Here is a 125692-nt window from a genome sequence, read left to right as displayed (position 1 = left end):
TACGCCCTTCTCAGAACCCAATCCATGGGCTCATCAAGGGCATAAAAGAAAAGGTCCTTGAGGGGCTCCTCGTTAAGACCCAGTCCCTCTGCAGCACTAAGGAATTTGACCGCGAACTTCCTTAGATCAGTCCCCTGCTGGCGGAGCGCAAACAATGCTTGAACGCGAAGAATGCGTTCATAATGTTGGCATGAGTCCGGGGGAACAAGTGGATGCTGGAACTTCCTCTGCTGAATCTTTGACATGGTCGGATCGTTCTGTCACGGTGAAACTTAAGAAAACGAGGGAAAAAACTCAAGTGCAAAGGAAGTTTATAAACAAACACCCACGAGGGGGAAAAACACAACAAAATACAAAACAACAACTTGGAAACAAACATACCAGAAGGGTCAAGGGAAAACAAGAGACGTGTACAAGACAACGATCCGACACAGACTGCAAACACAAAGGAACTTATAAAAGGGACAAATCAGGCAGGTAATAAGGAACAACAGGTGGGGCAAATGAAACCAATAATGAGATAACAAGGAGGGTGGGGTCAAACAGTGACAGGAACACAAACACCACATGTGCGACACAAGACAGGACAGGCATGTGACAACCACAACATTTGGGAATGAACCCTGCATCAGCATCTTTCACCACTACACTCCCAAAAAGGTGATTCAGAGGTTGTTTGGATGACGGATGGTATTAGGTAGAAGAAAAAACTTCTTTTGGATCTATCGATAAAAATGTTCTGAACTGCCCGGTTCTTGGCAACAACAAAAAAATCTTTAATATAATATGAAGCAAGTGTTTATTTTCCTTTGGCAAGTTTTCATAAAATAATAAATATAATGGTATTTTTTTGCTTTCCAGTGCCAAATGATTCCTTTCAGTCTTTTGTGAGATTGTCTTTTTTTTAAACAATTCATGACATATTCAGTTTATGCTTACTAAATGAATAATAGTAAATAACTTAAACATATAACGTACATGGACTGAAATCCACAAAACCATAATTAATGGGGTGGAAAAAGACACACAGTGGTGCCTTACTGTAGCAATTATAATGTAAACAAAATAATTATTATGGCGACAGATAAGGTGTTGACACTGAGACCTGTCATTCTCTGGAAGTGGGCTTCAGTGCATGCTGGGTGAATAATCAACCACTCATTAGTAGAGCTGTCTATGTGCTTGCCTGAAGGACCCAAAAAGACTCTTTGAGATGGTACTGTATTTTTCAGCACATTTCTCTGGATGTGCAGTCTTGTGTATAAATGAATTTTGATCAAATTTGCTGTGGAGATTTAAACCTAATCCGCATATGATGCTCTTTGTTGCATTAGCAATAGTCCACAGGGGATATTTTGAGCTTTGGTAATATGAACGTTTTGAAGCTTTGAAGAAAAATGTCCCCGCAAAAATTCCTCTCAGGATCAAAACATTAACAACTATTTAATTACATTAAATTGAGGATATCTGACAAGTGTAAAGCACACAGTGGGAAGCTCTCTCTTAATCTGCATTTTGTTGTTTTGTGCACACAGGCACGCACGCACGCACACACACACACACACACACACACACACACACACACACACACACACACACACACACACACACACACACACACATAATACTGAACAGAATTACTTATAAATTATTATTTTTCTCACTTGGAATTCAATACTGTACATAACTTGAAATGATCTTATCCATCCATTTTCAAAACTAATGTAAAATCTCTCTCCAAGAGAAAAACGCCTGACAACATGCTGTTACATAAAAAAGATAATTTATTTTCATATTACTGCATATCAATGAGGTTTGCATCAATCCATGCTATAGATGCTCTCAAAGCTTTAGTTATTATGCTGACATTGATGAGATATGTAAAGTGTCATGTACATTACAGTTGAGAGGCTGCAGAGCAAACCACAGTCTGTGATAATAGTCTGAGTTCTGATTCTCTCACAAGGCATTGATGTTTTATTAACATATTCACTTGAGGAAAAGTCAGTTGAAACCAGTTCACACATAATATGACTGAAATGCACCAATATAAGTAAAGTAGAAAGTTTTTTTTTCTTTTGCCCTTTGTATTTAGGACAGAGCTGTCGAACGTGAGCGGAAGCTTGCTGGGAAGTGATAAGCATGTTGTCAAACAGGTTTTTTTTGGCTTTTGTCTGTGAATGCAACATGCCATTTGAATGCCACAAATGGTTGTGATTTTTTTACCCATAACATTACTGTACACATGTGTATGTTTGACATTGGTGGAATTCAATTCATACTAGCATGAATGCATTGAATCATGTTAAATATATGATTATCACGTTGTAGTAGACTTTTTTTTACTGTGCATGAATTTACAACTTATTCTATTCCTCTAATATGATGTGTTTTAAAGTTGAATGGGATATTAAGCACAAAAAAGTGTGCAAATAGATTAGATTGTGAAAAAATGTGGGCGTTACACACTAGAATGGATCCAGACCGAATGTGAGTTTGATAAAGGAATTGCAATCTTGCTTCTAGTTAAAGGGATAGTTCACTCAAAAAATCCTCTCCCTCATGTTACAGTCATGTATGATTTTCTTTCTTCTGTGGAACATAAGAAAAGATATTTTGAGATTTTTTTTGTCCATACAATGGAAGTCACTTGTGACCAAAACTGTTTGGTATCCAACATTCTTCAAAATATCTTATTTTGTTTTCAGCAGAAGAAAGTAAATCCTACAGGTTTGGAACAACACAAGGGACTGTAAATGATGACAGAATTTTCATTTTTGAGTACATTATTCATTAACCTGTGCAAACGTAAGTGTCATCAACAGAAAAGGAAAGGAAAGATATTTTGATTAAATATTACAAACAAACAACTTATTTTGCAACAATAAAATGCTCTGATGAATTATTTACCATAAATAAACTGACACAATTATGATTTTGTTGACTTTCACTACATGTTACTAGTCAAAATCCTTCATTCATAACACTTCCATTCCCAGAACACACCTGAGCTCCAAACCAAACCCAAACAAAGGCGTTCAATTCTAGAAATCTAAATCAAAACAACAGCGAGAGTGTTTATAAGAACAGGCTTTGCAGGAAGGAAGGAAATCGATCGTAGAAATCAATGCTGGACTCCCTCTAATTGTATAGTTATCTGTCACTGAACACGGCTCGCTCTCCGCCAGAGTCTCATCCAGTGTGCTAGCTGTCCAGTAGCTCCACAGCTTCTGTATTGTTGCACCGCTGAGCCAAGGTTAAAGCGGTACATCCTTTTGAGTCCTTTATACCCCGCTGTGCATTATTCATCAGCAGGGCTTTGATGATGGGGATGTTGCTGAGCTGGACGGATAAATGCAATGGAGTTGACTGGCTGTTATTCTGTGCGTTCACATTGGCTTGATGGGATATCAGCTGCAGCACACTAGGGAAGCAGCCACTATTACAGGCTAAGTGGAGGGGCGTCCAGCCGTTATCCTCGGCCAGGTTAGGGTCAGCACCTGCTGTCAGCAGCACCGTCACCACCCCCTCCTGTCCATGATGGCAGGCAAGGTGCAGAGGCGTCCAGCCGTCTTTCCCTTGGACGTTGACTAAGCCATGGTGCTCTTCCAACACAAGGATAGTCTCCGGATGGCCTTTCAAGGCTGCCAGGTGCATGGCTGTCCAATTTTGATAGGTTCTGATGTTGGGGTCAAGTCCGTTACTCAATAGGAGTCTGCAGATACCCGTGTGACCCTTCAGAGCGGCAAAATGAAGGGGACTGTAGCTTTGCTTATCGACTGTTTTCAGATCAGCCCCACTATTAACCAGCAAACGGGCCACCCTGAAGTGCCCCTCATCTGCCGCTAAGTGTAGGGAACTGGACTGAAGGTTATCCTGTTTGTTGACATCAGCTCCCTTTTTGAGCAAGAGCTTGACGATCTCTAAATGGCCGTAAATGCAAGCCACGTGAAGCGGCGTACGGCCAGTCTGGTGCTCCTGCTCATCCACGGCATCCAGACGCGGGAACAAGATTCTCACAATGTTCTCATGGCCGTTCTGAGCAGCCAGATGCAGAGGCGTCCAGCCGTCCTTCTCCTTGGCGTCGGCTCTCGCCTTATTTTCCAACAAAATGCGAGCGGCTCTGTCATCGCCAGTCTGTACGGCAAAATGCAGGGCAGTCCACTGGTCGCCATCGCTGAGGTTGACGTCAGCGCCGCGCTCTGTCAGCAAGCTGTAGATGTCATAAAACTTGTGGAGAACTGCAACAATGAGTGGGGTGTAGCCTTTTACACTCTGGCAGTTCACAGAGGCTCCTAGATCCAGGACCATCCGCACGCTTTCTTTGTCCCCGCTTGCAACGGCGTGATGAAGGAGAGTGTTGTTGTCTTGGAAGAGCGTCGATACATGCTCTTTTCGCAGAACATTCTTAAAGCTCTCAAAGTCTTTTCTTATTAGCAGAGAGTGAATGCTAGAATCATCTGTAATGAATAGGAACAAAACGGGATGGTGGACAGTTTTATATACAGTAAAGGCCAGTTCACATCAAGGACGATAACTATAAAGATAACGATAAAGATATAATTCTAAAAATCGTTCTCCATATTAAAGAATAACAGAGTTCACACCACAACTATAACGATAATGATATGAGGAACGATATCGTTGGGATCACTTTCAGAACGATTTTTTTCCAGCTGTCAAACGATAAAACACTGACAGCCAATCAGAATCCATTCTAGCAGGTCATCCATTTTCGCTACTTTGAAACCGCAGCGCGGGCGCGCGCGTGCTTAGAATAAAAAGACCGTTTTCGGTCGTTGGTGTGGATGCATATATAGTTATCTTTATCGTTATCTTTATAGTTATCGTGCTTGGTGTGAACGGGCCTTAAGAGTGCGTTTGTACAGTTTGTACAGAAAGTAAAAAAATACATTGATTGTGAGAACAGAATACTTGCCTGAAGCGTCAGCTGTTTTCTTTGGCTAATGGAGAGAAAGCAAAATTAAATTCATGTCACATCTATTGTGTGACTAGCAAATATATAGTTGTTGTCATGGATTTAAAAAAAATGTGTGTTTGTGTGCAGTTTTTGTTGTGTTGATCGATATGGCAGTAAGTACGTTTACATGCGCAGTTATAATTGAACTACAGTGCTTTCTTTTGCGTACTTGAGCTATAGTCTTTGGGCCAGATTTACTAACTGCTTGCTTAAGCACAAACCCTCTTTTGGCGTTAAAAACTACTGTCAGGATTTCCTAAAGTCACGCAGTGAAATTTTAGCACTAAAAAGGCGTGGACAGTTATTTTTGCAGCTGACATTATTGCATATGCATTTGTAATTTCCCTTTCAGATGCAAAATTTATGGGAAGAGAGTAAATGAATCATGCAAGGTGATTTACTAAGATTTGCGCTAGTCAATGTACTGGTATTTGCACCATTATTTACCGCCCCAAAAAAACATGTCTTAAACCAGACGCTAAGTTGCGCTGCTCTTGGTAGATTGCATTGGTCATTATTGAATGTTCCTTAATGTTGCATAAATGTTCTTTAATTTGCACGTCGTCAGTAGATCATGCACAGAACTTTCCACTCCCATCGGCACTTTTTTGGAATTGTGTTCTCACACTAATTTGTTCTGTTTAGTAAATCTGGCCCATAATCTCTAAAAAGCTGAAATTAATGAAAATATACACAACACTAAGGCACACTGACGTACGATTAACGTGTATAAATGCTGGATAAAGCCTAGCTGTTATCGCATTATCTAGGTCTGTTAACTGATGTTTGTTATCAGAGAATGCAGGTCGCCGATCTTTATGTATAATACGCGTTGTGCATCATTACTGATGTTTGGAGCAAGCATACAACACTGACGCCAATTGTAGTTCGATTAACATGTATAAATGCTGAACGAAGCCAGGCTGCAGTCACATTAGGTCTAGGTCTGTTTGTCCAAGTGTTAGTCCAATTTCAGTCGGACTAATGTGGACAAATTATTGCTTTAGTTTGAAAAAATTGTCAGTTTGGTGTAAAAAGTTTTGCACATGAATATTTTGCACTGTTTACTATTACTCATGCTAACACCTCATGTGTTGATGGTGTAGTGTGGTCTAAACATGCACTGGAGGAGTCACTTACGTTCAATACCTGTTCAGGCAGACGCTTTCTTATCTCACCCCCTGAAACCGTCTCTGGTATTTTCAAGACTTCACTGAGGACTTCAGTTACCCGAACGATCTCTGCAGAAAAATGAAGATGATGCAGCTGAATGTCACTTTGGGAAACATTTTTGCTCTTGCCTTTTTTAGGGCTTTTCACACAAGAGTGATCATTTGGGATTTTTTATTTTTTTTGCAAATGGCCAGCCAATGATTGACAGCCTTTTAGCAACTCTTATGGAGCATCTAAATTGGCAGTGTAAAATGCACTTTTAGTTATCTGATGTAGAAGATGAATCATATTTAGCTCATTATACAATACAACAATGCAACAAAATTAGCAGAAGCTTATTAAACTAATGCTTGAACACAAACATTGAATAATAAAATTCATAAGCATTATCACTAATTTAATTAGACCTTTTTTACTGAAGGTGACCTGATGAAGATACAATCGCAGAGGAACAGGGAGGTTGATAAGAGGTGCAACAATGTTGGTTAATTGGTCATTGTTATTTCAGAAGGAATAAGACCAGAGAGACAACCGAGCAAACTTCTACTGAGGCTTCAGGAATGCATTTTGTCTGTTTGTAATCGAGCACTATTCCTCATTAAACAGAAGCAAGAAAAAAAAGGAGGTTTGTTACCACAGAAAGCAGGTCGCCGGCTGCAGTGTTGGTCCCAGCATTGCTGCATGACACCGATCATGTCCTCGCACTCCGGGGGCTTGACTTCAGGGATCTTCTCTACACCAGGCCTTTTGCCAGATGACACTTTGATTAATATTTCTGTCATAGTCAGACCTGTGGCAAGAAAAATAGAACAAATTGCTTGGAGTGTTATATTAACTCCAAATAATGAGTTTAACAATACAAACACAGATTGTGCTTCAAGCACTCTCATAACAAACAGAGTGTAAAAGGCATATGCTATGAATTCAGTACAAAAGTGGCCTGAAACTAATTTTGGTCCCACTTTATATTAAGTGGCGTTAAGTACTATGTACTTACATCAAAAAATAAGTACAATGTATGTAAATTAATGTAAATTATTAATTTCAATGTAAGTACATAGTAGTTAAAGCCACTTAATATAAGTGGGACCCTAATTTTAACTAAAAGTGGCAAAATTAGGAACAGTATTTACCTTGATACGCGCGCTGTTGAGTGAGAATTTCCCACATAATAATAGAAATGCTGTGAGAATGGTTAGATGATTATTTCATGGCATATCATAACTCATTGTCAAATTCATGCACATACCGTAATGTTCTTTAAGTTATGAATTCTCACCTGTACACGTCATACTTGGTTCCAGGAGGTTCAGGATTCTGGGTAAAAGTCTCTGGAGGCACATAGTTTATGTTCCCTCGAGCTGTCAGGTGTTCAATAAAGTCAGTCTTACTAGAGAACTCCTCCCATTTAATGAGGCCAAAATCTGAAATCTTTAAAGAGAAAATATATCCTAAAAACTGCAACAACACTATGAGGTTGTATTTAACGTAACATATTGCATATATGTAGAAAGTAACATTAACCAAGAATAATAAAAGCTCTAACTAAAGTTATTATATATACAACCTTATTTTAAAGAGTTAGCAAAACCACTAGCTCTCTCTATTGTAGAGTCTATTTTTTACCAGAAATTACTTCAGATACATTTTAAAACATGACATAGCATCTGACTCACCTTTACGTGAAGATGATCATCAAGAAGAATGTTAGCTGGTTTCAAGTTTAAATGAAGGATGGGCGGTTTCATGCTGTGCAGAAAATTCATGCCCATCGTCATCTCATGGATCATTTGGAATTTCTTGGGCCACATTAAGAAATGACTGCTGAGAAGGTTATCCAAGGATCCCTTTCTCATATATTCCATCACTAAAGCAGGCGGATCTTTGCTTATTCCATAAATGGAGATTAAATAATTGAACTTCATTCTTCCAATCTTGGACATCTCTATCATGTTCCTATTGGGTCATAAAATGTAAAATAATTGATAATAAAATAATATATAAAGTATATGCAAATATTTTATATGAAGAGCAGACAATAAAAATAATAATACAAATATAATGAGAACTACAAAAATACATACAATAGCATACAGTTTAATGTATATTTATATTTAAATTTACTGTAGTTAGCTTTCAAGAAAACTGTCAGTTTATAATACTTTGTCATTATGGTAACTGCCAACTACTTACAAATAACAGTATATCTTTTTCTACTCTGACGTGTAATTGTACCTGTAATCATCATTGGTTGTAGTCTTTAGGGCACACGTTTCCCGCCAGACTTTCAGCTTCACCTTATAGACTCGACCAAACTTGCGCTCAACCACTTTCTCCCAGTCATTTTCAAAGTCGTCTTTCTTAAAATGGGTAAATCTCTCCAGGCAGCCATCTCGGAAAGAATCCTTTACGCTGGAATTCTCTGCTGTCATTTTGTTTTCCAGGCTCAGGAAATGAAGACTCTGTCCTTCAACATTTCTTCTTGGCACACAGAAACCAGGTCAAGGAAATGCATATTAAACAAAAAGGACTGCTGGTTTTGGTGGGAGGAGTCAGAGCACTGATTTTTAGAATAGAAATGCAACAAAACCAGTTTTGAATGAGTTACACAGGTGAGGTTGAGAGATTTATGCGGGACACCTGATAACTGGATATACCAGCTTCATGTTTTTACAGCAGGGATTGCCTCATGTGTTTGTGGTTTGTTGTTAGGGAAGACGCTGCATTTTATTTAATAATTTAGTGACATGTCCAAAGATATTTGATGCAAAATATATAATTGAAGGGTTTTATGATTAATTATCTTACAGCTCAACACACACTTAAACACACAATTTAGTGCAAAAAAATGCATGTCACATTTTCAATATAATAATGTTCTCTGGAAGTTTTCCCACTGTTCATTAATGTCTCAAGCACTGCCTCTTGAATTTCTTGGCACGTTAGCAAAAACCTGTGAAGTGAATGTTATTCTAAGTCAAAGTGTGATGCAAATGAACCTTTAATGGCAGGTTTTCAAAAATAAAGCAATGATATTAATAACAGTAATTAAAATCAAGCGGTAAGCGGCACTTTTGAACCGAGGGGATGATGCCATGCCTCTTCAGCGTTCTTGTTAGGGCTGAAACGATTAGTCGACATTGTCGACAAATATCTTTGTTGTCGAGTAGTCGTTTGATCCCACGTGACCTAATGTAAGGGCCTGCAATATCGCGATTTGACCGCTACGGCGCTGTAGCGCTAGAGTGTAATGCAGCCGTTACAAATGCTATTGCGGTAGAAGAAAACACAGCGCGAATTATGACGGAGTGCAAACGAATCTGAACTAGCTAGGTGTGTGAAAGTTACACAAAACTTCAAACCAAGAATACTGTTGTGTGCAATACATGCAAGGCGTAACTTGCTTTTCACGGGAGCACAACATGCATGTTAAAGCACTTAAAGAGGAAAAACCCGGCACGAGACGAGCCGGTGAGAGGTGAATGTTCTCCAGCTGGAGCTAACGTAAATAACTAGCAGTAAATCTCTTTTTAGAGAATGCAATACTACTAATAATAGCAATAATATTAACAATAATAATATAATTACAGTAATGTGATGATTATTTTTTATAGAATAAAGCTTAATCGAGCTTAGGAGTCAGGGCTGTTTTTATTTTAACTATTAGTTATTACAGTCTTATCACTTGCCTGTATTTTGTTCCATATTCATGAAGACTTACAAAAAGAGATGTTATGAAGAATATCGTGTCAGTTATTTTTTTATACTGTAAATTAAAAGGTGAATGAGAATGTCTCTGTCAGCTCAGCTGTCTTTTTTTTTTTAAATTGTGTTCTTATAATAATTGTTTGCAGTTTAAGTTTGTCTGTAATGCAGCTGATCATTTTTTTTGTTTATTTTTTTCTATTGAAAGAGAACCGAATATTTAACCAATGCTTTTTGCATTTGTGTGTGATTTGAGTTGGACAGAAATCTGAAAACTTAAAAAGAATGACCTGTTTAGTTGCTCAAAGTTCATTAAAACAACCATTTCAAAAGCTGAAGTGATTTTCTTTTTTTATATTATAGATAGAATATGTATAACTCAGTGTTTTAACTAATTGAAAAGGCTGAATAATCGTTCCAAACCTACTGATTAGTCGGCGAAATAATCGACGATTAGTCGATTAATCGTTCTAATAATCGTTAGATTAATCGATTATCAAAATAATCGTTTGTTGCAGCCCTAGTTCTTGTAAGGCTTCGAAGGAGAGACTTGGCATGCAGCCGCTGCGATTCAGGCTTTGTCCTCCACTCGAAGAGACACTTCATCCTTTAAAAGGTGCACAAAGCCAGCCACCATTTCAACATGAATACAGAATCTGTTGATTTTCTTCTTGGGTATATATTGATGCAAGGACCAGATTCACAGTCAAGACATGCCATAATGTTCTACTTTGAAATAATGCTATGAAGTTGTCTGTAATTTTCAGTGTACAGTGCGCAAAGCAATTGAAGCTGTTATAAATTACCTTTTACCACTACAGGTAATGCAATCAATAAGCTTATTACCTCAATTATTGAGGGAGTAATTACGCATTAAACAACCACAAGTGTTTCTAATGGCCTAGTTCTTCACTTTCAAAGATTTAATACTGAAGCTTGTTTCTTTCCAGTTCTGTGACATATTCGCTTCGTTTCCTGTCGGGCCCATTTTGTTTGTACTTTCAATTACAAGAAGCTATTATGTTTTTTATTAAGTGATCTTCAAAGACAGTAAATCTGATTCGCCCCTAGGTTGTCCCAGCCTGACGGTGGGATTTACATAGAGATGCATCTCAAAGGCAATGTCTGCTTGTAACTACTTAATTGCTTCTTTTTTCATCCAACGGCGATTACTTGTGACGAAAACACATGGAGTGAAATCTAATAAGCAGCTGAACAACATATCTAACTTTTGTGAGCGCTGGGGTAGTGATACATAACGAGAAGCATTCATGTATATCTTTGACATCAGCACATCCTGCATTAAAGAATGGTAAATGTCAAAAGTAAGAAAAAGAAAGTAGACAGTGGTAGGATGAACAACCCAACCGAGGGTTAGAGGGACAACTCACCCTCATGTCAATCAGAACCTTTCTTCTGCAGAACACACACGCACATAAAAAAAAAAATATATATATATATATATTTTGTTTTTATTCATACAATGAAAGTCAATGGGTCCAGTCCTGTGTAGGACTTGACAGATGTTTATATACATTCTTCAAAATATATTTTGTGTTAAGATGCGGTCAAATTTCAAAGGTCCATTGTCTACTGTCAATAGTGTAGCGATGTATGAGGCACAGCTCACACTGAAGTCTATTTCAAACCAATCAACATTCTGTTGGACAATCTGCGTGAGCAACTGGAACCTTTGTGTGAGGAAAACTTTTGCCCTCAAATGAAATTGCCATTCACATGGATTTCAACTGAAATTACTGGATTTCGTCTGAGAAAATTTGCAGAACAAAGATAAATGTGACTGCACTTTTAAGGTTCTGAAACGACATGAAGTTATGTGAATTATCCCTTTAAATAGCTGTGACAAAAGTATTCACACTGAAATGGTTAATTGGCTTGTATTTTTAACATCTCTATTGTAATACTCAAAGCTTGACACTATGATGCAGAATAAATGAATATTCAGAAGAACTTTGGGTTACTTTTAACAATGTTAAAAGTTTCATTAGTTTCCCAGTCCAACAACTAAACATAATGATGAGCAATTCAAAAACTGTCAAATAATGATTGAGTGCTCGATGCAGATTTTAGTCCGGTTGGCTGGCTTGCAGTGAGCTCTGTTCTGTTAGCATTCACAAAGGCCCCTGGACCAGCAGTAGGCAGACCTTTGCAAACAACGTCTGTTCCCAATCCAGACAAGCAAGAGAGCCAAACACACCAGCAAACAGCCGGCCACTGAGCTGATAATCACCACCATGGCTTCAGTGTCATCTGTACGGCATTAACAAACCAAATCAGACTGACAGTTCGGCTGAAATATCTTCCCATTAGTTTGTTTTATTACTCCACCAGAACAACTTGGTAACACAGTACGTTACCTGCTGTTTCAGAGGCTGATGAATTGTCTGCTCCTTTCAAAACAGGGCCGAAAGAAATGCGGTTTCCTGCGCTGCTGAAGACGGCCCTCGATTCCTCTCCGAGACGTGCATTTCGACGCTGCACACACTGCTGAGATGTGAAATGGATAACCAATAATGTCATCATCCTGAAAACAAGCCATTATACAACGCAGAAATAAATTCCCTGAACTTCTGCATACTTTAAACTTGTTTACAGACTCGGCGAGTTATTCTGTTAGCCTGTTACGAACTGTCGACCACTTCACTTTCTGTCTTGCAGTGACAGAGTAACAAGCTGCAGAAGATCATTTATTTAGAAACTGCAGATGCTGTCATCAAAAGAGGGAGAGTAATGAAAAGTAGAACATTTTTCAGGAGAAATATTGAGACCTCTTCAACAGTGATAAATGATCCCCAAGTTTTCATCTGTGAGGCCGGGGTTGAGACTCACCCTCTCGCACTCAGAATGGTTCTTCAAGCACACACTCAGGTCACAGTGCAGGTAAGCGGTGGAGTAATTGATCATCTGGAAAAGACTGATGGTGAAGCTAGCGCTCTTTGACAGGACGCTAGGAAGCAGTCTAATGCCATGGGGCTCTATAGGCAGCCTGAGGGAGAACAAATCAAAGAGACGCATTAGCTCTGATGCCACGCACATTGCTAAAATAATGAACTTGACGAGTGATGCAAACAGAAGTGAAAGCATGACAATGTATGTAGATTACATACATGCTGTATGTAGATTTTTGATAGTTCTATGTTCTGATATTCGTCTTTTTGATGTCATTGTGAACGATTTCATTCATGCATTCATAAACATAAAAAAAAAAAAAAAGAGAGCTCAAAATCAAAATGTCATAACTGGATCTTGCAGTGAAATTACAGGCTTCTCTCTGGTGATGTATGCCGGACTTCTCCAATAATATGATCCTCATAAACCATGCCCCTTCCTGTTAATCGACTGAAAGCTCGCATTTAGATCTGCCTCCATCCGGATCCGATCAACACCCGATGTACAGAATCAAGTTCCCGCCCCCCGCCGGATAAAAATAAACTTCATGCGTAATTGGAAAAAATAAGTTATGTGAACACATTTATTATTTACTTAATTATTTTAAGGTGACGGGTTTCCTCACTTTTTTAAAGCAACAACATGGAACTTTTCCTCAGCGGTCGCCCTACAGGTTGGAAGCGGAATTGTCCATTACCGCTGTCGTAAAATGATTTACGGTTACTGTATATGAAGCATGTAGGCTTTTTTTCATATGGGCAATGATAATATTATTAATCTTCCTCCTTTTATAATTTATACATATTTAGTAGACTAAACATTTTAACTCAAACATTTGCGATTTGCATGTCGATTACAATGCTCAAATCTGAACGAGAATAATAGCGATAGCATCCTAACCATCTAAAACTAACGCATGTTAGTGTTTACTAGCTACCAGATTGATAATTCGCTCATCTACTAGCTGATTCATGAAGATAAATAAATGGAGGACCAGATAGTTTCCGTAACGTAGCCAGGCAGACAACAGATTAGAAAAACTAAAGATAGTATGCAAGCAATTTACAGTTACTTACTAGTTCAACAGCATGACGGCCAAGTCAGCATCGGTCTGGTAACTCTCATCATCCATAAGCTAACGCCAGCGAGCAAACGCTCGACCAATATTGATCCTCGTCCTGCCTTTCAGTTTATCACTCTCCCTTTTCCTCTTCCGACTCTACTCCGACAAAACCTTGGACTTCTTACGTTTCGCTGCTGCTTCAGCCATGACGAAAACAGACGCACGAAAACAAACGCGCTGGTTGGCCACATTTGAGGAAGTGTTGGGCGAAGTGACGTATGCCGTAAAGCAGTCGAATTTTGTAGTTCTTTTTGAGCGCTGGTTACTACCCGCACCGCGAAGTTACATAGTGCCAGTAAAAGCGATACAGACCCCGTCAGGCTCTGGCAGACGTCTCATTCAACCTATTGTAAGTCGATGTACTATCACAAGGGTCTTGGAAATATATTATGAAGGTTGAAAAGTTCCATGTTGTTGCTTTAATTTAAGTCAAATGATCACTTTTTACAGTGTGCCTGTGTCAGTGTCTAAGATTCTTGCACTAAGCCTCGCTGTACTGTACATGTCAGTGAGAAAACACTACTTGTACTTATGTACCATACACAGCATATAGTGCAGAGGTATGCAAAATGGGAAGCACTGGCTTCCTCCCTCTGAACCTTTATCAGCTGTTGTTGATGTTCCCCAGAGCAATTTACAAAAATGAGTGGTTTATACACTTTTGTTATGTTTTATATACTTTATGTGCTGTACTTTATTTCCTTATCCATTTTATTTGAGGAAATCCTACCTCGCATGTCTACCTGATTGAGAGACAATTTTTCTAAACAAAAGCACATTACTGTACTTCCAAAATATAGAATTCTGAAAGAATTTACCTCATAGATTATGTTGTTTTGATACACGACTCTACTGAAAGTACACACTGTGCTGTCTCTGGATATTAGTGGCAGTGTGCTATTGGCAACAGAGCCGAGACACTCACAGAAAGTGAATACTTCACACACCAGTAGGAAAACAGACATCAGCAGTTCACTGTATTGCTCTAACCACACAACTTTCAGCTCGATATAAGTACATGCTTCGCCCAGGATATTTATAGCTTTCCCAAGTTAAACAGTTTGAGGGAATGTTTCTTAGCCAATCGTTATAATGCTGTTCCCCTGTGATAAGGTGACCAGTTAAAACGTAGCCGAGTCTATAAACAGGAACTAATGCTGATGTATTAAACCTTCACGTAAAAACGAGGGAGACGGGATCCGTATAATCCAGCCATGCTCGGACCAAGTAGCTGATTTGGTACCATAATGTGAAATGTGGCCTGGTTCAAGGACACCATGTGATTTGAGCTAATCTAAAATAACCTGAGAGGTGCACATTACCTGGAAAAAATGCAGCAGGTGGTGTTAAATTCATCTAGTCTGCCAGTAGGCGAGAGGCAGCAGGATTTTATCTCTAGGTTGACCTGGCTGTTATTAGTTTTGAGGCTGATGACGACACGCAGGTTTCCCAGGGCAGGGATGAGATCTCCGGGCATGATATCTCTCTCCAAGTTCAGACTCATCTCTGCTGTGTAGTTGCCAGTGCCGCAGATATCATCAGAGATTTGCGCCTGACTGTAAGAAGACAATCAGATGGTCAAAATCCAATTGAGTGCAGTGAAAATTAATCATGTTGACTTCAGTTTATCACCATGCTGGCATCTCTAGATTGCATCTGTACTTGTGGAGCTAAAGTTTATTCTGTATCATTCCATCCACAACAACAGCAGCCATACTTCTTTGGAAAATTAAAACTAAATAAATAAAACAACTAATGTAATTTTCTAAACAAACAAACAAAAGTAGTTCACCAGATAATACTGATGCAAGTGGGACACTAAAATGTGACATGATTTTTTCATTGTCTCATTCATCCCATTAAACAAAATAGTCCAATTAATCAGATTTTTATTTTGTTTTTAATTTAATTAAATCAATCAATCAATCAATCAATCAATTAACCAAACAACCAACCAACCTACATACCTATCTATCTGCTTATTGATCTAGCACATTACAAATGCTAATAAAATTGTTTCTGTTCCATATTAAAAGTGATTGAAGAGTCATTACCCACTGAGAGAATCGGATGATATAACCGTCCTCTTCCTGTTTATTACAGGTAGGTCTGACACAAACTCAGCAGATCTCCCCGAGTCACTTTCAGCAAATGGAGTGGTGGCATGTGAAATATCTTCACTCCCTCCCCTGGAGGATAATGAACCATTGGGGAGCAATTGTTTCTCTGTACTTGAGAAACTCAAATCCGTGTGGAGAAGAGGAGAGAACTTTTCCCCAGTAACAGCAGACAACGCAGTCCGCCCAATGTGTTTTTGAACATCATCTGTTGCGCCTAAACTGGACATTTCATCAGATGGAAAGTTCGATTGTGTCGTTTGTGAATGCTGATTTACTGTTGAGGAAAAATCGGTCTGGTCCTCAGTTAAAGTCAAATGCTCTTTATGCAACACATTCTGCATTTGAAAAGGAAACAAAGGAAAAGTTGTTCCATTGGATGATTCAAGGAGTGATGTGTTCAGGGCCCCTTCTGGGCGTGCAGCAGCTGTTGTGTGCCAGCTGATGCCAGAAATTTGGCTGGATGTCATGTTCTGAGGATGCTCCTTAACATCTGATAAATTTACAAACATGTGATGTGATAAAAGTGAATTTTTGTGGTTGTCTTGTCCACTTTTATGCGCTATTGCTGGCCCAATAGACACTGAAGGTGAAGCAGAGAGGGTCAAATGTTGTTTAAACTCTGTAATCAAGTGAACACTGGGGGGAACAGATGTGTGAATTGGGTGTAAAACAATCTTGTGCGGAATTGGCGTCAACAAGGTTTGATTCATGCTTTCAACTGAACGACTGTTCTGATTATGGGGTTTCAGAGTTGTTGTTTTAACCATGTCATCTCTCTTTTTTAAGTATGAATCAGTCTGAAGTACAGATTGTGTTTGTGGTGTTTCTGTGAGAAATATCTCTCCAGGGTGGGCTTCAATATGCTGCTGGACTGATGGGATACTGCTAACTGTGTAGCTGCCGAAAAACAGCATCACAGTCCCTCTTGGGTTTTTAAGATCTTGTTGTTTGTCGTCTAACGGCAAAGCAATCTTTCCAGTTGTCAACGAGTGATTTAAAAATGCGTCCTTGCTGTTACTTTTCTTAGAGATGGACAAAAGTTTTAAGAGAACTTTGGCATCTGTTGTCACATTATTTTGTGACTTACCAAAAGGTGTTGGTAACAGAAAGGACTTATTTTGTGAAACTGCACGAGCGAGTTGAGAGATGTTGGCAAAAGACACCCGTGGCTTTAAAAGCATAGTTGTCGTAATGAAGGTCTTTGTTGTGGATATGTCGCTGTTAGAAAGTGGGACCCTAAAATGTGACATCTTTTTGTTGATTGTGGTTGCATTTACTATTTCGTGTCCTGTGTCCAATGTACTTGAGGTCATGTTTAGCCTCTCGGATATGATGAATGGGACTTTTTGTGACCCACCGTTCTGTTGGTTTTGGTTAGTAGATTCGAATTTAGAGAAGTTTTCCATATTTGTAAATTTCTTCACAGTTGCAGATGTCAGTGAAGGTGGAATCGATTCATGAACTTGAACTGATACAAAAGGCTTTAATCTCTCTGTGGGGAAAATATTTAGAGGCTGATGATCGTTCACTTTGAAGACATGAAACACATTCTTAAGCTTTGTCAAAGGTGGAAGAGGCACTGCAGTAGATAATTCTTCAAACTGATTGAGGGGTTTTGAAGTGTCTTCTTGAGTTGAAATGGTTCGGAGAGCGGCAAGTGAACTTTGAGTCTGTTTCATGAACATTCGCTTATTTGCTATAGTTGCTTCCTCAGCGTTGGCAAATGAGGCAGTACTAAAGGATATCAATTCACTCAGATGAACTGGAAAATGATCCATTCTGTTACGTTTCTCTGTCACAGAAATATTAGATGTTCTGGCTTCTTTGGAACAAAGATCTGACGTTTTGAGTAGAGAAGAGTTTTGAGCGACCAAAGAAAGGTCACTTTTATTCAGGCGATGAACGAAACTGTTTGGTGAGGTTTGGAACGTTGGTTTAATTTGACGCTCTTTACTTGATTTGGTGTAAACAATTGATTTGCTTTCTAGTCCATCCCTCGCTGAGACAATTCTATGCACGGAGTCAGATATCAACCGCGACGCCACAAATTGTTTTGTCATGTGCATTTCGCCAGCAGCTGTTTCCATGTTTGAAAAATAATTCAGCGTGGTTGCGTCTGGAAGCTTTGTAGGGGTCAGCTTTGAAGCAGAGAATAAAAAGATTGAGTCTGGGTGCTTTAGTGACACCCCGAAGGGTTTTGGTCCATTGGTGCTGGGATTTTTGCTGCTTTCTATCATTTTATTAACTATTACTTGGCTGGTTGATTTCACTTGTAATGGAGTATCAAGGATCACTGAACTTGGTGAAAGCTGATTCTTCTGCTCTTTTGGCTCAAGCTCAGATCCATTTTTTGGATTTTGACCAAGCTCAGTGGTTAAAAGCCCTAAACCCTGCAAAACTGTAAAATGCATAATGGTCGAATGATTCTTATTTAAAGAAGCCTTTTCAGAACGATTCAGAGGCTTATCAGCTCTAAACGACTCCAGAGTCCAATTTTCATTCTTGTTTTCGCCCTGTCTTTCCACACTCTCGTTTGACTCCCCAAGGTTATCAATTACTGCTGGATCAGAGGCTGATACCATGGGAATGTCATTTGCGGGCGAAGGAGTAATAGACTCCAAGACTCTTTGATTCTTGCTTTCCAGTGAAGCGTGAAAAAAAGCTGAGATCTTTTCCATGCCTCTGGACAGAAGAGCAGCAGGCATCATGGTGTCATTCATCACTGACTCAAATTCAGCCTCAGCTGAGGGATGAAGCCTTCCCTCATCATTGGAGATCAATGAGAGGTCTCCTTTGGACTGAAACGGCTTCACAGCAGTGCCATCCTTACCCGTGGAATGTGAACCTGTACCATAGGCTAAGACAAAGCTTGGCCCATTTGAGGTAATTGCATCTTTATCAGTGGTTGTGGTTGCATTTACTGCACTTGAGTGCTGCCTCTCATGTGGTGTATGGAACAAATCTGTCCCTGGATAACTGATTACAGGCACAGTCAGGTGAGCAGGGCTTTCGGTGGAAAATTTTCCACTGTTGTCACTGGAGCTGTTTTGCTCTTCCGATGGCATAGTTATTATGAAGGTTGTGCTCTCGGTTTGCAGGGACTGAAAGCCCTGCTGGTCCTCCTCCTTAGCACTCACTGAAAAGTAGCAGAGTTGCAATTTTGCTTGTGAGATGGCTCATAAAATACACATAAATACCTATAGTATAAACAATTCAAGAGGCATTAAAATTTTACGAACGAATAAAATTATTGCATGCATAAGGATTGTTCCGTAACAGTACAAACGAGTGAGTTGCAGCATTTGCCGTATCTAATGAATAATTCAGTGTTATTTAATAGACAGAAGTGTGTTAAATGTTTTGGGAAATTAAGTGGTCTCTGAATAGTTGCAACCGCTGGACAGGAAAACGTAGAAGCACAGAACTGAATACATAAGAACAGGTCCATAACACTGTATTGAATTTAAACATTTACTTTGAATCTAATCAATAGTGCTCTTATATCGCAATTAAATATATTAGAGAAAATGTTTAATATTTTTTGATACCTAATTGGTGGGTATAATGGGTAAGCATCAAAATTATAATTATATATTTTTAATTATATAAAAATATCAACAACTATATATACAATTATAAATGACAAAATGTATCATTATTTTAAAAATAATTTTATGAATACAATTTATATATATTATTATTATTAAAAAATATATATAAAGATGAGTTAATTTAACAGTTTGTAAACTATAACTATAATATCTTTAATAAATCATGTCTCTAACTTGACATTTACTGTGCTGATCACAGCAGTTATTGAAGACAAACTTAGTGTACATACCTGTGAGTCCAAAAATGAAAAATATGTAACCAATCCCCATGCTTAATCTTCTCTCTTGGTTTCTTTTAAGCTACACATACATAACATTATAATGAAACTACATTGAGATGCACAACACAGGATACTGTCCCAACAGAGCTCACACCACACTCTCTGAAGGAGCCTAATGTGAGCTTTACCTTCCTCTCTTGTTATTTATAAGTAGATTAGATTACTGACACGTGAACAAAAGCAAGCTGAGAAAATGAAACGGATTTCTGCGTCAGTAGAATCCCTCATCATCCTCATCGTGTTTGACTGTGTATAATTTTTCATGCGTGTTGGCTTGCGTAAGCTGCTATGATAAGCTAGTATCCGAGTCATCCATCATCAAACAGATTCAGATAAGCCTTAAATAAAGTGTAGAGCTGTGGTTCCCAAACTTTTTTCCAGGAGACATATGAGAGATTTCTGTCCCTCCACTGACAGTACAAGCAACTACAACTTTGACTCTTCAAAAAGTTCATAAAGAGATCGTTAAACTAATCCATATGAATTGAGTTGTTTAATCCAAATTTTCTGAAGAGATACGGTAGCTTTAAATGATGAACAGATTGAATTTAGGAAACTTTTAAGAAAACCAAAAGGAAGGGGTTTCATTTCATATCAGATTTGGTAATATAGGCACCAAACAGAATTTCCATAAACAAAGCTGTTTCAGCCAATGGAATGGGGTCCCAAGGACACAATTTTAAGGCCTTCAAAAATAAAACTGGGAACTGGTAAAATACTATTGAAATTACTATTATTAAAATACTAAAAATTATACTATTATCTAAAAAATCATTAGTGATAGGCAAAACATTTTTTTGTTTGAAGTCAATTGTCATCAACGTTGGCTTCTTTTGTGTTACATCCAGTAAATGATGACAGTATTTAATTTTTTTGGTGAACTACCCCTTTAATTTAATATAGTTAGTTTAACACAAGTTTAAAAAAAAAAAAAAACTGTGAAAAAATAGCTTACAGCACATTTAAGGATAGTGGTGCACCATCTGAAATATGCTCTGGGACAAACCTTAAGTGTTGAGGTTCCATTTTGCAGTCTGTTAGTCAAATCCTGTCCCGAACCCTGGATTACACTGTCAGACTCATTTCTGCTAAACCTATTTGAATTGTAACAATTTGACTTTTTCTCATTACATCATCAAATGCTTTCTAAAGCTATCAAGTCTGCAAAGATGAGCAGGCATTAACCATAATAATCTTCAAATGCAGTTGTATTAATCTTTTTATTCAACACATGAAAGCTAGCATTAATCCATTTATCAACAAACAGGGAACAAAATGCAATCAAGGCAACACACTTCCCAAGTGAGTCATTTGGGATGAAAGGATACTGAAACGTTTCAAATATCGTCCCGGGGCAACATGTTCTCTACAACAGCAGATAACAGAATCACATGTCAATGTGAATTCTCTCTAATTAAAATGAACACAGGAAACAGCTGTATAATCAAGATAGGCCTTAAGGCATGACAGTAATTTGTGGCCTCACTTAAGATGAGCATCTTAAGCTGTGAACCAAAGGACAGCATTCATCTGTATGTGTGTGTGCGTTTGCATGCGTGTCCTGAGTTATGGGGTCAATTATTGAGGAACCGAATGTGGGTAGTGGCTCACGTGATCAATCTCGCACAGGAATGAAGGATTTCTAAACCATGAAGCTCCCTGAGTTTCTCCATGTGCCTGAAAAAAAAAAATCAAAACAGAGATTTATCAAACCAACAGAATTAGTTTTTTTTCTTTCTCATTTTGACCACACAATGTATTCTGAACAACCAAATATAAAAGCAGAGCTAAGAATATGAAATGCAAAAAAGTATGAAAACGTCAGCCAGTTTGCTCTGCATATAAAGTAGATTCATCGGTTATGTTTAATATTTTTGGCAGTGTCTGTACCCTCCACTGTTTTCTGTCTAGAATGTCTTTTTTAGGCTGCACTCTCATCTCAAAGGTTTGAAATCTCACTGTAAAGACTCTGAGAAGTTGAAAGCTCATCAAAGTTGAATGCCATAAGAGTCTGACTCCTCTTTGAAGGACTGTACTTGTTAGATGCTGATTGGGAGAATAAGAAGCCTCAAAAACACTTAACCAACAGAGCTTCTTTTCTCAGGTCTGAGCTCATGAACCCTTCATAAATTAAAGATGAAGGGAAAAAACTTGATAGTTCTTTAGGTCAATAAAAGTATAAAGGTGCAATCGGTACATATTTAAAAGAAACTCCCTCTCACATCTGTAAAAGTGCTTGTTAACAGTAGTAAAATGAGACTAGAATATAAACAAATGTCAAATGCAACAAACAAACATGTTTATATCTGAATCACATCAATTAGAATGCCTTTCTTATGCCCTTAAACTGTAGATCTGACATTTTTAATTCATTATTCATTCAGAAAGTTCATCATCTTGTTGAGGTTAATTATTTAGAGGCATTATCTTTTCACCTTGATGTTTTCCAGAGTATCACTGCTGTATAAGAACATCAGCATGAATGTTAATCAATATAATGCAGCTGACTGCAAAAGGCAAGTCAGACTTAATTATACCTGGGCTCTATTTTGCACAGCTTCCCAAGGGTGATGGCTGCGTTCTGCCGAACGGCTGCTCTTTTGGCATCTCCAGCGGTGTGGCGTAGCAGCAACGGCACGCAGTCTGTGCCCAGGAGGCCACTCGCAGCTCCATCCACTTCTAAGCAATGCCCCATACACAAAGCTGCGTTCCCCACCACCAACTCGTCAATGCCACCCAGGAGTTTTCTCAAAGTGTGCAGCCCTGAATGAATAAATGTGTGTAGCACACAAAGTCACCGTAAGGCCATAGAGCTTAAGACATCTTATTGAATCCAATCCTCTGCCTCCCTGGCCCTCAGAACTCACGTTTGTCAAGCTTAACCAGCTCCTCACAAGCGTGTGGGATTGAGGCAGTACAGACTGTCAGGGCTTTAATGGAGTATCTGGAGCTCATCTCTCCTCCAACCTGACCGGACAGACACGCAAGAAAGTTTCAGTTAAATCTCTATAATTGCCAACGCAAATGTAAAAAACAAAAAAAACAATACAGCTGGTCACCAGAATACAAAAATGTGTAACGGAGGCAGCCCACAAAGTTAAACTCTTTAACCCTGTAAAGCCCACTATATAAAAAAATATATTGAAATAAATAATCAATATTAAAATATGAATTGCATTTAGGTTTCTGTCTTTGTGTTATGCACTTTGAAACTTTTATATTGATCTAATCTTATTAAAAACAATTTCAATGTGAGCAAAACCAGATAGACAGAACGACAGACAGACAGATAGAACGAACTAACGACAGAACGACAGACAGACAAAGAGAACGAACTAACGACAGAACGACAGACAGACAAACAGAACGAACTAACGACAGAACGACAGACAGACAGACAGACAGAACGACAGACAGACAGACAGAACGAACGACAGAACGGCAGACAGACAGACAGACCGAACGAACGAACGACAGAACGGCAGACAGATAAACAGAGCGAACGACAGACAGAACAACAGACAGACAGACAGAACGAACGACAGAACAACAGACAGACAGACAGAACGAACGACAGAACGGCAGACAGACAGACCGAACGAACGACAGAACGGCAGACAGACAGACCGAACGAACGACAGAACGACAGACAGACAAACAGAACGAACGACAGAACGACAGACAGACAGACAGACAGACAGACAGAACGACAGACAGAATGACAGACAGAACGACAGACAGACAGACAGAACGAACGACAGAATGGCAGACAGATAGACAGCGAACGACAGACAGAACGAACGACAGAATGGCAGACAGATAGACAGAGCAAACGACAGACAGAACAACAGACAGACAGAGCGAACGACAGTCAGAACAACAGACAGACAGACAGACAGAACGACAGACAGACAGAACGAACGACAGAATGACAGACAGAACGACAGACAGACAGACAGACAGACAGAACGAACGACAGAATGACAGACAGACAGAGCGAACGACATAACGACAGACAGACAGACAGACAGAACGACAGACAGACAGACAGAGCGAATGACAGAACGACAGACAGACAGACAGAACGACAGACAGACAGACAGACAGACAGACAGAACGAACGACAGACAGACAGAGCGAACGACAGACAGAACGACAGACAGAACGACAGACAGACCGAACGAACGACAGAATGACAGACAGATAGACAGAGCGAACGACAGAACGACAGACAGAGCGAAGGAACGACAGAACGGCAGACAGATAGACAGAGCGAACGACAGACAGAACGACAGACAGAGCAAACAACAGACAGAACGAACGACAGAATGACAGACAGAACGACAGACAGACAGACAGAACGAACGACAGAATGACAGACAGAGCGAACGAACGACAGACAGAACGACAGACAGACAGACAGAATGTACGACAGAACGGCAGACAGACAGACAGAGCGAACGACAGAACGACAGACAGAACGAACGACAGAACGGCAGACAGACAGACAGAAACGAACGACAGACAGACAGACAGAACTAACGACAGACAGACAGAATGAATGACAGACAGAACGAACGACAGAACGACAGACAGAACGAACGACAGACAGACAGAACGAACGACAGAACAACAGACAGAACGACAGACAGACAGACAGATAGATAGAGTGACAGACAGACAGACAGACAGACAGACAGACAGACAGACAGACAGAAAGATAGATAGATAGATAGATAGATATAATGACAGACAGATAGATGGAACAACAGACAGACAGACAAACAGACAGATCCGATGCCAATAAAAGATGAACCAGGCTAGAAAGAAAGAAAGAAAGAAAGAAAGAAAGAAAGAAAGAAAGAAAGAAAGAAAGAAAGAAAGAAAGAAAGAAAGAAAGAAAGAAAGAAAGAAATGTATGAAACAGTACATATGGTTTTAAAGGGTAAACGAATTATTTAAATTCAATTTGGGTAATTTTGGAAATTTGGCTTTTGGGCTGATTTAAGTCAGTAATTATTTATAATCCACTGGTCCTATGCTGGGCTGAGAAGGTCTTTTCGGTAGTGATTTACACACATTGGCAATTTAATGCAAGGGGCCTAATCTCTACCATATCCAATATATTATATCCAATTTCATTTGACTTTATTTCCTTACAGACTCTATTTCAACAACTAAAACCTGATATAGGCTCCACCTTCAGAATCTTCAGCAACTTCTTCACTATTCCATTCCGCACAACTTCCTGAGTGGCATCAGGAGACATCGGGAGGAGAACGCTCAGCAAACCTGCAGCTCTCTGAAGCCGAAGACAAAACAATATGTTTAATACCAGAACTCCCATCATTAGGACAAATAAGACATTTCAACAGGATAAGGCTGTACTCCGATGTATTTCAAGGCTTGTCAAAAATGCGGCTTGTCAAAAATGCAGTTCAAGCTGTATCACAGCAGTAAAACTCAGTCAAACCCATAATAAACCCTTTCACCTTAACTGTACTCAGAGAAACAGCCTGACTGGAGAGATATGAAGCGCTAAGGCAGCAAAACCCAAGCAAACAACCTGGAACCTGATTTACATAGTCAGAGAAAATAGTCCCCAATAGGGCCTGGGGCAGCTACAGTAATCACTATGTAAATGCTTCCGTGAATGCAAAATCCTTCTCTTGGGGATGTTAGCCATCTAAGGACATCCATATATTTAAACTTCCATTTTTGATCTTGTATAACCCATTTATGTAAATGTTTTGTAGAGATCCTCTAGAGATGCGAATGCGCAGGGTTCCACAACATCCCACATCCTGCAGGATGAACATTTTAATAATTAATGAGCAAAAATCTACAGTTCAAACGTTCTGGCTGCTCCCATCATCAGGGGGTGGGTTGAAGCTCGCTTTGGCCTTGGTAAAACGAATTCAACTCACTGTGATGACGCCTCCAGAGGAATCGCTCAGCAGGTCCAAGCACCTGCTGCTGGCCCGAACAGCGTGCTCCTGTGTGTTGAAAGAGAGCCAAAAAGTATTCTCTCCAATTTTCCTTTGCTGTTTCAGACATGATTGCAACATATGGAGAGAAAAGGCACTAGAAGAACATTCTGCCTAGCCAAGGCCCTTTTGCTACAAAAGTGCTTGATGTGTTGGATGAGGGCTGGCCAAAAGCCCAGAATTTTAAACTTCTGCTTTACCTGGGCAACTTGAGAGGGATTTGAGGCTAAGTTGATCATCAAACCCAGTAGGGGATAGAGGACACTTCTACATTCACAGGCGACGCACCGCTCCTGCAACCAAAAGAGAGCTTTATCTTGACAGTGCCGGAAATTAAATTCATGTCCTTTTCTCAGTTTTAGCGTCTGTGGGAAATGGCGGTTTCACAGCTCATGTAGCAAGATAGCAAAAGGAGCTTAAAAACAAACCTTTGAATCAAAATTCCCAGTGCAAGACGTCATACATAATTCAGCAATGTTCAAGGACAGAGTATTTGGGAGCTTGGTTGTGATGTAAAGGGTTATCATCTCCAAGATTACCATTGCGTGAAGAGAGCATCTCCAAAAATGTTCACGTCCTGCCAGATTTTTATTTATGACATCATCCAGAGCCATGCTCCCGATCACAGAAATCACAGAAGCCAGGATCTTGTCGTCAGCTGTCATGATATTTGACTACATGGGAAAAACAGTATTAGCCACATTTTGGACTATTTTTATTACGAGCGCTAACATTTTTTTTTTTTGGAAAGATTAACACTAACATTACTTTTATTCAGGAAGGATCAACAATGACAGTAAATAAATGTTTCTTGGTGAAATCAGCATATTAAAATTAAGAAAGAAGAAAGTTTGGTAACATTTTAGTTTAGGGCCCCATTCTCACTACTGACTAGTTGCTTATTAGCATGCATATTACTGAATATTGGCTGTTTATTAGTACTTATAAAGCACATATTAATGCCTTATTCTGCATGACCATATTCTACATCCCTTAATCCTTCCCAATACCTAAACTTAACAACTACCTTAATTATTTATAAGCAGTAATTAGGAGTTTATTGATGCAAAAGTCATAGTTTGTAGTTAGTTAATAGTGAGAATTGGACCCTAAACTAAAGTGTGATAAACTAAACAGGATAAGCATTATAAAGTACCTTTATGATAAGACACAAGAAACAGCTCTCATCATACTAGTATTCATATGATGAGTACTAATACTAATCTTATCAGTAATTGGATGTCTACATGGACTGTAATCTATGTTGCATGTAGCATATTTGCATGCTGCAGTATGGTAAAATAATATCTTTGTACGTAAGACGGAAGACATCTCAATGCTAAGATGCATAAAGGATCTTTGACCAATAAAAAAAAGGTTTATTTAGTAATTATGTGACTGTATGTTATAACAAGTCCTACAAGGTATATAGTCATATGTCTTCTAGTTGTAAAGCCAGCGATTTACAATCCAGTGCCAAAATGTCTGATAAATCAGACAATAAAGCATTAGAATATGATATTATGATTTAGAGTATTATAATTATTAAGAAGATGATTATAAATGATGCTTCATAATCACCAGCAGATGTTCAAGAGGAAGGGCAAAAGCTGCTGTGAAGATCTCCCTTGACCTAATCTTAAATCTGAAAAAGAGAAACAGCAAAAACAGCAACAAAAAAGTATTAAATAAAGAAATTAGCTACTTAACAAGAATAAAGCTTAACTGACTAAAATCCTCAGATAACCCTCTTGTTGTAATGCGCAAAGAGCTGTGGGGGCAAAAGATAAAAATGCGTTATAATGTGGTGGGCACTGATCCAAGCAGATCTATGGCTGCAAATCTCACGTTGGTGACGTCCCACGCACAACACGAGACAAGACCAATATGGCTAACCATCCTTATCTAGAAACAAGAGAGCGGCTTGAATTCACTGAACACTTTTCATTGACTATCTATCAAACCATTCTCATTTCCTATTGTGCATGAAGTGGCTGCTTAATTCCATCTCCTGGTCACCGGGAGCACCTTTCTCTATCTGAGAGCGGTGAATGGCTAGAAACGTCACTCTCTCACAGAGATAAATGGAGGGATTTGTGAATGTGATGGATTGTTTTGTTTTAAATGTGTTCACTTTGCGTTCTCAAGGGACCTGGGCTGCTGAGCTGAATGAATTTGAATGTGTCTCGATTTAATATGTGCAAGCGACTATGATGTATGGGAATCTGCTAGACTCTCAGGTGGGTCATGCCCAAGATTTTGTAAAAAGAGTCAGTTTCGCGGTTTCTCTCACAGGCATTCATATAGTAAGGGTGACTAAATTGATTGTGCATACTTATTTTCTGCTGCCAAGTTCTCCAGAACTGTCAGCGCCGACGCGGAGCTCGTATCACGGCAAACACAGCTCATCAGGTTCTCAGCCGTTCTACAGGAGACAGATCGCATTCGTTACGGGCTCATTAAGAGGACTTTAATAAAACATGCTAAATCAGTAGGAGGCATTCTGCATGCTAGCTAATGAGATGAATCACAGATAGCGTAGCAACACCACACTTAAATCAATCTCCTGCTCTGGTTTGTAGAAAAAACAGAAGGTTGGGATGAAATTGACATCAAAGTCAGTAAAAGCAATACATTTATTTATTTTAAACATATAATATGCAATTTTTGATATAATGAATGAATTATGCTGTTTAAATATTCAATTAAGTGACAAACAATTATTATTCTAACAGAACATAAGAGGAAAAAAACATTACCTTTAAGAGATCAAAAATGTATCAGTATAAACATGGTGTCTTTAAACTAGCACCTAAATGCTCAGTAATTAATGATATGTGATTTATTACTTATTAATCATGTTCTCCGAGAATGTATTTTTATCTTTACCCCTGATCCAAAGCCATTACAGTATTTCTTAGCAGAAATTTACCAATAGCAGAAATAGCAGAAAACCATTTTGTATCACAAAATTAGTCCTGTCTAAATGGCTCATTTGACCTCGTATGTGTTATGTTGTAAGTAATTAATTCATGGCACATCATTATGTAGACTGCAATGCAATGCATTCAATATGACACCAAAAATACTGTACGTACTGGCATAAATTAAGGTTGTTGATGAGCACGTCCCTTCCGTGCTGAGTTTGTGAGTACAAGCTGAGCAATTCCAGGCTTTCCCTCTGTATTTCACATTCCGGTGATGCCAACATCTGGACCATGTGTTGTCTAGTAACGGGACACTCCATTAACAGCAGTTGGTTCTGCTCTGGAAGGAGCACAATTATGGAGAGGGTTTAATAAAGAAAAATGCAAATTTAAATGACCAGTTAATGAGATTACCACTGAAGGGCACAAAGTACTTACTAAAGAGACTTTTAATGCGGGAGGCAATAACAATTTCACTGCTAGCAGGCAAGAACAGGATAAATTGATATTGACTTGAATTCAGACATTTCACAAATCCTCATTACTTTAAAAGTAGGAGGGAAGCAGAACCAGACCATGTGGTGTCGATACATTTTACATTTTCCAGAGAGAGACCGTTTAAAAGGATAAAAAAGGAATGTGCAAATGGGTTTGCTATTTTTCCCTCAGCAATAGCACCTTTCATTTTCAAGGCTTATCTTACCGTTTCCACTGCAAACTGTCCTCCATAGTTTGACTACAGACTTGCATAGATCCACTGCATATGGATCTTTTGAATTCTGTGAGAGGCAGCTAAAAACAGAAAGGGAAAAACTGTAATACAGTAGGGCAATTCCACGCAAAACTGTCACATCCATAACGCCAACACAATGCCATGGTATTTAGTTGGCGTTATGGATGTGACAGTTTTGCGCGGAATTGCCCAGCAAACACACTTCAGTCACGCACTGCAGACCAAATGGAGTTAAAGGGATAGTTCACTCAACAAAAAAAAAGCATCCTTTTTGAATGGATGTCCTGTTTCATTGTAAATGCATGGAAAAGAACGACACGCAAAAATTGTGTTCCATGGAAGTAGTAGTCATACAAAGTGTCGTTATTGTTAACTAAAAATAAAACTGAATTGAATCATTGGAGGTTAGCAGCAAAGATATTGGTCAATAAAGTGACATTAAATACATAAAATATATTTGTATTATTCAACATTTTTAATTATTGCATGTTTGTGTAATATTCTGAGTTGACATTTCACTGTTTTTATTCATTTTTAGGAATACTGAATCTGTTTTTGTGCAAGTGAAATAAGTAAATGCATGCTCACATTTAGTCTAGAACTAAAATTACTATCATGTTCAGACAGCACAAAACACCTCTGCACTTACTCCTGATTCCCCTCAACATGGGGACTGAGAGGTGTCAGTCAATAAATGGGAAAACAAAGTAACTAACAAAGAAAATCTAACTCGGATACTTTACTCGTTACTTAATTATGTAACTCACATTACTTGTAATGCGTTACACCCAACACTGGGAACGACATGAGACTGATGAAATAAATGGCATAATCTTTTTTTTTTTTGGCTTAACTATCCCTTTAAACAAACATGTTTTATAGATTAGAGACCACACGTGTGCAAACTGTATGAAGCTAACACAGCGAATCTCCCAAAACAAACCAATCAATCATTGTCAAACATGGATAAACCCTTTCAATTTCATTCTGGTGTGGAAAGTTAAATTCCAACACAAGACATGATCACACAGCAGAACCAGATTACACATTTGTTGTTTAAATGTATTCAAATTAGTCAATTAATTTGAATAGCATATTTGGTTGGTGCAAGACAACCGATAAGGGGAGAGAAAGCTGCTTGATAAATCATATGGTGATTATGCATGCACACTTTATAATACTACAGTAAGTACTATGCACAAAGCCTAAAATTTGTAGAGAGTTTTACACAGCCATTTTCAAATGTTAAAAGTACATTCTGACCACAAACTGTCAGGTTAGCTTCTTTAGCAACCTTACCTTCTTACAATGTTGTTGCCATTAATGATACTGAAGCCATTGTTTAGTCTGAATAATGTCTGCCCAGTACCTGTGAGGGACACCAGATAAGGTCAGTGTTAGTAGGTGTGTAGTGAGAGCCATATATCAACACTAAACCACAGTAGCCAGCCCCAGACACACAATATGCTCCGTTCAAGGGCAAAAGAACACACAAGGAGAATAAACAAAAGCTCATCAAGAATAAGAGAGCGCTGCCTTATCTACACAGAAGCACTGTTCATTCTGAGGAAATACTAGAAATTAGTTCACAAAGAGCCTTTCAGGTATCTCGCCTGAACAAAACATTGGCACAAAACTTTCAAACTTGGAGAACTTTCAAGATTATGCTTCACATTGCGCAGGCCCATATTTTACCCTAGCGGAATACTTCTGACACTTTAAATAGTGTATTTCTGTTGGAAAGGACTGCAGTGTGTAAAGTAGGAAGTTCAATTGAAAGTTTGATTTAGCTTGTAGTTTTTTTAATGTTACCTTGATAAGGTAACTTAATATGAAGTATATAACCCAAACATGCATGCAGTCCTGAAAAAAATATTATATATAGTCATGGTTTCCACAAAAAATGTAGCAGCACAACTCTTTTGAATATTGATAAATAAAATTTTTTATCTTGAGCACCGAATCAGCATATTAGAATGATTTCTGAAGGATCATGTGACACTGAAGACTGGAGTTATGATGCTGAAAATTCAGCTTTGCCATCACAGGAGGAATAAAATATATTTTAAAATACGTTCAAATAGAAAACAGTTATTTTAAATTGAAATAACATTTCACAAACTGCACTTTTACTGAATTTTTGATGGAATAAATGTGACTCTTGTGAGCACAAGAGACTTCTTTCAAATTTTTTTTTTTTTACATTTAAAAACATCTGCTGTTTGTATTGTTTTTGTAAAGAAATTGAGTTTCAACTGTAACTTAAATATAATTGAAAAATACTCACTTCAATATTCTCTTCTTTTGTGAGGTGTGACAAGTAGCCCTTATATATAGTATATTTTGTCACAATCTAAATATATGATCTGTGCAGTGATATTTTGACACAAGATCGCAACCGAACAGACAAAAACTGACAGGTAATTCACGCGTTCACTAACAAAGTCTAAAAAGGCTTGCGCGTGTGCTTATGATAGGACTGTGTCTGTCCTCTGTGGCTGATCATGAGGATTAGTTTCCTCATCATGAACTGCAAATGAACCACAGAGCAGAATCAATGAGCCCTCCGCACAAAATTCCTCACTACTCTCCTCTCCGTATCGATCCCGAGCGCAAGAAATATCACCCTGGTTGCTGGAACAACACTGGGTAAACCGAAGGCATATTTCAGGCAAATCTGAGGTTCAACAATGCCGTAAAAATGTGCTCGTCCTACCAAAAAAACTGCTGGAGTTATGTGATAATTAATGAAATAAACAAGAAACAACAGCAGCATCTAATAAAAAAGGACTCTGAATTAATCATGTGAACTTACAGTCTTTAATAGCCTGTGAGAGCAGCTCCAATCCACCACAGTAGTAAAGATTGATCTCATTGGGTCTATCGAGCTTCTTCAGCAGCTCTGATACTGCCGTGGCCTGTCTCGTTCCCGCTTGTAGCTCTTCCCAAGCTGCCTTTTCCTGGAGAGCCACCTTCTCTTCCAAATCTACTTGTCTCAGATAAGCTATTGCAATGTAATGTATTGTGACTGCTCCATGAACATATATCTTTTTTTGCAAATTCATGTGGAAATACTCTATTAAAATGCATAGAACGGAAATCCATAATGCCATTACTCCTCTGGAAAAGTTCAAAATGAATGTAAATGAGCAAACTAATGTTCTAAAAACTGCTGGTGTAAGCATGTGACGCTTTCTACAAGAAAATGTAGAGAGAGACTTGTGTAAAAACTACAGATGAACGCAGTTTATTCTGATACAACTGAGAGATACTTGACAGAAACTACATATTCAGGCAGATGCTAAAAGCTAATAACAACACTAGTCCTACTTCTGCTGCTAAAGAATGGATCTAAAGTCTAAAATATTTACTTTGCCTTGCCTTGCCTCAGATCTTCACAGCATTTTTAAATCATACCTTTGACCATGGTCTCCCGCTGTAGCTCTATCTCCAAAATCTTTCGATAGCAAATCCTGGACTGAAAGTGAAGCAATTAAAAAAAAAAAAAAAAGCATGATAAAAGGACAGGTGTCAAATAAGGTAAGAAATATAAGTGTAATCAAGCTTTAGGCTTGAAAGGACAGGACTTCTATTGAACGATACATACCTGTGGGAAATCCTTGAGTGCTAGGTGAGATTTTCCCATGTGTATATATGCTTTAATACACTTCTTATTGCACTGTGAATGAAAGTTTTAATTTTTAATTAGCCACTTCAAAACAACAGAAGATGCATTGAAGTAATAAACTAGAGTCAGTAATGTGACATTTCTGTCCTAGACTATTATTTTATCAAAAAAATAATTAAATACAAATTTAGAGGTGAAAACACTGTTCTATAATGAACATGTTTTTCATTTCTTATAATTAAAACTCATTTTGATATCTTTTAGGAGGCATTAAAAATCATCCTCTTCAAAGTATTGAAATATGTGAAAGAAAACTTTAAGTAGCTTAATCTTTTATTAATCTTTTATTTTTATGTATTTTAAATGCTTTTTAAAAATGCTCTCAAATCGATTAATTGCGATTAATCACATCTAACATAAACATAAATGTATAAAGTGTATATATATGTGTGTGTATATATATATATTTATATATATATTTATAAACTGTTGTTTAATTAATTGATTAAACATCGCAATTAATCGATTAATCGCAATTAATTGATTTGACAGCACTACTTTTTAATAATTATATGATAAAGATGTGTGCACACACTTTAGAATAAGAATATATAGACATAGCTAGTTCTTACTAAACTTTCTAAAAGTTTTCCAAAAGCAAAGACTATTCGGCACAGCGCAGAAGGAACTTCAACCCAATTTTCCAGTGCTGAGCAACTATCCAGTTCAATAGAAACCGCTCTATGTAGCCTGCTGTTCTCACCAGACAAGGTAGAATGAAAAACTCTCCGCTTCGGCTGACACTGAAAAATGAGGGGTCATTTCTCTGACCTCTTTCCTACTGATTTACTCACCCTCAGAGCCCACTCACAGTCACTTATGGCCTCCTTATATCTCTTCAGCTTAATAAAGGCCTACATGATACATGAATGTGAGACAATAAAATCACAAGAGGAGAAGTCTCACGGGAATATCAGTTATGATACGGCTCATCTGATTATTGTAGAAGAACTTGTTCTGAAATGTAGAAGTACCTGAGCTCTGTTTGTATAGAGAGCCTGCATGTCACGCAGCTGCTCCAAGCCTTCGGTATAAAACTTGACAGCCGTTTCGTAGTCACCTTGAGTGAAAGCCTCATTACCCTGCTCCCTTAACGCTGCGGGTCAAATGAGGACATAGGAAATCAAGACGTTGCAAACTAACAGTGCAAAACTGCCCAAAAACTGGCCATTTCACTCTCAGGCTTCAGTATACACACCGTTGGCTTTTTCCTCTTTCATCTTTCTTCTGTGATGTCTCTCTTCGGCATCTTTCTCTAATGTCCTCAAGAAATTCTCTGACGAATCGAAGGGTACAACAAACCGTTGCAAAATTTATAATAAAAACACAAGATGTGAAGATGAAGGTAGCAAGTCTGTATTGATTTATGAATCATTTACAAGACTTCAGGGGCAGACATTCAAGTTTTATACCTGAAACCAAATTATTCAACAGAGACAGAGAAGTCTTGTCAACTGCCGAACACAGAACATATAAGAGACTCAAATACACAAACCTACCTGGTTTTTGAGTTGATCCATTCTGGATGTTCTGAAACGAAGGGGAAACACAGTGTAGAAAATACATGTTTTTTTTTTAAATATTAGGTATGAATACAAACTATGAAATAATTAAATTATTAATGATAATCTTAGAGTCTGTAACATGTATTAAAAATGCAATAAAGGGTGTTTTATTCACAGTGTTATATTGTATTACATGTTTAATGAAGATACTGTACCAGGGACACATTTTCAGATGAGGGATGTTTGTTAATAACCGTCTTATTGATTGTGGTTTTACATTGTTCCACCTGCTCCAAAGATGAGATGAATTGATCTGCTTTCGCAAGTGCTTTCTCTTGACACGACACATCGTTGGAATTTAACTCTTTTACTAACTCATCTGCAATAAGATATCAACAAACTTCAATAAAAAAGAGAGAAAGAGATTTAAGAAAGAGTCCCGTCCCGTCAAACTGACTTAACGTGACGTTGTATAATTAATATACATTCCGTTATAACGCAAGAGTCGCGTGAAGATGGGTTGTAAACAAAAAGCACTTACCTATCTGGTCAACATTCCTCAAAAAGCGTTCGATATCGTCGTTATCTTGCAAAGTCATGCTTCAAAACGAGTTCACAAAACAAAAGGAATTTAGTGAAGAGAAGTGAGGCAGTTTTGTTTACGGAAGTGTATCCGTAAGCATAGCAACAATAGCCATGTGCAAATGAATAGTTTGCTCCTGCTGGTAGATACTTATAACTACATTACGCGGTCAAAATATCTGTGACGATCTTATATCAATTTAAACTTTTTTTTTTGTTAAAACGAATGTTTAGTAACGTGAAAACACCACCCTTTCCCCAGTACAATGACAACCACACACTCATTCTATCAGAAAACATAAATTTAATGTTGAAATATTGATAGCCAAACGTTACATAAAGCTCTACTTTATGTTTTAGGGTTTATGGCAGATGAAGGTGCTCCACGTATTCATGAATATAAGCAACGACTGAGATGTAATTAAAAAAAGGCACACTTACACAGATAAAAAAGTTTTATTGTGCTTTCTTTTTCTAGTTGTTACTTTAAAACATAGGCTACTTTATTGATCCCTAGAGGGACATTCAGTCACAAAATAGCTCTGTATTAAATGTAGATTTAGAAAAACGCCACTATAAATAAATGTAATGCAATCAAACAAGACAAAACATGAGTACAATGACATAAATGCATATAAGTATTTGGTAAACAAGATTGTGAAGCTGCATTCTGAGACATCCAAGAAGTGCTAACGGGCTGTCTTGTACTTTTTATAGAAAACAGAACAAGACAGAAATGGTTTATTTGTTGCAGCTTTAAACTTTCATCATTGCAATTCTGCCCTGAGCATTTTGCAAAGTTAAATCTATTTTAAACTCAAAGCTTAGGCCATTATTTTGCTATATGCTGCATATGCTTGTCTTTCATTTTATTTTAGTCATAAATAATCTAATAATGGTCTCATCTGGTGGTTCATGACCCTAAAATTGTTTGCAGGTCTGTTTTGATACGGTCACAGACAGTGTGTATGGATTCCCAGAGTTATTAAAGTCATAAATGTAGACTTGTATTTTCATCTTTAAAAAAATGTAAAGGTACATTTATAATACTATTATCTTGGCATTAAAAAAAAAAAATGTTGCTGCGAGGTTGTATTTTAAAATTATATTACACCGGCTGATAGTGTTACTTAAATTTGACATATTTTGTCTTTTCTGACTGCCATAATTAATACCTATCTATATACATTTTATTTTTTAGATAGGCGTGGAAACACCATCATGGTTGTTTTCTTCTGCTATTGGAACAAATTTATCATAATTATAGATATACTATAAATATAAAGATATATTTAATATTTTATTTATTTGAGCAAATTCACTTTAAATTATTATTTCCTGTATTTTTCCTGTTTATTTTTTGTGAATTTATATAAATTATATTGTAGATTTCTATATTATTTCTGAATTTCTTCATAAAAATTTCATGATGATATTCTCATTCAAATATCCCTCTCCCAATTTTTAACAAATTGCATCCTGGTTATCATCAAAGTTTGTGTGTCCAATCAAACTGTATGTTATTTTGGTGCAAATTTGCATAATTTGGCAGAAGCTAGTCAGATTAGGTAGATGCCAACAATGTCAAATTGTGTAACATTGTCAAGTTGTTGGACCTATGCAATTTATGGTAATGTTAACATTAATATTTCAATTTGATTTTCAGATTTTTTTTTAAGTTAAGGTATGTTTTTCAGTCACAGCTATAGCTGTGTTGGGTCACCATTAGATGGTCCTAAAGCAAAACAAGGTGCTCGAACTCCGAGGGCTGTTACTGTACTGTTGCGATAAGGCCGTGAGATGTCCTGCAGTATATAACATGCCTTTGAAAGCTGGATTTATCACTGTCAGAAAGACAGTGCTGTTCAAAGTTAAAATGTCAGTTCATGTGGGAGCGGCATCTTGGCTGTCTGGGCCGTCGCTGACTGACGGGTCGGTGTTGATGTGGTTGATCTCCAGGCTCTTAGGAGACTCTTTCAGGAGACTCTCGACCTGGCGGAACACTGAAGCCTCTCTGTATTTGTGCAAATGCCCCAAAACCTCCTGCCCAGAAAACAGCACACATTTAAGGTCAGTCCTATCCTACGGCATCTGCTACATCCCAGTGAATTACTTGGCAACAGCTACTGAGAACGTATGGGCCGAATATGGCAAAAAAAACTTACATCCTCTGTGAAAATCCCAGGACTTGGCTTCTGCACTCTTTCCAGCAGAAGACCATCGAGAGCTGCATCTAACGCCAAATCTTTCGTCCTCTCGTCGTCTGGACTATCAGTTTGTCCCAGTGTGGCATGGAACAGCTCACTTAGGCCCACCTGTAAAACCTGGAAATGGGAACAGGACGTGAGGTCATTAGCACATTCATTCTTGTCTTGTTCAAGCTGTGCTGTTGTGGGGCGATTGTATATGGCACCTTGAAAAAGGCCCTTTGGAAGGCAGGATCAGAGTCTGTTCTCATCTGACTGGTGGAAATGTGTGCAGCACAGTGCATGAGCAGCAGAGAAAAGCCACCCACTGACTGCAACCTCTGACAGCGAACAAACAGAGTCCTCTCTTCCTCCTGAAGACATAGGGAGTGCTAAGTGCACAGGGGTTTGTATGACAGAGCTCTAAGTGTGCTTAACATGAATAAATTATAGCTCACTCGGTGACTGACAAATAAGGCAATTTAACCTTACTGCAACCAAACTAGCTGTGAAACCAATTATATCTCAGGGAAAGTGGTGCTAATTATCACTTCTCAAAGTGTGGTATATTATTAATAACTTTCCATACGTTCTATTTTTCGCTGGTTCAATATGTACATGCATCATTTTAGAAATACCTGATAATAGAAAGAGTTGCGGAAAGCATTGTTATTGTAGTTGTTGAAAGGAAGACTAGACGCCAGTTGAAGTGTTACTGCTGGTATCTAGAATGAAGAAATCAAAGCTGTGAACAAACTATTTCTTTAGGCTATTTGCATGAAACCACTGCACAATCGTTTAAAAGTTTGACAAAAGTGACAGTAAAGGCATTTATACTGTTACAAAAGTTTCAAATAAATGCTGTTCTTTTAAACTTCCTATTAATCAAATAATTCTGAAAAAAATGTATCACTGTTTCCACAAAAATATTAAGCAGCACAACAATTTTCAGCATTGATAATAATAAGGATTGTTTCTTGAGCAGCAATTCAGCATTTTCGTATTTCTGAAGGATCATGTGACTGAAGACTGAGTAATGATGTTGAAAATTCAGCTTTGCCATCACATTTTTAAATATATTCAAATAGAAAATTTGATTTGTAATAATAGCACACAATATTACTGTTTTTATTTATTTATGCCTAAGTGGGCATACTAGACTTCATTCAAAACATAAAAAACCTCTCATTTACATTAATATTATCTTATAAAATTTAGATTATCGCTATAGAAAAATAAATTCGTAAAATGTCATAACTATAACCATGTGGTGACTCAAATGTTTTTTTGTTTTTTTACTGGTTCAGTTAAATCAGAGGTTCTCAACTCAAGTCCTCGGGACCCGCTGCTCTGCACATTTTGTATGTCTCCCTTATTTAACACACCTGAACCAGATCATCAGCTCGTCAGGAGAGACTCCATGAACTGAACTGAGTGTGTCAGATAAGAGAGAAATACAAAATGTGCAGAGCAACGGGTCCCGAGGACTGGAGTTGAGAACCACTGAGTTAAATGATCTACCTGAACAAATCAAAGATAAGCTGTATGTGCAACCCAACAACGTTAAAATACCTACTGTTTTTGTCATGTCAAAAAAATTTAAGTAAGTAAAGTTTTGTTAGTTACTCTATGAGAATCACACATACTGTAAAAGCAAGTGAGAGAAAGACAGACAGATCCAGACCATTTTATATAATTGAAGGTGCTGGAGGAGAAACTGTCCATGCTGGTAGAGCAGAAGCTCTCGTGGGTTGAGTGTTTCAGAGCTCACTAGAATCAGCTCTCCTTCGCACTCCCACTGTGCATCCATGAAATCCATGAACGACCAGCCTGCACCTGAATGCATGTTCCAACACACACCATTTAAAGGGTTAGTTCACCCAAAAATGAAAATTATGTCATTAATGACTCACCCTCATGTCGTTCCAAGCCCGTAAGACCTCCGTTCATCTTCGGAACACAGTTTAAGATATTTTAGATTTAGTCCGAGAGCTTTCTGTTCCTCCATTGAAAGTCAATGGACGGCATACTGTTCACGTGCAGAAAGGCAATACAGACATCATCAAAGTAGTCCATGTGACATCAGTGGCTCAATCTTAAGTTTATCAAGCGACGAGAATACTTTTTGTGCGCAAAAAGTAAACAAAAATAACGACTTTATTCCACTATTCATTTCCTTCTCTCTGGGCCTCAAGTGAGTTCACGTAGTGTTTTTGCGCAGCGCGTCTGTGTTGTACGTCACACGCATCACACATGACCAGCGTCGGCCAATAGTGAGCCTACGTGTGACGTACAACACAGACGCGCTACGCAAAAACACTACGTGAACTCACTCGAGGCCCAGAGAGAAGGAAATGAATAGTGGAATAAAGTCGTTATTTTTGTTTACTTTTTGCGCACAAAAAGTATTCCCGTCGCTTGATAAACTTAAGATTGAGCCACTGATGTCACATGGACTACTTTGATGATGTCTGTATTGCCTTTCTGGACATGGACAGTATGCCGTCCATTGACTTTCAATGGAGGAACAGAAAGCTCTCGGACTAAATCTAAAATATCTTAAACTGTGTTCCGAAGATGAACGGAGGTCTTACGGGCTTGGAACGACATGAGGGTGAGTCATTAATGACATAATTTTCATTTTTGGGTGAACTAACCCTTTAATGTGTCACACGTTGATCATTCTGCATCTTTGCAAACTTTTAACACAAAATAAAGTTGTTAATTAATTACATTCTCACATCCCTTTAACCTTTAAGAAGATGCTAAAATAAAGCTCAAGTTATATTTCGACTGACATGTTGACGGTTCTCATGGCTTTAAGTCATCTGTTGCTACACTAATGACTTTGCAGTTGTGATGAGTTCAGATTGCACGTTTCAGTGGTGATAATTAGAGCCTGACCCGAGGGCTGGATCTTCAGCAGGCCTCTATCTCTGGCACTATCCCTGAGCTGCTGCTCCACTTCCTTCATCAGCTGGAAGAGAGGAGATAGCGCTACTAGTCTGGACCACTCTTCCCCTGCAACACCGTAAAACAAATACAGAACAGGAAAATAATTACTTTTTGTTTCCCAGGTCACTTTAATACTCTGGATATGACTTGACTCTTACTTTCAGTGTAAGTTTAGGAATTTTTTTGGCCATTTTATTGACTGCAGCCAAAAATGTAAAGGTGCGATCACATTAGAGAATTTTGTGGCAAAATTTAGTTGTCTATTGTCAATAGTGTAGCGGATATACGAGCCAGCTTTCTGTTGGATAGCATGGCAAATCCATGTGACTTACTTGAACTAGTTTGAAATCTACATGGGGAAATCTTTCGCCCTCATACAAAATTGATCGCACCTCACTGCTGGCAAAATAGACTTTCAATAAAACTTGGCTGTCTGTGCAATAGAAAGGCGAAATTTAATTTATTTTACATGAAATCAAGCGTAGCGTCAGTTCTGGCAGGTCACGTTAGTCAAACTCGCATCAGCTGACTCTCAGCTGATCCACGTCTAACTGATGATACGACGCCTATCACTGTATACATATATAAGCTCGTCAGTATTATCAACAGCTATCGTGTTTCTCAGGAGTAAATTCCCTCTTTTTTTGTGTTGCCTGCCTTAGCAAACACGCTAATAGCCTCAATAACTACTTGGGTCATGTGCAATGTAGCAAATCATGTTTTTGCTTCACTGTTCTCCTCTTGTTAAAACTTGGATTCAAGGTCAAGGAAACTTTTCTTAAACAAAAACTGCAAGTTTCACCCAAAGTGCTCCAGTAAAACGCTCTGACCTGCTAGCTTTGGGATACTGATGTTTGCGGACAGACCAGGTTCCTGGAGAGATTGGACATCTGAATAAAACAAGAGAGAACATCATGTCGCGATCTGAAATGAGGATTCCGGTAACATCTCTAACTTAAGACAACCTCACCCTGGCTGCGGTTTAGATGTGTTTTTTCCTGGCTTTTCTGAGTGTAAGATGGGTTTGACAGAGAAAGAGAGGGCACCGTGGCATTCTGTTCACTCGCAGACGGAGTCTTCATTTGATCTTTAAGGGATTGAGTCGAGACACCTGGCGTAGCCGGAGACACAAACACAGCGGTGAAATTCTACAGTAGTGACAACCAGAATCTTACTGTTTATTCTGTGTATTCAAATATACCTTTCATAACAGACACAGATTCGGTCCATGCTCTGGAAGCGCTTTCCCGGCCAAACGTCCGTTTCCCTTTTGAGATAGGTTTCACAACTGAGACAAAAACATGATTAACGTTTCTATAATAAGGCATAAATGAGGATATTGTACCAGAGCTCTGTTGTGGCTGTGTGCTGGTAGACTGGCCAAGTGCTTTGCTTTCCTCCAACAGCTGAATAAGTCGTTCAAGCCGAGGAAGGATTTTCTGCTGAGTCATGGCTATTACTTTCAGAGGGTTCCTGACACCCTTGGGCTTCAGCACACCAAAATCTTTAAACCAGAATGTGCCAGACACCAAAGACTGGAGGAAGAGAATCAATTTAGTATACTGTCAAGGGAAAATATGGAATTAAGTCTCTCAAAGCATTGTCGCTGTTTGGATTTAAATAGGCCAATGCTTAAATGAGCAAACAAGTCTATGATTGGATCATTATTGCAGTGATTATTATGTTTCTAGGATGTTGTATGTTTGGCAACAGTTCTTCTAACCCTAATTGATGGAGTTTGTTGCTTTTCATTTCTTAAACAACCATGTAGGAAGACACAATGACAATGTCAAGATTAATCAGGCTCAAATTGTGAACGAATGGTTGACAGGAAGCAGGAATAATCATTTTCACACATGAATCGGTACCTCTGAGTTCATTGAAACAAATTCAAAAATTCATTGAAAGTCTTTGGGATGTGCTGGAGTGGACTTTACAGAGTGCTGGACTCTTGCATTGTCAGTACAAGACCTTGAACAAAAATGGATGCAACTCTTGATGGAAATAACATTACAAAATTTATTTCTATCAAGAGGTGCATCCATTTTTGGTCAATATCTTTCTTTCTTCCAAACCATTCTTTCACAATTTGAGCCAGATGAATATTTACATTGTCATCCTGGAATATGGCCATGATGTCTCTTCCTATATGGTGGTTTAAGAAATGAAAAGCAACACACTCAGTTAATTAGGGTTAGGACTGCTGCCAAACATATACATGCTAGAAACATAATAATCACTGCAATAATGATCCAATCATAGACTCTTGCCTATTTAAATCCAAACAGCAACTTTCTTTTGGGCCGGGGCAGTGTATATACAAACAGCTCTAAGGATAAACCAAGGACATCGCTACACAATTATCGGTCAGTGCCACGAGCATGCATTGCACATCTAGCCTCCGGCACATGTTACCTGCGCGGTGTCAGCACGCAGCTGGCAGACCAGACGAGCACTGTGGAGAGACGAAAGCACAGCGTCCAGCTCTGCTTGTCTCTGCATTAATTGCTCCCACAGTTCCTGCTCCCTCAGTTTCTCACCCTGTGATAATCACAAGGCATCGTGTTATATATCCTAGAGCAGACTCCATTAAACTGGAAAATGGACAGTGCAAAACCAGAGTATTGGCAATCACACCAATAGTCACACAAAGGATGTTAAGCTTCCAATGTATTGATCTGCTCATTCAACTGTTTAACAACGTAGTAATGAGCTCAGCAGATTTGAATGTTTCTGTTTGAGGGTGAGAGTTTCAATGTGAAAACAAGCTGACCAGATGCTGCGTTTCCTGTACTGATAGCTGACCCTGATCCGTCCGCAATCTCTCCATGGACACACTCGCATGGTTCAGCACAGCTTTAAGCTCGGTGTGCCAGTAACACTGCTGCTCCCACTCCTCCTCGTCTCCTTTAAGGAAGAGTTCACACAGAGATGAATCCTTTTATGAAACAAAGCTGCTTTATGAAATAAAATTGAGGGCAATATGGTTCTCCAAAAAATTACAGTGACATCTAGCCAACAAAAAGGCAATTTGTAACTTTTTAACATTTTTGCAAACTGGTGGCTTTTTTTATTCTTCTGAAGTCATATGATGGCTTTATGTGAGGAACATTCTAAAAGTTATACTCATTGTTAATTTTCTCTTCCAGTGAGTCATTCACTCGAGAACCGCTGCGAACAGATCACTGAATCAGTGGGTTGAAATCAAAAACCGAATAAGTGAAGGAATCATTATTTTGAACTGATCCTTGTTCAATATTGGGACTGAACAATTTTTTTACAACTGATGAACAAATTAGATTGATTTGCTCAAAAATCAGAGTTCGACTCACTGGTTCAATGATTTGATTCTTGAGTTAACTGCTTACTGGAGGGGAAGATTATCAGTGAATAATTACCTAAATCTGGGTCTGTTCCTCAAACAAATATACTTTATTGTATGACTTCAGAGGACTTGGAATATAGTGCACAGGGAGTTTAGACAACTTTTACATATATTTTGCGGTGGGTGGGGTTGGGGGGGGGGGTTGATTTGAGCAGCCATAGTCACTATGACCTGTCACTGAATGGAAAAGACCTGTGTAAAGAAGATTCTTACAGTTATTACTTTTTTTCCACTTAAGCAAGACAGACATATTAGGGCAACATGAAGGTGAGTAAATAAAAACAGAACTGTCATTGTTGAGTGAATCTCTTTAACGCAGATTTTAAGTAAGTTGTCAAAAGCAGTCTGTTATTTGTCTATATATTATACACTAGGCCTAATTTTCAAAAGTTTGGGGTTATTACGTTTTTTTTTTTTTTTAAAGCAATTATGCTTTAAATTTTGCATTGATATTTTGACATTGACACAGTAAATACATTTATAATGTTTTATAAAAATATATATTTCTATTTCAAATAAATGAACTATTTATCCATAAAACCTGAATTTTTTTCCCACAATTTCCACAAAAAACTGAAGCACAACTGTTAAGTACTAAGACATGTTTATTAGACACAATATTATTTATAAAACACAATATTAGTGTTTTAATTAGTGTAAATACAGCCTTGGTGAGCTTAAGAGACTTCTTAAAAAAAATTAAACTTAAAAAAGACACTTACCGACCAAGAATCATGAATGCTATTTTTTAAATCTTTAAAGCGTGACCGTTGCATGCGCTCACAGTGGGAGTATGAGTGTGAGGACTGACCTCCTGTGAGAGCATGTAACACATGGGCTGGTAGAAGCAGAGATAACTCTGAGTTCTGGAGAGCTTTTCTCTGGGCCTCACACTGAGCGCTTTCCTGAACCTCAGCGGCAGTCTCCCTTAGCTTTTCCCTTAGCTGCCTGTCGGTGTCCATCCAGTCTATCTGTTTCACACACACACACGGACATGCGCATTTAGGATGCAAGGATGGTGGAAATGCTTTCTATCACTCTGACACTCACAGAAATAAAAACAGACACTTGGTCAAAAGACTTGCATTTTAAATAGGCCACAGAGTGCAGTGCCATCTCTGTGGAGTCAACTCACACAGTCAGGCTCATGTATGGACGTGGATAGATAGCGTTTAACGGCTCTGTCAAAATCTCCCACCATCTCTTCTTCCTTCAGTGTCTGTTCACGCCAGTAATTGCCCCGTGCGCTGCTCTCCTTCTGGAGGGTTTCCACCTGAGGCAAACAAATACATTTTGCAAACATGTAAACATCCCCAAGCCAAATGAGCTTTTATGTGGCTGTGATGTGATTTAGTTTGACTTCGCTCACCATTACACTGTCTGGGTTTTCTACTAAAGTCAGAATCTGGGACACAGTTACAGGAATCACAGTCCGCTTCCAAACATCCAGACTGGCCCCAACAACTGGAGCCAGCACCCCTGTCACTGGATCCACCGTCTGCGATCCAAAACGTATGGGAACCAGCCCTGAGAGTCGTAATAGGTTAACACCTAGAGATTAATGTAACAGGATTTGGACATTCCTAGTAACCTCCATTACCTTTTCCATCTGCATCCTCCATGGTTCCTGCCAGAGGCACCATGCAGCCTGATACCCAGTCCAACTGAGCTCCGAGAACTGGGACATGCAAACCCGAGCCTCCGGGGTCAGGATACTCCAACCCGGGTAGAGCTGGCAAGGACAGCTCAATGCCAGGCAGCTTGATCTCGCCTAGAAGAGCACAAGCAGAAAGGAGGCAAAGTTAAACAATTTGAAAAAACACAGTAGAATTTCTGTTGTAAATGTTAAGCATACAAATAAAAAAATAAAAATTATATATATAAAAAAATTATGCAAAAAATATTTTATAAAAATAAATAAAATGCAAAAATAATAAAAAGTTTAAATTAAAGGTTCAGCTTTTCTATCACAGTAATAAATTACATTGTAAATTATATTAAAATACAAAAACAGTTATCTATTTTACTGTATGTTTGATCAAATAATTTCTGCCTTGATATTTCTTGAGTAAGAGACTTTTGAATGGTAGTGCATCTCATAATATTAATAACAGTTCTTTACATAACCTGAAGTTAACACCACTGTAATCATAAAAGATCATTCTGAAAGCTCTCGCACTGTTTGAATGAGATCCCATCCCATATTAGATGACCTTTCACTAAGCTCTGCCCCCTTGGTTAAGAATGAACTGGAGATGTCTGTGAACAGCATGGTTTTCAGTAAAATTTGCACATAAAGTGGTAAAAATGGATTGGATATTATCATTACATGGACTGGAATAAATTGTGACATAGCAAAGTGTTTTATTTACCATTTTACTTTAAAGAAATTGTTCAGTTACGCAGTAACTTGATTTAAAACTCCAAAGACTGCAACTCAGAATGAAGGAAAACACTTCAGCACACACTCACAGTCAACAGATAAGAAAAAAAATTGAGATTAAAACAGATTGCATTAGTATAAAGGAAGTTACAAATATTTCTAATATTTCTAACATCTTGGTTCTGTGAACTCTGTGAAGTTACTTTGGGCATAACATTTTTGGATAATTTCCACTAAATTGTGTTTAACACTACCCAAATACACAGATCCTCCACAAACAAAGAAAAGAGTAAACCCTAGTCTGAGATACAGACAATTTGGTTATCTACAACTGTTTTTTAATGTTTTTAAGGAGGGGCTCAGCGCAGGGTAAATCGATCATGATTTTACAAAAGTATCAACAGTAACCATTTGGCAGAATGGAAAATTTTTGTACTGACCTAACCTTTATATTATTATACAGATTTTGTACAGATCTTTTGTAGTAAACAGCTCTTACCCACCCACACTACCACCATTCTCCGCCACACCCCAGGCCTGTTCCTGTACGGCTTCCAGACGACTCAGCATCTGCAACATACAATGTTGGCTGCTTTTCCAGGCCTGTTCCAGCTCAGATGTTCCTGCCGAGAGTCTATCGAGGTCACCTTGTAGATCTGCGGCTGTTGAGCTCCACTCATCACAGCAACCTTGCATGAGCTCTGCCACTCGCAAGCAGGCGCCCAGAGCCTGGCTGTCCAACAGAGCCTGGAAACCCCCAGCATGAGGCACCACCTTCCCTCCTCGCACGCTGCCTCCACCAACCCGCACCATCCGGCCGCTCAAGGGCTCGATGAAGGACTCGCAAAGGAGAAGCCCCCCAACTGGAAGTACAGCCCCTGAACAGACACAATCATCAATCAGGCTGTTTGAACGTGCTGAGATTCTTTCAACATACAGAAAACGGACCTGTGTGGGGATCAAGACTGACCCCCGTGATGAGCACCAGGTTGCCTGTACGTGGGTCCAGCATGGGAGAGCCAATCTGAATGGGCAGCCGCATGCGTGAGATGGGACACATGTGCACGCCACCCAAAGGATAAACCAGTCCTGTTTGTGGATGGATGGTGACTGCCAGAATAGGCACCAGAACACCAGTGTCATAGTCACACATGGGTCCTCCAAGCACCAGCCTTTGGCCTGAACGAAGCCCCCGTAGTTTGGAAGCAGCATGGATTTCAGCATGGCGGGATGGAGGGTAAGGAATGAAAGGCAGCAGGGGTGATTCCCATTTCCCCACCTCACCTAAGAAGAGAAAACCATTGCAGGTGCCTCACCGTAAACTTGATTTAGCAAAAAGCAGTTAAAAACGTTTTAATCAGATTACTGTAAATGTTAAACTTACAACAACAAAACAATAATATAATAAATAATGAATAAAAATGTGAAAATAAAAAGTAAAAAAAAGTATAACTAATAAACATAACACCTAATGAATAAAATATTTTAAATTTTATATTTATAATACTTCCTTACAATTTTTCTTCATTGCCATCACAACATAACACCTAAAATGACCATAAAAATGACGAGAACAATTCTACGGCTTAAATAGCCTAATATACGTTTTATTTAAAAATAAATAAATAAATGCAAGTACTTTTGTAAAATAATAAGCATCACATTTTTACTTTTATGTCCCCTTGTATTTACATTCAAGTGCCTCACTGTCACCTGGTTTCTTTAAAGTAAACAAGTCTGATATTTTGGGGTGTAATCAAGTGCTGCTGACTGATCTTAACTTGTACTGAACACAGAATATTTATTTAAACATAAATAAGCATATTAAGGGACTCACCCACACAAGCATCGGCTGTAAAGACAAGGGTGGAGGAAGCAGGATCAAAGCCCACATTTCCCGCCACAGGCAGTAGTTTGCCGGTCTGGGGGTGCAGGAAGAAGTCTGGGGGCACTGGCATGCTGTGCCCACTGGCCAATAACATATGGGCATTAGAGTTGGGTTGAATGAGGCCTGTGAGGGGGTCTACATGAACGGCATCACAAGCCCTAACAGATCCGTCAGAAGCTGTGGAGGGTAAAGGAGTGCAATCTTTCTGTGTTTCCACAGCCTTAAATCAATCAGTCAAGCCACACACATGCCAAGTTGAGCCTCAGGGCATATTTGTCAGGATTTGACCTGCAGCCAAACGAGTGCTATGTTGTAAAATACTTCCACCTAGTGGTGTAGCTGACTATTTTCTGTTAAAATTCCACTAGGGGGTGTGATTGCACAGTCACTGACTGAAAGCATTCTCACCATATACAATAACATTAGGTCTGAATTATATGGTTAATATCTGTAAATTCTCACACAAATGTTTTTAATAGTTCTAACCAATGGCGTCTTCCCTACTGAGGACCGATCCAGTGGCAGGGCATAACAGCTGTGCTCCAGTGCCTTCTTTAAGCACAACCCAGGCTCCCAGCCTTTGGCTCTCCACTGATACCATCTCAGTCATCTCATCAGCCAGCACAGCTACCCGCTCCAGAACACTGCAATGCACAACATAAACCCAAGGAAACTGATGAAGAAAAATTTTAAGTAATATAAGTATTATTTATAATATTGTATACACACACACACACACACACACATTCTTGTACATCTATCTTTATGAGGACATTCATTGACACAATGCAATCTCTAGCCGCTTACCCTAAACTTACCCATCACAGCTAAGTGCCTACCCCGAACCCTGACCCTAACCTATCCTTAACCTAATTATAACCTAATCCCAAAAACCAAGTCTTGACCCTCAAACAGGCCTTTAAAGGGGTCTCAAAAAATGAGGACCGGCCAAAATGTCCTCACTTTACTCTCTTTGTCCTCACTCCAATTGTCTAAAACTCAAACTGGTACTCACAACGATAGCACAAGTACACACACACGCACACACACACGCACACACACACGCACACACACACACACACACACACACACACACACACATAAATACTATAGTACTAAAACTATTGTAACATATATAAGCTACCAAAAAATAAATGTAAATACCATAAAGATATGCTATTGTATACCATATGCAATACTATACTATAATATTTTTTGCAAAAACTAAGGTTAAGGAATGCCAAAACACAGGGATGAGAGGATTTGGGCTTTGAAGTGTCCATGTGATATGTACTGTGAAAACAGAAGGAGGTGCTGAGGGAATTGAAGGGTTTTGCAGAGGCTGGGTATCCAGAGGCAAGAAGTCAGACAAACCCTGGTTTTGTGGTGGCCTGGCAGTGTCATGCAGTTCATGGATTCAAGGACACCTTGTTGCTGTCTCTGATGCTTATGTTATCTGATGTGCCTCATGAGTTCAACACTGAGGTCATAGACATGAACTGAGGCTATAATGTCTAGTTTCCAGTCCTCTCTATCTTCAATGAAACCTACTTTCTTTTAACTCTCTTCATATCATGATAACGTATAAATCTTACTACAGTCAGGCATATCGGATATAGAGAGCACATTCTAAAATACAGGTCCATTGTCATCACAGTAGTCACTGGACAATCAATCCTAAAGATCAGATCTGAAAAACGATCACAATTGTGTGCAGAAAGTACAAAGCTTTAAGCTTCTCTTTCGCTTTGATTATAGATCTGGAAATGTGATAAGAGGGCTGGGACGAGGATGAGACGAAGGGATTCTCCACCATTTATTATGGGGAAATGTTGTTTTTAAGAAACCATTTTACTGTAAGTGCTACAGTGTGCCCTACTGTATGTGAATAGCCCTCTACCTAAGCTGTCTGAAAACAATTAGATAATACCAATTTGGGTCAACCAATTACAAAGCAATACAAGCTAAATTTTGTTCAGTCTGTGGTGTAGAAAGGTCACATTGGCAATTAAAGAAAAAAACACTTAAGGAAACATGGTCAGGTCAAAGTGTCTGATAATTTTTGGTCCCAAATTTTTGGTCCCAAATAGTGCACCCACTAGTAAAAAAATATCAAAAATTATATGTGGTGTCTGAATAATTTTTGGTTTGACTGTATATTTGATCAAAAATACAGTCAACATTTTAATATTGTAAAATATTTCTATTTAAAATAATTGTTCTTTTTGAATATATTGTAAAATGCAATTTATTCCTGTGATGGCAAAGCTACATTTTCAGCAGCCACTTCAGTCACATGACCCTACAGAATTTGGTGCTCAAAAATATTTCTTATTATTATCAATGTTAAAACCAGTTGTGCTGCTTAATATTTTTGTGGAAATCGTGATACATTTTAAATGTTTGAGTAGAAAGATCAAGAGAACATTTATTTGTTATAGAAATCTTTTGATCAATTTTACAAATTCTTGCTCAAAAGTATTAATATCTTACTGATCCCAAACTTTTGGACGGTAGTATATGCCATTTAGTGTGATTATCTAATCATTGGGCCTATATTTTAATCAACTGAAAAGCATTTATGAACCACATTTTTGTTTGAAGAGGGAGCACAGATAAAAACAGACAGATACATATCTGCCTCTCCATGACATACTGTTGCTTGATGTGTTTATCCCAGAGCGAGGTCTGACCCTCAGCCAGCAGTCTAAGAAGCCTGGCGCTCTCCCTCATTCGCGCTCTGAAGCTCTTCTGCATGGCCTGCTGCGCTCTCATCTCCACCCGCAGGATCTGCAGCTGACTGTCCAGTAGCTGTGTCAACTGATTCCCCAGCGCTCTTCGTCGCAGCATCTCCTGCTCCACCTGTCTCTCCAAACCTTCGGTTTTCCCTCCAAACATCCTCCAGCCAGGGTGGAGCTCTCTCAACTTCCCCAGCACCCCCTGGTAGAGCTGCTTCACCTAGACAGGGTGCACGTTTCCTTCAATGAAACAAGCTTACAAAGGAACGCTATACTTACAACTCATTTTACAACTCAAGCCACAAACTTTTCGCCCCAGGGAGGTAACAATTCACTTCTGTATCATAGTCTCATACGGAACAGTGAAACAAGAGAGACTGTTAATTGCAACCGAGCATCTCAGTGATGCTATTCAAAATATGTTATAAATATGTCTGAACTTTACGAGGGTGATATTTGAAGCTCTGAAGATGGGAATTAAGACTTGTTCCCATGGAGTCTCACCTCTCCTCTGAGCTGTCCGAGGCGTACTGTGACAGACACGCTGTGCTTGAGCAGGATGTCGTAGAAGGTGCTGGAACTGAAGGCTTCGAGATCCACTTGCTCTTCATAGTCCCAGAACTCATTTGACACCAGAGCCACCGCTGTGGACAATGCGGGCACAATCTGTGGGAATTCTAACTCTGGACGGAGCTGATATAATACCATAGGAAAGCCAAATGTGTCACGCACAATAAGTCTCTTGACAATTATTTTGAAAGCAAAGAGTAATCTTTGGTAACTGTGTTTGATGCTGTCTAGTACTTTTAGTGTTTGTCAAACAGAGATATAGTTCTGCCAAAACAGCAGGGATATCCTAAAAACTTGCACCACATCAGGGTAAAGTCAGTCAGTTTAATAATAAAGTCAGTGAGTCAGTTTACTACTGCAGTCACAAATGTAGCCTGATAGCATGGTTAGCATGGTCTTAAGCCGATAAAGAATCTTGTCAATGGATGTTCAAATGCTACTTGGAGCAAACAAAAGAGCTTTTGACGTCTTGGGGTAATTGTTTTCTCCTTTATTGTGAAACATATGGGGATTCCTTGTTCAATGGAATGTTCCATGTTCAAAAATCAATGTCATGTTTGTTCATTTTCTAACATGGAATTTAAATGGAATCTATAGGACTTGCATTAATAAAACATTTCCTTTTTTCTGGTTGTTGGGCACCCATTACAAATGTCTTTTTTTAATTTCTAAATTTCAAATACAACAATTGTATATTTTATAATATAACATTCATATAAATGTGTTATTATCTGCTTCCAAATTGCATGTTTGTACTTGGGGTAAAATTTAAATATAAAAATTTAAGTAGAATGCATCTAATAATAATAATAAATATTTTTTATCTAATCAGAAAATTTCAAATCTATCTTCATTTTTTTAAGAAATTAACACTTTTATTCAGTAAGGATGCATTATATTGATCAAAATTGCCTTGGTGAGCATGAGACTTCTTTCAAAACATTTTTTTACTTTATGTAAAATGAACAATAACCTAGAGTACAGTTCATTGTTAGTTCCTCATTGTAGTTAGCAATGTTTGTTAGATTATGTGAAGTCTGTAGTCTTTCAACTCATAATATCATATTGGCTGTGCATGAGGCATTATGGACAAGGATCCTGGGATGTACAGGCTCAGAGGTGATGGAGGTGACTATTTGTGTGAGAATGTGGCATGCATAGCCCCTGGTGGTACTTAAAAAAGGTTTACTTGTGTCTATAGTAGGTTACCTCTCTGCACTGAATCCTCTGTCAACCCCACCTGCAGGTTTCGGTGTGTTTTTTTCACAGCCACCACCCTGGAGCCCTTCGATGAATAGTCATCCATGTTGTACCTGAGCTGCAGATGACGGTACCTGGCCTGTGCTGGCAGTTTCTCAGGCCAGCCGTACTCCCTGAACAGAATCTGTGAGGACACAGTGCCCAGTCACTTCAATAAGTCAGGCTTTGTTAACCCCAAAGTTTTTGTTTAAGCCTCCCTTATCACTTACCAATATTGTCACGCACAAGCACAAGACTACCACAGCTCCAGCTAAAAGCCCACCGATCATCGGCCAATCGGGGCGGAGCAACAGTTGGCGCCTCTGCGCGATGCCCATGCGAGTCAAATGATGTGGGTCAGATGGGAAGAAGGTTCCAGTGTCATAACATTCTCCACCTGCAGGCACTACCCTCACATACTGAAAGGACCAGACAACAACATCTACCAATAAATAGACATGGAGGTTGATTTATTTTATTACAACCAGGTCTTAACTTTTTTGCCCACCAGCTACTGTGGCTAGTGTTTTTCCAAAGTTACTAACCATTTTCACTGGCCACAATTTTAGCATCGATACTATGAGGGAAAAACTGCCATATAGATATTTTTAATATTATCTCATTATTTGGAAGCAGGTATATTAGGGTGCTGTCACTTTAAGACCCGACACAGGGATAATTGTACTGTTACACATCCGTTTTCTTTCTCAGCATAAATGACTGGGTTTACATGAATACTCACTAAGACCAGCCTTTTGACATTATTTGTGTGTGTTTGACTGTTTAAGCGCTGAGGCAGCTCTATGTGCACGCACTTTGGGTGTGAGCATAAAATCTGCGGGAATAAGTAAAATTATGCGCAATACGTGCAACCCTGCGCCGAAATTCAGTAACTTTGAAAGTAGCCCAAGTTAATTGTGATACTAAAATTCACTCGTAGCATTCAAAACAATTGATGTCAGGTTTTAGCCTTTTCTTTTTAAAGTTATTTAGAGTGAATAGTATAGAATTATAATATTGGATATTTAGTGGTTATCGGCCACAACATAAAAACAGATCACAATACCATGTGCCTATGTTGGTTGCTGCTGAGTTTGAAGGCATACACCCCAGGCTCATGCAGACTTATGGAGAAAAGGGAGTGGGCAGATCTTGCCAGTTCTTGGTCCTGTGCCAGTAATCTGAAGGGTCCCCAGTCAAACGCAGCATTAGTGTTGTACAAGCTGTCCCTGTGAAAAAAGCAGGATTCCCTCTGTGACAATCTGGGATGGTGAAAATGAATGGGCAGCACATGAATCACATATCAGCATGTACTTACACATCATACTGAGGGTAGTGCTGCTGGGTCACAGTAAAGAGAAGAATATCCCCAGGATGTAGACATGCTGTTGGGTTCAAGACTCCTCCAGGCTGCATGTCGGATGTACCGAACGCTGATGATTTACTGGACCAGTGAGAGTCCCAATCTTCCTCTTTGTCTTTGATGTTTCCTAACATAACAAATCTCATTAGATGTCCAATATGGTATCTGGAATATACATATTGATGTATTAGATACCTCTGTCTGTATCTAGGGGCTCAAAATGGCTGTTGGTTTCCTTGCTGTGGGCCAGAATCAACCTCCGGACCTCGACGGGGACAGCATTGAGCAGACCAAAGAAGCCCATCTCTGCACAACAGCAAACAAACAGCAGGCTGCTGATAAACCGCGGACACGAAACCCTCTGTACTTCCTGCCCATATCTCTGGCCACTCACCCCCTGTTTGCACAGTGTACACAGGCCTAGAGAAATTGAGCGGCACGTTGCATTCCAAGCTCCCACGGGAGTCCCAGTGCTTCAAGACGGTCTCCAGCATGCCTCCCGACATGCTCACCTTTTAAGAAAACACAAGGATAGTTTAATGGCAAATAGGTCAGAGTGTTATCTTACCGCTGTTTGTGCGGTGCTCTCACTTGTGTATTTAGGGCTGTATTACACTCTCAATGTCATGTGCAAGTCCCTCACATTGTGTACTGTGTTAAAGTTATCCAGTCATACCGTGTTTCCTACCTTTTTTGCTGTCAGTCATCCTATGGATTATGATACTTGAATGAATAAAAATACTAGATCAACTCTATGCTTGTTGTTGAGGATTTGTACAGTCATATTATACTGTTACAGTACTTTTGATGTTCCATTGTGTTACTCTTTATAAAAAATAATCTATATATTTTTATTTATTTTTCTTAGTAATAATTATTACATTTATATTTTAAATTATGTTACTTAATTATTGTTACTTTTTATGAGAAGCAATGTATTAAGTTACTTTTTGTGCTACTTTTTTTGTTTTTGTTGCATACGTTTATACCCCGACACAGCATTGTTATTGTAAAAGTCACCATGAAATAAAAATGAGAAATTCTTAATTTTTACAGAATGTGTATTATAAATGATTTATCAATGCACAACATTATTGTTTTAAAAATTAATCTGAATTCATAATCTTTTATCAAAAGCGTTAACCTCCCCTCCCCCTCGAAGCGGTGCTCTCTTCATGACGCATTGGCAGAGAGTGGGACTAAATATTTTCCACAACTAACTGCAAACTGGCATTCAGATCTGCCTCTATTTAGTTAGCAACGTCAAACTTTCTACAATCCAATCAAATCCTAAAGGACGAAATCAAGTCCTGCCCTACATTTGTTCTTGTTCCAGAAGCTGTTTAACTTGGATAAGCATCACAATAAATTAAATTATTAAAAATCGTGTACATTTGAAATAAAACTGAAATAATATGTAAATATTAGATGAAAAATTAACTGGATAAAAACTAAGTACTTAAAAAAAAGTACTAAAATTACTAAAACTAAAATGGAAAAAAAGCTAAATAAAAATATTTAAAAAAAACCCACTAAAAATAATAAAAGATGCATATCTTTTATATATATAAAAAATGAATAAATACAATAATTGTATATAAAATAAAACTAAAATAACACTGCACATTTTGCATAAAATTATACATAGAAATATAAACTTTTTATGCACCAAATCTGTTTTATACTGAAAAAAACAATTACATTAAACAACCAATCACACTGGAACAACAACAAAAAAAAAACACACAGAAAACAATTTTACTTTGCTGTATTTTTTTTAAACATAAAACTCCTACAATGCGTACTGTAAATGCATGCACCTTAAATATACCCATATTTTAACATGAAAAAGGGAGAGGTTTTCAGTTGTATTTGTCAGTAAATAAAGATATTATGGTGAAAATTTAACAAGTAGGCTAACATGCGTTTTTTTTTTTTTTTTTTTTTGCATATTGCTTGTAATGTGTTAAGGCCCGTTCCCACCAAGAATGATAACTCTAAAGATAACTAACGATAACTAGCATCCACAACAGCGGACGATATCATTCTGTTTATTTATGCGTGCGCTGCAGTTTTGTCGTCTGTCACTTTAAATGCACAAGTTCGTTACAGCAGGATGGATTCTGATTGGTTCAGCTGGAAAAAATTATTCTGAAAGTGATTCCAACAATATTGTTTCTCTGTGCGAAATCCTAGTTGTGTTGTGGACTCTGATATTCTTTTATATTTATAATGATTTTTAGAACTATATCTTTATCATTCTAGTTGGTGTGAACAGGCCTTTACCCCCAAGACTAGACACTACTCTCATGTTTTGGGCCTCCTTACTAACATCAAATCACGATGTAGATGACCTGACCTGTTGATTCGACTCGGTGTAGAGCAGGTAAAGGCTTCCAGTGCAAACCAGCTGCAGAACTGGACTCGGGGTGTTCCGGCACCAGCCCAAACACTCAACTCTGTCTGACTCAGGCCTGGACAGACCTCTGCACACACAGAGACCCAGGGAGCCATCGTAGCCCTCGTACAACTCAGTAGATGGACACGCCTGCAAGCAGGTACAACATATGACCTACTGATCAACGGGGTCATTGGGCTGCAAGAGTCCAAGGGTAAGTCACATGTCACGTTCAGTGTGAGGCCCCTTATGTGCATAGTAAGAGTTCATGGAGAAAGGTATTTTACTTTAGAGGCAACTGGTCAACCATTCAACACTAAGAAAGCATCTCATATTGGATGTCCTTCATGAGCAAAATAAGCGAGTCGTCACACACCATTCATAACATTTTCACTGCCAATGACCGAATAAGCAAGTATGTCATCATCTTTGTGCAAACAGTATGACTGTAGTACCAATTTCTCAATATTACCTCAGTTTATGTGGACGCTCACCTGCTGGGAGCAATAACGCTTCCATTGCTTGTGGTCTAGACATTCTCCATGCTGGTTACGTGCTCTTCCATCCTTGCAGATCTCATAGACCTTCAACACACAGGCTTCTCCTTTCTGTGTGTATCCCAAACTACAAGGACACTGTCCGTCACTGGCCTACATTCAGGATTGGGAAGATGTCAGCCATTAGAGACAGCAAATCCTGACTCATTTCCCTAGTGGGTAGTAAGTGATGAAAAGATCATTCAGCAGTCAGTGAGAGTGGTAACTAGATTCCCACTGGGCTGAAACATGAGCTTCTGTCAGAGCAGAGGTCTGCAGATTGTTTCCCAACAGGGATGCAATTAGCTAGAAATGCTTGGGAACTTATGTAAACAATGCAATAAGTTCTTACCTGGAAGATTTGACCCTCTCGCAGACAAGTACAGCTGTCCTGTCCAGGCAGAGGCTGCTGTGACCATGGCCCACAAGGCAGGCAACTGCTCATGCCTTCTCTAGGTCCATAGTGATGTGGTGGGCAGCTGATACAGCTGTTTATGGTTGTGGCCCAGAAACTTGGTCCAAATGTTCCTCTGGGACAGGGAACTGGACCCTCATCTCCCTCCGGGCAGTAAAAGCCTTCACAGTGCATAAAAATAGAAGGTTCTCCAACCAATACTCTTGGTTGCTCCAACAACCAAACTCTTACATTTCATATTTAAGGTTTTCTTCAACTATGTACATTGGAGCCAGTGGACTGTTCCTAAAACACATTTTTCACTCTAACTAGTTTAATTTGTCTTCTGACATTGTCTACTGTGATGGAAATGACGTGTAAAATAATTTGAAATAAAATCACTTATTTGTCTTGATTAATTTCATAACTAGTACTGTATCCTAAATAAAAAAAATAATAATAATATTTGTACACTTTTTTTTATAATTTCACATTATTACAGCCTGGTTGGAAATGGCTTACCATAAAAATATTCTGATAAAAGGTGATATTTACCTTGATTTTCTTCATGCAAATCTAATATTTCATCTTGGTGAACAATTAAACAAACTTTTTTAAAAACCCATTTTAGGGGAAAAAAAGCATTTATGGTGGAAATAAAGCCAGAACTGAGGTGGGACATTTTTTTCATCATTTTAAAAATAATTTTAACAATATATATTGAAATGGTTTATGATTATTTCACTATTTTTATGTCATCGTAATTTCAGTAATAATTTTTATAATGCATTTTTACAGTTTAACATTGAAAGATTGCGTTTAGAACAAGGATAAAATATTATTAATAATAATAAACATATACATAAATGGTATTTAAAAAGTAGCCAAAACACGTCGATCAAAGCATGATAAAGAATTTAAGACAGTTAATGTGATGTTCATTAAAATAAATAAATAACCTCTGGCACTAGACACCCACTTGATAAACTTTCACCTCGTCATGTCCCAGAAAAGTGCAAGTTACCTGGTTTGCAGGAAAATCTTTCAGGAAGTCTTAGGTTAATGTTTGATCCATCAGCAAGGCTCAGTCTTAGGGTGAAGAACCAGCAAAGTAGGTAAGGCCAGAAGAGGCAAACCCTGAAAGAGCACATCATTTCATTATGTTGTCCAGGGCTCAGAGACAGCCCGAAGGCATACAGGAAGCTCTTTCCCTGCCATGCTGAATGATTCATGAACCGTCTAGAGATAAAGTATCACACATGCCAATAGGCAGAAAGATGCAACCTGATGCTGCCAGTTTAGATTACAGGCCACAGTGAAACCATGAAACTGATTAATTTTGGCTGTGCTTTAAATGTCTTTCAGCACATCTAAAAAACAATCATTCACAAGTTGCAGGTTTATGAGAAAAATCCAAGTCCTATCAGACAGTTTCTACTAGTGTGCAATTTCTCGAATAGTTTGGCAGGAGAAGTGAACATTGCAGGCACTCTGAATTCAAACAAGCAACGGGTCACTAAAACAACAAACCTTGTTTTTCACATCCCTTGGCTTTATTCCTTTGATGAACCCCATAGGCGAGAAGGCCACGGTCAGCCTAGTAAACCAATTGCTTTATCTGGGTTAAAGTTGAATCTGCAGAATCCAGAGCCTTATATCACTACACAAGGGAATTCTGTGACTTATTTCTATGTCATTTCTGTTGGAAAGCCAAGTAGGACTCAACACAACTGATAAAACTAAGCCAAATTTCATTCAGGTCAGTTCACTGAGTGAACTTCACAGGCAACAAAAGTCCTGGGACAGAGTATCAAGTAGTCCATATCATAATGTGAATACGCTTTTGTATTTAAATAGAGGTATAGCGGTCATACCGAACTTTTCAAAGTAAGAGCTGTCCAAATACCTCTGGTTAGTAGTAAACATATCCCAGTATTGACCTCGAAAATGACGTCAAAATTGGCCTTGGTGTGACATCACAATCACAGTGGCTACTCTGAATCTGCGTTGTTGGAAAAGAGTAGCTTTGAAGAGGCGATCAGCAAAATAGGTTCCTGACGCCCATCGTTATCAAACTGACCCTCCACAACCTCTGATAAGGAACTGCTTTAAATGTGGACTCAGTGGAAGTATTTCTGAATTAACACAAAACACTTACATAAGCTAAAATTGTTACAATCTTTGAACTGGGCAACTGTATAAAATATAATATTATGTAAACAGGTCATAAAATTTTACATTTTAAAAAGCATGAATCTGTACACATTACACACATGCTATAATGACCTCATAATTTTTTATGCTTCAAAATCAATGAACTTGGACCCTGAATTAGGCTACTTGCAGAGTTTGTGTGGACTTTGACCTCATGGTGACTTATATTTTGACATTTCACACACTTTTAGGTCTACGTAAGTATGAACTCAAATGACAAGGTAGTTTTAGAGTTAAAATTGCAAAATGTCTGATAAAAACTAATATACAAATAAATAAAGACATTCGAATTTTTAGTAACTGATACTCAATTCCCAGACACATCCTTTGGCAATATATATATATTTTTTTGCACGTTAACTCTTATCTGTAAGACACCTTGCTATATCGTGTTTCCAAACATGGAGAATTGTCCTGCAATTCCTTCATTAGACCAGGACTGTAACTGTGTCTGTCCGTCTTTAGAGATCTATTCAGTAGTGACGCACTTGTAAAAAGCAAGCGTAGCTAGTCGCTACTACGACTCGCTAGGCTAATTTTCCTGGGGCTCGAGCCACCATAAAATACTGCTGTGGTAAATCCTTGTTTGAGAATAGATTGCCCGAGAAATGTTAATTTTACTACGTGTTGTGTGTTTGCTACTTCGTTGATTTAGACTGTTTACAATTCTGAACTTAAGCGCGAATGAATGAATCACTGAGAGTCGGCTCTATTTTCAATGAATACGGCATTCGAACAGTTCACTCACGAACTGAATCGCTTAAAACCAACAGTATAAAACAAACACAGACAACAAAACAGCGCTGGGAGAACTGGATATTTATCAATGGTCCGGTTAAACAAACAATGTAAAGGGTGCCTTTTCGACGCCAATGGTCGCTAAATTTGTGAATGAATGTAGTAAGTTAGATCCAGTTTTGCAAAGTGTAGAAAGCCTGTTTGTTTATTTTCTGTTTGTTTTGCGGTCAGTGAAGCCTCTATATATATATATATATATATATATATATATATATATATATATATATATATATATATATATATATATATATTATATTAAGTTAAGTTAGGTAACTCAAGTGCCAATAATAGTCAACAAAATGTAAAAATGCTGCTCCCAAAGTCACCAGAATTGAACGATTATATAACATCTATTGTTAAATCATGTTATTGCTCAGACTGCACTGGTGTAAAATCAATAGGGCAAGTTACATGTAGTGCTATGAGATTTGCACAACAACACATTACCCGGAACAAAATAGCACTTTTGGCAACTAAAATGGCACATATTTTTATTGCACAATTCCTTTTGTTTTTCAAATACTCGCTTATTCATGCAGCTGCCAGAAAGTAGGCCATCTAAACTGAAATAATCAAATGTTCAAAGTATCCCGCTATTGGCTTTGTTTATCACTGGCTTTGGCCATGTAGACTCAAAGCAAATCTAAGAGGATCCATTCAGTAAAGTAAAAACAAACAGCACCTTTGTTCGCTTAGTCAGAGATAACGAAGCAAGCACAGGCTGGAGGGCTCATTCTTTGTGACTTATTTCTATGTAATTTCTAGCCAAGTAGGACTCAACAAGACTGATAAAACTAAGCCAAATGTCATGCAGTTCAGGTCACTGAGTGAACTTCACAGGCAACATAAGTCCTGGGACAGAGTATCAAGTATGAAGTCCTTATCGTAATGTTAATATGCGATTTTGAAATTTAAATAGAGGTCATGTATCGAAGTTTTCAACCCTGTTCACTTAAGTAAGAGCTGTCCAAACATCTCTGGTTGTGGTTAGTAGTTAACATATCCCAGTATTGACCTTGAAAATGACGTCAAAATTGGCCTTGGTGTGACATCACAGTGGCTACTCTGAATCTGCGTTGTTGGAAAAGAGTAGCTTTGAAGAGGCGATCAGCAAAATACTTAAGGTTCCTGACGCCCATCGTTATCAAACTGACCCTCCACGTGGTTTCTGTTGACACAGGTGAAAAGCACGAAAACCTCTGATAAGGAACTGCTTTAAATGTGGACTCAGAGGATGAATTTCTCATTTTTTGTCTCCAACAGGTAAGGGCCAGATGTCCACTTGCATAGATTAATTACTTAATGGCGTTTGAGTTGTCCTGTTTAATATATTGATAGCCAATAACATATAAATAAATGTATCTGATTGCATAAATCTTTTTTTTTTTTCAAACAGAGAATAACCTTCATCAGTAAACAAGTAAAGAAAAATGAATCTGCAGTTTGTTACATTGGCTTTGGCCTTTGCTACCACAACAGGTTTGTTGCCTCTCCAATTTCTATTATCAAATTCAATTTAATCTAAAATGGTTATTTTTATGTTTTATTACATTGATCTAATGCAACTATCCTCCTTTTCAGCATTTCCACTCAACGATGAGATCAGTCGAGAAGCATTTAGTTTACAGAGAGACAATCAGGCCACTGACAAGAAAAATGTTGGCAAAGACTCAAAGTAAGTTTACTCTCATAAGATATTTTGTTTACTTTAATTTATTAAAAACAGAATTCATATGCCATATGCCTTGAACACAATTCTTCCATGAAAAATTCATTTTATTTCAGATATTAAAAATGAAAACAAATTATTGCTAATTAATTTTTTTGGGGGGCAGGGACATATAGGCAAAAAGCCTGGTTTAAAATTTTTTAAAGCCTTAATAACATTTTTTATTTCATAGAAAATATAGTTTTCATGTCATGTAACAGACTTACCAAAAACGTAATAATGATATTTATGAATAATTATATAAAAAATGCTTGATGGTTACTTGATGAATACTTGATGGTTATACCACAGAGTTTTTCTTGAATATGTTTTTTTATTTTTATCAACATGAATACAACGAGTTCTTTATCATGGGAGGCTCTTGTAAGTCATTGACCCCTGATCCTGTTTTGCAGTGGTATGTGGAAGAATCATGTGGTGAGCAGTGACCTTTACTCCCAGGACTCTTACAACCCTATGGCAGCTGAACTGAGACGCAAGCTGAGTATGGAGTCTGAGCGGCTGAGGGCTCGTCTAAAGCAGGAGCTTGCGGAGTTGAGGGAGAGACTCTCTCCTTACCCCAGCCACCCAGAACACACCATGGCCAATGTCAAGGAGTTCCTGGCCCCCTTCACCAAGCAGCTCCAGACCGCCCTCCAGTCGAATACACAGGAACTCTGTGAGAAACTCAATCTGAACCTCCAGGAACTGAACCCAGAGGAAGCCACTCTCTACCAGGAGGCAGTGCAGAGGATCACACAAGCTCTGGATGAAAGCCACCAGAAAAGGACAGCAGCCTTTGAGGACTTTAAAACAAAAGCATTTGAGGCGGTAGAGGAGGAAAGAGACAGCAGTGGAAAGGAACTTTGGGAGGAAGTCACTGCCAGGCTGGGACAGGAATTGTGTACCTTCAGTTTAGAGGTACAAGGGAAGGTGGCAGCACTGAAGATAGCTTTGACGAGCCATCTTGCCTCAGCACAGCCTCCAAGGGATGTGATGGCTTCAAAAGTGGATCAGTTCTGCCAGAATTCCTCAGCTCGGAATCAACAGTTTATTTCTAACTTAGACCTACAGATGATCGCTCTCCAAGAAAACCAGAGCCATGGTGAGTCATCTGGTTTCCATCAGACAAACATAGAGTCCATACAGGAGGATTTCTCCACTAGACTCACAGCCCTATTACAAGACATTGTACACACTCTCAATTAAACACACCTCCAGTCCTATCAGAAATACGACTGTAATGTAAATAACAGCTCCTATGTTTGGATTGTACATTGTGACTTGTAACTTTTGTATGACAATATTGTTGTTTGTACAGTTTTCAAAAAGAACCTTATATTATGTACTGCGCAATCCATTGAAGTGAAAGACAGAAAAGAATGCCTTTCTTCATTTTACTAAGGATATGTTGTGTAGTGTGTGGATATACTGTTTCATAAACAGACAAAAGCATGTAAATAAAAAGATTTATACAAATTTGAAATGAATGTTGTTCATTGATTATTGCCTCAACTACAGTATATTAATACAGTTATTCCTTTCTAAATACATCACATCTAGACAATTGTTACATCATATTAAATTATAGAGAAGTAGCAAGTCATTGGCTAATACAGGGGTTTTCAAACTGTGGTTCGGGACCGCAAAGGGTTCTGTAGAAAATGTGAGGAATTGTATACAAAGAAACTGTAAAAGAAATCTTTTTTACAAAATATTTTTTTTTATGGCTGTCAAAGTTAACTTATGTATCAAATATGTTTAACTAACTAAAATAATGTTTAACACAAAAAGTGCTTTACAAATAAATCTGCATTTAATTGAAAATATATATTGTTATTAATTTCATGCATCTAAAGATAGGTAGGTAAAAAACTTTTCACATCATGTTTTCACATAATATTTTAATAATTGATTTACTTTTAATATTTAAATTAAAAGCCAATTAATTCAGAAAACAACATTGCTTAATATATTTTCTTACAAACAGGTCTTTATACATGACAAAATAGCTGCCTTTATTTTTTAGGAAGAGGGTCCTTCAAAAAGTTTGAAAACCCCTGGGCTAATATACAAGCAATGTGTATAAGAAGCAAAGTTTGAGCAAAACATTACAAAACGATTACATCCACAGTTTGTTCCTCTCAATAATACCTACATACCTTTAACAGTATAACTCAGGTAATGAACATCTAACACACATGAAACAATGCAATATTTGCATTTACATGATACAATTAAGCATTTTCTCCCAAGCGCATGGTGACTGGTCTACACAGTGCTGTCTAAATAGATTCAAATATGCTAAATAGGCATTATGCAAAGTGGTTCTTTGCTGGTTTGTGCAGATGCCGTGATGTGATCAGACGTCTTATCGGGCATATCAAATTAAGCTTCATTCAACGCAAAACAGATGGCGAGTTGATGGATCTCTTAGTGGAAAGCCCGAGGCAGACCACCGGCCCAGAGAAACTTCTTCAGCACAAACCATCCAGCCATAACCATCAACACAGCACCGCCGGTGGCAAAAATGACCCCCACCACCACTCCAGCCACGTTCATATTGTCCCTGTTCAATGGCTCACTGCCTCCTGATTCACAAGAGAAAACAAGCTGTGTCTAGCTTTTATTCATTTTTAAGTACTTTCATCTGAATTTCAGACACATCAAAGTGCAATATTTTGATTGAAATAAAGTTTAGGCATACCGTAGGCCGATGCAGTGGGAACATCATTCTCTACAGGATCAAAAAGAAACAGTTAGGCATGGCTCTCATTTGGAATTCAGTGTGTTTGACAACAAGCTGAGTCTCCGATCAGTCTCATTCTGGATTTATGTGTGAACGTGACTGACTCACTCAGGGCTGTGGTGTACAGAGGACCCACAGACACCGTGGCAGATTCTTGGGCTTGTGATCCGTAAGGTTCTTGGGCCCTTCGCCGTCGTGTTCTATTAGTGTTGCAAGACTGCATAAGTAAAATAAAGTGACATGTTAAATGGCTGACATTGCCAGTAGTGGTACTCTATTTAATGCATTCTATTCGAACAGTAAAAGACTCCTACATTAAGTAATTCTTGGCACTTCATTGGCTCGCAAAGTCGCAGTATACAGTGCAGGTATATAGAAGACTTTTCTTGATTGCGGTGCTCCACGAAGCGGAAGGCTTCAAATGAAAATCGCGAAAACTTGGAAAACCCATTATAAAGCACCGTTGTCCGATTCTCTACAACGCATCTGTGATGAAACAATAGAGAAACATTGATGTATACGGGACAACCTGTCACTCACATGACATCACAGCAATAGCAAACAACAACCAACGATCCAATCAATTCAATCAAGTCCCGCCCTACATTTTTTATTGTTTGAGAAACCATTTCATTAGGATATTTGTCACAATAGGGAAGAAAAGATGATAGCAACTTCCATTTCATGCTGACTTTAACTAAAATAGTTAACTGATGTTAATTAATGGAACCTTATTGTAAAGTGTTACCATGAATTCTTAATCAGGAGTAACTCACCCTGTGAAAAAGTTGTACTGGTTGTTGTTGGTGTAATTATAGGGAGATGGGGTTGCAAAACAGTGGTCCAACAACAGATAAAAACTAAAGAAAGGCAGAAAATATTTTTTCATTCCTCAATAAAACCATCAAGAAGCATGGTATTCAGTGAAACTGCAGTCTTCTTACTTTCCAGTGAGATTGGCAGCCTTTACTTCAACATAGACTTTAGTGCGCAGATCTAATCCAGTAGGCGGAACCACTAAAGGGCTGGTATAATCTGTGCTCTGACATGAAAATAATCGAAAATATCTTTAAAAATGTGGCATATTTTGCATTCAGAGAAAGAATTGTAACACAAATCTACACTTACATTGAAGACACCCATGCTGAGAGTGTCAATGAAAGTTCCATTGTTGTCACTAGTGGCCACTGACACTGATGACCTGCATGAAAAAATATATAAATCTAGTCAATCCTCTTGTTGTCACTGCAGTTGGTGAAGTATGCAGTGGAGGGTGAACGTCTTAATGCTCACGCTATGATCTGAGTGTTGTTGATGAGGTATTCCAGTGGATAACGGCAAGAGAAGTGATAGTAGAGGTCTGTGGAGTAACTGATGATGCCCTCTGCCGAGCTGGGCGTATCAATGTATCCTGTGATAATGACGGCCTGAATGCTGGAGAACATGCTGAATGGACCAGAGGAGCTGGGCTTCTCATCCACAATCTAAAAATGCACAAGGGGAAATTCAATTATATATCTATATCTATATATATATATATATATATATATATATATATATATATATATATATACACACACACATATATATATATATATATATATATATATATATATATATACACTATATATATATATATATATACTGTATATCTAAAACTATTTTACTAATTTTTATCATTTTTAAAATACCTTTTTATGCTTAACTTTTTTATAAATATAATATATTTTAAAACAAATTCTGAACATTTTTTACATTATTTAATTTTTTCTTATAATTAGTAAAGTATGTATTCAGCTTTTGTTCATTTTAAAAAATATATATATAATTAGAATATAATGTATCACATTTGACCTTTTCAATAAAATGCTACATCTAAAAATATTTTACTATTTATACTTTATATACTTTTTTGCATTTATAATACATATTAAATCACAAAAATATCATAAAAATGGTTTAAAAATATATATTTTTTGACACATTTTCCTCCATTTTTTTGTGTTTAACCATTTTGAAAAAATTATTTGTATGTTTGCAGCTTTTATTAATGTTTTAGTTTGTATTTGCCACCCCACAACTGTGATTAAAAAAAGGAGGAGAAAAACGATGTTTTCAAACTTAAACATAGAGAAAGATAACAAATCTCTTTTTTTTCGTCGCACCTGCAAAGACTGTCTACATGGGTTCTCCTGGCTGTGGTTGACTGCCAGCAGGTAGCGGATGACAGGTGGGTCCACAGTGGTGTCAATGGTGCCCTTGCACTGGGCGTTATTGCGCTCCCCGTTCAGAGCCAGGCCATTGGGGTCAAAGCCTGCCCACTCAGCGGTGCACAGGTTTACCTCCAGAGAGATCACGCTGGTGCCACAGTGTACCACCAGATCATTGTTATCTGAACAAAAAGGGAGGTCTTAGTGTCAAGCAAACTGCAGAGAATGGAGGACTGTCGCAAAATCTGAAAGGTCACAGACTCACCTGGAACCCTGTTATACACCGAGGAGCAGTTATAGGCCGAGTGAATGGGCTGTAGGACGAGAGCCAGTGCACATAAGCAGAGGCACAGCATCATTCCTGCTGTAGAGCAAAGGCAGAACATGACCAAAAGTCACCTATTTAAAAGTCAAGTCATCCAACATCACAAGCTTAACCTCTGTAACAGTTACAATATCAGTGAAGGTAATTATTTAGAATTAATTGTATTTTTATAGTAATTTAGGGAAAAAAGCAGTCGATATCAGTGTAAAGAAACAGTACAGCATACCTGTTTAACTCCCAGGGAGTTGAATGGACACTATCTGAAAAAGGTGATGAGATGATGCTTCTTATATAGGGTTAGACCCCAGGCGTGATTCAATAGGTACAGGGAGTGTCTCATCCCTCCTACTACATTACCGTACAGTTCCTTCACAGATTATAACATCAATACTCTGGCATGGTGAACAATGACAGTGACAGCGGGATCTGACACATATCCAATTGACAGTTTTCAGATAAGTCCATATACATGAATCCTAATAAAACTGTGATAATGACCATGTAGATGTTAATAGGTTTATATTTAGAATTTTATAATTTTATTGGCCTATAATGTGCAATATGCCATCAGGGGCTTTTATGTAATTAAATGCTAAAAGATTTGAATCAGCGTTTACAGATTATTACAGGATTGTTGTGAGACTGATGTTATTGCTATATTGTTGTAAATGAACATGTACAACCATATCTTCAAACTTTTAAATGTGTTGTTGTCTGTGTGAACCAGCAGTAAACACAGTTCTGTATTCTTGCATTCAGATGGATTTTATTTAAAATACTTTTTAATGATTCATTCAAAATCATTTGTATTAATTTATCCATCTGGGAACATATTTTTCTGTTACAGTATTGAAACTCAAAGCTTTATAAAATAAATTAAGAGTCTATTATGTATGAATCATTTGAAACATGAAATGTTGCATCATCTCCTGCAGGGAATAGCACATTATTAATATGAGAAATGTGATAATTTGCCACAAGGTATGAAACACAGGACGCCAAAAATAGCTTTTGTTCGTCTGGCTCGCATGCAAGCATCATCTATTGTATTTTAAGAGCAGCTATCTCTAGACTAGCTCAAGACACCCCTGCTAAAGGCTAAAGGGTCGGCTTTGACTGTGTGATGGTGATATCTGACAAAGAACTTTGAATGAAGCAGGTACACTTGTTTTTGCCAAAAAGCCCCTTGGTCAGAGAATATATTTCACATATTATGCTTCAATGTGTCACACCTTGATGATTTTCAGTTCTTCTCCACCGGACAAAACAACTTAACAGTGATAGCAATCTAAATCCCTGTGTTCTTCAATTTTATTCACAGTTTAGATTAATTCATATGACTGCAGTGGTTACTATCTGATTCAGAGAGGAGGTCAAATGCATAGCATGAGAATCATACTTGTTCAAGGAGTCAAACCACCTGCACAGTGAGGTTATTTTGATTTGATTTTTTATTCATAATTCATACATTTACATCTCCACAACTTCACATTCTGATCCTGTAACTACAGAATACAAATTTTAGCCACACAATTCTCCATTTTTAAAACAGAGGAAGAACAGAAAGAGAACCAAACAAATGATTTGTCAGGTGCCAGCAATACTAGTGTAATATTGTAATTGAATCATATTTTGTGGGGAACAAAATAGTGGTTATCTGATTCTAATTTAACATCCCTGTTCGTTTCTGTAAAAATATATACTGGGAATTCATATACAGTGAGGAAAGACCATTTTGTAAAGAACAGAACCCTGTTGTCAAATCATGATTTATGACTCCTTCATGATTAATGGCCTAAAGCCCTATAAGACAAACACATTGCTTAAAAATGTGTGTCCTAGGCTACTGTTGTTAGTGTTCTGCTTCTTTCATCGTGATATTAATCACATAGGACATGTTACTACTGATAAAAAAGAAGATTCCCTTTAAAGGATGACAATTGTGACCGCATTAGAGTAGAACAGACCCAAGTAGATCAAAACCGACCCAAGGAACAGTGGAGCCGGTTCAGAAAAACAGAACAATACTAGTACAACACTACCACCTGCTGGTTCAAAGGTTTAAAAACAACAACACAAATATTTTGCTAGTAAATGAGCAATGATATTGACAGCCGTCTTAATACCAGATAATAGGTTATGTTAGGTCCGTTCTGCTTTAATATCAAAAACATTATTATTTTACTATTGCTAATGGACAATAACACAAAATAATATCGAACACAAAATAACCAGACAGTGCGTTTCCCGAAAGCATCGTTGGCCAACTATGGTCGCAAGTTCCGTCGTTACCAATAGAGTTCAATGGACATTGCGATGAACTTGCGACCATAGTTGGCCAACGATGCTTTCGGGAAACGCACCCCAGAATAGTAAAACCCAAATAATAAATTAGCGCCCGATCGCAAAACAATTCCTAGCTGTCTTGTCTTTCAATCTATTCTCAAACTATATCTGTCTATGATGACATTGAAAGTAGTGGCAGTATATCTGGTGCTGGTGTCAGTTATTACAAGAGCCAGTCTGTGCTTGTTAAGTATGCGTAGGCCTATCTGCCTGCTGCAATAACTTTCCTGCATCCAGGTTATAGAAAATGCATTACATTCAGTGAGATAAACTTTAATGTCCATTCTATATGCATGTGCAATAAATATACAGCAACAGCCATCTACACAAGGTGACACAAGCCGAACATACCAAAACAACTTGCTCAAGTGGTCAGTTTGTGTGCAAACGTGACCAACTTTCTTCATTTTTGATGTAATTAGCGTGAAATTAGTATACACTCAAAAAATGATTCAAGGCCTTCTTAGGTATGACACACTTAAATTGTGTTCACTTTATTTAAATATATCTGATTAGGTATAATACGTATATATATTTAATAAGTCTAACGTAAAATGTATAAATAGTGTCATCTATGAGATTTCATTTAATTTGGTTAACTCAAATTAATTTGGCTTCGGAGAGCGTCATTTGCGCATGTGCAAGACAAGCTCAGAGAAGATGCTCAGAGGGTGTGGCCGCCATTTTATCGTCTGCCGCTGCAAGGACTGCAACGTCGTATTCGTTATTGGTAAGTAAGTATTATCTTGTTTGAGTATTTGTAATAAAGAATTTACCTCACTGTAAGAGGATGTGTAACTTATATCATGATTTTGAGTGAAATATGCAACAGCAGTGAAAGTTATGCAAGGTGAATTGTTTTAAGTGTCCCTTCGATAGCTTAACTTACTCACGCAACGTTTAAATTCTGTGTTAGACCAGTCTAACGATCCCGAATTTGACTGTAACTGTGCAAAATTGGTTCTTAACTTATTGGCTTGCTAGCTGGATTGATATATCCGTCATAAAATGAGGAGGCTTGCGATCGCCGCGATTGTTTCGGCGCCGAGTCTATTTTTAGCTGCGTCACTCACTCACGCTGAATTGGCCACATTGCGTTTTTCTTGATCAAATTTGATGACATGAAACAAACATGAAAAATAAGACATTTCACCATAAAATCATGAAGTGAGGTGTTCCGTGTTTCACAATCACCATATGACATTAAGCGCTGTGGGGAAAAAAAAATACACGACAGGCCTTTTTTGTTCAAAGACCTGTTTGAATAATTAAAACTAGAGGTAACGTACATAAGGTAACGTTAGAACTTATATCTCAATATTAAGATTACTTTGATCATGTAAACTACCTATTTACAACATCGTAGCTGAGCTGCCCAAGGTAAATCAGAGCAAGTGACAGACGGGTTAGCCTAAGTTACATCAGAACACCTGAAAAATGTGACAGAATGGACGATAGTCGTCTGTTTTTGACAATTGTAGACGATATAGACAATTGTACCAAGTAAACATTTAAAATTATTTTAAAATCAATTTAATTACTTGAGAGAATTGTAATATTAAGGGATTAGTTCACCTCAAAATGAAAATTTCCTGATAATTTACTCACCCTAATGTCATCCAAGATGTTCATGTCTTTCTTTTTTCAGTGGAAAAGAAATTAATTTTTTTGTGGAAAACATTTCATGATTTTTTTTTTTTTTAGAAAACGAACGACTGATTGTTTCGCTAGATAAGACCCTATTCCTCAGCTGGGATCATGCAGAGCCCTTTGAAGCACTTCAGAGCCCTTAGAAATTGCATTGATTTGGACTTCAACTATTTGGTTACCGTTGAAGTCCATTGTGTGGAGAAATATCCTGAAATGTTTTCCTCAAAAAAATTAATTTCTTTTCCACTGAAGAAAGAAAGACATGAACATCTTGGATGGCATTGGGGTGAGTAAATTATCAGGAAATTTTCATTTTGCGGTGAACTAATCCTTTAAGTTAACAAGTTGGGTAAAACAGAACCATGTAAACAAAAAGCATATTTTCATGTGAGTACTGGTTCCCACTCCTAATCAACATCTTCTCTTTCACAGTTTTATGAACATGACCAGGTGAACAGCAACCTCCTATTTATAGTAAGTCATATTCAAATATTCTGATTTAGGCTGCTTGTGTCATTTGTTAAATATGGTATCTTATAATACTTTTTTATTCTTCTTTTTAGGATTGTTTCTTTTTTAGTGCAAAGAATGTGTCCATCGAAACTAGCTAGCAGGTATTTGTTTCTGCAGCATTTTAGGCAGACTCATGTGTGCTTTAGGGGCAGTTTTCGCTATCCATGTCCATACACAGATTGCCCATGCACGTTTAGTACATGGAGTAAGCTTCTTAATCATACAAAATACATGCTAAACAGGAAACTCCAAAGCCAGAAGAATTAACAACATTCCAGTATCATGTGTGTTCATGCAAGGAGCTAGCAACAGAAAGATTATTTTCAACACATAAATGGACATCTCAGGCATAATGAAACAGTTCAGTGTATGTTTGTAGGATGTGCATTTGAAAGTAATATTTACAGTACATTTAACACCCACAGATACCGGAAACACAATCCACATTCCATAATAGACTTCAAACCCATTGTCGTCAGCCAATGCCCATGATAGAGGTGTTCAAGAATCAATGGCCAGCTCTCTTTCAGCAGAGTGAAGTAAGTAAACATGTTATGTAGTGTTTTATTTTAGTTGTTATTAGGTTCTTTTCGTAGTAAGAAATTGTTTTTTGTTGTTGTTTTTTTCCATTTTGAAGGTGAACGCAGAGTTCATGCAGATCACTACGAAGCCACTGCAATCAATGTTCCTACAGCTGAACCACTTTTCAGATAAACTGATGCAGATCTTCAAGAGCAAAGGAGGAGTTAAGGGGCAAAAGATCAAAAACGCCCTGGCGATCAGAGACTCTGTTAGTATAAATGCATGCAATGTCTTCTGTTTTGTCTAGTTATTGTACAGCTTTCTGCATTTGGCTAATTTCAGTCTTGATTTCCCCCCTGCTGTAGTGTGACAACATAAACATCAGGAGAGAGTGCACCCTGAAAGGCCTGATGATCTACCTGACTGAAGATCCAGACTCTTTCTTCAAGGAGTATGTGGTAAGTGATTATTATGAATATAACAACAATTCTGTTAGTACTTTTATGTTTTAAAAGAATATATGATTGATTATTATTAAATGCTCAATTTTCATTTTAATATCACAATAAAATATGTATTAGTGGAATAATCATTTTGTTTTATTCATTTTAATAAAATAATATTTTTAATAGTAATAATTTTGCAGGGGTAATAACTTTGTGTATGCCTTTCATTGTTCATCTGAACACAATAGAATTTGTAGAAGTTTTCAGATGTGTATGTCTATGTCCATAAAATGGAAATAAATGGCAGCCAACAATGTAATAGTAAAAGTGAAAAGTAGCAATGCAATTTGCTGATTACTTTTAAAATATAAAGGGTCAAATTCACCTGGGCTTAACCAAAGTGTTTTGTGTTTTGTCCAGGCCACTGAGGATGCAGAAAATGGGGATTTACAAAATCCAAAGAGGAGATTGTACAGCAGACATAGGAGTTGTGATCGAGGGCATTAAGGTTTTGAGGGACCTAGACTGCGTGATCCTGGCATTCATCATGCTGTTCGGTCTCATTTATGCTCTTGATCTTAATTTTCCTGACAACCTCAAGTACACCTTCAAGTTTATCCAGAAAATCCTAATGAACTTGGATGGACATAGGCTGAATGCAAAAATCCAGCAACTTAAAATCAAGCTGTTTGCATGAGATGTGCACTTTTTTTGAGAACACAATGAGAATTATTTGAGAATACATTGTTGTATATTGAGTCATTAACATATGCACGCACACACACCACACATTATTATTATTTTTTAACACTCTTACATGCTTTTTCTTACACACTTTTTGTGTGTATTTCTGTCGTTCTTGTCTTTAGGGATAGTTCACCCAAAAATGAAAATTCTGTCATCATTTACTGATCCCGGGGTTGTTCCAAACCTGTATAAATGTATTTGTTCTGTTGAACACAAAGGAAGATTTGTTAAGGAATATGGGAAACTTAACAGTTCTGGGCCACCATTGACTTTCATAGTTGTTATTTTTTCTTCCTACTATGGAAGTCAATGGTGGCCCAGAACTGTTCAGTTTCCCATATTCTTTAACATATCTTCCTTTGTGTTCAGTAAGAACAAAGACATTTGTACATGTTTGGAAAAAGGCTTTAAAATGCATTTTTCTAAGTACTTTTCACATTAAATAACTATTGCACTATTGAGTTTTAAATAAAAACATCTCGATCAAGATTTGTCTCTTGTCTCTATGGGGTACAAAATAAGGATTTCCTAATTGTTTTTTTTAATTAAATGTTCTAATTTAAGTTTAGGAAGCATAAAACTTATTTTTAAATGTATCCATTTCATTTTAATTATTTGATCAAAATTGAGTTGGACCAACTCATTTAAGTTGGTCAAAATTGAGTTGGACCAACTCATTTAAGTTTCTCATAATTGAGTTGGACCAACTCATTTAAGTTAGTCAAAATTGAGTTGGACCAACTCATTTAAGTTGCTCATAATTGAGTTGGACCAACTCATTTAAGTTTGTCAAAATTGAGTTGGACCAACTTAATTACATTTCATTGCATGAATTAGTTTTTTATAAGTTGGGGCTACACATATTTATTGGATGGAAATCCTGCCATCAATTAAATTGAGTTTGTCCAATGAGTCATTTTTTTGAGTGTAGTAGTAATTAAATATTAGCTTAGTTATCATCAAAGCTCTCTCTATTTTTTGTTGATCAATAAAGCATTATTCTGCCTCAGAAGGCAGTGCAAAATTAGTTTTGAGAGATAGGCTACCTTCATGCGCAAAAGCTGCTTCATTGCCTGAGCTTTTGGACATAGCCCAGGAGTGCTGATGTAGCCTTAGCTTACCAATGTAGTGCCGACAACACTGGTTACTTTGGCTGCATCTCAAATTGAATTCTTCCCTACAAATACTAGACGAAAAAACAGTATGCGACAAAAGAAGTATGTCAAAATTCACAGTAGCCTACTCAGAAAAGCAAAAAGTAACCGGATGAACTAGCTACTACTTACAGCAAGATTCTGAAGTATGAATACGATGGACACTTTACTATCCCATGAGGCCATGGGAGAGGATTTGTAACTGGAGCTGGTAAGTCACTTGATAATGACGACATGGCGAATGTAGGCTATACGTCTGGATTACATTCACAATACACACACTCATACTATATAACATTCTTTTTTAGTGGTTGTGAATTACTTATTCAAAATAAGTACCTACTTAAGAGAGATTGCGATTTCAGAAGGAGCCTAAGTCTTTATGAATGAGTCATTGAATCATTCAATCAATTCATTCAAAAACACAGAATAGCACAGGGTCGTAGCTAGAAGGCCCCTGTGATTTCAACCGAGGGGGCCCACAGCAACAACCCACAGCACCAGGGCCCCGTATACCCTATCTACGGCACTGGAATAGCGCACTTCTTATTTCTCCAATATTTTTTAATGGCGAGTATTCTGCTATTCCATATTTAGCCTCCGTCTTTACGAGTTAGTCATCATTAACTTACAAATTATTCATTCAGGAACAATGCACAGGGATTGTGCTGTGGCTTTGTTTGTGGTGGAGCAAAAACAGACAAATGAACTGGCATGAAATGTAAGTCTAAAATATAAGTTACTCAATACAAGATATAAATAACAATGTAAATAATTTAAACACTCAATAATGTAACAATTAAAGCAATAACACACTCACAATCATGCTATTTTCAAATACTCTCAATACAAATGTCAAGCATACATTCAGTGGTTAGTGGTTCTCAAAAGATGTGACTTGAGCCTAATAAAAGAGACATGACAGAGGAGGGGCAATGAGTCCGGGCAACCTGCCAGAGATCAGCACAAACAAACTGCACATGCAATGCCACTGGTCTAATGGCCTCACCCTTACTTCTCCAAAACCTCATGACATCTGCAGGATCTGTTCATAATACCAGATTTCACTGTATATATGATTACATACAGTAGGAGTTTTCCTCTTCCATGAATTTAACCCAAGTTGTAACTGGGCCTCTTGTCACGAACACCAGAATTGGTTTTACAGTTTATATTTCCTAACTTAAGCTCCGTATAATGAATTTATTTTCTTAGTCAGGTCAAGGGGAAAATGTCTGGAAATGAAAAAGGACCAAAAAAAAAAAACCCTACTAAGATGAAGAGGAAACAGCCTGTTGAAAAACTATGCTTTCTTTCCTGACTGGCTTCCTATTCCTGGGGATAATGTGCGTCTGACTGTGAGCTGGCAGGGTCAGCAGCAGTGACTGAGCTCCTTTGACTTGCACAAACCAGTCACCCATCTTACTTCCTCTGTCAGTTTGCTTGTAAGCCAAACAACACTGGTCCCTCTGCACATGTCTCCGAACTGATTTTATGTGAATTAGAAACTACAGTGATTGATGCGTGTTAGTGATACACACAGGAAAAGTAGAAATTATGCTAAAAGATGAAGAACACGGTTACTTATCACTTATCTCCTGCAACATATTTAACATACAAAAGCACTATAGCATAAAACAATTTAGAAGAAAAAAAATAGAAAATAATAATAATAATTATGCATATTTTTATTTTGGCGTCTAACCCCCCAAAAATACAACTATGGTAGCCTACTATCCATTATATAAAAGCACAATAATTTTTGTTTGCATGTTTGGAATTTGCTAGTCTTTTCTATGGAAGCTTGTTTCCGCCACAAAATAAAAAAATTTAAATGATTATTGCGACTTTTTATCTCACAATTGCGAGTTTACATCTTGCAATTCTGACTTTATTTCTCAGAATTGCGAGATATAAAGTCAGAATTGCATGAAATAAAGTCGCAATTGCGTGTTATAAAGTCAGAATTGCGAGATATAAAGTCGCAATTGCGTGTTATAAAGTCAGAATTCTGACTTTTTTTCTCGCGATTGCGACTTTATATCACGCAATTCTGACTTTATAACACGCGCAATTGCGAGTTTATATCTCCCAATTGCGTATTATAAAGTCAGAATTGCATGATATAAAGTCGCAATTGCGAGGAAAAAAGTCAGAATTCTGACTTTATAAGAAGCAATTGCGACTTTATTTCACGCAATTCTGACTTTATTTCACGCAATTCTGACTTTATATCTCGCAATTCTGACTTTATAATACGCAATTGCGACTTTATTTCACGCAATTGCGACTTCATTTCACGCAATTCTGACTTTATAACACGCAATTGCGACTTTACTTCACGCAATTCTGACTTTATATCTCGAAATTCTGAGAAATAAAGTCAGAATTGCGAGATGTAAACTCGCAATTGTGAGATAAAAAGTCGCAATTATCTCTTAAAGTGTTTTATTCTGTGGCGGAAACAAGCTTCCATACTTTTCTTACCTATTGTGGTGTAAAACAGCATCTCGAACAAGAAACAAAATATGGCGCTGGGCGGTGATTTTGTCCATGGGGAATTGATTGGATGGTTGTGATTTGCTATTGCTGTGATCTCATGTGAGTGACAGGTTGTCCCGCCCTCACGCCAGTAAATACGTCATCAGAGAAGAAATGAGATGTCACTGCAAGAGGGAAGGGAAGTTAGTTTGATTGAAGATTATGAGGGCACCTGAATTAATAAAATAATGATGTGCATAAATAATTTATTATACTACTGCAATATGTACAAAAATAAGAATGGTCAATTTTGATGTTATGGTGACTAAAAGTTTAAAGCATTGAAACAGTAAAAAAAAAGTATTCAGTCATTATACATTAAAAACAAATTGTGTAGCCTGCTTACATTTCACTAATTTATTATTAGCTTATGTGTTTAAAAAAAAAAGTAGCTAACAAACAAGAAACGATATCGTGGAAAAATTCTTCGGAACACTGTTTACATTTACACAAAGAGTGTCAGCACAAAAACAGCTACAGTTTCTGCTGGCAAGCACTCGAGACCCGAGCAGCTTTCTTGAGTCGAGCGAAAACTTTGCCCGTGTTTGTTTGTTTCGTCTGACAGCGGGACGTTTTACCAGGATCTAGAAACCGTCGTGTCGAGGCAATCACACGCCTTTTGAAACTATGTAGAGATGGAGTTCATGAAACTGATCGGAACTGTTTTGGCAGTTTGTTTCCATCCCAGATGCGCATCAAGCGCGTTCGGTGGTGAGTTTGTGCTTATTTATATAAAATGTCGGTTCATGCACAGTGATATTCAAACGATAGGACTCCGTTATATTTTTGTTGCCTCTTTCATGCGTTGAAATAAACCTTAGTGTCCAGTTCGAGTGCACAATATGCAACACTGACAGTCAAATAATACGATAGTTTCGGTTAACGACCCGCAGTGTTTTCAAATAAAGATTTCTGAAGCGTTTTGCAGAACCATTTAACGAATATAAACTTCTGATAATACAACAAAACGTTCAACTACAGCTTCACTGAGTTTTTTATTTATGTTCAAGTGGTGTGTTTGTGTTCAGTTTTCGGATAAGAAGCGTTTTAAATTTGGGTCACAGCTGTTTTTTAGTCAGAGAGGACATGGCTGATGGCTGTCGCACACATGACTTTGCTTGAGAGGATTTTCCGCCTTACAGTATGTGGAAGTTCTCCTGGTTTTTTCCTCACTTAGCACACTGAATTCCCTGCGCCAACTTTCCTATTCCAGTTCCTACAATGTTTCCATAATAGTGCTTTAGGTTCAGCACTCTCATCAGTGTTTTTGGTGATGTGGTTTGCAGATTACAGGATATGCCGGAGAGGGATAGAGAAGCCCTGCTATAAGATCACAAGCTTCCAGGACAGCAGGCTCAGAGCGAGCTTTGAGGCAGCCAGAGAGAAATGCAGGGAGGATGATGGGGAGCTGCTCAGTATCGAGACCGAGAATGAGCAGCGTCTGGTGGAGAAGATTGTTCAGGAGCTCAGGGACTTGGATGGAGACTTCTGGATTGGGCTACGAAGGAGCCCACAATATAATGTTGATTGTTCAGCACAGTATTACTGGCTGGATTACAGTCAGGCCACATTTAGGTAAGATATTTGCAGTAACAACATCCTGAAATGTTCTGATGATTTTCCCCCCCCCTCTATGTTTGGTTTTAGAGATTCTGTCGTCTTTTTCTCATCCTCATGTCATTCTTATTTCTTCACTAAAGGAGATATTTTTGAATATTGTTCTGGTTGCAATTACAACAGATAGGGACTGAAGCTTTCGAGCTTTCCAAACTATCAAACTACCAAAATTGTATTCGGTAATTGAAATAAAGCTGAAATAAAATACAATATAAATATTAGATGAAAAACTTAAACTTAAAGAAAAATGTGGCAACTTGGCAACTGACTGAAATAAATAAGTTGGAGTACTAAAATGACTAAAACAGAAATAAAAATGAATTAAAGCTTGGCTATAGAAATATTTTAAACTAGAATTAAAGTAATAATGATACAAATATTAGCTAATTGATAATAAATAAATATATTAATATTAAATAATACTAAAATAACACTGCTTGTATTCTATATTCTAAGTCTTATGAATCATAATAGTGAGTAAATGATGACATAATTTTAAATATTTGGTAAACTATCCCTTTAAGTGAAAGTAAAATGTGAGAATTTTCAGTGAATGTGTGTTGTGTTTAGGAACTGGCTGGTGACGGAGCCCTCTTGTGGCCTTGATCAGTGTGTGGCGTTATTCTACCGGCCCTCGTCTTCTGCTGTCCAGAAGAAGCGCAACCTGTTCAAGTGGACGGACTACAATTGCAATTCCAAGAATAATTTCATCTGCAAGTACTCAGACGGTAAGCTTTTGCTTATGTTAAGATTAGCTGTCACATTAAGATGTTTAATAGCGAACAAATATCAGTCAAGCATCTTTTGGTGTAAACATATTATGTAAAAGGACTTCAAATGTAAACTCCTGTATGTGTTTAGAGAAGCATCCTGTCCCCACTCCAGCAGGAAATATCACCACACATACAGGTAAACAAATCCATAAGTTTTATCTGGTGTGTTTGATACTTTTTTTTTCTGACACAACAATGGTGATATTATATTTTACTTATTAATAATATACAGTATATTAATAAGTGAGAGTGTCTAAATTGCTGTGAGATATTAGCATTTTTATAGTACCTTTAATCTCAGATAAAATTAGATTAATGGGATAGTTCCTCAAAAAAAATTATATTTTCTCATAATTTTACCAGTGCTGCTGTCATTAACTGAATCTAAAACTAAATAAGATTAACAAGTTTAAGTTGAAGTTCTAAAACGACTAAAACTAAAACTGAAATTAAATAAATAAAAAATATTTATTTAAAAACAAAAATGAATAAAAATGACATAAAAAATGACAAAAACTTAAAAGTAAAAATAATAATGAAATAAAAAAAATCTAAATATTAATAAATGCTATAATAGTATATAAAAAATGCTAAAATATATTTACTCACCCGTTCACTTTAATTGAAAAAAAAAGAGCAGCGTTAACATTCTGCTAAAATGCTTTGGTGCTCAATGGAGGAAAGATAATTATATAGGTTTAAAACAACATAAGGGTGTGTAAATGTGGACACAATAAAAGGACAGAATATACATTTTTTTTGTTGAATTCTTCCTTTAAAAAGACATTCCAACTTTGTATGGATAATAATGCTTATGATGACCTCTAGAGGTGGAAGTGGAATTATACTTTCACAAACATAAGAGGACAGTCATTATCTTAAAGGGATAGTTCACCCAAAAATTCTGTCATCATTTACTCAGCCTCAAGTTGTTCCAAATCTGTATGCATTTCTTATTTCTGCTGAAAACAAAAGAAGACATTTTGCTAAATATGGGTAACAAAACAGTTGTTGGGCCCCATTGACTTCCATAGTATTTTTTTTTCCATACTATTGAAGTCATTGGGGCCGAATTCGATCAACTGTCTGCATACCAACATTCTTCAGAAAGAAACTCATACAGGTTTTGAACAACTTGAGGGTGAGTAAATTATGACAGAATTTTCATTTTTGGGTGAACTGTCCCTTTAAAACCAAATATTATAAGTGCTTATTCCTCATTCGCTGTCATTCTTGTTTTCAGGTATTGATGACCTGACTCTGGTGCCAAAGCACCCACCCATTACTGTGGACAATGACAGGATAAAAACTGAACTCTCAGAGTCATCTGGTAATACAGCAATAAATACAGCAAAAACCCTGACAATTCATGATCCCAATTTTTTTAAGGAAAAATAATTATATTCAATATATATATATATATTTATATATATATATATATATATATATATATATATAATATTTATAATTTATTTTTATTATTATTAGTTTATAATATTTGATTAATAATTATATTTTTAACATTCAATAAATATAGCCTTTCTTAGTTTCTATTTCAGATGACACGATTAATATTTACTACATCCTCCTGGCCATTCTGCCTGTGATGCTGCTGTTGATATTGGTGGTGTCGGGGGTGTTCTGTTTCAGAGTCATGTCAAGGAGGTGTGTAATGCAGTGCAAACATTTTCATCAATTCATACTTTGATTATCTTCATGAACTATTTTGTCTGTCACCTTGCCATATAATATACTTTGTGACTGTATTTGAAGGAGAAAAGAACAGAATGAAATCTATGCCGTGCCAGGACAGTGGGTGCGTCCAGTAGCTCCAAAAAGTCAAAATAGTTATGAACACACCAACAAATTCAACCAGCCTGGAGCTCACCTGGAGTACATGAGCTCTGAAATCGACAGAACATTTAGCGTGACATCCCCAAACAGTCAGTTTGAGGACTACGAGAACGTTCCGAGCCGCCCCGCACGGTGTGGTTTTGTCACTAATGACATCTACGAGACCTGCCGGAGCCCCTCGGCAGGAGAGGCCGGATGGGTGGACAATGACATATATGGATACTAAAACACTATACAGTATATACTGACCTCTCTCCCACTAGTGTGGCACCATGTTTGATCTCATCTCCAGTCTGAATGCCTGCTCTTTGATGTGCACACTGTGACCTAGTGTGAAGGATTGGGAAGCCAGCGGGGTCTAATGCAGGGGTGTACAGTACAGTGAAGCTCAAATTCCCATAACAGACTCTACAAAGAAGCATAAAGGTGTCATCGGCTTGTGAGAGCTTCCTCTGTGGAAGCTGGTATCCTGGAACAGGACCTTCCCTTTTGGAAATCCACAAAACACGCTGACCTCTCAGTCCATCTCAAAAACATCCTTCTATGTCTCTGAAAATGGCCTCTCTAAAGGATATCTACTGTTGTTCCCTTGTTTTTGAAGGCTAGTTGCTTTGTAAGCTCCATTGTTTAAACAGAATTAAAGGAATTAGCTAAAGGACTTGTATGCATAAAACATTATTGTAACATATTATGGATTTTTCGTTTGGGTAGGAATGAAATTGTGAGAAAATATAAATGAGTTTTTGCTGTATTTGGATTGTAAATGATTATATCCTTGTAATAATAATAATAACTCTGTCACATTATTTTGACTTTTTCTTAAAACAGAATAGCTGTTTGGGGTTACTCTACATTGTTTCCACACTCATGGAAACCCTTAATTAAAACCTGATTAAAATCAGACATGGAAAAGGAGAGTATTATTTATAGTGAATATATATGTTTTTCTAGTTATGCTTAATTATAAAATATTTCATTAACTAAAACACTATAAAATCGAAATAACTAGGTCTGACCATATTTGAAAATGCATTATTATTCTGCTGAATTCTCCGACGTCAGAGCTGCAGGAGCAGTGACGTATTCTATTAGTACTGCAGTACATCATGTGTCCAGGAGATGTCGCCATATGATAGGCTGAATTACTTGCAGCGTTGATACATATTTGTTGTTTAAAATAAAATTTCAAATACAAATCGTTCGCTGTCTGTAGTGCTTTTTTACCCTTACTTGATATTAACCTGTTTATTGAACTGTTGTATAAAATGTTCTGTGCTGTACATATACCACTCTTGCTCATCTGATTCTAGACACATTTAAAGTTTGTAAGGAAAATCTGCTTTATATGATGATGTAATTGGACAAATATGAGGTAGGCTACGACTGCTTTGACGTCTACGAGAACGTCTGAAGAGACTCGATTGCTTTATTTGAAGAACAGATTTAGTTTAGACTTTTATTCACATTTAAACATTGATCAGCGAACATAAACAGAAGCTCAACTGAACCTGCTTGATGCCCGAGAACAAACTAAGATAATTAACTTCATTGGTTCTTGCACGCATGGCCGTAGCCAGCTATGAGGTCACCGAGGTCCGGACCTCGGTCATTTTTTTATATTCAAAAATAAAATTTCAAGCTCTCTGAATGATTAATTAGCCGTTTAAGCTACGTCATATGTGTGTTTGCAATTCATGTCGCTGAGAGAAGGAACAGTGAACGGGGCTTGAGAGCGCGTTGTGAGCTTACAGTCTATGGTTGTGAGTGAGGGCGCGGGTGCAGCCTCTGTGTTGCCAGATCCACCTATTATACGTCTTTTGGACTCGTTTTTCCCATTTATTGTGACACTTTAGGACGTTAATAAAGTGGAAAGTTGAATGTTAGGGCTAGTGATATATTAATTTTCTTTTCCAAAACACAAGCTTTGAACTTTTTTCTCATTATTATTATTTTTTTGTTTTTTTTTAATGTTTTTCGTGGCATTAATAAAAAGAAGAAGCTTAGACAAACTGTAATTGCTGACAGGAAGATACCAAATTCGGTAAGACAAACGCAATGATCATGATTATCTGTAAGAAATGTAGGCTACAACACTATCAAAAACAATAGCATAATACAGATCTGTATCATTATTCTAACGTTATTTGTAACTTGTTACGAAATAAAAAGTCTCTCACCTAAACAAAACGTACTTTCCTGTCCCGTCAGTCTCGTTGCGCGTCCTCTTCAATTACACGCGCAAATGCGGCAGAGCGCTTTATGTCACTTTATTATAAATAAAGCGCAAAAGAAACTACAAGCATGATGCAACAACATCGTAGTTGATGTCAATTTGTAAGTCATGAAATTACCAAAAAGTGCCAATAAATTCCGCAACTTACTTCATGTTTGGAATGATTTACATGCAGGTTTATGTTCATTCAATTTTCATTCTATTCATCAGGATCAGTGGTCATGTTCATTAACAGCTCATGTTAGTATTGTGTATTTACCATGGTTACTGTTGTTTCCTTAACCCAAAAATGCCACTTATTTTCACTGTGTTTTTGCACTATATTTCTAAATGATTGTGGTCTGACATACCAACTTATTTGTATTTACAAAAACTATTTTGGAACTGCTATTTAATAGCCTTATACTTTATTCATCATCAGTAGGCCTATGTGTCATATTCTTATACAGTATATATATATACATATTATATATATATATATATATATATATATATATATATATATATCACTAATTGTTTGGCATACTAAAACACCAGTGATAATGTAATGTAGACAAACTCTATATCATAACTAAAAAATAAGTTTGAGCCCCCTTTAATGTCCAGGTACAAGTCAATGTTTTTTCTTTTTGCACAGTTCATGGGTTGAAGCCCGTTGAAGCTCTTAATTTTGAGCTCTCAAAGAGCACCAGATTGATGCATTTAGCCTTAAAATGTACAAAATTTTCTTACGGGGGAGCATGCCCCCGAACCCCCCTAGAGGGACAGAGGTCCACCCATCATAGTTTTACAAAATCCTATGGGAAAGAACGATCATTTATGAAATTTACTCCAGCATAGTATAACAAAGTTCCTTTTAAGTCAGTAAACTAAAACTGTTAATGCAAAATTCAAATATCCTTCGACAAACTATACATTTGGCCTGCCTAAGGGGGGCCTACAACACATTGTGCCCAGGGGCCTCCGAATTCTTAATCCGGCCCTGCACCTCACCCCGGACCTCACTAATTTTCAAACCCTGGTTACGGCCATGCTTGCACGTCAAGCAAACATGCTTGAGTTACCACAACTGATGAGTTGATGAATGTTTATTTGTGAATAAAAGCCTAAATTCAGTCTGTTCATCATATAACGCGATCGTGTCTCTTCAGAAAATTTGGACTAAACCGCTCAACTCATATGGATTAGTTTTACGATTTCTTTATGAACGTTTTGAAGCATAAAATGGTAGCTGCGTAGCTGTCTGTGGAGATTAGCCAACAGAAAGCTCTCAGATTTCACCAAAAGATCTTCATTTGTGTTCCCAAGATGAACGAAAGTCTTACGGGTTTGAAACGGTGAGTAATTGGAAAAGGGTGAGTAATTAATGACAGAATTTTTGGGTGAACTAGCCCTTTAAGGCTGGGTTTGTGGGGTTCTACTTATTGTTTAGAATCATAAAAAAAGACATTACATAAATAAGAATATTAAAATAAATAATATGTTAGCTTTAAATGAATAAGTAATATCTTTAAATAGGTCAATAATCTTGTGAATAAATAAATAATCCATCTTACAGTACAGCACAATGAGTAGATTTTTTCCTCAACTAAACAGAAACCAAATATTTTTCTAATTATGTCATTTTGACTTATTTATAATATTGATTGTTCTGTATTTATAGGAACTACCTCGCACGAGGATCGTCACATTGGGGATCAGCGACACCTAAAAGATTGAAACCCCTGCCCTGACTTGATATTAAGATACAATAAAGAGAGAAAAACAAAGCGCACAGCCTTCAAATACCGAGCACGTCCCCCCTCGGCAATCATTCCTCGACTGAACTGAAGTACTCGAGAGAGACTTTATCAAAGTTGCTCACACTCACACCCAGCGCTCGAGCAAACAGAGCGACGCTCTGGCCGTTGACGTAAGAGGTGGGTCTGTCGTCTTGGAAACGAATTGGCACTGGAGTGTGGAAGCGCTTCGAAGCCCCGCCCCCTGTACAAATACCCCCATAGGCTCTGACGTCAATGCACGTCAACCAGAGAACATGATGCCTCCTGCCAGTCAACTCGTGTACTCTCGCAAACACAGATGAAATATTAGAGCTCTATTGTATTGGAGGAGGTGGCGTGACACTTCGCCGCGCTCCGAAACACTCTGCTTCTCCTGGTAAGACTGGAGCGGACCGTCAGCGAGCACCGTGGCCGGCACACTGGCATTTCTACACGCGTTAGCCTCTGCCGACCTCGTTATCTTGAGGCTCAAGTGGCAGGTCTCTATCTTCTCACCCCAAACCCTAGTGTTTCACAAACAGCATGGTCATGGCTGACTGTCACCAAAAGCCAGTGCTCAGGGGTCCTGTCCGTGTGGGCTTCTACGATATCGAGCGGACTCTTGGAAAGGGGAATTTCGCTGTTGTAAAACTAGCAAGACATCGTATAACCAAGACAGAGGTGAGTTGAGAATATATGAGCTAACCTAAATATATGAACTAACCCTTGTGTGTGTATGCACTGCAAAACTACTGGATACAAAGTTACAGTCTCTAAAGCTTTAACGTTATTCACGCTGGCTTGATAATATTATTTTATAGTTGACACTAGTTATGTGAGAACTTATTGTCTTTGGGTAATAAACAAACAACCTGTTTGTCTGAAGCGGTATCAGCATTGTTGTGCTAAAGGAACCACCTGGAATGTTTTATAACTTCATTTTTGTTTTTAAATGTTTTAACCATTTTGTCAACATTTATGTAAAATATTTCAATGAATTAAAATGAATTATTAATTGTTTTTCACTATAAAATAAAATCATCATCAAACCTATATCTAAATAATATAAATGTTTATAACATTTAAACAAAGTATCTGGTGCATTTTTGTCATTTTCAGTTAAATTTGAGTTTTTTTTTTGTTTTGTTTTCTGATCCAAAGTATGTTACAGTCTACATTTAGATGAAGCCTTTGTGCAGCTTTGCATGCACTGGTACATGCACGTCCAGCAGCCTAATGCCTCAATGGAAATATGCAGAGTATTCAAGCATTGTCAGCTTTAATTGTGTCTGAAACTAGTTGTCAAAGAAAGACAAAGCCAAAGGCTGTGTACAATAGCAAGAAATTATGCTGGTTTAGTGCCCTTTTATGGGCCATGCTGTTGTGCAGTGGTTGCATAAGCAACATGGATGATTTTGTGATAATGGATGTCGTCTCATCACAAAACCTGAGCTGATGTTTGTCTTGCATTCCTTGCAAAGAAACCCTGCTGAGCACCAAATGCATGACACAGGGGCACGGAAATCAGGGAAATGTCAAGAAAATTATAAAAAAAAAAATATTTTACATTTTCCTAGTTACACTAAGCTTTAAAATGTTTACTCTGTGAGTGCAGTCTTTATCAAATGATTTTTAAAAATCCAAGGTTCATGACCTCTGGTGACACTGTGTCACTGTGAATGTGTTGCTTTGCAGTAAAGTTTTGGTTCAGGGTGTTATTGGTGCTTGCGTTGTGTCACGCTTGTTCTGAGAGCTGTGGTTTTCCGACTGCCTGCAAGTCTGCAAATGTAGAGTTGAGCATTGGAGCAGAATGTGAGGGAATTAAGATATGTAACCGGATTATGTTGTACAGAGTTGATGCATCTCTGCAGTGGCTGCCTTGAGGCGGCTTCATTTCTGTGGGGACGGCACCGTCTCGGCTCCCAGAGCTTCTCATCAGCCTCTCTTGTGTTTTGTGATTTCTCTGTTCTCCCTCTGAGCTCTCTTCAGAATACACACGCTCTGGTACCATGTGTCTACCGCTTTGTGTTTCTGCTCCAGTATTGCCTCTTGCCTGCATTGTTCATGGTTTCAACGGACAGTTGGATCACTGTTACTTCCAGTGAGAATGACTAACCACATTCGCATATGACAGCTGATTCATAGGGAGTGATGTGCTGTAATCATGTTTTCAGTCAGTTACCATTATCTTGGCCCGGAGTCAGTGTGAGAGAGTTTCAGGCCAGTAGACAGAACTGTCACTTGTCCAATACATTCCAATTTTCTTACATGCATTTATCATGTACATATGTTTTAATGCCTTGCAAACGTAAACATTTGGATTTCTGTGAAATACTGATTGTTGTTTTGCAAGTTCTGCTGATTCCGATCTCACTAAGATAATGTAGCTGACTAACATAGATTACGTCTTTCGAAATTGTGTGAAAGAAAGCGTCAGATTAATACATTATATAATTAATGTTTTTGGCACCATATGCCTTCTTTTCAAGTGTGTGTGTGTGTGTGTGTGTGTATATATATATATATATATATATATATATATATAAATCCTTATTGTTGAGCCTTTGGCTTTTTTAAATATTACTTATACTAACAGCAGGAAACATGTTAAAGCACCACAGTATCGTAAATCTTCAAAACAAAAATGTTTTATATCACTGTAATAATATAAAACAAAGGTTAAAGTCTTTACCTGTGGAATGTTCTGGTTTCTCTGCTTCTGTGTACTTACCTGAACATTATTATTACTATACAGTCAATAGAGGGGTTAAAGTATGGCTGGTTATGAAATGGTGAATTACTTGTGTTCTTCTCCTATTTGTCTGGCAATTGATGAAAAAGCCTGTGGGAAAATGATCATTTGGATCATTAGCCTACTACTTCAGTAGTTGAGCCGTTAACAGACACTTAGGTGTGTATTAGCTTTGCTCGCGTGTATTGTGCCTTTGATCTGCGCTGGGGCTTGCGAAGACTGGATCTACTTGCAACTGCAGACAGCAACAAGACTAATGAATTTCACTGAGTAGCTTGAGGCAATAGGCTCCCTACCAATGAAAGTGTGTTTCTGTGCTCTTAATTCAACAGGTGGCTATAAAGATCATTGACAAGACCCAGCTAGATGCTGTAAACCTGGAGAAGATCTATCGTGAAGTACAGATCATGAAAATGCTGGACCATCCGCACATCATTAAACTGTACCAGGTAATGCCTGCCCAGGCCATTTGCTGCCAGTATTGTTGGCTCTTAAATGATTTAAGTTGACGTTTGACATTTTTAAGTCGATTTGGATAAAAGCATCTGCTAAATGTAAATATAAAATACTTGATATAATAGTACGGTTTTAAGAAGGATGTACCGATATGGGATTTCTGGGCTCAAAACCAACAATCAACAGCTGGTACAATATGGATTTTACTTTAAAGGGCTCATCATGACATGAGAAATCAAATTTGCCTTGATCTGCTGACATTTAAGAGGTCTTTGTATCATTAAAACATCCCGCAAGTTTCATAGCTCAAAATATCCTCCTCATTATAAACAAAGCATTTCTTTTAGGGCTGCCCCCTAATAGTTGACTAAACGTTAGTCGACTTGAAGAGGCTTAGTCGACCAAAATTTTATTAGTCGGTTAGTCGCACAACAACAACAACAAAAAAACCTTGTGGCGGTTCTTTGTGGTAATTACAGTATGTTGGGCAGGAAATCCAAATATTCGCCTGTCCTCCATCGACCTTAGATAAATAACTTAGATAAATGTCCGCTAATTAGGTGCAAATCCAAAGCTGTGTCCCATTTCGAAGGCTGCGTCCTGCATGTGTCATTGAGGCTGCTTAATTTCAGTAAACTGACCACTACATTCCAAAGTCATTAAGAAAGTACAACAATTTATGCTTCACTAGGAATAATGATCTATTTTATAATTGTTACTATTGTGGAAAAATACATCCTTTATGACGTATGTATGCGGCCGACAAATGCAACCTCCGGAGGACGCCGCCTTCGAAATTAGGAGCTCAAGTGTTTTTTGCAGAGTGTGGAAGCTAAAGTATAGCGTGCTTTACTGCATGACATGGAGGCACAGACGCGATCACTTGCATTTTTTCCTGACAACAGCAGAAACAACTTAAAATACTCATTAAAAATATCTTAACTTAAAAATATCATTTTTGGTCATACAGATAAGAGTAATACATCATTTGAAACTGTCTACTTTTATTTGTGTAAACTCACAATAACACAAAAACATTGTGCCTTTGTAAAATAAAGAAAAAAAATAAATACAGGATGCGCTTTCTGCCGTCTCGTTCTCCGTGAATTGGAGCATGTCACAAATTAACCAAAAGTCAGCATAGGCTACTTGCCTCACAGACATGAGAAATATATCTATAGAAAGCTTGAAATGTCTAACCAATTCAAACCAATTCATACAACTTGCACTGCAGACAGCAACAGGACTAATGAATTTCGCTTGAGGAAGTAGCTTTAGGGAATAGAAAACAATTATTTTAAATTGAAAAAATGATTTTAACCTGCATGGAGTTCCGATCATATGCCCACAAATAATTTTCGGATCCAATCTGAGCTTCGGGTGGGTTGAAATATTTGAACTTTTGTAGCTATATAGAATGCATTAACCAGACCGGATGTGATGTATTCTAATCAAAACTATGAGATTATTCTTTAAACAAGTTATTCTTTAAACACTATTTCTTATGAATAATTATCTCAGAAATAATAATTTTGTTATTGTTAAAATATTATTTACGTTAAATAAGTTTCAGAGGTATTGGTGGTCAGTTGTTTTGTGTGGATAATCATACATTCATTATTCATTCATTTTGTCATGGTGAATAAGCAGAGGGTAATGGCTGTTTAACAACTAGGCCTAATTTGAAAGTTCCATGCGACTGCCACTAGGGAGGCGAAATGTGACAAACATCTGTGAATTTCATAGATAGTGGAAAGGCGGCTTCACACATATACCGCAGGTGACAATGACACACAGGACTGGTAATAGAGCAAAAATTGACATTTATGCATTTAGCAGATGCTTTTATCCAAAGCGACTTACAAAAGAGGAACATGATATATTATATGATATACCATGCACTTCTCTCATTTTACCTGAGCAAATTTCGCCAGATTACCTCTAGCCATTTGTCTAAAGTTAATGGCTAACTACCTTTCACTGTAAACTTTCACATGACCAACATTAAAGTTGTTCAGCTGGAAAAAGCCTGTTTTTAACAGGAGATCATTCACACTCTGGAGTCAAAGTCACGCAAACTCTTAGATGATGAGAGAACTTCTCCCTCAATGTGACTTCACTGCAGCATTATGTAAGACTTTAGGTCACTTTGGCTTTTGGGAATGTGAATAGCGCTTCCTTATTATAGAACGTACCGGCACCAGTCCAAGCCCCTTGCCGTGTAATCATAGTGTATCATTATTTCCAACGGTTGCTCCATTCAAACTGCATGGGTCAATTAGTCATTTCCTTTCAGTCATCATAAACAGAGGGCAGCTCTGCAGGCCCTGCCATCTCATCTCTAACCCCCGGTTTCCCTCTGCCCCATCTGCCACGACTCAGGGTCCTAACACCAAGCAGCTGCTCCGCACATGCACCCTCACATACATGTAACGCAGCAGCAAATAATCCATATTACTGTGGTAATCTGCCTCTATTCACACGTCATTCATCAGCAGCATTACGTGTCAGCTTTTTCTTTGGACCTATCAGATGGAGCATATGCAGTGCACATGCGTTTCAAGCACACTGCCATCAGTTCTTCAAGCATCATTCATGTAGGTTTCTAGGTAGCGTGTTTTGTTGGTTGAAACTTTAAGCAGTGTCAATTTAACATGAAAATTTAGTGTGATCATTTTCTTAAAAATTGCATATATATTGCAGTTTATATGCACACACACATATAGTTTTATTATTAAATGTAATAGAATAACTAATGTGCTAATGTTGTGCATTTAATTATCTCATATATTTAAATATACACTAAATACTCAATACTAAATACTTTATATTTCTTAAATTCTATTTTTCTACATTTACAACATGTTATCTTAGCATAGCATCAAGACGCAAAAATGTATGAGATTAAATACCATGTTTTATCTCAAGTCATCGTATAATGTCAGTTCGAGTGTTTGAAATAACTTCTGTGATCCTATGTGGCTTCTTATCACAGAATGAGACAAAAAATATATTATTTTGTAGTATTCTATACTGTGATTTCTTTAATTATTATGAATAGATAAGTAGTTGATGCATAAATGTAGTGCAATTAATTAATCAAACTGCACTAAATCTACACACTATACATACAATAGGCATATTATGTCATTTCTAATTGATTGATAGCCCTACTTTGTTTGCGGTTATCTTTGACTACAGTGTGAACCATCTCTTGACTTAATGTGACTCACTACTACTGGCAGTTTGTCACATAAACCAACAGCCAACTAGTGTAGAATCAACTATTCGCATGAGATAATTTGAGTTATTTCCAGTTATTTGCTTATTTGGCAGCTGATTGGGATAAGACGTGCTTTGTGATCATTGTGTTCTGAACAGCTCTGAGATCACAGCTTCCATCAAAACAAGTTTCTGGAAAGGATAATTAGTTGAGGAGTTTAAAAGATGATTCATATTCTGGCCTAGTTGCTGATTTTATTAGTCAACCCAATAATGCCTTTAAATGGCAAGAGCAGAAAATCCCCTACAAGTTGAGCCCAGATAAGGCTGATTTACACAAAAGTCTCTTGGTACAGATGAGGCTGATGTATCAGTAAACCCTAAACTGACTGTTTAATTGGCCGACGGTAGTGTTTATGTGGGACTCTTTGAATGTTTCTGAATTATAACATGCCACTTCTCTTCACTACATTTAGGTCTATTCATCTTTTTGTTTGCTTTGGCTAATTCTAGAGTCCTCCCACACATCGCTGGCTCTGACACTGCACTATGAATACGAGTACGAGCTACGAGTAAACTAGCGTCCCACTCTGATTCATGTGTGTTTCATTATAATACTGTGAACTCAGTGGGATACTTCAGATTTAATCTTAATGTAGCAGTCATTTTATCACTCAATGGGTTTTGCACTCTCTAAGTGCTTTTTTGTGTATTTTGGAGTTATGTAGGCCATCTACCATAGTGTCAAAGACATATGGAGGTTTTTACATGTAACATGCATTATATTTTTCATCCTTACGCAGGTCATGGAGACCAAGAATATGCTGTACCTTGTGACGGAATACGCCAAGAATGGGGAAATCTTTGGTAAGTGTTTTTTAGTATTAATGACACACCAGCCATCACTGACCAAATTACAATTGATTTGTATGTTATTTCATTTGTAAAAATTGTTTGTTCATATTGGTAGTTGCATGGTATATTGGTACAAAAATGTTGTGGTACCAAACATTTACAATGGTACAATACAATTGTTTTGCAAATTTCAGTGGCGTGAAGGTGTGAAAGCAAAGTACACAAGTGCAACAATGCATGATTTGAGAATGAAAATCAAATGCATTGAATATCTTATTATGAATAATTGTTACTATAAAAACAAATATTAACACTCACAGTATCTGTAAATTATTGGCTGAATGTTGTTGTATTCAAGATGGGTTAGCAAAGCATTACATGAGATTATTTACAGAATGTACAATCTGTACGATTTATTTATAGCCCCTTTCACACAGTGCTTTGAACCCGGGAAATTGCCGGCAAATTGGCAAAACGCCTTCTGTGTGAACGCAAACACGACCCGGGATTGATGCCGGCATCGATGCCGGGTTGGGGACCTAGTAACATTGCCGTGTTCAGTCCCGGAACGCGCGCTGTGTGAACAAAAGCCGTAATAATGCTGTGTCGTAGTGATGACGCTGAAGCCGGGATCGTTCGTCGGCTAGTGAAACGGTACGTAACGCGCAAGTTTATGATGGAATCAGAGAAAAAAATGCACAAGCATGGTTTCTCGAGAGAGAAATCGCAGCTCATAAGCAAACTTAAGACGCTGCTGAGACATTACAAGTCACATCGATGTCACGTGTCTTTACAGGATTTGTGCGGCTTGTGTGTGAACGCACTCTCTGATTCAGGAAAATCACTGGCAGTGTGAATGAACCAAAATCATCCCGGGGCACTTTATCCGTGTATTTTCCGGAATCTCTATGTGAAAAGGGGCTTATGTTTTTATTTGGTGGTTTATTTGCACAAAGCTGACTATCACTTTGGGATGGGCATAACTACTCAATAGTGTTGTTGTTGTTGCTCTTGTTGTTGATTCAGGATGACAGCCAGATCTACCTCTTATTTCACTGAAATATTCTAATTCAACATATCAATGACATGGAGAAAGAGTGTATTTAGACTAACATCTTGGTTTCAGATGATAGTGACAAAGGTCAGGCTGAAATTAGCTCAGGCGTGACAAACACAGTCTGTGTGAATAACCATCATGGTCACAAGCAACAAATGTGTCAGTGATGATGATCATATTCTGACGGGTCAGCTGTCTATCTTTCCGTTGCTTTGGAGTTCTGTTCCGTCTGACACACAAGCTGGAAGCTAAGAGCAAAACTGAAGGTCAAAGAAAATTAAAGGAATATTTCATGCAAAATATTAAGGTACTGGTCCACCTTTTATTTTACAGTGAATGGGGACTGAAGTGAGGTAACTTAGATCAACCGAATCTTTGAAAAGATCTGATTTGAAAAGAACATAGCCTTGTGGGAAATGGCTCATGGTCCTTTTCCAATACTGTTCAACTCTTTCCTATCACTTCCTGTCACTGCTTCTACTGCCCTATCATAGCAAAAATGGCAAAAATATAATTTTAAATGAACGGTTTGTTCACAAATCGGACATTGCTGCTTCTCTCATGAACATGCCAATGGAAGCTAGGACAGAAATTTATTGTCTCTTCTTCCTACAAAACTATTTTTGGATTTTGGAAGACTTGGAAAACAGTTAGATCACTTTTATGATATTTTTTAGTGTAGACATGCACCGGTCGACACGCTATAAATCAGAACCGGACTGTTTTTCCTCTAAAGCAGTGGTTCCCAATCCTGGTCCTGGGGACCCACAGCTCTGCACAGTTTGTATGTCTCCCTCATTTAACACACCTGATTCAGATCATCATCTCGTTAGGAAAGAGCTCTATGAACTGAACTGGGTGTGTCAGATAAAGGAGACATATAAAATGTGCAGAGCTGTGGGTCCCCAGGACCAGGATTGAGAACCTCTGCTCTAAACACATGATAGGCAACCAGTTTTTAGTTTTATTTTGGCCGAATTCTATTCAGGACTTGCACACAAACTGCATTGCAATCATTTCCCAAAATGTAATTTGTGTGGAAATATTAAGTCTGTAAACAGGACATTAACACAGGCCAGAGACGGGACACACTGAAGACGGATGCAAAGAGGAGAACACAGATGCGCCAGCAGAGAAAATACTGTACCAGATATAACAAGCTCACTGTTTGTGATGCTTGAAATCTAGGAAGAAAAATATAAATATTGAATTGGGGGTTTATATGAATGTATCTCTTAAGGGAACTGACTGTCATTTTCTTTTCCTCTTACCTCTGTATGAAGTAGTGTTAATAAGAAACAGCTGTTGTTCCATAAGCGCCACCTACTGTCAGAGAGTGAATTTACATTTTCATTCAATCTGTCAGCTGTTTTTGTTTTGTTCAGGTATGTTTAATGTAGCATAATTTCACAAATATGAAGTCAGACCATTCTGTTTTTACTTTGAATTAAAAACAACTGCTCATGCTACATGAATGTAGTATCTTTGTTTGGATTGTGAATTAAATGCAGTGGTTTGCCTGTTATAGAGCAAATAAACAGCAAATTGTGATTCAGTTTTATTATATTGAAAAGAGTAGGCAGGAGAATCCTGAGTGATGTGGGTTTGAAACAACATGGATGTAAATGATCACAGAATTTAAATTTTTAGGTGAATTATCCATTTAAAAATCCCTTGTTGGTGATTCTTGAAAGTGTTCTTAGAGTAGACTATATAACTTCCACTGACTGATCCTTTTGACTTTGTAGCAGCAATTGCTGTTCACCACCTGTGAAAACTCACATAATCATCACACATTATTCTTACATAACAGTGTCTGTTTCACAGTACACGGCAATGTGATATGAAGAAATCTACCTATGAAGCTACCAAGAAATTGTTCCTACCCTAAGGATTCAGTTTTTTTTTTCTATGTGCATTTAGAGTTTTGATGCACTTTACGGGAAATAGCCTGTATATAGTCCTATTGGGACTATCCTATTCAACATCAAATATGTTCAGATTGGCTGTTGTTCTGCATTGTGCAACATGTCTGCTTTCATTGTAGACAGACAAATTACTTAACACTACTTTGCTTCGGATATATGTTGTTTTTTGTAAACGTATTTGTCATGAAAATTCTGCTTGTCCAGCCACCAATCAGCACGTTGTACTAGCAAAGTGCTTTATCACTAGACAACAAACAGACATTTAGCGTGATGCTAAATCCATCTCGTGGTTGTGGTGTACGTCGTTGTGTGGACACCATGACCCTGGTGTTGGATGTGACAACAGCGTCTGTTTTGAAAGAGATATAAAGAGGAATGTCGTGGCTGAGGCAAACCAAATTACTTGTTCCTGCCCAAGTGTGCAACAGGGTGAGATAACAGCCAAAACTCCCATAGAGACTTGAAATGAGATTGCAGAGGTCAAGCAAATAAAAAACTAAAAACATAAAATGATCTGTCAACATAGCATGACAAATACTTGCATGACCGTCTTTGTCGAGATTACCATATAGTTACTGGTAGTACTGAGAGGCCATGTTGTCCAGCTTTTGTGATTCTCTGATTGCACAATATGATTATGCAACTTATTTACAGCATGTTCCATGGCTATAAAAGACTAAACGTCTTCAGTTAATCACAAATTATGAAAGATACTTTAAAAAAAAAAAAAATTAAGACCGAGTGAATTGTGCTTGCATCCCACAAAACGGAACCCAATTAGTTCACACTAAACCTAAGCTATCCTAACATAACACAGGCACTCACTTCCATCAGATAATCTTCACAAGGATAAAAGAGAGGAGAGAGAGCGAGAGAGAGCAGCATTTGGTGTTGTGAAGTGCTGGGTTTGGTCCCCCGTGGTGGAGCTTAGCAGTGCAGAAGCCCACCACGAGAGCCTGTCTGCTCCACCAGCACCGCAGATCAGAGCCGAAGCTTTAGAGGGACCTGGAAACTGGGTCAACTTCGAATAAGCAGGAGCTGCAAAACGCACAGGCAAAGCAGGAGAGAGAGGGAAAGCTAAGGGACATTGATTTGAATTTTGGAAGTGGAGAGGAGAAATGTAGGCCATGCATATTTTAGAAAAATACAGAGCTCGAGAAAAGGTTTTTTTTCACCATGTCAGATGATCAGTCTTGACATCCGTGTCTGCCCTCAGCGTCTCAATCCTTGCCTTTTACCCTCAGGCTCTATTCCTAGTCTGTCAATTTTAGGTTTTTGCATGAGTAATGGTGGTATAGGAAAATTCATAAATCCTGTCTAGATAATTTATGACACTAGAAAGAGTATACTTGAAATGTATTCTGTATGTTGTAAAAAGTCTAATTTATTTTAATATGTATGCAGGAATCCACTTACAGAAAATGACCAAAATTTAACGTAGTAGTAATACCATAGTATTTTTTAATACTCTTAATTTATTTTTTATTTAATATGGTATTCATTAAAGTATTATTTGTTACAAATTTTTTCATTAATTATTATATATGTAGTTAGTATGACCTCATTAATTGAGAGACTCTTTGAAATCTTTTTTTAATTACAGTTTATAGATTTTTTTTTTTATATTAAAAAAAGTCACACAGCAAAAGAAACATTGTGAAAAGCTTAAATATGTTAAAAAGCTTAAAATAAATGGAAATCTAAGTAAAGAAGCATTAGAAAATACCATGGAATTCTTTGGAGTATTATTCTTTGCTTTTTTTTCTTCTAAATCTTTTACACTATTATATATGCATGCATATATGCAGACTATATGAAATATTTGACTTTTGTCATTAAAATAACTTGTTTATTAAACAAACATGTTGTTGTTATTAAAATATTTTAGATATTTTATTTCAGTGAATTAAAGATGTTGAACCTAATATACCCTATCTGTAAGTGACAATACTGCTAGGACAAGGTTCAGCTAGTTCATGTTTTAAAACCCCTCGTACACAAGCCCTTCAGATAATGCATCTTTGCTGGGAAGAGGAAATGCTTTTTCTCCTCTTCGTGTGCCTCTTCAGTTTGTCAGTCCATGCAACTGTGGTGTGACTGCTGCTCTGGTTTGTAAGGGTCAGTGGAGAGGAAGTTCAGTTGTACAACTTATAAAGTCGAAGCAACTTTTATTAGGTCAGCTGGCCAACCCAGGCTCTTTCAGGTCTATCTTGTTCATGCTCACATGGCTAAACAGAAGAGGAGAAATGCATGGATAACAAGCCAATGTTCCTGGTGTGCTGGCACCAGACTTATATTGTGTTCTGTTGGTCAAAGTCCACAGTCTGTGCTTTAGTGGGGTTGATTACAGACGGTTGAGGGGTATAGAGCAGAGTGTATGTACACCTTATCTCAGTGTAGATTCCCACCGGCCAGTTAACACAAATATGAGACATTCCTATGTCAGGTGTGCTTTTTGATTAGCAACATACCCCTAAAATGCTTTTTAAACCGGAGCACAATTTCAGAATGTTGCATCTGTTATCTAATTGATTTGCTCAATAAATGTTACATTTGATATTACTGTAAATGTATTATTATTGTGGTAATATTACAATGTATATAATATATTAGATGTATTATTAGGTTACACTTAATTTTAAGGTGACATAGTTACATTGTTCTTCCTCAAATAAGTACTTGGTAATGAATGAGTTTCTGAACTACATGTGTTTACTATAGAATTACGGTTTGGTTTAGGGTTAGTTACTTGCAATTATGCATAATTTACTGTTATTACTATAGTAAGTGCATGTAGTAACGTGTAACTATGTCCCCTTAAAATAAATTGTTCCCTATTATTATATCATTACTAATTGTCTAATATTATAAGTATATTATACAAATATCATATACCATTAATATATATTTATTTAAAAAGTGAACCCTGTACAAATGCAATAAGATGGGTTAGTAGCTAATATGCAATTGTTGCACACAATACATTCTTTTAAATGCGTGCATCACACAGCAAATTTATGAAATTTATTAAATGACACAATGTGGCTTTTTTTTTGTAACCCATGTTGTCCTTCTCTATTCTTTAGACTAGGTTATGCAAGGTAATTCTGCAATCATAAATAACTGTCTGTTTTTGAAAATAGTTTTTTCCCCCTGCTATTAGAAAAACAACTTATGCAGAGAATGACGCCTTAAACATGTTGCCATGTACACACAGTCGCTCTGCCAACCCACCTCAGTATAATCCCAGGGCGAGTATGGAATGGAATGTGTGAGGATTGTAGGTTTGGCCATGGGCCAAGGCCCAGGGGCTGACCCAGCACTTTAGGGTGTGGTGACCACATGATTACACCATCCGGGGGATGTTTACCCTACTCACACACCACAGAGCCTCCTTATTGTGGCTCATCAATCTCTGCCACTAGCCACACCACACCACACCACCAGAGCCTTTCCCGGTACAACGTGTGGTCATGGTTTTCAAATTTTTGCTTTTTTTTTTGTCCAGTCACATTTTATTATGACCCATATTACACTACAGTACCCATGCAGAATGTTTAATTGATTGTGTATTTTGTGATGTTTAGTTAACCCCACTTCCTCTTTATTTAGACTACCTAGCCAAGCATGGACGGCTGAGCGAACCAGAGGCACGACGCAAGTTCTGGCAAATTCTGTCTGCTGTTGAGTACTGCCACAATCGTAACATCGTTCACCGGGACTTGAAGGCAGAGAACCTGCTGCTAGACGGACACATGAACATCAAGATTGCTGGTAATAGTTCATAGTTACACTATCCAAAATTTTGGCTTTTCGACCATTACTAGTCTGATACAAAAAACAACTGCTATATATTATATTATATTATATTATATTATATTATATTATATTATATTATATTATATTATATTATATTATATTATATTATATTATATTATATTATATTATATTATATTATATTATATTTTAGTGTATATAATATATAAATAATAATATAAAACTATTTATTATTTACCCAATTTTTTTTTTATGGCTATAATGAATTATATTTTACTATATATTGTAGCATTTTATATAATATAATACATGCACAAATAAAATATATTAAATTTAGTTTGGTTTATTTTATCAATGCTTTTTATTCGTGCAACTGAGTAAATGCACAAATGAAAAAAAAAATGTGTGTATCAGTAACACTGACTTGGAGACTCTAGATTGTTTATAGAAGTTTGTAGCACCACAAAACAGCTGAAAATTGGTCAAAATAGTTTGGTACGTTTTTGGGGGGAGTTTTCCTTGCCTTAATTTTTCACCTACAGTTTTGTGAGTTAATAGTTAATTATAGGGTGTGATGGACAGTTTATATAATCAAAGCTGTAATGCTCAGGATGATGACTCAGGTACTACTCAGTTGGCAAAGCCATGACTTGCGTCAAGAGGACACAGGTGCATTCTGTGCTGAGCCATACATGCAGACCAAGGTTCATTCGCCATTTGCAATATAAAGTGAGCCAGACGCGGAGTATCGCAGCCATCCAAGGCTCTCCGTGAAAGTAGAGCTTCCCACACACATATGTGCACACATATTCAAACACAGACCAAACACTGTCAGTTTTCCTGACACCTCAACCTGCTTTCTGCCCAAACTCCACTGTCATGATGGTAGATTTTGATGTTTTGCACAGCAAGTAATGCAGTGGCCAGTCACAGAGGGGTGTCCCACAAGGCTTTGTTAAAGGTCCTTTTTACTTTAGCCCTCACACTGATACACAGTCTGCCTCTTAGAAGATGGCCGGAGCTGGGTCTCTCAAAGAAAGGTCATCAGCCTTTTATGTTCCACTTCAAACATTTTTGTGCCTGTGTCATCATGATTAAAAAAAAGACATTTTTATGAAGCAGAGGACACTGTGAAACTCTAATCTTGCATGAAGACCATTTCCCATACTGCATAGATATACAAAGCAATATATATATATTTCATTTCACAGTGATTTTGCATTGCGATTATATGACAGATTACAATGTCAACGCTTGAAGCAAGAAAAGAGTATACATCTGTTTTTATTCGTGTTGAATGAGCAAACCTGTGGGAGTGGAAGACTTCCTGGGGTTGGCCAATGATTGGGAAACCGGATAAAAAATGGTTAGGATTGGATCCCCAGAGATCTTTACGCAACCAACCTCCAGCACAAATCCAATGCACAGTGTGTTACGCATGTCCACCGCATAACGAAATTATGAGAGCCAGAGCTATTGACCTCAATAAAAGCTTTTATTTAAAGTAACAAAAAGATCAGGTCTGCCTGCCTGTAAATATGGCACTAGCCACTGTTTTCCAAGCTGCAGGAGTTAAGCTCTGGGGCCGGATGATATTGAGTGATTCCTGTATTGAATGTTGAGGCTCACTCCTGCAATGTCTGCCGCTGTACTGCCTAGAGCATTGACGTCAATTCCTCCTGCTCAGCATTCAACTCATGAAGTGGGTCAGCTCAACTGATATGGACTCATCATACAGGCTTCTTACATCACAGTCACAGTGTAATGTAACCCCGGCTGCTTTTTATCTCTCCTTAAGGTTCACATTTTCATTTTATGAGGTCCCTGAAGCTCAGATTATAGACAAACTCTCAATACTCACTGGAATTTAAATGAAATCAGATGATCTGACATCCTACACAGTAAAATGTTTAAATTTGTATACATGTAAGGTTATATAATTAATACAATTATTTGTAATATATATATACACACACACACACACACACACACACACACACACACACACACACACACAAACATACACGTATATTAAGAAAATTTGTGCTGTGTTGGATAATTATAAGAGTGGATTTAGTAATTCAGGGTGAAATTATCATGATACAATTATGATTGTTTTTTCCCCCCTGTTTTAAGTTAGATCTGTTTATAAGCTTATTTGAGCTTATAAACAACTTACTCAGGTTTGTCTTAGAGCCATATTTGAAGCCATATTTGGCCATCTCGCACCACTGTCTTCGATTTCTGGCAGAAGAATCTCAGAGCACTTTGTAAAGCTTTTCCAGCCCATGAAAGCAAGGGTGAGGGGGTGATGACGGTTTCCGTCTTCAGGGTTTGCACGGCATGATCCACTAAGCCCTGTTACAGATGCTGCTCAGCCTGTGTGTTGGCTTAGCATCCTTCTGTTCCTTCATTGAATGTTGTCCAATTTGAATGTTATACAAATTTTTCGGTAGACATAGTGTGGTATAATGTCAACTTAGTCGCTTTGAAATTTTAAGTGACCTTATGTAATGCAGTCTGATTTTTCTGGTCATTAACAGCTTGTTTTTTTTATATTAAAATACAAGCTGTTACAGCTTGTTAGGCAGAGTGTAAATCAAGTCACAGAATCATGTTTTATTACTTTCATCAAGACAATGTTTGAGTTCAGTTTTTGTGTTGATGTATTTCCTATTGAAACAGGAAGTTCAGATGAAACATTTTAAAGGGCTGTCCCTTTTACAAAATAGGCACTACGTATTAGTTATGTCACAGCCATGAACATAATTCACTGTTTTCTAGTCAGTTACAGGCGGTATTAGAGAAACTGATATAGATGGCCTTTCTAGATGGCATTTGATTGGACAAAAATCTGTGTAGTGCAGAATTAGTCATCTGTATTTTTGCTCTGTTTCTCAGAAGAGGAAGACTAAATTTTATCTAATTTTCACTTGTATCTAGATGATCTCATACATAACACACATGGGCTAAGTCACAAAACTCTATTTTTGATTTAATGGGATCTGAAAGATATATATAAAAATGCTGTCTGACTGTACTACAGGCAAATTACACTCTTAACAGCAAAGTCTGTGTGGGAATGATTTTTTTTTTTTGTAATGGCCTCTCAGTAAGTACAACACTAATATTAGTCATCAAAGTAGAAAGAAGTGGGCTGCAAAAGCATAATTCTGTGAGCTTTGAGGATGTCTGGAGGAAATGTGTTTTTGGCTTAGGATATTGGAGAAGGATGTTTTTACAGTGTCTGTATTGTCAGAGGCATGGGTAATTTTAAAGCAAACATTGCACCTCTGGTTCATCAGTAAACTGATTTTGCACAGAAATTATGGTATGCAGTTGGAAGGATATTATATTTCTCAACTCTTGACAATTGATGACAACTGATCCACACACTTACAGGATCCATTATTCACCTTTTTCCACACTTGCCAAAAGCGGATAGAATGAGAACATTTAACCGCCATTAACATCTTACCAGTCATGAAACTATATATTATATTATATTATATTATATTATATTATATTATATTATATTATATTATATTATATTATATTATATTATATTATATTATATTATATTATATTATATTATATTATATCTATTTTATTTTTCTTTCAAATAAATACATTTCTATTAATTTGACACTAACGAGAGTAATGGCTGCTGAAAATTCAGCTTTGCCATCACAGGAATAATTTACATTTTAAAATATATTAAAATAGAAAACAGCTATTTTAAATTGTAATAATATTTTACAACATTTTTTCACTAAGTTAGAAAATCAGCTAGAAATATCTCCTTTTAGTGATTTTTTTTTTTTTGAGTCTCTATTAAATGCTTTTTAAACACACCAGTCATGATTAACTGGAAAAGTTCAACGGTCACTTGGTGTGGGAACCTTGATTGTACAATCAATATTGAGCACAGGCATAGTCAAGCCTGTCAGTTTCATTCTCATTTCAGTTCTCTTTTCTTTTTTTTCTTTTTTTATCGTTTTTGCAGATTTTGGCTTTGGAAATTTCTTCCAGTCTGGAAAGCCCCTGGCCACATGGTGTGGGAGTCCTCCATATGCAGCCCCAGAGGTGTTTGAGGGACAGCAGTATGAGGGACCTCAGCTAGACATCTGGGTAATGCCTCTCTGCACTTCCAATGTATCCGTGCACGTTCACACTGCAGTGTGTTTGACAGTAAATGATTAGTAAGTCAGCTGACAGTTGTTTGTGTTACCACCTATTCAACCTTTGAGAACTCGACTGACGTCAAAGCGTAAACCAAACACCCTGCAGTTCGTGTGAGAGAGATAGAGATCAGATCATGTGAAATCTCTCTTGCTCGCTTTTTACTGCCTTTAAGGAAGAGTTCACCCAAAAATTGGAAGTCATTTACTCACCTTCAAGTCGTTTCCAAACCCATATGACTTTTTAATAAGGTGAAATTTTCACATACAATGAGAAAAGAGCAGCACGTACCTCCTGTTGAACGTCTCACTTTGTGTTCCATGAAATAGAAAGTCATACAGGTTTGCAACTACATGAGGGGAAGTAAGTGATGCCACATGCCACCTGTACATTTGCACATTATGATCTTGTTTTTCACCATTGAGCTGACGCTGTGTGTGTGTGTTCCTGCAGAGTATGGGGGTGGTTCTGTACGTGCTGGTGTGTGGTGCCCTGCCCTTCGATGGGCCCTCTCTCCCCGTCCTGCGGCAGCGTGTTCTGGAGGGCCGTTTCCGTATCCCTTACTTCATGACAGAAGGTGAGACGTTCTCCTAGTGCACGAAGTCCACCAGGAGAGGTTTTCTGGCGGCAGTTGCTGTTTTTTTTCTTCTTTCAAACAATTAAAACATTCCATAAGTGCTTGGCTACAGTTTGTGTGTGTCTGGACTGGATAAAGAAGAATGGCTCTAACTGCTCAGAGACATTGAGCAATGGAACATATCCCTTTGAAATTAGTTATGAGGGTCAACTTGTAAACTAGTCATCATGTAACCGAATAGACTATTAGTGAGGTTGACTGGTAGGGTTGCACTGATATTACAATTCTGGTCTATACCAATAAACCAAATAATTGCTGTTTTTGTCCAAATATATCCAATAAATGTTAAATGTTACAAGTGAATTTAGGCATCACATTCACAACATTATAATGTGTATATTCATTTTGAGATTTGCTAAATTACATTTAACAGTGTTATTACATTTTTTGTGTTTTTAAAAGTCAAATTTAAGTGAATGTTAGACAATGCCAAAAAAGGTCATCTACACTACCTTTCAGAAGTTTGGGTTGGGCAAGATTGATTAATGTTTTTGAAAGAAGTCTTTTATGCTCACGAAAGCTGCATTTATTTGCAGTTATTGTGAAATATTATTACAATTAAAAATAACTGTTTTCTATTTGAGTGTATTTTAAAATGTAATTTATTCCTGTGATGGCAAAGCTGAATTTTCTGCATCATTACTCCAGTCTTCAGTGTCACGTGATCCTTCAGAAATCATTCTAATATGCTGATTTGGTGCTCAAGAAATTATTATTATTATTATCAATGTTGAAAACAGTTGTGCTTCTTAATATTTTTGTGGAAAACGAATGAATTTTGATTCATTTGTGATACGTTTTTCATTTTTTGGGAAATAGAAAGTTGGATGAACAGCATTTATTTTGAAGTCTTTTGTATTATTAGAAATGTCTTTGCTCCCACTTTTGATCAATTTAATGTGTCCTTGCTGAATAAAAGTATTTATTTCTTTAAAACAAAAAAATCCTATTCACCAAAAACTTTTGAATAGTAGTGTAAAAAGTTTTTGTAAAAATATGGTAAATTAGCAATTAATAAATCTATTAAACAAATTCTTTAATATCACTAATAATATATGGTACTGATTATCAGGCATACCTACTGACAAGTTTATTAGATTTTTTTTGTTATATTTTTATTTTTTTTTAATAGTGTGTCAATTATTAAATAGTACTTTGGAAATGCATCGCAAGAACATGCTAGCTAAATTAGCCCACTTGCTAAATGCTTCTTTATCAACGCATTCCAATCAGGGTCAGGTGACCCAGAAAGCCATCTAGTTATACAGGGCTTCCTTAAACCTGATTTGTTGTCCTACGCAGAGTAAAATCAAAGCAGCCAGCGTTCGCTCCACTCTTTTTTTTTTTTTAGGCAGAATAACGCAAGCCGTGAAGGGCAGGATTGTATTTGAGAAAAAGGAAAGGAGAGCAAGAAAAGAGATAGATAAAGTGATGGGGCAAAGGTTGAGATGCAAGATAGTTCAGACTATCCTGATGGCAGTGAGCCAGTTCATGCCAGACTCTGAGAGAGGGAGGGGTGATCCGCTTTTGACGCCATAAAGAGTCATAATGTCACATTTGTTCATTTTTCAAAAGCTTTGCTCACTGTGATTAAGCACGGATCAGGTAACCCGAGGAAGAGCGAACACATGTTAACCTACCGGTCTTGCCAGGATGGCCCCTGATTTGGGGGGAGGGGGGCCGGTAGTAGGGGGTCAGTTGACTTTGTTCAAGACATTTAAACAATTAAGCCACGTTGAGAATGTTAGCCCAAAACTCATGTCCTTACGGGTCCCCAAGTGAAACTGTTACTCCCCAAAATGAGAACAGTGTGTGGGTTTCCTTTACATTTTGTTTTCAAATGCTCTCATCACACAGGATTTCACCCCACCTCAGTCTGCTCTCAGCCAAGACTGCTTGCACACACTACATGCTTCACACTACGTCACACAGTGAACACAGCACACACACAGTTGGGAAAGATTATGAGAGCCTGGTGTGCTATACAGGGAACTTTGGCTTATTTCTCAGTGAAGGAAAAGTACTTTTCCAGAATTATCCTGGTAGCTTTAATGAGAACTCAAGATGAGATGGAACATTCAGGAACTTGCACAGTAATGGCATTATCTTCTAGGACATGTAGGACAAGTTCTCTGCCCTTTGATACTTTGAGGTGAAATAAAAGTATGATTGAGGAAGATACTTTTACTATAAATTAGGAGAATGTGTTTAGTGAGGTGTCACTAGAGAGAATTTTAGAATTTCTATCACAAGTACATTTGAAAAAGTCTTTTAAATTATTTTTTTTATTAAGATTATTATTATTTGTGGCAAGAAGGGCGGGGCCGAGAGCCGTGAGAGACTGGCGCGAGGCCGGTGGCGTGATTAATAACAACTGTCACCTGTGCACCACACCAGCCTCAAATCTCTCACGAAAGAGCTACAGAAGCATAAATGGAGCAACGACAGTGAAGGACGAGAGAGACTTTATTTTTTATTTATGTGTGTGCGGCAGTCGTCCGTGAGGGGCTGACGCTTTTACTTTCGTTTTGTTTTGGTATGATTAAAGTGTTTAAATGTTTGCCGTTTCCCGCCTCCTTCCCTGAACAACATACCGCGTTACATTTTTTTTTTTTTTTTTTTTTTTTTTATTCTTCCTTGTAATTGCCTTGAAAATAATCTTCTGTGCTGACTTGGCATTAATAAATTTGATCTAGCCTTAGTTTTGATACGTCTTTGAATTTACTCCAGGGTTAATATTAATAACTAAAATTAAAGCAATAACAAACGAGCTTATGCTGCGTTCACACTATGTCATAACCGTAGTTATGAGATAGCAACCTGTGACATTCGTACTTGGAGCTGTACACGTCCTCGGACTCGGAATTATGCATTTCTGAGGCAACACTATCAATGCCAAAATGAATCTGTAGCAGTCAGGTGGTACAAGTCAGAGCTCTAAGTTGTTTACGGTCATTATTATTGTAATGTTATGTACTTTGAGACATGAGGCAATTTAACGCCGTCTCTCTCTCTTTGCTGTTCTGGCAGGGTGTGTTCATGTGTTTTGAAGGAGGCATGGCTTTAGAAAGCGCTCTGAAGGGAGGGTGGGATCTTATGCTTTCAAAGCTAGCTTGCTATTGCTAGCCTCTCCGAAATTGCCTACCCTACCTTTAAGTGACTGAACGCCAGTAGGCGGGGGCCTATGGTGTGATATAAAACTATTCTTTGTAGATGTCTTGTTCTGGAGCCAGGCATAGCCAAATTAATGTGAATTTCCCTTTCTCACAATAATCTGTTGAGATTTTCAGTGAATAAAAACTTAAATTTTGTCTATTCCTTCCACAAAGCCATTGTTTAGTTTCAGAAAACTTGCTGTTTAGTGCTACTTTAAGGATGCTTTTTGGTGCTAGACAGTCCCGGTTCCCAAGTAAATGATGACCGAATTTTAATTTTTAATTCATAAAATTTGTCTTAAGTTTTGTCTTTAAAGCAAGCAGTGATTTAAAAATGTATTAATATCAGTAACCATTCATCCTAAAATCAAGGTATAGCCGGAGTTCTTCACAGTTGTATTTATGCTTATGATTTCTACATGAATATATTAATAAGATTCTGTGATTTCCCCCTGCTGAAGTGAGGGAGCCGTCAGGAGGAGGATGTTTCCAGCAAGCGGACATCCCACTGTGTTTTAGCACAAGGAGTGTTACTGTAGCCGTGCGACTCCCTCTGTTTGCTCTCGTGTCTCACAGGCTCTCCAGCAACCATAAATGTGACAGATTAACAGGATGAACAAGTCTCGAAAAAAAATAGTCAGCAATGAGCAACAGGAGCATTAAGCACGGCCGCCTTACCACCAGCCCTGTCACGTCAGTTTCATTCAGCCCAGCTGAGTCAGACGTGGTCAGTAGTCAAGGACACAGGGACAGACAGAAGACCTTGTGCATTCTCGGATGAGATAATGTAATTAAGGTTTGTGTTGGTCTGACAGTGCAGCATTTGTTGGGCAGTTTTCAGCAGGGACTGTAGACAAATCTTGTCCTAAGCAGTGGAGGGTACAGGCTGTCACCATTGCTGAGTGTATGTCTCAGATGCAGCAGTGTTTACTGTGAAGCAAACACACTGTGACCTTTTCAGGTTGAGATTGTACAGAGCTGCTGTTCTCACTGCTGAGACAAGCACAGAACTTTCTTGCTGCTCCCACAATTATGATAATACTTGACCAATGATACTAATAATTTACTTATAACTGTTATCAGAATAAACAGTTCTTCCACCAAGACTCTTTCCCCTCCAACATACACCACTGTTCGTGTCATATTTATCTTTTATGAAAGAACGTCAAAAAGAAAAGCATTTCTTTTAAATATAAATCTTTTGTAACACTATCACAATCACTGTCACTTTTGATCATTCAAATGCGTTTTTATTATAGTATTAATCTCACCCTAACCCTGACCCCAAACTTTATTTAAAAAAAAGTTCCCCATCAATTCTTGGGTACAGGACGTGTCATGTTTATCTTTTTCTTTTCCTCTCTTATGTGCAGACTGTGAGCATCTGATCAGGCGGATGTTGGTGTTAGACCCCTCTAAACGCCTGTCTATAGGACAAATAAAGGAGCACAAGTGGATGGTGATGGAGGTGCCTGTGCAGCGGCCGATGTTATATCAGCAGACTGCGGAGGGAGAGGCTGGTGTGGGAGAATACAGTGAACAGGTGCTCAGGTTGATGCACAGCCTGGGCATCGACCAGCACAAGACTGTAGAGGTGAGAAATTACACTGATTTTAAGAAATGAAATTGCGTTAATGTTCATACAAGCTTGACTAATGGCCCTTCTTTTTAATCATTTCTTCATATGTTCTACAGTCTCTTCAGAATAAGAGTTACAATCATTTTGCTGCTATCTACTACTTGCTGGTTGAGAGGCTAAAGGCCCACCGCTGCAGTTTCCCAGTTGAGCCCCGACTCGACGCCCGCCAGAGACGTCCCAGTACGATTGCAGAGCAGACCGTCGTCAAGGTAAAACTCTTCAAATTGCCTCTAAAAATTAAAATGTTAACAGCAGTGCAAGTATGATGTTGGCCAAGCTGTTGACTGTGTCTGGATCTTTTTCTCTGCACCTCAGGCAAGCAGCGCTGCTCCTCAGGTGAGCCTCCTGCCTCAGAACATGCGTCTCCTGCGATCGCCAGCTATTCCTCAAGCTTCTGCGGACTCCTTCACATTCCCACATTCCACCTGTGCTACTGAGCACAGCCTCATGGAGGAGGAGGTTGGGACTCCCAAAGTGAGTGAGAAATGGATTAGATGTTCAGTTTTAGGGGAAGAATCTTGTGTTTCTCTCTGTTGCTTGTTTAGGCATTGAGTTTTCACTTAAGCGTAGCAAATGTTTAAAATAGGTAGGTAGGTAGCTAGAGGTAGATCTAGTCACCTTTATTTATATAGAACTTTATATAATGCAGATTATTTCAAAGCAGCTTTACAGTGACAACAGGAAAATGATGTATTTCGGCTGTTGTTCACCTGATGTCAGTTCAGTGTTGATTCAGTTCCATTGTAAAGATCATCAATTATTAAATTAGTTCATTTCATCTACAAAGCAGTTCTGCAGAAAACAGTGATGTCATCGTCCAGCTCTGTTCACTTCTCATACAGCAGCGTCAATACAGTCAAAACAATAAGATCAATAACATTGTTGAATACTAAGTGTCCCCAACTAAGCAAACCAGAGGTGACAGTGGCAAGGTGGACCCAAACTCCATCATGTAAGAACACAGTGTGATTATGATTCAGGGTATATTATAAGATAGATTGGCACACTTTTTGCCATTGAGATGACTGGAGAAAAGTGACCCAATCAACCTGAATTCATCCTAGATAGATCTAGATAGATCTCTATGTCTACTATATATGCATTTTAACTAAATCTCCCATAAGCCCATTCTTCTGAGACATTCTTTCTACATTGATGTGCAGAGTTGTTGAGACGCTGATACAAACAGCTGTTGTTACAGAGTTGAATCTGACTGCTGCACGCTGAGTGCTCTTACACTCCTTCCCTACATTGCTGTTAAGCAACGTTAGTCCTTCCAAGGTCAGGCAGTGGGCCTGGCTGTTTGCTCAGGCCTTCTCATCACGCCCGCTCCCCGAGGAGCCTTTTGTTCAGAACCATCCTGACAGACGGCCAGATCGGCTGCCAGCTTGGCATACAGAACAGGAATAACAGCACAGGAGCGGGCCAGCTCTGCCACTCGTATCTACTTTGCTCACTCGAGACCTAGTTACGCTACCTTCATTTTTATCTGTCTCTTTGAGGAGGAGTAATTTGCTCTCTCAAAGACTCTTCTTTCACTCACTCGTGCACTGTTTTTATTACATTTTGTGTCGATGAGGGAAAAGCTGTTTACTTTGAAGGTTTTTAGTGGCCTTAGTCATTTTTGTCTTTATGTATCTGATGGTGAGGTGAGGTGAGACGTACACTGTGAGTGTTTCCCCTTGAGGCCGTCCACAGCTGTTTGGCTTACATAAGCGGGTCAGACTGTAGACGTCTCTGGCAGTGACACACATTGGACGTGACAGCTGTCCATTCGCTCCGGCTTAGTCATTCCACTCTTTTTTTTTTATCTCTCTTTCTTTCACTCTCATACACTTGCGCACCACAGAATGTCTGGCTTTGTGCGTTTCGGTATTTTACCATCTTCGGAAATGTGGAGTAATTGAGCGTTCATGGCTTTCATACTGAACATTGCATTAGCTAATTCCTCTCTTTAACATTGTGTTTGTTTAAATTTTGTTTTTGTTTTTATTTTATAGGTTTTATTCCTTTTTATTTATTAGTTTTAGTTTATTTTGTTTTAAGTTATTTTGTTACTTTAAGTTAAACTAAATGAACATGAGAATTTTTGCCTTGGAAATAAGGTTGGTTTTTTATGTTTTATTGTATTTTATTGCAGGTAACATTCTTGTTTCAAGTAATTCATTTTTTTATGGTTTCAGTTTTAGTCAATGATATAACCCCTGTTCAAGAATTGTTCAGGTCATAAAAAAATCTTTGTGACTCCATATGATTGGAGGATGGATGGGAGAACTTTTTGTGACATCAGCAAAAAACAGAAGTCGTTTTTCAACATTGTGTGGTTGAAAGATTACAAAACATAATTGCATAAAATAATGTATGTTTCCACACAGGTTTCCTTAAACATGTTCCTGTGTGCCATTGGCTGAACAAGCAGATAGCCCCCACCCAAACTTACTACTGGAGATAAAACAGCGATTGTGTTAACACTTTTTGGAGAAATCAACCTACAAATGGCTTATTTATAGTAGTCTCCACTTTCTCCACATGAGATAGAATTCAATATTTTAGCATTGAAAAAATGACACACGGCCCCTTAAAGATCAGAGGGGGAATTGTGGCACTCTCTCCTGAACAAGATCATCAAATCTGAAGCTTGATCTCAGAGATTACAACACGACCACTGGTGGGGAGGGGACGGCTGGGATTACATAATTTGTTCAGAGTCCGAATGATCACACTGTTTGTGTGTGAATAACAGAGGGGCCAGGCACAAAGATGGGCTGAAATGCAAAAGAATAAAGAGAGGATCTGTGGCTGTTCTTTAACCGTGTGTTGGGATAACAGCATTCCTGGCCCAGCATGCTGCAGGAAACTCAACTCATCCAGATGATCCATGTTGGTCGAGTGTGTGTGTGTGTGTGTGTTTGATGGCATGTCTCTCTCAGTGTACTCTGTCTGCATGAGGCTCTGACGGCCCTCTCAGCCAAAACACACTTCCTGTCCCTGCATTCCAGACTTCCACCCCCTCCTCTTCAGCTCACTCATTCGTTTGAACGAAATGCTGGAGTGAAAGAGAGGGAGCAATAAAAAGAGGCAAAAAGGGAGAGACTGCAGAGCTTTTGTTTACTCTCGCTCAGTCCCCAAATCAGTAGGGAATGTGTTCATCAAGTTCTGCCTGTCATCGTACAGCACGTAAAAGTACATGTGCATGGTGCTGACTGAGTGGAAATGTGCCTCAGGACTGTGGGTAACTTGTTAGGGCTGATGGGAGATTAGAACTAGTTTACGGGAAATACAGTGCTGCGAGGCATGTGGGTGAAATGTCTTATCTACAACACCAGTGTAAGTGAGAGTTCATGCAAAGTAATAGAAAGAAACATCCTGAAAAGTTGTCATCTCCCAAATATTTTAAAGAAAATATATAAATTGCATATATACTAATCAAGTCACCTTTATTTTTATAGCGCTTGATACAATAAAAATGGTTTCAAAGCAGCTTTACAGTAATAAACAGGGATATAAAATAACTAATAATGCAAATTTAATCAAATATGAGATTCAAATTCTGCTGTAAAACAGCTATAGCAAGATAATAGTGTCATTAATTCAGCTCAAGTCGGTTTAGTGTTGAATATACTACACTTCAGAGTAATAAAGAGACAACTTTATGACTCACAGTGTGGCTTAATATATTTCACAGTTTACATTTTATTTTTCATAAAAAAAAAGTTAGTAAAAAAAGATTTGCAATATCAAATCTTCAGGGAAGGCTTTCCATAATGCCTGCTACAGACTGTGTGATTTCACATTATATGACATGGATGTAATAAAACTTGGGTACGGCATGTATGTAGACTGTACAATGATGACACCTATTGAATTGTAGGCTATGACACAAGTTAGTATAGAAGAATAAAACATCATCAGCGTGCACCTGTGGTAAACAAATTGAGCCAGATGAATTGCACTTTGGCAATTGTTTTTATGTTTGGTGGAAAAAAGAGGAGGAAGCGAAAGAGGAGAATAAGGACACGGTCATGGCTAGGGAAAAGAGAACAACTTGGCATGTCAATTTTGCAAATGAAGCTTGATGCAAGTAGTTTTAAGTTTCAGCGCCATGATCAATACACCATTTCATGTTGCATTTTTATTGGCTAGTCAGTAGATGTAGGTCGCAGCTGCAAACACACTGTGAGATGATCATGCTTAATTTCTGACAGTGTCAGAAAATGATCGCAGGCAATCTTTGGTAGCAACATCGTCACTGTACGATGTAGGACCACCGTTTAGGAGCCACGATCACAGAAATCACCACGATTGGTCATCTTTCAGCTGGGCCAGCCCAAAATCGTACAATGTGTACCAGGCGTTAGATGTTGGAACATGGCGGTGGGAATTTCCTAAAGCACAGTATCATCATTCAAATACTCGCCACATTTTATTTAGAGATCTTTACATTGTTTTCCAGGTCAACGGCTGCATGCTGGACCCCTTGCCCCCCGTGGCCGTTCGCAAATCCAGCGCCTCGTCTCCCAGCAACATGATGGAGATGTCTATAGACGAGGGCATCGAGACGGAGGAGCTGGACACTGAGGATGATCATACCCATGTCTTCAACGCCTATCAGACGGCCCGCTTTGGTCAGCGCAGACACACGCTGTCTGAGGTCACCAACCAGCCAGGAATTGTGACCAGTGGAGGTGGGTGTGGCTTAGGGGTAACCAAATAGTTGTAGGTTCAAACCCCACTTCATTGTCAATAAATCAATATGAATAAAAATGACAATGAATTCACAATAATCTACTATTTCAAAACTGTCCCCCTGTAGTCAATAATTGTATCCCTTAAAACTCGAATGTAACTACACCCTTGCCTCATTTAGTAAACGCGGTTCTATGAATATGCAAATTAGCCCCGCCTCCACTCACTCACACCAGCTCAGAGATCCACGCGTTGACGTGATTGGTTACAAGGTAGTTTGTGACGTCAGAAACCCCAGCGATTTCAGACCGCGTTTTTGAGACTGTCTTTGGTTCACTGCAGTTTTAAGGAGAAAATACTCAGCAATGGTGTTGACTTATGAATTTGCACATGGTTTGTCTTAAAGCATATTAAAACACCACATAGACATATAAACAACATTAAAAGTTTGATTTTCACCACAGGGGGACTTTAAATTTTTAAATGAGTGTCATCTCATTCTCTTTACCCAGGTAAACTGTTCAGCATGGGTCATAACCCCTCTCTGGGTAGCGTGGACACAGAGTATGACATGGGCTCTGTGCACAGTGACTTCAGTCTGCTGGAGGATGCGCCCTCTCTTAACGAGGTGGTGCTGGCAAACACACCCGTCACCCGCCTGACTCCGCCCTTCATTAGCGCTCGTCCCGCTAACCCCACCATGCAAGCGCTGAGCACCCAGAGGAGAGAGACACACAACCGCTCTCCCATCAGCTTCCGCGAGGGCCGCAGGGCGTCAGACACCTCACTCACTCAAGGTGAGCAGCATCCTGTGCTCTCCATGAGAATAAATACACAAAAGTTTAGGGACAAAAATATTTATTTTTTATTTTTTTATTAATATATTTATTCAACAAAGACATTCAATTGATTTTATAATTTTATATTGTTACAAAAAAAAACTTTTTCAAAAAAATGCTGTTCTTTTAAACTTTCTATTCATCGGAGAATCCTGAAAGAAAGCATCAAATCAGCATATTAGAATGACTTCTGAAGGATCATGTGACACTCAAATTTGTTATGCTGACGATGTCATTTCTATTACATAAAATAAAAAAATAATAAAATATAAAATAATTTAAAAAAGTGCACAAGTTTTTACAAGTGGTCTCAGACATCTGAACCCCACTGTGGTACATGCTCTTCCTTGTCTTCTCTCGCACTTGTTGTTCTTTTCACACACTCTCCCTGTTTCTCTCTTGTTTTCCTCCTCTAAATTCCCCCCCCCCCCCCCCCCCCGTCAGATGATTCATTGAGTGAATCAGAGAACGCTTTGAAGATTAGGCCAACTCTGTCCTATTGAGTTCTCTCATCCTGTGGCCTGAATAATTACCCTTAATCACTTGAAGCCCTAAAATAACCTGAGTCCCTTTTTTCAACCCATCTACCCTCTTCCGTTTAGCTGCAGAGAAGTCAAGAGCCACTAAACAGCATTTTAATGGGCACTTGAACGATGAATAAAGCATTTACACATATGTTCTCCTGAAATAGACTGATTAACAACTTTAATAGAGGTGGCATGGTAGAACCACACAGGAGCAAGCAGAAGTGGCGTGGGCTTGAGGGAATGTGTGTCACTTCCTCTGTTCTGACACTCCCATGTAAGAATTCATGATGACACAGGGGGTGGAATATCATCTGATGGTCACTAAATCATTTGGAAATAACAGTGCTATTATTCATAGTCTTACTCCTCTCTCCATGTAGGCTTGGTGGCCTTTAGACAGCACCTACAGAATCTGGCACGGACCAAAGGTATCCTGGAGCTAAATAAGGTGTATGAGCAGATGGGCTCTGGAGAAACCCCTTCCCTGGGGCTGCTGAGCCCTCAGGCACATCCACATGGCTTATTGGACCCTGCACTACAGGTCAGTCCACCAGGGGACCTACTAGAAAGCACAGATTTGAGCAAGCCTAAAATAGTTTTTGTAGTATGTCTAATGCTGGTTTCAGACTACACGATAATTATTGTGTCAGATATGCAATTTTGACTCCTAATATCATATTGTGGACAAAAAAACATTTTTTTGCTTCCCGACCAAATTATTGCTTGCTGTCTTTAACAACATGTGTAATGTCATTGAGATTGAGGAACTATCGACTGACATGTGTTGTGAGCGTAAACAAACAATGGCTACAGAAGCACTGTGTTTTGAACATAGACTGTGGATGTCTTGTCATCAGAAAAGCCCCAAAAACAAAGAATGACAGTTGACACGTTTCTAGATTGCACGAAGAGGACAGTATGAAATACTCTAAAGAGAACTTTTGGTAAAATATCGATTTTTATTTTTAGCCAGTAGTAAAAATAAAAGTACTCACCTGGTTGCTGAAACACCTCTGCTTCAATAGTAGATGTGTGAATAAATTCTAGCCTTTCCATTCTTAACCAACGTACAGTTGGAAAACGGACTCGAGCGTTTGAGCAACCAAACTCACATCTCCAACCTATATTGCTCTGTGACGAGGCAACGGTAGTGATGTCCGGTTTGTGAAAGAATCGTTCTTTTGAACCGGTTCTTTTAAGTGAACGTGTCGAACCAGTTCACCAAATCGAAACTGAATCGTTCAAAACAGTTTGCGTCTTGAGTCAGGGCTGATCCACAGTTTTCTAAAGCTACTTGCTTTCGGACAGTCCCTCCGACTCGAAATAAACCAATATCCCGGAGTATATGTTACTCCAGTAACTCTTCACTGAACTGAGACATGTTGTGCTGAGAGAAGTGATGAGCACGAGCAGCTGATGTGTGTACTACTACCGAACGCACAGGTACAGCCATGGTCGCTTTGGCCAGGTGGTATTTATAGCGTAGGAGGTCTTGGAAGACCGGAAAAAGTTGTCGTCCACTATACGAGATAAAACGATGGATTCTTGTGTCCTGACGCCCATTGTTGTTAAGAACACCCTACGTCAAATGTATCGTGCCAAAATCAGGCTAAAATCCTGTAGTCTGAACCAGGCATTACGATTCAGAAGGACCCGTGCAGAAGTTTTCAAACTGGGGTCTGCAGAAAATTGCAACAACAAAAAAATAAGGCTATCAAAATTAACAGTAACTTGTGTTATTAATATATTTTTTAACAGTTACCAAATTAGATGATATTACGGTTTCATTCTGTTTTCAAAACTGGACAAAATTTATGGCAAAATTATTATTCACAATATGTTTTTAAACAAGAAATACAACTTTCCTGTAGCTCAAACAGTAGAGCATTGGTGATTGCAACACCAAGGTAATGGGTTTGATTCCCAGGGAAAGCAAGAACTGAAAAGAATGTAAATGTGCACCTTGAAATGCAATGTAAATTTAAATAATAAACAATTCTACATGTATATTTGATTTATACATCTTATACTCCTCTAGTATTGTTTAGAAAAAAGATACACTGGTGCACTTGCATTGTCAATACAAGATCATGACAAGAATAGAATAGAAATAACATCACAACATTTATTTCCATCAAGAGGTGCATACATTTTTGGTCAAGGTCTTGTACTGAAAATGCTAGAGTCAAGCAATCTGTGCATCAGTTCATGTGTGAAAATGATTCTTCATGCTGCCTCCCAACCATTCTTTCCCAATTTGAGCCTGATGAATGTTGACATTGTCATCCTGGAAATATTGCCATGATCTGTCTTCCTACATGGTTGCTTAAGAAATGAAAAGCTACACACTTTATCAATTAGGTTTAGAGAAGAACTGTTGCCAAACATGCTAGAAACGTGAAAATCACTGCTATAATGATCCAATCATAGACTCTTAAGCATTTGCCTATTAAAATCCAAACAGCGGCAGGGCAGTATATATGTGTGTGTGTGTGTGTACGTACAGTTATTTCCTCATAATATTTTAATGTTTTTTTTTCCCCATGTTGTTTTCACTAAGAGACCCTCAGTAATCATTGTCTGCATTCCACCGGTGGCAAATAGGTCACAGTTGAAATAGTTCAACTATGAGTGTTGCGTTATAACGCTTGACCTGCACACAATACTGTAGCTTGAAGCTTTGCTCAGTAAAATTTGTGAACAGGGAGAAGGCCTTAATGCTGGTGCAATAATTGCAACATTCCCAGGTTGAGGTGAACCAGGGTTCTAAGACATTATTGTGAAATGTATTACTCCGAGAAGCACTGCGAGTTACTTTGGTTGAAAAGTTCCAGAACGCCCTTACTTGAACTCTTCTACCCTTCTAACCTCCCTACTGACACACAGACAGCCCGCTTATGTAATGACTGGAGAAGAAGCAGCCAATTGTCAGTTGTTTACTGTCCATCCGGTAAGCCCGCTGAATGCGGCCATTGTCGAGTAACAGGCTGGTGGCTGGTGCCCATTGCTCCATGCAAGCCGAAGACAGAGATTTAGTATGAATCAATGAATAAACCCTTATGGGAATAACTAGTAGGGGTACCGCACAGGGCAGGCACCAGTGTCTAGATGAAGTCCAAGAAAAAATCTGCTCTAAATCATGTTCATTTTAGTGAGCTAATATAGTAGAAAAAAGAACAGTGAAAAATGATCTTCCATTAGAAGCATGTGGCATTGTGAGTAGGATCAGCTACTGGAGCAGATTGGCATGTTTTTCCCTCTGGGTCACTGGACAGCTATTCAGCCTTTTCATAACCAAGTAATGAATTTATGCATTTGAGTGCACAGCCGCCAATGTGGCCACCTAGCGAGGCGCTGACATGTTTTCTTTGTGTATGTATGGTTTGTGCAGGAGGAAAGAGGTCACCAGCATGACATGGCTCTATGCTCAGGTGGAACACACCCCGCACTGTTGTCAAGGAGACAGAGTCTGGAGCCGCAGTACCTCTCTCACAGAATACAGGTGACGCACCTTTATTTCTGCCAACGTCATCCAGCTAATGATCATAATAGTCCATCTAACATGTGTGTACACTTACAAAGCACATTTCTGAGGCTTCATGGTCTACAATAGTTGCTTAGTAATGATAGGTTAAGACAAGCATAAATATTACTACTGCTCAGACAGTCTTACCTGGATGAACAACATAGCAAGATGCTAGCAACCATCCAGAATACCATAGCAAATATTAGGGGTGCGGGAAAAAATCGATTAATATATTTAAAAAATCGATTTGCATCGATTCACAAATTGTGTTACACTTCTTTGACTTCGCAGTACTACTTAAAATTACTTAAAGTTATTGACGTTAAAGGGATACTCCACTCTAAAATGAAAATTCTGTCATCATTTACTCGCCCTCATGTTGTTTCAAACCTGTATGAATTTCTTTCTTCTGCTGAACAGGAAGGAAGATATTTAGAAGAATGTCAGTAACCAGACACTTTTTGGTACCATTGACTTCCATAGTATATTTTTTTCCTACTATGGAAGTCAATGGTACCAAAAACTGTCTGGTTACTGACATTCTTCTAAATATCTTCCTTCCTGTTCAGCAGAAGAAAGAAATTCATACAGGTTTGAAATAACATGAGGGTGAGTAAATGATGACAGAATTTTCATTTTAGAGTGGAGTATCCCTTTAATCACAATAAGCCGCGAACAAGGACTCGTTCAGTTCTCTTTAACAGCAACACACATAATTGTCAAAATGCAAATCGTGTGGACTGTGGAGTATTCACTGTTAACAGAGTGTATTTCTATTTTTCCTACGCGAACGAAGACAAATGGGAGAAAATCGGATGTGTAACAGTATATTAGATCCGTGCATTCATTCTTAAAGGGACAGCAGCCTCATAAACTGTTGCCATCCGTTTCATTAATGTTAACTTTAAAAAAAAACTCACTGCTTTTGACTGAATCATCTTTAATATGAATCAATTTATATTCATACAATTCATACAGTGAAGACAAAGTAGTAACCTATGCTACTGTACCTGGAAAACGTGTTTGTAATTCGCTTCTTTGTTCCTATTTTTAATATAAAGAAATAAAATAAAATTGCCTGCCTTGCTTTATTACAGAAGACTGTAATGATTGTAGTCAGCTTAAAGGGCATTTGTTTTATATTGGATTGACTAAAATGGGAAGAAAAACTAAATTCAGTTGGATTTTTTCCTTCTAGACCTATTAAACTGTCTACCGCAGTCAAATAAGAAAAGTAAAACAAAACAGTAAATAACAATCAAATCTATGCACATATCGAAATTTTATTAAAAATCGATTTGAATCTAACCGTGAGGTACCAAAAGATTCCCACCCCTAGCAAATATATTCCAACATGCTTGCAACCACATAAAAACATGCAAGCAGCCACACAATACCTTTGGCCAATACGTTTTGCATTAAGCCTTGACATTTGCAAAGATGTTGAAATATATTATTTAATACTTCTCTGCTGTTGGTGCTTAGCTCTCTGTTCTTTCCATTTCCTGTCTTCTTTCTGCTATCTCTATCAATTAAAGTGATAAAACCCCAAAGGTTCACTGCAGTATTTCTCAAGATTTTCATGGCAGTGCTGAAAGATTGCTAGAGCTCTGCATTTCACAATCCTTGATGTTGTGCATCTCTGTACAGAAAGCCACACTGATGGCCAACAGCCCCAGCAGTTGTCAGATGTTCTGCAAAGAAACTCCTCGCAGTCTGGAGCAGCAGCTGCAGGAACACAGGTAATACCCTTTACTGCGGTCTTTCTTGATGTCAAGCAAGTGATCCATCTATTAAACCCCTTCTGTTCGATACGCAGGCTGCAACAAAAACGTCTATATCTTCATAAACAAACTCAAATGCAGACATACTTTAACCAGATGCATATTGTGGAGGACCCTTACGCTCCCTGTGCAACCATGGGCCACCAGGACTCCGGAGCCCCACCTCAGCCACAGGGTTTGATCGCAGCAGCACATCAGCAGCCGCAGAACCCCCAGACCTCACCTCCGTTTGCACATGCACAGCCACTTGGCCACCTAATGGAGCCCAACCCAGAAGCCCTAGCGTATGAACCCTACCTGGGACATTACTCTCAGATGCAGCCTCTACCACAAAGCTTCTCCGCTCAGCTGCAGCCGCAACAGCACGAACCCCTCAACTACACCTACTCGGCCTGCGATCCAAGCCACTCCCTCTCAGGAGAAGCACTGTACCCGGAGCAATACGACTATCCGCTTGATCCCGGGCAGCCGCCTCCACCCGCGGAGGGCGGCGCGGCTGGGTACGAAGGGTTGGCATTGGCCGACCCATTTCTGGACAGCGAAATGATGGAGACCGTGGACCCCCAGCACGGTTTCGTACTGGTGAACTAGGCTGAGACTCGAATAACCAGTATTACCTTGATATCTGACTCACTACGGATGAATTGACGGATGAGATGACGTCAGAGGGACGGATCGAGTTTTGTACGTTCGACGTTTAGGTTGTTGCGAACGCGAGCTGTGATCTTTATACTTTACGAAACTCCTCCCTACCTCCCTCCTCGTTCTCCAGTGGTCCCACCTGCTGCTCTCTCACAATAGAGTGCCGGATGGCATGGCGTTCGGGCCAGTTGCGTTGGGGGCTCACCTCGTCGCCTCCAAGCTGACCGCAGGATAGGAGCTGCTCGCTACGCGCCATATGTAGCACAAAGACAGCCTAGATCTGCAATACAGAGCCTGATCGACAGCACAACTAAATATTGACACGTTTTGTACTGAACAAAGACAATCGAAGCGTCTGACTTTGATTACGAAAGACTAGTCGTGCACACTCGATAAGTGCAATGTTAGTTTAAAACACATGGCAATATTGAAGCAATATACTGATTCATTTAGAACTGAGAAAAAAATAAAATAAATTGAAGCCATAAGTAGGAACTGCACCACCCAAAACTGCTACCACCGGATGTTTCTCAACTTCTAAACGGCTCAAGTCCAAATCCACAGATACTTGTGGATGAAGCTGTGATTTTCGATTCTTTTTTTTTCCACTGGATTTCCTCCTCACGCTCATCCTAAAGGCCCTGAAAATAACAAACTGTTCTCCTCAAACCACAACAGTGTTATTTTGTTTGCTAATATTGCAGTTCTTCAGAATCTGCACTCAAATTGGTGTACTGTGAAGGGATGAGTCATGACTGTTGTATGTCAGGTGACATTATCACCATCATGGGTGATGTCGGCATGCATTTTAATGATTTAGAGATTTCAGTTATTATTTTGGTGGTATTTACCCCTTTACACTAAAGAATACATCAGCATTCACGTTTATTCACAAGACACTGGATTGTTCGGCCAATTCATTGCATTTACGACAGACAAAACAAAGATTGTTTTTGTTAGCAGCACTTAGTAAATCTGTTCTACTTGAAATGACAGTCTGTGACTAAACCTAGATATCAGATCCTCTACAGAGAACGATCATGACGCAAATTGATCGCAAGGTTCGGGGCTTTTAACAGAACACGCATTAAGGCAGATAATATACTGGAGCACTTTGTCATGGAAGCTAAAGTTAATGTAGCTGAGGAGACGGCAGATTGGTAAGATGAATCTGCTCTGCTAGTTTTGTCAAATAAGAGACAAATTCATCTCTTTCCAATAACTTTCTCTCCGCGAGCCGGCGCTCTCTCAAAGAAGGATTCCGAGAGAGCGCGACTTAGCTATTGTTTTGTGTAACATAGGGGTTAGAAACTTTGGAAGTGCTTTCAAAATGCAACAGATTTTATATGTAATGTGATAGTGTTCCGTGTGCCTTTTTCTTCGTTCTTTTAAGTTAAGATCTTAAAGGGATAGTTCACCTAAAATGAACATTCTGTCTGCATTTACTCTCTACTCACTTGATCCAAACTTGAATGGCTGACTTTCTTCCGTGAAACACTTCACAAGCGTCAAAAAGGACATATAACTATCATGAAAGTGGTCCAATGAGTTTGGAACGACCCGAGGGTGAGTAAATAATGACAGATTTTCTTTTTTTGGGTGAATTATTCTTTAATAACTTTGTTTTTCAGTTTGATTCTGTTTGTATTGTTACAGGACATATGTAGACCCAGGTTTTACAAAGGTACAAAACCAAAGTCCCCTCAGAAATGTTCCTGTATAACCCCACCATGTGGAGTTTGGAGCTTCTTGGACTGCTTCGTAAATGTGCTTTTTCCTTTTCTTTTTGTCAATCAGTATATGCCGTTGAAAAGTATTAATAGCAATATTTCTTATGAATAGTTCAGAAAGAGCAGATTAGTGAATGTGTTGCCATATCATAATCACACCTGCTGGCAAACACCATTCCTTGGACATTCTAGCTTACTATTCTACATTTACCTTCAACATGGTTGTTGACCACACATAAGCTAATGTGCTGTTAAGATTAAAAAAGGTTTATTGAACTAGCGTTTTGTGTCTTTATTTCCTAGTGGGATTTTCACTATCACAAATCACATTCTTATGGGCTGTTCGTTTACACAACAGCAGAATACAATTCACACACAGCTCGTTATTTATCGGAGTGACAACCGCATTATATAACCGAACTCACAACTGGATTTCAACGAAGTCCTGCTGTGTGAACGGAACCATTGGACTTGTCGTTTGTCGCGTCATACTGCACAGAAGCGTGTGTGTCTAGCAGATTTTCACGCTTCGGTAACTTGCAGAGTCGCAGTCACAGATATGAGCTGTGTCATCTGAAGGTTTTCGACACAGTCACTGCTAACGGAGCTCCCGCCACCTTCGTGGTCTGCGCGACTCCAAATGTCATAAGACTTTACTGTTTTATAGACGTTGCCATCTTTGATATTAGTTTAGTCGCATCTGTTACTCGTTCATGCAGACGGTTATTCCGGCTGCTGCTGTGTGTGTGAACGGCACATTTTGAAACTCAAACGTACGCGCCTTTTCGGCTTCGCACGCATGACTGTTATAAAAAGGCTGTGCTCAAGTTAGATACCATGAATTCAAAAGTGCGATTTTTTTTTTACACCCTTTCCCCGCCAAACCTGAATTTTCCATTTTTTAGAAAATCCCTTGTCGACTAAACACGGAATTTTCCGTGTGTCCGTGTTTCATCTGAACGAGTAGCCTACTGATACTCCTCCTGATCAAAGCACATGCGAATAAGCTGCAGATCATCAACATTTAATTAATATTAAATATTTAATATTAATTAACTGCAAATAAATCAAAACTGCCTAATTTTAATGAATGAAATGTCGACCCGGGATGAGCTACAGGACCATTAGCGGTGTTGATGGACTCGATTTACTCCATGTTTTGATCATCGTTCTGAATCCGATCCAGACACGTATTTGACAAAAACGTGATTTTCTCAGCTTTTTGCTCAAAATGTTGCTTTTTTTTAATGAAACATGTTCAAGTGTTGCATGAAGCTAGAATAAAACGCGTTTTTTTTTAGCAGTGTCTGTTCTCTTTAGGCTATGTTCAGATATTCATACAACAAAATATTCTGGGGGCCATGACGTTTTTGTGAAAATGATCAAAAACTGTGACGTCCCCTTAGACACACTGGAAAATGTTAAATCGTCGTGTTTACATTTAAGATCATATAGGCCTGGTTTCACAGACAGGGCTTAGATTAAGCCAGAATTAGCCCTTTTTAACTAGGACATAAGTAGCTTTTATAAATGTGCCTTAGAAAGAAAAAAAAACATTACTGGTGTGCATCTTGAGACAAAACAATGGCACTGACATATTTTAAGATATATCAGTGCAAGTTGCTTTCAGTTAAAACAGCTCATGCATTTTAGTCCAAGACTAGGCTTAGCCTAATCCTTATCTGTGAAGCTGGGGATAGAGTATTTCAGACTATGAAACAAATGAAAGTATTTTTTGTGTCTAAGACAGGTCGTGGCTTTAATTGTGTGCATCTATGCTCACCAAACTTTCAATTATCTATTAGAACATTTCAGTTAATGCTTTTAGCAGAGCGTTCAGAGCTCGCCCCCAAAGGGAGGTTCCTCTTCAGCTGTGATTTTCACATGACCCCGAGCTCACTCGCTTCATTCACACTTCCATGTACGCTCTCGCCCTCTCACTCTCATTCACTCATTCTGATCACAGATGAGGCAAGAGCCTGATTTCCAGACAGCTCACCACACAAGAATGCTCACAAATTACACAAGCGGAGAAACTGCTGTTTTTTTCCACTGTTCTCGAAATCAACAACTACTAAATATTTCTCTTGGGCCGTTTTGTGAGTGAAAGGGGTTTCCAGTTGTTAGAAAAATGTCTATTTCACACGTGCCGTCTGCCCAGTTCTGTTCAGTTGAATCTGTTTCTTTTCATTATTATCTGGAAAAATGAGCAAGTGTAAAACTATGGTATAAAAATCTCTTTTTGGGTTACTGATCAACTTCCATAAAGCATAAACACCATCCATATTGTTGATGTCTTGCAATGGCAGCCAGGTTTACAGTGGAATTGTTACTCAGTAGGGTACCAACTTAATTTTTTCTCCTGACCATAAATGCATGCCACAAAATCTCATCTCACATCACTTTTGATGGCTACACTATTTTTAATCTTGAGTCATCTGAATATCAACATTTGTGAGATTTAGTCAGTTGAAACAGTTTTGAGGTTAACTGATCTAATTTTGTCTCTGGAAAACAGTGATAACTATTATTTATGTTGAATATCAAAGTTTTTGTGTCTGTTTGTTAATGAGGGATTTGTGGACCCTTCAGAATTGGCACAGAAGGCCCCAAGTGGCATTTGTTATAGTGTTATTATTTTTCAATTTAATGCTTATTGTAATTAATAGGGTTATTATTTAATACTTCCATGAATTAGATGTACAGTTCAGACATCTTTGCTTTCATAAAAACCTATAGGTTAAAGTGAAATCTTTAAATTTGCATGTCTGATATTG

General features: G+C 38.1%; 8 protein-coding genes across 10 annotated transcripts; 4 read left to right on the top strand and 4 right to left on the bottom strand.

Annotated features, from left to right (window-relative positions):
• Positions 1-1774: 1774 nt before the first annotated feature.
• Positions 1775-8686, bottom strand: ankk1 (ankyrin repeat and kinase domain containing 1). Its single transcript, XM_081370277.1, has 7 exons — positions 8390-8686; positions 7831-8110; positions 7434-7585; positions 7288-7337; positions 6789-6944; positions 6106-6222; positions 1775-4460 (listed from the first exon to the last, which is right to left on the bottom strand). Exons 1-7 carry the CDS (start codon positions 8584-8586, stop codon positions 3205-3207), a joined length of 2208 nt encoding a protein of 735 aa, XP_081226403.1. The 5' UTR covers positions 8587-8686; the 3' UTR covers positions 1775-3204.
• Positions 8687-11744: 3058 nt separating this feature from the next.
• On the bottom strand, positions 11745-15767 carry LOC308693259 (uromodulin-like 1). 2 transcript variants are annotated; one of them, XM_081370054.1, is made up of 5 exons: positions 15525-15767; positions 15215-15448; positions 12710-12866; positions 12238-12404; positions 11745-12130 (listed from the first exon to the last, which is right to left on the bottom strand). In XM_081370054.1, exons 1-4 carry the CDS (start codon positions 15533-15535, stop codon positions 12246-12248), a joined length of 561 nt encoding a protein of 186 aa, XP_081226180.1. In that variant the 5' UTR covers positions 15536-15767; the 3' UTR covers positions 11745-12130; positions 12238-12245. The 2 variants fall into 2 exon arrangements, with proteins under 2 accessions (XP_081226180.1, XP_081226179.1); XM_081370053.1 differs by having other exon boundaries at positions 12238-12367; positions 15525-15752.
• Positions 15768-21112: 5345 nt separating this feature from the next.
• Positions 21113-35343, bottom strand: ttc12 (tetratricopeptide repeat domain 12; the record flags this gene model as incomplete). Its single annotated transcript, XM_081370818.1, has 22 exons — positions 21113-21581; positions 22442-22667; positions 22772-22871; positions 25105-25206; positions 25832-25900; positions 26092-26184; positions 26431-26565; positions 27473-27536; positions 28227-28316; positions 28990-29158; positions 29522-29610; positions 30851-30920; positions 32367-32555; positions 32969-33029; positions 33159-33230; positions 34034-34093; positions 34214-34335; positions 34438-34533; positions 34652-34693; positions 34739-34769; positions 34960-35123; positions 35286-35343. 22 exons carry the CDS (start codon positions 35341-35343, stop codon positions 21512-21514), a joined length of 2172 nt encoding a protein of 723 aa, XP_081226944.1. The 3' UTR covers positions 21113-21511.
• A 26210-nt stretch (positions 35344-61553) lies between these two features.
• On the top strand, positions 61554-63566 carry LOC308693403 (uncharacterized protein). Its single transcript, XM_081370290.1, has 4 exons — positions 61554-61636; positions 61770-61852; positions 61955-62048; positions 62498-63566. Exons 2-4 carry the CDS (start codon positions 61804-61806, stop codon positions 63288-63290), a joined length of 936 nt encoding a protein of 311 aa, XP_081226416.1. The 5' UTR covers positions 61554-61636; positions 61770-61803; the 3' UTR covers positions 63291-63566.
• Positions 63567-64514: 948 nt separating this feature from the next.
• LOC308694272 (zona pellucida-like domain-containing protein 1) lies at positions 64515-67399 on the bottom strand (the record flags this gene model as incomplete). The annotated part of the gene is made up of 10 exons (XM_081371732.1): positions 64515-64672; positions 64789-64818; positions 64939-65047; positions 65145-65316; positions 65607-65690; positions 65775-65872; positions 65959-66031; positions 66124-66314; positions 66996-67222; positions 67306-67399. The coding sequence occupies 10 exons, from the start codon at positions 67397-67399 to the stop codon at positions 64515-64517; spliced, it is 1236 nt and encodes a 411-aa protein (XP_081227858.1).
• A 2993-nt stretch (positions 67400-70392) lies between these two features.
• LOC308693069 (uncharacterized protein) lies at positions 70393-74076 on the top strand. Its single transcript, XM_081369782.1, has 6 exons — positions 70393-70441; positions 71794-71835; positions 72300-72413; positions 72512-72664; positions 72762-72854; positions 73263-74076. Exons 3-6 carry the CDS (start codon positions 72357-72359, stop codon positions 73347-73349), a joined length of 390 nt encoding a protein of 129 aa, XP_081225908.1. The 5' UTR covers positions 70393-70441; positions 71794-71835; positions 72300-72356; the 3' UTR covers positions 73350-74076.
• A 3637-nt stretch (positions 74077-77713) lies between these two features.
• On the top strand, positions 77714-82727 carry laynb (layilin b). Of its 2 annotated transcripts, XM_081369909.1 has the most exons (7): positions 77714-77995; positions 78571-78859; positions 79472-79629; positions 79763-79810; positions 80918-81004; positions 81222-81339; positions 81448-82727. In XM_081369909.1, the coding sequence occupies exons 1-7, from the start codon at positions 77920-77922 to the stop codon at positions 81752-81754; spliced, it is 1083 nt and encodes a 360-aa protein (XP_081226035.1). In that variant the 5' UTR covers positions 77714-77919; the 3' UTR covers positions 81755-82727. The 2 variants fall into 2 exon arrangements, with proteins under 2 accessions (XP_081226035.1, XP_081226036.1); XM_081369910.1 differs by lacking the exon at positions 80918-81004 and having other exon boundaries at positions 77732-77995; positions 81448-82726.
• Positions 82728-85760: 3033 nt separating this feature from the next.
• Positions 85761-123195, top strand: sik2b (salt-inducible kinase 2b). The gene is made up of 15 exons (XM_081370293.1): positions 85761-86202; positions 88606-88722; positions 92755-92818; positions 99404-99565; positions 103575-103699; positions 104204-104327; positions 108916-109136; positions 109238-109390; positions 109497-109655; positions 113635-113866; positions 114380-114664; positions 115614-115774; positions 118625-118735; positions 120410-120501; positions 120579-123195. The coding sequence occupies exons 1-15, from the start codon at positions 86065-86067 to the stop codon at positions 121132-121134; spliced, it is 2700 nt and encodes an 899-aa protein (XP_081226419.1). The 5' UTR covers positions 85761-86064; the 3' UTR covers positions 121135-123195.
• The last annotated feature ends 2497 nt before the right edge of the window (positions 123196-125692 follow it).

This window comes from Scardinius erythrophthalmus (genome assembly GCF_964197995.2).
Source record: "Scardinius erythrophthalmus genome assembly, chromosome: 7".
Taxonomy (NCBI): Eukaryota; Metazoa; Chordata; class Actinopteri; order Cypriniformes; family Leuciscidae; genus Scardinius; species Scardinius erythrophthalmus.
The sequence above is the reverse complement of the archived record's forward strand: the minus strand, read 5'-3'. Positions and strand labels throughout refer to the sequence as shown.

Coding starts and splice junctions, on each gene's coding strand:
- ankk1 (XM_081370277.1), bottom strand. CDS start 8,586: ATGACAGCAGAGAATTCCAGCGTAAAGGATTCTTTCCGAGATGGCTGC. Junction 7,338..7,433: donor ACCAAGTATGACGTGTACAG/GTGAGAATTCAT, acceptor CCATTCTCACAG/CATTTCTATTATTATGTGGG. Junction 4,461..6,105: donor GAACGTAAGTGACTCCTCCA/GTGCATGTTTAG, acceptor TATTCATTACAG/ATGATTCTAGCATTCACTCT.
- LOC308693259 (XM_081370053.1), bottom strand. Junction 12,867..15,214: donor ACCTGCTGCATTTTTTCCAG/GTAATGTGCACC, acceptor GTTCTCCCTCAG/GCTGCCTATAGAGCCCCATG. Junction 12,131..12,237: donor ATCAGCCTCTGAAACAGCAG/GTAACGTACTGT, acceptor AATGCCGTACAG/ATGACACTGAAGCCATGGTG.
- LOC308693403 (XM_081370290.1), top strand. CDS start 61,804: ATGAATCTGCAGTTTGTTACATTGGCTTTGGCCTTTGCTACCACAACA. Junction 61,853..61,954: donor GGCCTTTGCTACCACAACAG/GTTTGTTGCCTC, acceptor CCTCCTTTTCAG/CATTTCCACTCAACGATGAG. Junction 62,049..62,497: donor AATGTTGGCAAAGACTCAAA/GTAAGTTTACTC, acceptor CCTGTTTTGCAG/TGGTATGTGGAAGAATCATG.
- LOC308693069 (XM_081369782.1), top strand. CDS start 72,357: ATGCCCATGATAGAGGTGTTCAAGAATCAATGGCCAGCTCTCTTTCAG. Junction 72,414..72,511: donor CTCTCTTTCAGCAGAGTGAA/GTAAGTAAACAT, acceptor TCCATTTTGAAG/GTGAACGCAGAGTTCATGCA. Junction 72,665..72,761: donor CCCTGGCGATCAGAGACTCT/GTTAGTATAAAT, acceptor CCCCTGCTGTAG/TGTGACAACATAAACATCAG.
- laynb (XM_081369909.1), top strand. CDS start 77,920: ATGGAGTTCATGAAACTGATCGGAACTGTTTTGGCAGTTTGTTTCCAT. Junction 78,860..79,471: donor TACAGTCAGGCCACATTTAG/GTAAGATATTTG, acceptor TGTTGTGTTTAG/GAACTGGCTGGTGACGGAGC. Junction 81,005..81,221: donor TGAACTCTCAGAGTCATCTG/GTAATACAGCAA, acceptor AGCCTTTCTTAG/TTTCTATTTCAGATGACACG.
- sik2b (XM_081370293.1), top strand. CDS start 86,065: ATGGTCATGGCTGACTGTCACCAAAAGCCAGTGCTCAGGGGTCCTGTC. Junction 99,566..103,574: donor CATGAACATCAAGATTGCTG/GTAATAGTTCAT, acceptor TCGTTTTTGCAG/ATTTTGGCTTTGGAAATTTC. Junction 114,665..115,613: donor AGACACCTCACTCACTCAAG/GTGAGCAGCATC, acceptor CTCTCCATGTAG/GCTTGGTGGCCTTTAGACAG.